Raw genomic sequence first — 144179 nt, forward strand, 5'->3', positions numbered from 1 at the left:
GTGTTAATCACATTTAAGTGGTGTTCTCTTAATATATTCTAAATATTCTTGTAATATTTAGTTCCTTCTGGTTTCCTTTAGTGTCCAACTTCAAAGTCTCATCCTATCCTATTTTTTAAAGAGATTTCAAAACAAAAACATTTTATCATTGAATGGTTTCTTATAATTAATTCCAAAATCTTATTTAGAATCCATCTGTACCTTTAGTCAGTTTGTAACTTTCCAAAGCTTTGATCACCTTTTTGCTGTTTATTGCAAAAAAAGAATTTTAAAAAAATCATTAAATTTGTACAGGAAGTCCTTGACTTACAACAGTTCATTTAGTGACTGTTTGAAGTTATAATAGCATTGAAAAAAGTGACTTATGATTGTTTTTCACATGACCATTGCAGCATCCCAATGTGATGGGATGTGATCAAAATTCAGAAGCTTGGAAACTGGTTCATATTTATGATAGTTGCATGTCCTGGAGTCATGTGATCACCTTTTGCGATCTTACAAAGTCAATAGGAGAGCCAGATTCACTAAACAACCTTGTTATTTAGTTAACAACTGCAGTGATTCACTTAAGAACTGTGCCAAGAAAGGGCATAAACTGGGGCAAAATTCACAAGTGTTTTGCTTAGCAAAATGTTGGGCTCAATTTTGATCGTAAGTTGAGGACTACCTGTAATTAAAAAAAATCACTAACAATTAAAGGAAACTCATCCAATATTGTCAAAATGTTATGGTCCAAAGATTCTTACTAGCTGAAAAGCAATTAACAAGCAATTTCTGAAAATGTTTAGAAAAAGTATGCAAAGCTTGTGTCCATAAAGACATTGATCACATTTTGAGCAATCATAGCATTGCCTTGTCTGCCAGAGGTCTAAACTTGCCAGAGATCTTGCAGTCTCAAGTCCTTTCCTTGTCCAGAAAGAAATAACAAAAAGCCAAGTCTATTTGCTGGTGCTTGATTCCCTTGCGGTCAGAATCTTCAGTTCCCCATTTCTTCTTTGGAACTTGCATAAGACGCTTTTAAAGGTACATGACAAGGGGGAAAAAAGGATCACAGTGCAGTTTTAAGTGTTTTGAATTCTATCTTCTATCATAATCACACAGCAGATGGCAAGGGTGTATGAGAATTGTAGACCATAACATGAGCAGAGCACACTGCTTTTCTATGATGTACATCAGACGTCAAACTTGCAACATCAGATGACGTCATGCAACGTATTGGGACGGTTTTGCCATTGCCGGCAATGGGGTGGACGCAGCTTCCAGATGACGCATCCGGCCCGTGGGCCGGCAGTTTGACACCCCTGATGTACATCTATGACATTTTAAATATGTGTAAAATGTGAACATAATGTGTATACCTGTCTAAGAGCTGTGGCTGGTTATTGCTGTTCGTTGAACATATACTCAGTTGCAAATCCAACTTTGCAGCTGTGCCATGAGAAAATAATGAGGCGTGGTCTGAAATATCTACCTCTGTCCACCTGGATTCCAGAAATATTAACTGAACAGACACTTGTATATTTGCAGATATAGGAAAGTTCAGTGAATGTTCCACCTTGAAATGAACCTAAAGTATTTCATATTGGTTTCTATACTGTAGGTTTTCCCCCCACTGTAATACAAAGGTTATCCAGGAACCATATTTCTCAATGTTTGTGTGCATTTGTTTTGTTTTGAAAAATAATATTTGTAAAAACATGCTGCAGTCAATTCTATTTATATATTTACTTATTACATTTGTTAACTGCCCAATTGTACAATTGTTGGCATTGTAAAAAGCAAAATTCTTGGTTTTATAAAGTAAATTGAGAGTAAAATGATATAAAAGAGCAAATTGATATAAAATTGCAACATGCTCTGTGTTGGGCTGCTGTTGAATATAACTCAGAAACTACAACAAGTGTATGACACAGAGGTAGAACCCCCAGCTATTGCAAAAAAATACCTATTTTGAAACTGCTGTATCAAGGAACTTCTGGAACCAATTCAAAGTGATGCTGGTTACTTTTAAACCTACACTGCATAGTGTCAGATTACATTAGGAATTGCCTCAGCAGAACAGAAACTGCCTGCCTAGTTCAATCATCTCAATAAATCTGCTGAGAATACTCATCCCACTTCTTTTGACATACATGGGCTATAGACAATGCTGCCAACCTTCCTGGGAGTAGCCTCCCCGTGGCTTTTCATAAAGAAGTGTATATGGATATAATTCATTCTCTTTGGGTCTAAGCTGAATGGGGGAACATAATGGGTTTTATTATTATTATTATTATTACATTTGGGGTTTTTTTCTTAATGTATTGTAATTCTGTTGCCCAGAGTCCATTGAAAATACAATGGCCTCCAAATGCCATAAAATAAAAGGGGAAGATTGGACAGAGGATCCAATGGCTTGGTCCAGGTAAGTCTTCAAAAGAGGATGTAGCGCCATCTCCTTCAAGGCAAGCAAAACTAGGGTCTAGGACAACTCACTGCAGCTGTGGTCAACTCACTGTGGGACAACTTGCCTTGGGAGAAGAGTTACACTAATATTGAAGAAATGGTGGAATAGAATCGTTACAGAAAGGGTGCAAAATGAGGGACAAATTGAAATGTGAATGACAAAAATTATTTTTTAAGAAAATTATTTTAAATGAATGGAATTGTTGAATTGTTCCGCAGCAAGTTGTCCCGTGGTGGATTGGCTATGGTGTGTTGTCCTGCGGTGAGTTGACTGTGGCCACTTGGCCATGGCAATTGTCCCATTCCAGCAACATTAGCTCTTCTCACAAAGAAGCATTGACAATCTCTTGGATTCGGCAATTGAAGGAGTATGAATGAAGCACACCAGTGGCGATGTTTACATCACAGAGAATCCTATCTGGTGGTAATCTTACAAAACGCTGTCTTGCTCACCATTGTGGACTCTGCCCAAACAATGTAGGAATGGATAGGAACACCTTAATGCATAAAGAAATCCACACATCCAATATGCCAGCAGATACTTTGTCTTGCCCATTTTTCTCAAAAATGGTCCAGGTAATTCTGAGCAGGATTGCTAGATGGGAATATGCAAATGCAATAGGCACATACACAAAAAGGCACTTTGTTGCTCCTGCCACTACCAGGTAGGCACAAATTTAATACTGCTGGGTTTAGTAACAGTTTACTAAAATAGTCAAACCTTTTTCACAAATATAGGCTTTTCTTCCAATCACTTCATCTTCTTTTAGCACATTAGTAAACTAGGAGTGTTTGGGATTGGCAACTGGGCAAAGACTTTACAAAAACACTCTCATCCAGGGCTCTGGTTGTTGCTCTACTATGGGAATCGACACAATTGAACTGGGTGCCAATTAGGATATATCCTTCTCTAGGTCACCTTTGGCTCCCATAGTATCTGGGTAGAACAACCTAAGGGTCCAATTCCACACGCCGAGGGCAGGGCATCTGTGATGTTCAGCCTAACAAGGAAGATCAAAGCAAAGAATAGATGTTAGTCTTTCATATCAGAATAGTCTGCAGACAAAGGACCAGATGAGATGTATGTGTTTTGTGCTATTAACTTAAAAGCCCATGAATGCTATGGGAGCCATGAACTCAGTACATTGTGACATGAAGATTCAGGATAACAGAATAATAAGAGTTGGAAGGGACCTTGGAGGTCTTCTAGTCCAGCCGCCTGCTCAGGCAGGAAGCACTATACTATTTCTAATAAACACCTGTCTAATCTCTTCTTAGATTGTCCAGTCTTTTCCAATTCCCCTGGGATGTGAATGTTGTTGTCCCCTAAGACTGGAACTCTCAGGAATTTCAACACCAATCTCAATATTCCATCCGAGAGCTCAGCAATGGCTCCAACTTGTTCTTGTGATCCAAGTCCACACAAAGTCATTCATAACTAGTCACCTGTGGGCAGTATTTTTTGCAGTTGTCCCAATCTCACAAATCACCACAATCTCATCTTCAATTTTGGTGTGGCCCTTGATGCATGGCTTGAAACTAGGAAGGCAGATCAACTAGGCTACATTCTTAGGCCAACCATGAGTCATATGAATAGATGTAGTTTTATTTCATGCAGCCCTGGAATTTATATATTCTCAATTGCTATCATATTATGACAAATTATGTTCTAAAAAGAAAAAAAAAATCTTAAAGGGGGAAAATTACTTTGTTTCAGTTACAGATAAATTATTTTTGGGGTCTGTGACCAGTGCTCTTTGATCTCTTACAGTACGTGTACAAGCTTAATTCTTTCCTAACTTTGCACCCATTGGGTAAGTTGGCCTTATTAATCCCACTGGCTGTCTCTCTCCACATAAGTACATTCATGAGTAGACCCCGCTTCTTGCAGTTCTAGCATTGGGCTTTATATCAACCGCTACAATATTCATTAAAACTGGACGGGTTGCAAAATCATTCATGCATGCTGGGTTCCTCACATGTAGACTTTCATTTCCAAGGAGCTGCCTCTTGAACTCAAATGGAGTGCTGGTCTTGTTCACGGATTGGTTGTTTGATCTTGAGTAGAAACCTGAGCTCAGAGTTCCAAGTCAATGCAGACTGATTGATTCCAACTTTGATCCTGTGCTAAAGTCTGGCTGAATTGCTGTGAAGGATTTAGATGGATTGTCCTTATCTGATGTTATTAATCACTGCACTGTATTTACAACAGACAAATAACTGGCCTTTTAAAAATGGAAAAGATGGCCTAAAGTAATCAGTCTCAGGAAATGTATTGCTCAAATATTACTTTACTTTCCCTGATTAGAAATGTTATAAGATCACAACTGACAGTGAGATACTCATATTTAACTCACTTAGTTTCTTTTGAAGTTCTAAAAATCCAGGAACTATGACTAGTGAAATTAGTGGGACATAATCAGTTTGTTGTTTGATTGTTTCTGATTCTTCATAACCCAATGGACATCATTTCAGAAGAACTGTTTTCTGAATCACTGCTTTTTTGAGTTCTTGTAAGTGCACATATTTGTCATCAATTCTAGCTATCTTGTCTTTCTTTTATTGTCTTCAATTTTTTTTTGCCAAGCATCAGGTTCTTTTCTAGCCCATTTAACTAACCTTACCTGAACTTGGGTCAAAGTTCCACATTTGCTAGAAAGTTAAAATTCATATTTTAACATATTAATTTGAAACTGGTTAAATTGTAAGAATCTCATGATTTTATAAGGCACCAAGGAAAGGAAAACGTTTAAACAACAAAAAATCAAAATAAATGGGGAAAAAGAGAAAGTACAGTTATTCCTCCCTCAAAGGAAAACACTACAGTGATTATAACTACTAGTATTAAATTCACTGTAGCATTGTGATTCTCCTTGCTGCAGAATGATAAGCAGGGCACAAATTGCTTATTGTGTTTATCCTGCAGTACATACTATATAATAAGGGGGTACATTTTTTTTACTTTCTATGCAGCATATACTGACTTGGGGCTTCAGTGATAAGCAAAAATTATGAATGCCATAAATGTATACACAAAGCCATAAATCATGGATTATAGGAACAATACCCATTTGAATCCTGTAAATAAATTGGCTTAATATTAGAATAATAGAATTGTCCTAAGTGCCAATACATTCAGTGGTTTCAAGTGGATTTATTCCTCAAAGCTGTGTTTTTTTAAAACTTTATTTTACACTAGACACCCATGTCTCATTGGATCATTATTTCAGTAATATTTCCTTATCTAAATAGAGAAATAAAATGACTGCAAAAAAGCAGTGGGAGCGGGAGCAGCGTCTTGCCAGTTTCCCCATTGAGTTTCCTTGTGGGAATTGAAGGCAGCATAAGAAACTAACCTTCCTTCCACTGCCTCTCCCTCTGTCTCAGTAGGCAAATAAACTCGGTTGATGTGGGAGCAAGGGATTGCAAGACTGGCTTGGAAACTCTCATGGAATGTTGAAAATGAAGATCACTTGACAGCAGCGCAGCAGCCGCCATAGCACTGAAGCAACCACAATTTCCCCAAATTTTGTTCCCTCAGAAATCCTAGGTCCTGTATTTTGGACATATTCTGTAAGTTAGCCCATTTGAGGTGCCTTGGTTCAAAAACTGTTGCCCTATGATACACTGCTTCATTCAGTTAAAAGCCACAACATCAAGAGTTTTAATAATATATAGATATCATATTCCGCTTATCAATGGCTGAAGCTTTGAATCAGGCTTAAGAATGGAATGAAAAACATCTGAAACTAAATGCCAGCCAATGCCACAGGAAACATCTGAACCAAGATGGCGATACTTCGTGGCAACCAATATTTGCCTTAATGACAATGCTAAGTCTTTAGTCTGTTTCTTTTTTCTTTTTTTTTTACTGGGGTGGGTATGGTTGTTTTCAAACTAACTTGAGTTTGATGCTGTTTGGAGTCACATACCTTCTCTGTGTAATTTCAGTTTGGAACAAACTGCTGTTTTACAGACCTGCATCTGCTGATCTTCAGGATTCCGTGGCCTGCCAGGTCCTTGTGTTGGTGGTTGTGCAGGAAAGTTGTGTTTCTCATTAAGAGGATAACAAATGGCAACATATGAGACAATTAGCTGAAATGGAGCAGTGATGGCGAGTGGCTGAGGCATAATCCACTGGAGGAAACACAGCACCGCTCTGATAGGTATTCCCAGCAGAAATCCCCACAGGATTTCTGAGAAAGGATAGTGGATGGAGAGAGGCCTCGGTTTGCCAGCTTCATTTTCCGGAGTTGGTTCCAATAATTCCTCTCTGAATGTCCTTGACTTTATCCTCATTTGCCTTGATTGTCAGTTTGCTTGGCGTAAGAAGGAAAGTTTAACTCTTTCATTGCCTGTAAAACACTTCTACTGTTTTTATTGGGTACCATTAAGTAGGATTGGAGATGTTAGTGGAATCTGTTGGCTGATACTTTTATTTAACATTGAGAGTCTTTGGGAAATAAGAAAGAAGGGGGTAAGCTACTAAATGTGATTAATTTCATTAATGACATAGAAAATCATTTTCATTGAGAGGCCTTTCTGTTCACACAAATGGACAAAGATGACTTTGTGAAATGCAGCACTCTGAGTTATCCTTTAGGAGGAAGGAGAAGAGGATCCCTGCAATATCAATAGAGCGGATGTGGTATTCTTAGAAATTCTTAGAAAGTATTCATGAATACATTCACTCAGTATTTCCCAGTGCAGGCCAATGCAACTTCAAGGTGGGTTTGATTATTACTATTCCAAATTGAATCTGATGTTGAATCTTTTACAGTGAATGATCCAACTGGCTGCAAAAATGAATGATCTGTAAGCAACGTGAAAAAGAAAGACTTGTGAAACTTTCCATGGAAAGTTTACAGGAAAAAAAAGAGGACAATTGGGCAGCAAAGGATACCACAAATTCCAAAGGGGTAAAAAAATGAAATTTCCAGCATCAATATTGGGTTCCATTAAAAAGAAAATAACTAGAATAAGTCTCATGTTTTTCTATTGTGTACATTTGTATTGTATCTACAGTAGTAAAGTAACTAGAGGTGTACACAGGATTGAAGCCCAGCTGCAAATGGGAAATGAGGGCATCAGCCTCTTATTTTCTTAAATTAAATGCAATACCTACCCAGAGTTCTTTTAAAAAGAACTTTGCTACTCTCGTATAAATAACATTATAGTTGTGCTTTGTTTCTAAAAGTTTTGTCCAGTCTTTTTTTTTAATGCAAAACTGCCCTCTTCTTGATGTGCATATTAAACACTGCTTTTCCATAATGAAATTTAACACCATGCCTAAGTGGGGTTCAGGTTACAAAATATGAGGGCAATTCGGAAATATACTTCCATTTGGTTATCAATGACAGACACTCACAGATACAGAACTTTTATTATACACATTAGAAAACTACAACATTACATTACTTTTTGACATAATTGCCCATTCAAATTGAGGCACTTGTTATAATGTCTTACAAGGTTTGAAATTCCTTAGTAGTAGTCGCTCAGCGCTAAATCTGGGCTATGGGGGGGTGATCAAAAACATCCCAATGCAACTGCTTTTTAAAAATTTCTTGGGTGCATCTAGCGGTGTGCGGGCAAGCATTATTGTGAATCAACACCACACCAGAAGTCAGGATAGCCTGATGCTTGTTATGGATGGCTCATCTGAGTTTTTGTAACGTTTCATAGTAGATGTCTGAACTGATGGTCGAGCCACGCTCCATGAACTTCACTAGCAATACTCCTTTGGCCACTTCACATTTGGAGAGATTTTCTATAGCACCACTTCTGATGTGGTGTTGGTTCACAATAATGCTTGCCTGCACACCGCTAGACGCACCCAAGAATTTTTGAAGCAGTTGCATTGGGATGTTTTTGATCAACCTCCCCCCATGTAATGTAATGTTGTAGTTTTCTAATGTGTATCATAAAAGTTCTGTATCTGCAAGTGTCTATCATTGATAATCAAATGGAGCTTTATTTCCGAATTGCCCTCATAACTCACTGAAGTGAAAACATCTATTGATTTTGAGTCAGTGTCCCCTGCTCTATTTGCTCATTGTCTGGAATGGTATACAGCAGGGGTAGTCAATCTTGGCTCTTTTATGACTCGTGGACTTCAACTCCCAGAATTCCTGAGCCAGCTAAGGAGTACAAGAACCAAGGTTGACTACCCCTGGTACACAGTCTCCTGCTTGAGTAGGGGGCTAGACTAGAAGACCTCCAAGGTTCTATTCTATTCTATTCTATTCTATTCTATTCTATTCTATTCTATTCTATTCTATTCTATTCTATTCTATTCTAGCTTGGCTCCTAACTTCCCTTATAAGTATATAGAGCCCTGTAGAAGATTCAGATGACATTTCCATATCTTTTTTGGCTGTAAAAGAGTAGGCATATAGCCATAAAAGTAACCCCATGTTCCTGGCCAATGCAACCTACATCGATTCCCGCCCCTGCCCTCTTATGTTTATCATGCCTAAACTTTGCAAGACTTTGTTGGATCAGAGATCTTGGCCAGGTGTTAAATAAAGTGGGGGCTAATTCCTATCAAAGTGGCACTCCTGGATCTGGCCATTAGTGAGTATAGTGGACTATTATACCACTGTTTAAGCTCAAACAGTTTGAGAAATCTTAGGCAGCTATCATATGGGGCCAAGGGGTGATGAAAATGTGTTTTTAAAAACTGTTACATGATCCTGAATAGGTTGAGGGGCTACCTTCTCTCAGTGCCAGATGTTTGCTTCTCTTGAAACTATGTTTCTATCTAAAACTCTCAATCAGTTTGTCCCCAAAATACCTACCCCTATTCTAGAATCTCATTGTGAGCTCCAAGACAAAGCGTCGCTTAATACTACTGGTCTTGGTCCTACAATAGCATTAACTAATAAAATTCCCCACAGCTGTCCCATGCTTGAAAATTTTCCTTCTTTGGAGGAGTGCATTCTCCAGGCGTATCTGTGCTTACTATTTAAGCTGCTGCTGTCTTGACCTCATGCCAGCTTGATTCTGAGCTGGTTTAAGAAAATCCTGTCCAGATGGAGGCAGTTTGGCAAAAGCTTGCAAGGAATTCTGTCTGGACCTCTGGCTACCTCTGGACAATTCCTCTGCTGCTTTTCCCTCCAGACTTCCTTCTTTTCCAGGAAAGCCCCTGCCAAAGTGTATACCCTTTTCTCTATGCTTTTGTGCATATCCATCCATCTACACAGATATAAACTTCTCTCTCTCTCCCTCTCCCTCCCTCCCTCCCTCCCTCCCTCTCCCTCCCTCCCTCCCTCCCTCTCTCTCTCTCTCTCTCTCAAAACAGAGATATGTACATATACATGTAGTTATCTTAAAAGATTCAAGCATAAAAATGCAGATGTGTGCATTCATTTTTTTTTCTTTAAAAATGTTCCTTTTTTCTAGCATGCAGTCTATTTGTTTCTATATTTCCCTTTACCAGCACTCTGAAATAACATCCAAGGGGAAACTACTCAAGAAAAAATGTCAAGGGGTTTTTGTTTGTTTCTTTTAAAGTTTCTGCCGAGATTTCAGTCTGGTAATTTTCTCTAGGTTAAATTCTATGTTAAGAACTTCATTCTTAAGTATTAGAGTATACTATTTCAGCCACGCTGGTAATGTGAAGTATGGAAATGCATGATAAGCACTGGCTCAGTTAGCCTCCACCAATTGCTCTAGCCCAGATAGATAGCAAGCATTTGAGGTGACAAAGCAGAGAAAAGTGTACCATAATGTCATTTTGAGAGTGAGTTGTAGATTAAGAAAGGCAACGTTGTCCTGTTTTCTAGAAACTGTGTCCATCTGTTCTGGCAATGGAGCAACTGGGCTTTGTGTGAAAGTTCTGTATCCCAGAGATTGGGGTGGAAGAAGGACTTGGACTATATCATTGAACTGGACACAGGGGACTGAATGCCTATTCTTGCTGTGCTATAACTTTAGTAAGTTGTTTCACTATGTCTTTAATATTTCTGTTCCTTTAGAGCACGGGTCTTCAAACTTGGCCCTTTTATGACTTTGGACTTCAACTCCCAGAATTCCTCAGCCAGCTATGCTGAGTTGAAGTCCACAACTCATAAAAGGGCCAGGTTTGAAGACCCCTGCTTCAGAGTGATATAATTGCTCTTACCATTCTCCTGTCTTGGTCCTGCAGTTTCTTATACAATATAGTTCATGCTCAACCTCCTCTATCATGGTGCTCTACGGCTGCTATACTTTGCTCTCTAGGAATTATGGGATTGTCATTCAATCCATCTAAGACAGACATGTTAAACTCGCGATGTCACATGACATTGCGCAACATATTGGAGCTTTTTCGCCATTGCTGGCAATGGGGTAGGCGTGGTTTCCCGATGATGCGTTTGACCCGCAGGCAGGCAGTTGGACACCCCTGATGTAAGAGCATCAAACTAGAAAAGATTGACATTGTTATTTAACCATGGAACTGGAAATGCTAGATTTTCTATCTAGTTTGTAGGGAAGGGGATGTTGTTTATATATTTACATTTAAAATCCATTCAGTGGCCTAGCAAACCTTTTTTATGGCTTCAGTCATTGAGCTATCCATGTTTCCTGGTAGGTTCCGGGTAGGTAAAAATTAACTGATAATCTAACTGGGATCGTCACTTTACCACTTAATCACAGTGATTGCCATATTTGATCAAAATTCAACATAGAATTTAAAAGGCCACAAAGTTCCCCATGAGAGAGTGCTGGTGTGATAAATCTAATGTAATAAAATCCAAGGAATATGGAGAAAAGAATTTGAGGTGGTCAGGATAATAATTTAATAGCTAAACAGCTTATGTAATGATGCAATGATAGGAATGATTCAGCAGAGTCTGTGTCCCTTTAAGACATGGATGTCGAAGGTAGATTATAAGGTGGGCTTGCTTAGAGAGGATGAGAATTTGTTAAAACAAATTAGAGATCAAAGTCGAACCCACATTAAAAGAATTTATGGTGCCTTGGTGGAATTGTACTCAGAAGCAGAGCTAGTTAAAGATTGTATGGTTAAGTGGGCACAAAATTTTGATGAACAAATTTTATTAGATACTTGGGAGATTATTTGGGTGAGGAATGTTAAATTCATGCAAGCCCAAAATTTACGGGAAAATTTTTATAAAATGTTTTATAGATGGCACCTTGATCCACAAAAAATGTCTCGTATGTATCCAAACCTGCAGCCTAAATGTTGGAGATGTGGTTGCTCGGATGCTACTTATTATCATATTTGGTGGTCATGTAAAAGTATTAAAGCTTTTTGGATTAAGATATGGTGGAATATTCAAAGAATTTTTAAAAGAAGGATAAAATTTACTCCACAATTGTTTTTGTTGGGTATTGTTTCTGATTGTGATGATAAAGAGATTATTTTAATGTTAAATTTAATTACTGCAGCTAGGTTGTTAATAGGGCAATATTGGAAGAAGGAATTTTTGCCTACTTTGCAAGAATGGTTTTTTAAAGTTTCCTACTTAGTGGAAATGGCAAAAATTTTGGCTTTCTTGAAAGATCAATCGCAAGAGAAGTATCTTTTGGTGTGGAAAAGATGGATAAATTTTATACAATATAAGTATGATATAAGGAAATATTATTTAGCTTTTGAATAATTTATATAAGTTTAAGATATTATTTAGAAGTGTAATTGTTATTATTCTTTAATTTTTTATTTTTTTTATTTCTTTTTTATTTTCTCTTTTGTTTTTCCTCTTTTTGTTTTTTTATATATAATGGAGTTAAAGTATTTTACAATTTGTTTATTGAATGTAATTATATTTGCTTAAGGTTTATTTGGGTTTAAAACTTTTTTTTCTTTTAAAATCTAGTTAAGCCTGTATTCAGCTCTGGGAAGAATGGGGGAGGGTTTTGGGGTGGGTTGGGAGGGATTGGGGAAGGGGTTTTTATTGTAAAATTTAAAAATTTTTTAATAATAATAAAAAGACATGGATGTCAAACTCGCTGGCCTGATGGTGAAAGTACCAAGCTAGAAAACAGGTGACTGGCAGTTCTAGACCTGCCTTAGGTATGAAAGGTGGCTGGGTGACTTACTTACTCAGCTGAACCCACTTCAAAAGGTTGTTGTGGGCAAAATCAGAGGAGGAAGGAATGAAAGGTATGCTCACCAACTTGAGTTCAATAAATAAATAAAGGATGAGACCAAAAGACCAATAGCTAAACTTTGTGTTATGTTAATATGAGACATTTATTAACAACTGCCCTTTTCTGGTAAGGGAGAATTACGAGAAGACCGGTGGTGGGATTCAACTGGTTCACACCACTTTGGCAGAACTGGTAGCTAATTTTTTGTTGCCCAGGCCCAGAACAAATTTCCAGAAGCGGCATCCACACAGAGAACCAGTTGTTCACATATTTGAATCCCACCACTGGAGAAGACCCATTAGTAGCTCAACTGATTGTCCCAATTCATCCAGGGAGGTGAGAATGTGCAAGAAAGAGGCAGCCTTCCAGTCAATCAGCCTTGTGTATTGATTAAGGGATGATTGGTAGGCAGGGAAAGGAATAACTCTCTGACCCAAATTAAACAGGCAGATCAACCCACCCACACATGGGAACAAACTTCCATACAACTGGCTAAGGTCGAAAGATGTGTCTCCACATTTCATTGGGGATCTAAGGTCGTCAAGATGCTTTCAGTCATTCCTATCCCAGGCCAGACCACTAGCTTCAACAGCAAGGTCAGGTATGGCTCCACGAGGACTTCTGGAGGAGAACCTAATGGAAAACAATTGTCAGAAGTGATTAGCTGTATAATGTTTCAAAGAAGAGTTCTGAGAATAAACACCAATCTTATTTTTAGTCAATAAAGTCAGGTTTGGCTTGTAAACATGAATAAGTAAAACCAACCTGGATGTGTTTCGAAGGATACATGTATTTTGGAATACTGATTTGTGGATAGCAATGCCACTTCCATATCCTATGCCACAACTTGGAAAATAGTCTTGTGATCAGATCATCCCTTAATTTACCAGCAGTCTAATTACCAGCCACATATTGGCTGCTCAGACTTTGCCTCTAGGATGTTCTCATCATTGCTTCTTGGTTGCTAAGACTCTCTAGGTCTGTGAGCTGCCACCTGTTGTTAATCTAGCCTTGTTTAATCCATTCTGCTCTGTGTCAGCAGTTCAAAAGGGCACTGTTAGTATTTTTTGCCAACTTCAATTAACATGAGATTTTGGAGGCCCCCCTCTGATCTCATTTCATTTGCCATGAGTCAGGCACAAAATAGACAGATTTCAGTTCAGAGCAGAGAAGAGACAGTTCATTGCAACTAGGAATGACAACAATAATAATATTTATGTGGCTCTACTCTGCCTGCGCTCTGGATGTTTGTTCATTTCCAGCATTTTTTTTTGTCTGTTTAATTTTTGTTTGCAGCACTAAAAAAATTCACACTACCACCCTCAGCTCCAGGACAGGAAAAGGTGATACATGCAATAATTAATTTTCCCCCCAAAAAATTAAAGGGAAAAAAAAGAGCAAGCAAGCAAGCAAGAAAGACAAGGAACAAAGCAATCTGTTTTTTTGTTTTGTTTAATATTATAATGTAATGAATTTGCAGTACATATCTGTATAGGCAGTAAAATTGTATGGCACAACCTCACAATGCAATTTTGTAGGCTTTCCTCTCAATCCATTGCTTTACTTGTCAACATTTTTTGAACATATATTTTCATATATTCTGCCTCAGGCCATAAAGCTAAAGGGAAAAAAAAGTTGCATTTATACAAGGTTACAATATTTTACAACAATGCAATTGACTAAGATTGTTCTCTTATGATTTTGTTTTCTCCCATTCTCCTTTTCAGTCACTGCACATCCCAAAACAGATATATTATTACACATTGAAAACTGCCCTTCAAGATCAGTAGTACAAAGGTCCTAGCACTATTTATTTATGCGGAAGGAGGACTGGATAGTGGGTCACCCACAATTTGTTAATAAAGAGTTGGGGCAGGATAAAAAGTCACCTTGCCTTCCCTGAAATGCCAGCCATGAAGCTGAAAGCAGTCAAAAAGCTTTCATCTAGGTTCCATTTGGGCTGATTTTATTTTTATTTTTTTGAAGAAAAAAAACACACCTCCAAATGTTTGTTTTTTCCTGTGTCAGTCAAAGCAGCAAAATAAACAAAGTTCTCAGCAGCTGTGTCTTGTTGATTATTTTTTCAAACCATTTTCCAGGAAACTACCTTTTTCCACTGTTGTTTGTTTTCAAATTGCTTTGCAATGAAACCTTGGGGTATGATTTGAGACAAGGCAAAATCATTAAATGAGTGAAGGAAAAAAAAAGACAGATACAAGAATGCCCTGTAAAAAAAAAAAAGGAAAAAAAACCCCTTCATTTAGCCCAGGGATGTCCAACCTTGGCAACAGTTAAGAGTTGTGGACTTCAACTCTCAGAATACTCCTGCCAGCCATGTCCACAAGTGTTACAGTTGGCAAGGTTGGAAACCACTGATTTAGCCTAGGCTGTATTGCCTTTACCAGTACTTCATTTACCAATGGAATAGAAGGTAAGATAGTCCCAGCTTTCCTCATCCCCCAAGAAAATTTCTTATTGATTGCTCCTTCTACCCAACCTTCTGGCCTATAGTATGACAGTTGAAAACAGCTGCTACTGTTGGGCATTCAGAAAGCCTCTGGTACAGTAGTGGGATTCAGCCAGTTCGCACCGGTGTGGTAGAACCTGAGTTCGGAGAACCGGCTTAATGCACACTGCTTCCTGAAGTCCAGTCTAGGCCTCGGAGGCCTGGAAGAGCCCTCCCAGGCCTAGAACAGCCCACCGGAAGTTAATGGATGCCACTTCCAGAAGTCCGCTCTAGGCCTCGGAGGCCCAGGCTTCCATCCAATAAGATTCAATTTCAGGTATTTCAATCCCACCACTGCTCTGGTGCTCACAATCAGTATTCAGTACAGCTTCAGCTCTTGTGCTGTTGCCATTAATGGACTTCTCTTGTTCAGGTTGCACTTCAACAAAAGGGTTCCACTGAAGTTACAATACTGTTAAATGCTATCTTTGATATCATGGGCACATGTGCACACGGTAATCCTATGTTGAATTTTCCCCCTCTTCCCATCTTTGTCATATGTTTATTATTTCTTTGTCCATCGTCCACTGTTGGCCAGTGTTGTGGAGTAAAAGGCAAAAAGAGTCCTAGATAATTCTGCCTATTAATGCAAGGAAGTTGGAGACTTAACACAATGGGCTACTCCATCATTGGTTTTTCAAGGAATTGATACATACAGTACCATATCGGGTTGAACATCACACAGATCCTGAAACACCTTTTGAAGTATATGCTGTTGATGGAACACTTGAATTGTTCACATTCAAAGCCACTTGGGAACTAACATTGACATGAGATGAACAGATAGTAAAAGAACTTAGCCAAAAATACTCTTGCCTGCTTTAAAGCTTTGAAAAGCTGAAAAGCTGACTTAGCACGAACAGCTCAAGTAGCAGCATGATTCTACTTCCAGTCCTTTTTACCAGCTGAAAACAAAGAAATTTGGGCAGAGCTAGTATCTCCCTTTTATGAGTGATCCTCTCCTTCATCCCAAAGATGGCAAACTTAGCTGTTATAAAATAAACATACCTGGAGTCAGCATGCACACAAATGTGTTTTCATATGAATGCACACTCAGAAACACAAAAACATGATTAGGCATGGATCATGGATAGCCTTAAAGTCATTTGATGGCTTATTGATTTCCAGTCATAGAAAGTAATGACATCACAGTTTGGGATGGTTCAATCTTGATTTCATAGATTTTTTAAAAAAAGAATAGTGAGGTTTTTTTGGACAGTCTTTAAACACAGCACAGCATGTGTAAAAGAGTGGCTCTTTCATTTTATGAGCATCTTAAATGCTTTTCTGAAGGTAGCACTCCTATTGATAACTTACAACATTTTCTTCATATTTACCCCACGGGGCAACAAGTCTAATGATGTTTTGCATTCCCTCTGAATCTAATGGAATTTAAAAGTACTGACTAATTGAAAAATGCATCAGGTCTCTAAAGGAATAAAGTTTAGGCCTTTTTACTCTGCATGCTACAGGCAGACATCTTATTCCCACAGCTAGTCAGAAATACTAAGAAACGTTTTGGGATTAACAATGTATGTGATAGGAGGAGGAGGAGGAGGAGAGGTCTCCCTAACTCTCAAGTATGTCACTGCTTTTTCTACTCCATTTCTATAAAATGAATGCATCCTCTCTCTTGCCCCTCTTCAGATTTGCCCAAGATTTTTTCTTCCTTCTGGAATTCTATGTACTTGGTATGTTACGGCTGTTCCTTTACATGCATCCCCGCTGCAGGCTTCCCTTTCCAGGATGGTTTGTATGTGCACATTCATGATAGCATGGCTATCTGCAGATCATACCCCTGGTGGGAGGGTGCTTGTGCCTGAAGGCTGGCGAAAGTCTTGCTTTTCCTCTGAAGCCCATTAAAATCTATAGTATCTGAACAGAAAAGCCTGCAAAGCAACCGCTCGCCAGAAAAGGAAAGACCAGTAGTTACTAACCCAACAAACGCTTCTTAAAAGCCAGTTAAGACAGTTTTAAGCATTAAGTTTCTCTTCTCCAGTGGATGTGAATGCCTGATGGAGAAACCGCAAAAACCCAAGCACCGTTTCAGCTTTTTGAACAGAATCTCAGCTGGCTGGACCTAAATCCTCTTTGATCCTTTTTTTAAAAAGGGCAACCATATGGAAATTGGGAAAACGTGATTACCCTGATGAATGGGAACAACATGAGGCATGCCTGTGTCTGCTACTTCGCTTTGGGCTGGAAGAAAAAGAATTTCCAACTAAGAGAGGAGGGGGGGGGGAACTTCTTGCTTCATTTCTTCAAGATAGGCCTTTGAGTTACCTCAACTGAGTGGGGAGGAACTGGGATTGAAGAAAGAACAACTTGACAGCGATAGTAGAAAGGCAGTATTTAAAGTGGATTATTACTGATGGCAGCGGGCATATGATTTCTTTGGAACCATCAAGCTCTTTAGTTATTATTCCAAAGTTTGTATGTTAAATATGTCAATCTAAAAAAGAAAATCCTATAAGTTGGTCTGCTTTCCCTGATGTGGGAAGTTAGGGAGACGGTCTCCTTTATTGCCCACAGATTTTCTCCCTGTTTTGTTCGTCACTGAAACCAACTATCAGGCTTATGGTTAGGCAACCTTTAATTTATGGATAATTAATTAATTAATTTAATTGCCACAATTGGTTTGCTGATGTTGCAATAAATGCATTTGTGTGTAATGGGGGGACATGGTACCAAAGTGTTCCAAATACTAGGTAACATATAAAAAAGTTTGACTTGGTTTACACTAGCATAGGAGTCCTTGGCTTGCTGTCAGAATCAGTTCATGGGCTTATGGTTGCAAAATGACACTATGGAGATGTACATCTTTTTTTGTAACTACTATTTAAAGATAAAGGTTTCCCTGGTCTAGTTGTGTCCAACTCTGGGGGGTGGGGGTGGGATGCTCATCTCTGCTTCTTAGCCAAGCAAGCCAGTGTTGTCTGAAGACACTTCTGTGGTCCTGTGGCCAACATGACTATACACTGAGGCACTCAGACTGCTGTTAGCTTCCCATTGAAGTGGTACCTGTTTGTCTACTTGCATTTGCATGCTTTCAAATGGTTGGGTGGGCAGGAACTGGGGCAAATAATGGGAGCTCACTCCATTGTATGACCCAGACTGTCACTTTTCAGCTGACAAACTCAACGTCATTAACCACTGAGCCATTGTGCTCCCAATTTTTATTTAGAGATGGCATACTCTTAGCTTGCCTTTCATTGAACCCACAGTTGACTCATGCCTTCACTACTGCATCCTTTGGCTAGAAGAGGAGATTGAAATGACAGAATAAAAGAAAAATGACATAAAGCAACTCAGTAACTCACACAGTTCACGTGGAAGATAAGGTGTGGATAGATTTTCTGTTGCCTTAGGGCAACTTTGCTGTAGGGTACCTGAATCAGGACACCTTTTACTCAAGATGCATTCCGTCTCCCCAGTCTTTGGCATCAGCCATCTACAGTGATAGCAGCCACATGCTTTTTGGTGCTGGAGATCATACATAAATCTCTTCTGCTCCATTAAAATATAAGGGTTTCACAAGAGCTCACATGGGAGCAATTAGCCAGAAATTGTGGGTTGGCCTTTGTTTTCTTGTTTGTTTGACAGAGAGAAAGAGAAAGAAATCAGATGAACTTCCAGATGGAGGGCTCCTAATGCTCCCAATCAAGAAACCCTGTGCAGCTATTTCCCCCCCCCTTCCACTTTAATAGATTTTCTGGAGTCAGAAATGTGAAGGGGGGAGGGGGAAGGGGGGGAGGGAGGATCTCATGGGAAAATACAGGACTATTTAAAAAGAAAGACAGCACGTTTTGGAATCCTCCCCCACCCCACCCCGATATTACTGTGGAAAAGGCCAAACGCTTACATGATGGAAGCCTTGGTGGGAGGCAGCTTTCATGCTAGATAGAGCAGGAACAACAGAAAACTGGCAATCAGGAGAACAACAGCACAAGGGGAATTGAAAACTCAAGTTTGTCTGATGCAGGAGAAATATCCCCTCTTGACTTCCACATTCCTGTTCCTGGGGAGGAGGGGTGGGGGTGGGGAAAGGCCTACATGCTTAAAACACTCCAAATACGGCAATCGGCACCATGCCATTCTCCCTAAGAAAGCAAAAAGTGCTGCATTCAGACCTCTGAGGAGGGCGCACACTGCCCCCAGTCCAAGAGCAGAGGGTTTGGGTCATCTGTCCTGCTTGAGCTGTCAGTTTCTTGAGGGCAAAAGCAGCAGCCCTGTCATGTTGCCCACGATATGGCAGCACTGTGCTCCTTGGCTTTCATCCGCAGGGCTGCAATGCTGGAAGACTTGCGGTCGGGCTCGCCGTTTAACTCGTAACCATTGATGCTGGGGCTGATGCCGGCACTGCCAAAGAGGCTGCCCATGTGCGTCTGCCCCACGTGGCTGCCGGGACCTGAGACGCTCAGGAATTCGGAGACTCCTCCGGTGGTGTGCGGATGAGCATGGGGGGACATGCAGGAAGGCACCGAGTCACAGGGCACTACGCAGGCAGGCACAGGGGAGGCGGCACCATTGTTGCCGATCCAGGAAGGATTCTGTATCTGAGATGGGGAGGGGGGGAGTGAAGGAAGGAAGGAAGGAAGGAAGGAAGGAAGGAAGGAAAGAAAAAAAGGAAAGGAAAATTAGTTCATATTGGCTCATCCCATATCGCAAAAGTCAAGAGCAGGACTTTACTAAAGATGTGGACAGATTGTGCATTTACTGTAATATGTCTTTTTTTCAGTCAAGCTATCCCTGTTTCAGCGTACATAGTATCTGTTTTAGTGTTGAAGGTGTAAGAGATGGATGAATTTAGAGGAAATGGGGGGGATGGTTAGTGGTGCATTGGTTAGAATGCAGTATTGAAGGCTGATTCTGTCCACAGCCCAGAGTTCAATCCTGACAGGGCTCAAGGTTGACTCAGCCTTCCATCCTTCCGAGACTGATATGAGGACCCAGATTGTTGGGGGCCTGTATGCTGATTCTGTAAACTGCTTAGAGCAGGGGTGTCAAACTCAATTTCACTGAAGGCCACATCAGCATTGCAGTTGCCTGGGGTGGGTGGGTGGGTGTGGCCAGAGGGGATGCAGCCTAATGGGTGGGCGTTGATGGAGTGGGCGTGGTCTACTGGGTGGGCATGGCCAGTTCTACATCATTCACGTCAAAGGTGCCTATAGGGGGGCTGGGCAGGAGTGGGACAGATCTGAGGGTCTCTGGCAGAAGGGGGTGGGACCGGGGCAAGTGCCAAGGCATGGTCCACCAGGGCAAGTGCCAAGATGGTCACCACAAAATTGTACATTGGCTCTCGGTTGGCCTGGGCCAGGGCCAAGGCAACGGGGGCTGTTCCCTCACTGTCTCCAGGATGGCTTCGCAGGCCACATGAAACCACTTTGCAGGCCGCATCCGGCCCCCGGGCCTTGTGTTTGATATGTCTGGCTTAGAGAGTGCTACAAAGCACTATGAAGTGGCATATAAATTTAAGTGCTATTGCTATCATGGGGAATTTAGTCCTAATGAAGAGATTTAGCCTTAGCCAAACAAACTTCATTATAGTTTAGGTTGCAGCCTCACAAAACAGGTAAGCAAAAACTACTAGGCTTACCCAGATGCAAGGATGCAGCTTCGGTGCACAACACACCACACTGTGAAACAACTGCCATTGGTTGTAAGGACAAACACTATAACGGGTTGCAATGGAAATGCTACTGTTATGTACCCATGCAAAAGTAAACAGAATGGTGTTGGAATTTTCCACTTGTTCAGAAATATGTAAATGACCAAATGGGGATTAGCCAATGCCACAGCATGTTGAAGGGTAGGGTCTTGTCTGAAATTGACTATACCAGGGCTAGGCAACCTTGGCTCTTTTATGACTCGTGGACTTCAACTCCCAGAATTCTGGGAGTATACAGATAGTCCTCTCTTATAACCTGGACTGTACAGATAGTCCTCTCTTATAGGCTGCCTTATTTAGTGACCATTCAAAGTTATGATGGTGTAAAAAAAAACAGCTATGTGACCAACTGTGTTCCAAAGTCATCTGATTGTCATTGGCTCAGACACAAAATACACATTTCCATGAGAATGCTTCGTTTTGGGCAGACCCAGGAAGATACCCAAGCTCCTCTCTAGTTCCAAGCCCAGAAAATTTGAATCCTTTAAAAGACAAACGTAGCTCTGTGGTGGAAACGGAAGGAGAGTGTGGGAATGGAGGCTGGGAGAACAAGAGACAAAGTCTGGAATTTTCAGAAAAAGAGAAGTACAGGTAGCCCTTGACTTACCCCCACAACTGAGACCAAAATTTCTGTTGCTAAGTGAGACATTGGTTAAATGAATTTTGCCCCATTTTACGACCTTTCCTGCCACAGTCATTAAGTGAATCGCTGCAGTTTTTAAGTGAGTGACACGGTTGTTAAGCGAATCCGGCTTCCCCATGGACCTTGCTGGTCAGAAGGTCGCAAAAGGCAATCACATGACCTTGAGACCCAGCAATGGTCATAAATATGAGTCAGCATTCAAATTTTGATCATGTGATCATGGGAACGCTGCCGTATTTCCCCGAAAATAAGACCCAACTGGAAAATAAGCCCTAGCATGATTTCTCAGGACACCTGTAATAAAAGCCCCACTCCAAAAATAAGCCCCAGTTAAGACTGTCAGCTAGACGGATGCATTTAGTACCGTATTTCCCTGAAAATAAGACCTACCTGGAAAATAAGCCCTAATGCGTGTTTTGGAGCAAAAATTAATATAAAACCCGGTCTTATTTTGGGGAAAACAAAGTACAACGATTTTAAATTAATAATAATAATAATAATAATAATAATAATAATAATAATAATAATAATAATAATAATAATAATAATAATAATAGTAAAGTTGGAAGGGACTTTGGAGGTCATCTAGTCCAACCCCCTGCTCAGGCAGGAAACCCTATACGATCTCGGACAAATGGCTGTCCAGTCTCTTCTTAAAAACTTCTAATGTTGGAGCATTTACCACTTCTGGAGGCAGGTTGTTCCACTGGTTAATTGTTCTAACTGTCAGGAAGTTTCTCCTTAGTTCTAGGTTGCTTCTCTCCTTGCTTAGTTTCCACCCGTTGCTTCTTGTCCTGTGTTCAGGTGCCTTGGAAAATAGCTTGACTCCCTCATCTTTGTGGCAGCTCCTGAGATATTGGAACACTGATATTATGTCCCCCTTCGTCCTTCTCTTCATTAAACTAGACATACCCAATTCCAGCAGCCGTTCCTTATATGCTTTAGCCTCCAGTCCCCTAATCATCTTTGTTGCTCTTCTCTGTACTCTTTCTAGAGTCTCAACATCTTTTTTACAGCGCGGTGACCAAAAGTGGATGCAATATTCCAAGTATGGCCTTACCAAGGCATTGTAAAGTGGTATTAACACTTCACGTGATCTTGATTCTATCCCTCTGTTAATGCAGCCTAGCACTGTGTTGGCCTTTTTGGCAGCTGCAGCACACTGCTGGCTCATATTTAATGATTGTCCACTAGGACTCCGAGGTCCCTCTCACAGTTACTACTATTGAGCAAAGTACCCCCTATACTGTAATAATAGGGACTTCCGGTAGATCTGCGCGCGCGATGGCGGCTACTTTGTAGCCGTCCTCCTGGGTAAGTGTTTGAATCACTATGAACAGTGGACATCAGCTGTTCAGCGGTTCAAAATCCCCCTCCCGGGCAAAGGGGGGGGAAGAGGGTTGTCTGAATAGTGGTAGAGCCTCTTATGCACCCCCAAGGCTTTTTGGGGGGGGGGTGAAGAGAGTGCTCCCACGGAGTTCAGACTGTCTCCGCTTCCCAGCTGCTTTTGTCCCTAGGGACAAAACAAGCTGCTGCAACCACCTCCGCGATTAAAGTGAACTGGTGAGTTTTTCTTACAGACGGACAGAGCTGAGTAGAAGATTTAGCTTTTGCTTTCTTTGATTTTATTTGGATTTTAAGTTTAAAGACTTACTTTTACTTTTATATTCCCTTTATTTATTTATTTATTTATTTATTTTTCCTTTGTTGAAAGGGAAAGTAAAATGGCGATCGGCAGGCTTTTCAGTGTTTTTTTTTCCCTTTTTTTTTTTAATGACTGGAACGGAATGTAGACTTGATTATTTATAATGATTTTTTGATGTTGGGTTTGGATTTTAGAAGCATTATTATTTTTGTTTAACTTCTTTGTTTTGTTTTTTGTACTTTTAAAAGTACTTTTAAAAAATGGAATGGATTTTTTTCTATTTAATCTTTTTTTCTTCTTCCTTTTTCCTTTTTTTTAACTCCTTTCTTTTTATTATAATGATCTCCTTTTGAAGGATTTTTTGATTTTGGGGAGTTAATCTCTCTCTTTTTTTTTTTTGCTTAATCTTTGTAATTTTTAAGAAGGAGTAAAGATTTTTTTAAGATGGCTCCAAAGCGTCCAGGAATTTCTACAGTTCCTAAGGTGGTTTCTTCTTCGGTGTTATCATCAGCACAACAACCTAAATCAATAGCTTCACCCTCTTCCTTGGTACAGCCAATAATGGTGAAGGACTTGCAAGATATGATGGGAAATGTTATATCTCAAATTAGGGGAGAAATGAAAGAGATTTTAGAGGAAAATAATAAGATTTTGAGGCAAGAGATAGTTTTGGCTTTAAAAGGAGTTGCCTCTGTTCTTGAAAAGCTGAACTCTCGCGTAGAAGAGGTGATTGAAAAAGTGGAATTGATGGAGGGAAAATTTGAAAGCATGGAAAAAGAGATGGAAAATTTTCAAGATGAGATTCTTATGCTTCAATATAGACAAATGGAATATGCTTTAAGAATCAGAGGTTTGAGAGAGTCTGTGCAAGGAGATCTGAGCAAGATGGTTGCAAAGGACTTTGCTGTGATTTTGAATAAAGAAAAAGAGGAAATACTTAGTGAAATTGAAAAATCATTTAGAGTTAATTCTGTGGTGGCAGAGCAAAAGAATTTGCCAAGAGATGTGGTAATTTACTTTGGGAAAAGATCCCTGCGCAACGAAATTATACAAGCTTTTTATAAGAAGAGGTTTCAAATTGCTTCACAAGATGTTATAATTTTAAAGGAGATCCCATCTAAAATTTTAAGAAGAAGAAAGGAGTTTGCTTTTTTAGCAGATGAACTTAAAAAGAGACGAATCTTGTTCAGATGGGATGTTCCGACTGGAATGGTGGTGAGTTACCTGGGGATACGTTATAGACTTAATACTGTTTCTAAAGCAAAAGACTTTTATACTTTGGTCCTGGGGGTATGTTCATCGCCATCTATTAAGTTTAAAGCTTTGGAAGAAAAGAAGGTAGAATTGCAGTCTGAAGAGCCTATACTTATGAAAATTGGGAAATCTCAGTCTGAGGGGCCTCAACAAGTTGAGATGGAGGAGCAGAGGATAACTTGTGCAACATATAACTGTAAAGAAAAGGAACAACAGAAGAAGGTCAAGGAAGCCTCACAAGTATTGGCTTCTGAATCTGTGGGAGAAGTAGGATTTATAAATTTTTTGGAGCAACCTTTAAGGGTAGAATTGCAGTCTGAAGAGCCTATATTAATGAAAAATGGGAAATCTCAGTTCGAGGGGCCTCAACAAGTCGAGATGAAGGAGCAGAGGACAACTCGTGCAACATATAAACGTAAAGAAAAGGAACAACAGAAGAAGGTCAAGGAAGCCTCACAAGTATTGGTTCCTGAGTCTGTGGGAGAAGCAGGATTTATAAACTTTTTGGAGCTACCTTTAAGGGCAGATTTCAAAGCACTTCTTTCGAGGTTTATGGATAAGAGAGACTGATAAGGAATGTGTTTACTGTGGATGAAATTGGTTACTGGAGAGAAGATTATGGAGATCGAATGAAAATTCTAGATAAGAAGTTTAAGTTTAAGTACTTAGTTTAAGTATTTAAAAGAGTACTGAGTCTGCGGGAGAAGCAAGATTTACAAACTTTTTGGAGTTACTTTTAAGGGCAGATTTCAAAGCACTTCTTTTGAGGTTTATGGATAAGAGAGACTGATAAGCAATGTGTTTATTGTGGATGGAATTTGTTATTGGTAAAGATTTAAATATATATAAGGGAATTTTAATGTTTTAAGTAATGTTTAAATTTGTGTTTTGGAGGGAGTTTATAAAGAATGATGGATAATAATATAAGTATGATATTAGAAAATGTTTAGAGTATACTATAACGTGTTTAATGATTGCAATTATTATTTTTTAGAGAAGATAACCTATTTAATTTAATGTATTTAGATTTGCTTAGGATTTATATGTGTTTTAAGTTTCTTTTTGAGAAATTTTAATTAAGCCTGTACTCAGCTCTGGGAAGGTTGGGGGAGGGTTTCGAAGGTTTGGGGAGGTGGGGGAGGGTATGGGAGGGTGGGGGGGTTTGGGGAAGGGATTTGTTTTGTAAAATTTAAAAACTTTCAATAAAAAAAATAAAACTAAAAGAAATAATAATAATAATAATAATAATAATAATAATAATAATAATAATAGTAAAGTTGGAAGGGACTTTGGAGGTCATCTAGTCCAACCCCCTGCTCAGGCAGGAAACCCTATACCATCTCGGACAAATGGCTGTCCAGTCTCTTCTTAAAAATTTCTAATGTTGGAGCATTTACCACTTCTGGAGGCAGGTTGTTCCACTGGTTAATTGTTCTAACTGTCAGGAAGTTTCTCCTTAGTTCTAGGTTGCTTCTCTCCTTGCTTAGTTTCCACCCATTGCTTCTTGTCCTGTGTTCAGGTGCCTTGGAAAATAGCTTGACTCCCTCATCTTTGTGGCAGCTCCTGAGATATTGGAACACTGATATTATGTCCCCCTTTGTCCTTCTCTTCATTAAACTAGACATACCCAATTCCAGCAGCCGTTCCTTATATGCTTTAGCCTCCAGTCCCCTAATCATCTTTGTTGCTCTTCTCTGTACTCTTTCTAGAGTCTCAACATCTTTTTTACAGCGCGATGACCAAAAGTGGATGCAATATTCCAAGTATGGCCTTACCAAGGCATTGTAAAGTGGTATTAACACTTCATGTGATCTTGATTCTATCCCTCTGTTAATGCAGCCCAGCACTGTGTTGGCCTTTTTGGCAGCTCCAGCACACTGCTGGCTCATATTTAGTGATTGTCCACTAGGACTCCGAGGTCCCTCTCACAGTTACTACTATTGAGCAAAGTACCCCCTATACTGTACCTGTGCATTTGGGTTTTCTTGCCTAAATGTAGAACCTTGCTTTTTTCACCATTGAATTTCATTTTGTTAGATAGCATCCAGTGTTCAAGTCTGTCCAGATCCTCCTGTATCCTAAGCCTGTCTTCTGGAGTGTTGGCTATTCCTGCCAGCTTGGTGTTGTCTGCAAATTTGATGATTTCCCCATCTATCCCCTTGTCCAAATCGTTGATGAAGATGTTGAAGAGCACTGGGCCTAGAACAGAGCCCTGGGGCACCCCACTACACACTTCCCTCCATGTAGATGCGGTTCCACTGAGGACCAGACACTGAGTACGGCCGGTCAGCCAGCTACGGATCCATCTGGTGGTGATGCTGTCTACCCCATGATCATGGGGATGAAACATGAGCATAAGTCACTTATTTGCTGCTATTGTAACTTTGAACTTTGACCTTGTTGTAAGTCAAGGACTACTTGTATAGGAAGAATACAGGATTATTTCACTTCAGAAAGCTACTACAGTTGGAAGAAATAGATCAGGGGTCTTCTAACTTGGCCCTTTTATGACTTGTGAACTTCAACTCCCAGAATTCCTCAGCCAGGCATGCTGGCTGAGGAATTCTGGGAGTTGAAGTCCACAAGCATAAAAGGGCCAAGTTGGAAGACCCGACATAGATAAATGACCAGACGAACGTGACATGTCTTTAACTGCCGTTTGATTTGCTTGGGGTAAAGCAGTTTTCTCTGCTTTTACATTTCCGCATAAAGCCTGAGATTCTGTTCTTCAGGTGTGTTCCAGAAGATCTATTTTTTTAAAAAAACAAAACAAAACTTTAAAACCTTTCTTGTAATGATGATGAAAACAACAACAGAAACAATAATGTGCCCTTTGTGGCATGTTTTGGATTGAAGGATGTGTTTGTTTTACTCTTCCTGGGCATTTGTCATTTCTTTCTGTTCTTTATTATTTCAAGATGTTTTAATAGTTCATGCCACCCAGAGTTGCTGTAGAGTTAGGCAGCCATACATATTTGAAAATAAATCAGTGAATGGAATCTTCCATTCTCTTTGCTGAGACTTTGGACAGAGAAATCCTATTTATAGTAGACCAGGAGTTTCTTATGATCTGCTGGAGGCATTACACTTTTGTGTTTTTTCATTTTTATAGCAACCTGCTGTTTTCTTACAATCTGAATAGTGTGGTACTTCATCTCCTTTGCCACTGAATGTGTGCCTTGTGGGTATTTAAAGTTAAAGGAGGAGATTTTGTATTTTAAGCTATTCTTTTTTGCAATAAATTCTGATTTAATTTCCCACTTCTGAAATTGGCTTGTCTCCTAAGGAAGGGAGGACCATTTCCCTACTGTCCACCCAAACTCAAATTTTACATTTTTATCACCTACTTTTCTCATACACCAACGTTAGGAGGAGGCAACTGGTGAGAAACTCTGTGGGGGAAGGTAAGTGGTGGGAGTGATGGCAGTGGTAAGTGGTGGCTACCCCAAAGCAAGAGGGAGGGGAATCTTCCTTCCTTCCTTCCTTCCTTCCACCCATCACAGTTTTTCACAGCCCTTCTCACCTAACTGACTCTGGGTGGCTAGGGTATGGATAGAGATAGGGTATGATGACCTTGAAAGCTTATGGAAGAAGAGATCTGAGATTCCAGCTTTCCAGAAGCACGGAGTATACTTTTGACAGAAGAGAAAAGGTAATCCTTGAGTTATGACCACGACTGAACCCAAAATTTATGTTGCTAAATGAAACATTTGTCAAGTGAGTTTGCCCCATTTTACAACTTTTCTTGCCACAGTTGTTAAGCGAATCTGCCTCCCCTATTGACTTTGCTTGTCAGAAGGTCGCAAAAGGGAGTCACATGGCCCCCTGGACACTGCAACCGTTATGAGTCTGTTGTCAAGCATCTGAATTTTGTTCATATGACCCTGGGGATGCTGCAACGGTCATAAGTGTGAAAAACGGTCATAGGTGACTTTTTTAATGCTGTTGTAACTTTGAACGGTCACTAAATGAACTGTTGTAAGTTGAGGACTACCTGGTATTTATAAATGCATAGAAGTGTTGTTTGGAGAGGTGAGAGTTCATCATTCTTATTTCCTTCCCTTCTGTTCTTCCTGCCCCACCACCAATCTGATGAAGTGGACCTTGATCCACAATAGCTTATGTGTTAATAATACATGTGAACAGGTCAGGTCTCACAAAACTCTTTGTTGTTTTTGCCGCAAAAGAATAACAAAGCTAAGCGATCCTTTAGAAACTATAATAAAATCCATACTCCAGCACTCCTTTGCCCCTACTAAACCTTTTTAAAAAAGGATATGTAAAAGGGAAATATTCTTACAGTAACTAAGGATGGGGGAAGTCCAGATTCAGCATGCCCAAAGTGGGGGGAGGAGGCAGAGAGGGAGGTGTGAGGATGAGAAGAGCATAAGATGAAAGAATGCCAGAGGAGAGGATCCAGATGGAAAGTAGGAAAACACAGTTTCCTAACAGGCCTCCATTTCTCAGCCTTTCATCATCATTTGCTTGGGCTCTGCCCTGACCTCTCCTTCTGGCGGGTTACAAATAAGTGGCAGATACTGTGAGAACAATAGGGTAAAACTCAAAGGAGATCAAAATAGGCTCCATAAAATGGCAAGAATCCCGATGCCATTATATATATATATAATGGTTGGAAACTGATCAAAGAGAGAAGCAACCTGGAACTAAGGAGAAACTTTCTGACAGTGAGGACAATCAACCAGTGGAATAGCTTACTCCCAGAAATCGTGGGTGCTCCATCACTGGAGATTTTTAAGAGAAGACTGGACATTCACCTGTCTGAGATGGTGTAGGTTCTTCTGCTTGAGCAGGGAGCTGGACTAGAAGACCTCCACGGTCCCTTCCAGCTTTATTCTATTCTATTCTATTCTATTCTATTCTATTCTATTCTATTCTATTCTATTCTATTCTATTCTATTCTATTCTATTCTATTCTATTCTATTCTATATACTGACAATTCGATCTCTTTTACAATATGAAGTAGAACTACAGTGATCATAGGTATTTCAGAAAGCTGTCCTTCAGCTTTATTTATTTTTCAAAAACTTAGTTCTGGCTTTTATTTTTGGTTATTTAATTTTTGCCAGGCAAATGGTACCATCTAATGTGTAGTCTGATTGCAGAAATCTTTCTTAACACATGCCTCTTATTACTTCAGAGATTTTTATTCTTTGCAGATATTTTTTATTACAATATGCTTTTTTGAATCGTTCTTCTTTGTTTTGCTCTTTTTCGTGAGTGAAAGGAAAGAAGAGGATAACCAACAGCAAGATGGATGGACTCAGTTGCAGTGACAATGGGTGCACTTTTGGAAGTTCTGAAGGACTAGGTTATTATGGGGGGAGGGGAGGAAATCTATTTATATGATAGCTAAGAGTTGACACCAGCTTGTGAGCTCATAATCAATCAGTCAATTGGCTGAGGACACCAAATGGTTTACATACTCTCCAAATCACCTCTGCACTGTCCTTGTGGAGTACTGTCCTTGTGGTGAGATGGGTGGCAAACAAATGTAATGAACAATAAATACATAATTAAATGACTGTTACAAATAGGAAAAGTTAATATGTTCATTTCTTGAACCTTAAACTCTCATTTGACCTAGGAAAATCTCATTTGATTTATGACAGAACCTCTGATAAAACTGTCAGAAGTCCAGGACAGATACGTTAATGAGTACTTACCTGGGCATAGTTCTCTGCTCGAGTTAGCAAAGGCAACTCATAGGCAGTGGAGAAATGTGTGCGAACCTGTTGCATTTGACCAAATCGTTCTCGTTTTCTCCATTTTGCTCTTCGGTTCTGAAACCAAACCTGAGGAAATCAGCACCGAGAAATCCACATCAGAGAAGAAGCCATCAGTACCATTTTTCTAAAGACAGTTCATTCAGAAGGTTTAAACAAGTACAATTGTGTCACTTATTTAAAAGTGGTGCTTTACATTGCATACAAGCACAAATCAAGCACCTTTCTTTGAGCTGTTAAAGCAACCATCCATTGCAGAAAGTAAAGCAAAATAGTGTTTCTGCATGCATATGGGAATAAGCTGTGAATTGCAACAAGCTGTAGTTGTTTCAAGTCTTCCAATGATGAGGCTACTTTAACTATTTGAAGAGATATGCATCGATCATGCTATGAACCATCTCTTCCAAATATTTTGTTTAGCTAGTTAATAATTTGAAGAGACCCAGTTTGGTGTAGTGATTAAGGCATCAGGCTAGAAACTGTGACATTGTATACTCTAGGAAGGAGGCCATGGCAAATGCCTTCAGAAAAAGCTTCCCATGAAAACAGCTGGGGACTAGTCCAGACAGTGACCAGGAGTTAGCACTGATTCAAAGGCATAATAATAAAATGGAGGCAGAGGTTTACTTCAGGTCAAACAAGCTGATTATGTAAAAGACAGCCAAGAACAAACATTGATGCATGTTAAAAACTGGAACTTACTAAATGTACAGGAAACAGTAATTGAATATTGAAATAATGTAATGAAAGCATGAACAGAATGCTGGCAAGGAAAAACTTTGCATAGTCAATGTCTACAAAAGATTGAGGGGAAGGTGGAATAAAAATCAAACCTGGCAATGGCTTACAACTGGAACATTTTAAAAAAAGAAACCGAGGGCTTGATTTTGGCTGCTTACAGCAAGCTATTTGAACTAATGCAATCAAGGCCAGAACTGAAAAACCAGCAAATGATTTTGGTGCAGATTGTGCACCAAAGCACAAGAAATAGTAGATCATATATGTAGCTCATGCAAGATCAAAACAACAACATAACACAGTTGCCAAAATGATTCACTGGAACATCTGTGAAAATGATCATGTACAGTACTGAAAAACTGGTGGGAACATAGACCTGAAGTAATAGTAAAAAATGAGCAGATTAAAATATTGTAGGATTTTTGAATACAGACTGATTTAAAGTCTTGGCTTATAATGCACCAGATGTAACTGGGGTTGAATAGATAATTGACACGGTAGAATTGAAGATGAAAAAAATGAAGAATATCACAAAGTATCAAGATCTGAAAATTGAAATTGAAAGATTAGGGCATACAGCGCCCATCTCAGTCCCAGTGGTTATCAGCACACCGGGTCTCTTGGAGAGCTCTTAGAAAAACTGCTCATTGACAAAAATTTCCATTTGTCAATTACAAAAAACACACTACTGGGATCCACACATATATTAAACTAATACATTGTGACATTCTAGGTTCTTGGGAAGAACTCGATGCATATGAAGGCCCATACCAGCTAAAGAACTGGCAGCTGTGATTTCACATTGTTGTGAGCAGATATACTATTGTAATAATAACTTAAAATCCAAATGGACAGGCACTATGGTTTGCATCCAAAAAAGTCATATTGATTGGCTATGTTTGTTCAAGAGCTGAAGGGGGTAGAGGACTTCTACAAATGTGGTGGAAGAAAAGCATGGTCTGACTGATCACATTAAGAAAAGCCAAGAATCTTTGCTGAAGAAAGTCAGTTAAGGAAAACACTTGAAAACAATACAGGTGAATGTAGAATATAGAAATGAAACAATTAATTTAATTTTAGATTACCTAAATAATAATAATAATAATAATAATAATAATAATAATAATAATAATAATTGAAAGGAAAAATGCTGCTCCTGAAATCTAGCAGTAGAAGCTATCCCAAGGGTCATCTAATCATATCCCTTGTTCAGCACAGGGTCCTTTGAAATGAAATGAAAATCTCTACTTCATGAGGCAATTTTTTTTCACTGATTGATAGTTTGAACCATCAAGAAATTTCTTCTGAAATCAAGCCTGAATCTATTTTCCAATTGTTTCAACTGGAACAGTTGAACAGTTATGGGGCAACAGAGCACAAATCCATTCCCTCCTCAGTATGATAACCTTTTAGATATGCAGTGACTGGTACCACATCATGAAATACTTTGTTGAATGCTTTGCTGAAGTCTGAAGATATTATGTCTATGATATTTCCCTGATCCATTATGCTAATAGCTCTGTCAAAAATGAAATTAAAACTAATCTGGCCTGGCTTGTTTGTGACAAGCCCATGCTGGGTCTTGTGAACTGTTGCATTCCTATCCAAGTGCTTACAAATATGTTATTTAATTATCTGTTTGAGGACCTTGCACAGTATAGACATCAAGTTAAAAGAGCTGTACTTTACAGAGTCTTTTTTTTTTTTTGGAGACAGATTCAGCCTTTCCTTTCCTTCAGTCTTCTTAGATCTAGCCATTCTCCAGAATTTCTTAAAGTGTAAAGTTGGCAGTCCTAAAGTCTTCTCTGCTCCTTTCTTTGGTACTTTAAATTAAAATTCACCTGGTTTTGGAGACCTGAATTTGTTTACTTTAACTAAAATGTTCTTTTGCCATCTCCTTGCCTATCTTAACAGGCAGCTCCCACCTTCCACCAGTTGGTGCTATCTTATCATATCCTTTCTTTCACATGATGTCATTTATATTGTGTTTTTATGTTGATTGTAATGTGCTACAGCACTATTTTCTTTAGCATGTGTCTGTGCACATACAGACACATGCTAAAGAAAATTAATAGTAACAATAGTGCTATTACTATTTCATGCAGGAAACCCCCCCCCAAACCCAAACAGGATCCAGAATGCAAATTGCAAAACCCAGATTAAAGCAAATAATATTTGCTCTCCAACAAAACAAAGGTGCATTCCCAAAAGTTGATTAGTTTTTGGCTATAGCTCACATTTTAAGTATCATATATGTGATTTACTGCTGAGAGCTGGAAGAGTCCAAAGGCCTATTTAAGCTAGAATTCTATTTCACATATAAGATACATTTAAGACATTTATCATATGGACAAGAAAGTAACATTCCTCACCTACTATTGTTCTCTAGCAACTGACATTTAACATATGCTGCCTATGATTTAGGCAATAGTAAACAGCTTTTTCAAGCTATATAAATTGGTGGCTATCATCAATGTCATAGTAGAGAAATCTACAGTTAATTCTACCATATCTAACTCTCGGACTGCTCCACATACAGTAAAAAGTTCTTACATTTTAAGATTCCAAGCCTAGAAACACTGATATTGTCATAATACTTTATGCATATAATAAAGCTAAATTATCAATAATCAAAAAAAAAATCTAAAGTAAGAGTTGAATTAGGATTTTAATCAATTGTCATGATTTCCATCCTTTGCTGCAGCTATTAAAAAGATTAATTTCAGTCTGGATGATACAGTGCTTAAAATACTATTATAATTCTTATTTTTAAAAGAAATGCTGGCTGGGGAATTCTGGGAATTGAAGTCCACAAGTCTTAAAGTTGCCAAGTTTGGAGTTATAATGTAATGTAATGATAATAACTTAAAGGGCAATAATTATAATAAATCATAATAAGCAAATAAAGATCCCAACATTTCTTTGCACAAGTGAAATTTCTAGGTTCTAGTCTGCTTTACATGTGTTTGTTCCTCTTAATAGAACTCAAGAGACGAATAAACATCACCATGAAACATAAGACAATTATGTAATGCAGATGTATAAAGGTATGTGAACTGACCTGGTTTTATTTCAGTGAATATTTTCCCATGTTGCCATGTATTATTTTCCTATTATTCCTATTTTATTTGCCATTTTGTGTATTCTTCTTGCCCCTGATCCCTTTTTAGAACTGATAATAGGAGAGAATAGCAGTTCCCTTTTCTGTCATCCCTTCTCCTATTTTTAGAGTCCGACTTCCCTTTTAAACTGCTGGAGCCATTCTTGCCAGTGTCTCACTTTGATCTCGGAAAAGAGATTTCCTTCTGCTTGCTTGAAGTTGGCAAGGAGCATCTCAGTGACCTCCCCAGGCGGGGGAGATGAGATGGTTTGTTGCTTATCCAAGTAGCATCACTCATTTGTGTGTAATGGCTAGGGCTGCATTTGTACAACTGTCTGCCAGCTGTAGCATTTTGAGTTATGGCAATTATTTTGGCCTTGCCTGGCCTGTACTTTATACCAGAAATGATGATGATTCCCTACTAGTAAGACAGGAACTCTGAGAGACTACAAGATCAAACAGGGAGCATGCTGATGGGAGGGGAGAATGGTGATGATGCTGGAACACACACTTATGGGGGGGGGGGAACAGCCTAAGCAATAGGGCTGAAAGTATCTATCACCCTAGCTAGACTGCCTTGCCTTCACCATACATTGACATTGACCCCTCCTGTAAACAGTCCAGCTGGCAGCCACTTGCAAGCTTGGCCAAGCCCGTGTATCTTTGATCTGCAGATGCAGAGTCCAGGATGCTGACCCTGCTGTGTGAAAAGGAGTGGGTAACAGGTAGAGAGGGTGCTCTCAGTGGGGAGCAGAACATATGCTATGCAGATGTGCCCATCTCCATCAATGGCAAACACATTTCTCTCTGTCAGTGTAAACCATTCCCGAAGGTCCTCTTGAATATGCATGATGTATGCTTCAGAATTGTTCTAGGCTATCCAGGCATGCCCAAAGGCGAGGAGAAACCTTAACAGCAACTTTTGATGGGAAGGCTTGTGCTGGCAATATGTGTAAAAAAAAAACCAAATATCAAAGCCGCTTTTATATTCACAGGTTAAGCTTTTCAGAGGAATGAAGCTGACCTTGCACCTCTAAGTAGGTTGATCGGAGAGGGAACCAAGATCTAATTTTCCATTTCAGAATGATCAGGCATTTGAGGAAGTACAGTGCTGCGTGGAGAGCAAGTCTGTGGAGCAGATGCCACAATTCTATTCTGCAGAATGAATAGGAGACCCTCTGACACAGCACGGCTGATTTAATCCATTTTAATGTAAGGAAGTAATCTAAAATTAACCTCTAAAGAAGAGGAGTCCGATAAGACAATCGAATCAAGAATGTAAAATTATGCCCCACAACTAGAAAAATAACTGGTTTTTTTTTTTTGCCTCCCTCCTAAGTGTTTACAATTAGGATGCAATTTATTTTATTGTATTGTATTTATTTTATATCAAATTTGGAGACAGCTCATGTCACAGAGCAAGTCTGGGCAATGTACAGCTAAATTTTCATATGTGCTACAATTTTCATATACAATTCAAATTTCAAAGATAAGCCCAGTTAATTTTGTGCTACATTAAAGGCGGGGGAGGGGGGAGAGGGGGGCTGTCCAGGCTAAATTTGAGTTTTTAAAGTTGTTGAAGTTCGGTCCAGAGATCTAAAAAGGGTTAGACTTAGGTTTGATATTAGTGTCAGCACCAAGTTAATTCCTCATCTCTTCCTTGGTTTTCATTTTAACAAACATACATCTCAATTAAGCAGTGATGAGCTTTTGGGCTCAGTAGCCATGGTTTAGAAAAGTAGACCATAGCCATTTATCACTACTTGATTGATGCCAATTGTGAAAACCTATACTTCTCAATGTTTTATTAAAATTTCCAGAAAAGTGATATTGATTGCTAAGTATTTATGAAATATAATTAAAAAAGAGAAAACAACCTAGTCCAACACCCAAAGTTCTCTTTTTTCTGTACCCTTTGATAACTATTTGTAATACCTTATGTCTCAGCAGTAGGTTGGAACACTGGGCCAGGTCTGTGCTTGGATGTTAAATGTCCAGAGAATACCAGTTTGTTGTTTGTTTGGGGAAGTGGGGCTGGGCTTGGTGCCACACATGCTCGAGGGCCAGGTTGGGCATTTGACCTCTACTGCCCAGGGCTCCGGGCAGCCCGCACTACCATCCAGCCTCCCCCAGCCTGAGAGGAATAGTGAGGCTCCTCCGGTGGACCATGCCTTGGCACTTGCCCCGGTCCCACCCCCTTCTGCCAGAGACCCTCAAATCTGTCCCACTCGTGCCCAGGCCCCCATAGGCACACTTGACGCGAATGATGTAGAGCTGGCCATGTCAACCCAGTAGGCCACACCCACTCCCTCCATGCCCACCCAGTAGGCTGCACCCACCCTGGCTACACCCACCCAGCCCCCCAAGGGCAACTCGAATGCTGATGTAGCCCTCAATGAAATTGAGTTTGACATCCCTGTTTTATACTGTTTTAATTCTGATGAAATCTGATAGTAGTCCAAGTGCAGGTAATCCTTGACTTACAACCATTCCTTTAGCAACCATTCAAAGTTACAATGGCACTGGAAAAATGTGGCTTACAACCAATCCTCACCCTTAATGGCTATCACAGCATCACAGCATCACATCGATAACCAGCCTGCACTGATGAGGGATGCAGCATCCCGAGGGTCATGTGATTTGCTAGCTTCCTAGAAGGCTTCCAAATGCGCAATGTCAACGGGGGGGGGAGCCGAATTTGCTTAACAGCCATAAGATTCACTTACTTAATTGTAGCAATTTGCTTAACAACCATGGTAAAAAAAAAGGTTGTAAAATTGGGCGCAACTTACTTTACAGCCGCCTTGCTTAGCAAAAAAAAAAAAAAAAAAAAATCTGGTCCCAACTGTGATGGTGAGTTGAGGTCTGCCTGTGCAAAAACATCATTTGATTCCATCACTTATTGGAATGTACAAGAAAAGATCAAGGGCTTTCCTTTTATATTCAGGATGCCAAGATGGAGAAAGTCAAAACTTCCATCTACTTCACCAACAGAAGTGTCGACGATAAGCAGACGTTCTTTCCTTACATAAATGGGAAATTCGTGGGCATTAATGAAAAACAAACTAGAAAAGCCATCCTGATGCTTATTTCAGGCATACCTATATATTCCGAAGGTATTGCTTCATAATCTTTCCAAAGTCATTAAAACCAAAGGGGAAATCATCACAACTTTTTATCTATGATTCAGGGCTTTGTAACACTGCAGAAAGGCAGATGCTGTATCTGTTGAACAAGAGTCAGCAATCAAACAGAGCCAGCCTCAAACAATGCTACTTTTAGATTCACTTTCTACATTTTGCTAATTGCTATAGTGGGACATGCTGGAAGAGACTGGAATCGAACTGTATGATTGACAGCTCTATTTTCTAATCACAGAAGTTGTGTTCAGGTGACATTGCTGAGGAAGCCATCCACTCCATGGGGCAATTCACTCAAACCTCATAAGATGTAGGTGAGTCCATTAGTCGTGTAAGGACCATTTCTGAAGTCCTCCCTTGCCCCATGCTGGAAGGCTATCATGAACTACCTTTTTTCATTTCTGGTAACAGCAACAGTTATATCATCCCCTCCCCAACATCTTTATCTTCCCTTTCCTTCAGTATAAATCAGTGGTGGCAAACCTATGGCACGGGTGCCAGAGGCGGCACTCAGAGCCCTCTCTGTGGGCATGTGCACCATTGCCCCAATCCTAAGCCTTCAGCTGGGTTTTATAAAAACCTTTTCGTTTTAGGCCTCCACTGCCATGTGAAAAAAAAAAAAAGATTCAATCAGTCAATTTCAACTTCTCACGGAAAAAAAAAAGATCTTGCAAAGTTGGAATTGATTGATTGAACTTTTTAGTCCCACCTAGTCTGCCGTTACCACCATAGCCACGCCCACCCAACTGGCCACACCCAGCCAATGGGCCACACCCACCCGGCACTTGACAACGCATAAGTGGGTTTTGGGTTGCAGTTTGGGCACTCAGTCTCTAAAAGGTTCGCCATCACTGGTATAAATGAATGGGGTGAAACATAAAGAGAAGTGATAGAGATGAAGTCTTTAGAAAAAGCCTGTTTTGTGAGGTTCTGAAAGCCTATCATAATTAATTGGAAGAGGTCGCTTTAGCTGGAGGGCAATTTGAGACTAAAATTAACAAACTAAACCCTGAAACCACAACAAACACAACACGTACGTACCTTTTAACCAACCATGTATTTGTCAGTCAGAAAGTTCACCAAATCTCATCTGGAGTGGAACCTTATTTGAGTAAGTTATTTTCTGAATCCCAGAACTGTATCCAAGCCAAATTCTCAGTTTAGTCCCACCATGTACATGATTCTGTATTTGGCAAATCCTGAAAATATTTTTTGTGAATCCTTGCAAAATGATAATTTACTATTATTGACCACAGCCAACTTCTGGGTTACTTCAACAAATGCCTGTGGTTAACTCTCTCAACAGAGCCTTAACTTATATGTGCAAACATATTTGTTGTAGCCCAGATCTTTGTTAAGCTTCTTTGTGTATTATCTATTCATAGGCATATTTGTTTTTACTAAAATAATTCAGATTCTATATCAAGTAAGAATGAAAATTTGATTTATATAAATGATACAGGCCAAGCCACTATATATACACACTCGGAAACATCTGGGCATACTTTGAGAAAAACAGAAAGAGGGACAACGATTAAGCATTTAAAAATTTCATTTGGGGTCTTCAGATTGTAATTCATAGTTATTAATTTATTGTGCTGGTTTTAGGCTATTTCCAGGCACAGTTTAAAATGGTAGTCCAAATGGTTGTAAATATAGCAATAGCAATAACATTTAGACTTGTATATTGCTTCACAGTGCTTTATAGCATTCTCTAAATGGTTTACAGAGTCAGCATGTTGCCCCCAACAATCTCGGTCCTCATTTTACGACCTCGGAAGGATGGATGGCTGAGTCAACCTTGAGTCAGTGAGAATCAAATTGCTGGTACATGGCAGAATTAGTCTGCAATGCTGCATTCTAACCACTAGGCCACTAGTTTAAGGAGGAATAAAGGAGCAACCTTCCAAGGAATGGCTTCATACAGCACCTACATTTTTCTGTGTTTGCAAGAAGTTATGGAAGGACTTTTTGGAATTCAGCCCTTGCATGAATTCAGCAAAACCAAAACCAAAACCCACTATATGACCTAAAAGAGGTTGAACGTATTTTTAAAAGAAAGGAAAATTCCATCCTAACAGGAAAAAAAAAGGAAAAGGAATTCTCTGCTAGTCCTTTCCCACTTTGTGCCATTGTCCTGTCTGTTGTGACTTTTTTCTTCCACAGCACTGATGTGTTTAGCCATCAAAGGGTGCCCCCTTACTCAGTTTTAGCACACGGTCTTTCTAAACACTTTCCTCTTCCATATGAGAAAGAAATGAAACCATTTGCCATATGCATCAAGAATTTTATAATGTCGTCAAGATATCTAAAATAGCAAGAAGATGGACATCACCTTTGAATATAACTGTGAACTGTGTTATGGACAGACCTATATATTATGGCCAACTACAACTGCTACTTAGAACAGATTACTAATGTTTACTTCCCCCACATAATATGGACATTATGTGACATCATATTATGTCTTGCTTGCTCTCATCAACAACCTTAGACAGAGTGGAACTAATCAGTCCTTGCACCTCATAGTGGGGGAAGCCTTAATATTTTCCACATGTCTTTTCCCAAATTTGTGTAGGAAAATTGGTACTGGCAGGAAATCTTTCATCAGGTGTATAAAAAAATATCTTTTTTCTTTTAATAATAATGTCTCTTTCAAGTTGAATTTGATTCTTGACTTCCTATTATGCTCTCCCTTTTGAGATCACTCCAAGTTGACTAAGTTATTGCCACCCACTTTAATTGGGCACTTTCTCTCTTTGATTTAGATAAATGGGAAAACTATGTACAAAAAGGTTCACAATGCTTCATGTGGTAGAGAACACCATTTAGTTAGATTGCTATAGAATTTCCATAACTTGGAAGGCATGTTATTTCTACTATTCTTACTGCTACCACAACTATGAACAATTTATGCTTTAAATAAGAGAACCGTGAACAATTCCCAGAATTCTGGGAGTTGAAGTCCAGAGATCTTAAAGTTGCTAAGATTGAAAAACACTGGAATAGGCTGTTTTCTTCCAGCAGAGGAAAAAATTGGAAACAATCCAAAAACATTAATTATACCAAGCAGTCATTTGTCAGGCCAGATTCTTTCTGCTCTCTTCTCCCCACTTTTTAGTTTAGTTTTTAGTAAGGATTTGTTGTTTTTTTTAAAATCTCAGCATGTGATAGCCCTGACAAACTTTGCCTGGGCTATAAAAGGAACAAACATCTGTTCCTATAAGTTTCATAAAAAATGTATTTCAAGCTTGTTAGAACTTTCTGTTTGTACATTGATGGCATGAACCATACTTAATGCAAGAATATCAAATATATAACTGTCTTATTTTCTGACTCTTACTTGTGGTTCATCCCTAACATACTCCAAGTGGGTTGTCACTTAGGCAGACCACATTCCCACACCCACACATCAGGCTCTTTCTCATGATCACTGTTTCTTGCCTCATCTGACTTTCTCAAACATTTCCATAGCCCTGCTTTTCATCCTGCTTATCCTTCCCTTTCCTTTAGAGGGCAAGGGCTTTGTTCTCTTGTTTGAGTACAGGAATAGAGCCAGAATTCATCTTTAATCACTGAAACTGGACACCATTTTATCAGTGGCTTGGAATGGGAAATTCGAGCTTGGGATAAGAGAGCCGAATGGCTTTAGCTTATTTTCATTTCATGTTTAATTTCCTGCAGGCTTAGTTCAGTCTTTCCACTCCTTCCACTAGCCTCCCAAGATTTTATGGGAAAGGGGGGATCAAGACATATTACTTTTTTGCTTGACAGTTTATTTTGCCCTCCTCCTCTTTCTTCTTCAGCAAGGATTTTGCTTCAGCAAAGTTTGACATTTCACCTTGCTTTCAAAAGCCTTCCACAGGGCAGGGTCATTGCTAGAAATGATTTTCATTAATAAGAGAGGATTCTAAGATGAACAAAGGTTTCTCAGCTCTCTACACTGTGGAAGGAAGCAAGGCAGAGGTAGAACACAGGTAGAACACAGTAAGGAAGCAAGAGAGAAAGAAATGGCTCCCAAACAGGACTAATTATTAAAAAGCACTTGTATGCAGCTGTATATCCAGATCTTGGCTAAGGTAGCTCACCACCCAGTTAGACTACTGCAATATGTTGCTCAGTGCTGCTTCGGCAACTGCAGTTGGCAGCAACCCATGTATTGAGTGAGAATCACCACAGCCATATAAGATCTTTGCTACAGGCCTTCACTGGCTTTCACTAGATTTCTAGATACAACTGAAAATACTGACTTTAACCTGTAGAGCCCTTTATGGTTTGGGACCTAGGTATCTCCAACCAGTGTCAACATGTCTAATAAGTTCTCCTGAGAAAAGTTAGTATTGGTTTCCCATTTTTATGATGTTTGAAAACCTAAAGCGGAGGCTTTTGTTTATGAATTTGCTTCCAGCTTGAAGTTAGGCTGATACCCAACCTGATGATATTCTGGAAATTGGTTGAAAGGAAGCTCTTCTGGTAAATATTGTTTGGGTTAGTGGTTTTTATTGTTTTTGCACAATTTATAATTGCATCTTTCTTTCTTTCTTTCTTTCTTTCTTTCTTTCTTTCTTTCTTTCTTTCTTTCTTTCTTTCTTTCTTTCTTTCTTTCTTTCTTTCTTTCTTTCCCATTTGTTTAATGACCGTTCAGAGCAACTCTTGCTGGAGATGCTGAGAATTAACAATCAAACATCTACAAGTAGTCCTTGATAAACAACAGTAATTGGGACTGGGAACTCTGTTGTTAAGCAATTTAGTTGTAAAGTGTGATGTCATATGACTGCATCTACTTATGATGGCAGCTTGTTACGCAAGATGTCAGGTGATTTGCCCATCTGGGACTTCCTGCTGGCTTCCCCGTTGACTTTGCTTTACCAAAGATTAAAAATGGTAATCATGTGACAGCAGGGATGCTGTGACCACTGTAACTGCAAGTAGGTTGCCAAGGGTCTGAATCATGATCACGTGACTGCAGGGATGCTGCAAAGACTATAAATTTGAGGACCATCCGTAAGTCTCCTCACTCAGCACCAATGCAGCTTTGAATGAAAACTGAACAAATGGTTGTTAACCAAGGACTATCTGTACTTTCAAAACATCTGCTACAGCACTGAGCTTCTCTGAAGAATTTTTAATAATGAGTGTACCAGAGTATAATGCAATGAGTGTATATACAATGAGTGTATAATGCCTGCTGTTGTGGAATGCTAGAGGTAGAACACAAAAACCTGCCTTCTTGAATTAAGCATTTAATTTGTAATCACCTTGTAGCAAGATGGGTGGCAAATAAATTTAATAAATAAATAATAAATTAATTAATTAATAGGAATTTAGAAAAAGCTGAAAAAATGGCTTGGTGTTTTACACACACACACATACACACACACACACATACACACACACACACACACACTACAAAGTGTATTGTACATTTATCCCAGTCTAAGGTTATTGCTTACTGTTTTTAGTTGAAGACATGGCTGCATTGGGGACTTGCCAATTTCCTTGCTCCCATGTCCTCTTCCCTTACCTGTACTCGGGCTTCAGTGAGATCTGTCCTCATGGCTAATTGCTCTCTGGCGTAGACATCTGGATAATGGGTCTTCTGAAAGACCTTTTCCAGCTCTTCCAACTGGTAGCTGGTGAAGGTGGTACGGTTACGCCTCTTCTTGCCCTTGTTGCTCTCTGAATCAGTCTTGTCCATTGGACTGGGAAGATCATTACTTGCCCTCTCTTGAGACGTCTTCGCACTGGTCTCTTTCACGCTGAGGTAACTACTATCCATTCCAGCAGAATCAGATCCTGCCTGTAGTTCAGTCTCTCCCAGTGAACTTTCTTTAGCTATGTAGGAGATGGGGGATAGGGAAATGGGAAGGAGAGAGAGAGAGAAAAAACAAAACAAAACCGTAAAGCTATGGATAAACAAATTATTGAATTGGATGCATGTTTGTGAAGAAAGAAGATACAAGGAAAAGAGATGGATTTAAGGACATGTGCCAGGAGGATGAAATATTAAGAAATCAGAAATATAAAACCATTTGGCTTAGAGTAAAAGTAAAAGATGGATACAGCTTGAGGCCTATAAAATAAATGGAATCCTTTAATTTAACTTTAAGTTTACTTAAAGAAAATCAACTTTGGGTCCATTCTAGTAAAGGTTTGTTGTGCTAATTCTGCTGCGATTTTCTATGCTGAAGTAGGCTACTTCAACATGTACAAATAAGACAAAGGTCTGTATAATTTGTAGGCTATTAGGATATTCCCATTTTTTTATAGTAAGCACATTGGACAGTAGGATAACTGTTGCTACTTCACCCCACCTTCCCCTATCTAGTATCCTCCAGAAGTGGGGGGACTGAAATTCCCACAATTCCTGCATGATCTTTAGTGATGTTGGCTGAAAATTCTAGGAATTGCAGCCCTAAGATTCCTGGTTGACTGTCAGACTTGGAATGGCTGCTCAGACCTGAGATGGCTTCAGGGAGAGGAATTTTCAAAACACTCTAGAGTTTGGAGAGAAAAGGACATACAGAGAGTCAAATAAGAAGGAGTCTGGGAGCACCTTTGCTGGCTGAGGAATTCTGGGAGTTGGCATCCACACATCTTAGTTATCAAGTTTGAAAAACATCAGCATAAGTTTTATAAGCTGTGACTCAATTCATCAGGTGCAACTTTATCTGATGTTGCATGAAAGCTAAACTCTTTTAATACAATTGGTTAATCAGAAAAAGGTACTCCAAGACTCCTTCTGACTTTGCCACGGTAGGCAAACACACTCTGACAATGAAAAGAACATTGTAGTTTTTACTCATGCTCTACCTTAAACACATTTTATCTAACGTCCTGTTCAGTTTGGGTGAAAATAAATTCCACATAGGCATATTCACAGCCTTATTTTAATTTTAACTTATTGGTCACTTTTAAATTTCTTTTCTTAAAGAATGGGAGAGATCTGCAGGGGGAACAGATGGGAAATGAACTTGCCCTACTGTGAGCTTGTCTCCCTGCTTCCTCTAGCTCCTTGGATTGTTAGCCATCAATCATTATGATTTGCTTCTTGCTTTTGCTTTTGTTATCAGTTCCAGAACATATAACATTCAACTTGCAAAGAATCTGTCATCTTATGCTTCTGTTTGACAAACTGTGAACTGTTTCACATTGTTTCAGTAGAGAGTGGATCCTGGATATTTGGCAAACCGTGAATAAGTGAAGTTTTAAATCTTATTCCTCCCAATTAAAGTCTGACACACAGTATATGCCCATGAAGAGCTTTGTGAAAGAATAATAATAATACAGTGTGCTTATACATGATTGCTCTTCTATCTGGTAACGTGCTGGCTTCCCAATATGTTATTCTTGGAACCAGAATCACACACGTGCAATTTCTGATAAAATGATAAAATAAGAATAGGAACTGAATGAATTACTTAATTTGCAGTTTCGGGACAAACCGTCACCTGCATTTTCAAGTCTGCATGTTGCTCCATTTTCTGATGCAATTGCTCAATCAAAAATGTGTCTACTACGGAACATTTTACAAAATTAAGTACAAAAGTGTTCATTAAAAGGCCCACAAAAAGAGATTGGTTAGGAAAAATGTATAGATGATAATAAAATAATAATTTTTAAAATGGCAAGGCGATTCCAAATAAGAGGAAATGAGCTCAAGGGTGAGGAAATGAGGATCTGCACAAAATCAAAAGTGATTTAGTTTAAGGGTACTTAATGATGGTAAATAATCAGCTGGGCAATGCTTAATTCATACATCACCTATTACCAGTTTGGTATTAAACAAATGACTTAATGATAATGATGATGATTTAGACTCTGGACCAACTTCAGGGTTTTTTTAAATTTTATTTTATAAAATAAGTGCCATTTTCCCCCCCTCCCAGTTCACAATCCACAAACTGTTGAGCATAGAAGAATGAATGATCCATAAGAACAAGTTTGGTCTAGTTCACCAGGCTTGAAAGCACTGAGTTCAAGTCCTTCTTTAGCCATGAAAGCCAGCTGGGTGACTTTGGGCCAGTTACTCTTTTCCACCCCAATCCACCATACAGGTTTGTTGTTGTGCGGAAAATAGGAGGAGGGAGGTGTGTTGGATCTATTTGCCACCTGGAGTTATTTGTAAAAACAATATAGGTGGGATATATATATAAATAAATAATACACATTTTGTTTTGATAGGAATTACTTGCAATGTGGAACCTTCTGGGAGGGAAAACAGAATGTAAAGCTCACATGCTCAGGGAGATGTGGAAATTCACACCTTCTAAGTAAACTAAATGTATGTAATTATGCAGGCAGTGGAATCAGTAGCTCTGGTTTTTTCCAGGATTCCAGATGACACCGAGAATGTTTTCTGGATATAAGCATTTCTGCAGATGCTGAATGTAAGCACAGAGCATGCTTGTTTATTTACTGATCAAAGTATTTGTACATTGACCATTTCTGTAACTAAAGAGTAGAGTTACGGATGTAATCCCACTGCTCCCACCAATGCATTTAGTGCTCGCGCAAATCACGTGAGAGTAAATTAAAAAGTGATAGATGATCACTGGGTTTAGAGTTGCATGAAGGCACTGTTGCTACACAAATTAAAGGATACTCCTGCATACAATGTGATGCGAGCTTATTCAATGGCTACGTGACACTGCCTATAAAGCTTACTTTTGTACTTAAGCTTCATTTGAAGTTCTGGTGGTGGTGGTGATGTGTGTGTGTGGGGGGGGGGAGGAAAGATTTATTTCCCAATGACTCTATAAAGCCCCAATCTGGCAACCATTACATTGACATTTTCCAAATTCATTCCCCTGTTTATGGCCCATCTTAATTTGTCATGCCTTCTAAGCCATTAATTGTACAAGAGCATTTACAGAAGACTCCATCTGACTGTGAAGCCACATGCCTTTTCTCCTAGAGTTGGCAGCACAGGCTGAAAAGAACAATGGCTGGAAGAGGGGGTTGCCTACCATCTGCCAACTTTTTTTTTTTCACGGAGCTTTTTGTCTTTTTCCTCCTTTGCTGTTGCCAGGAGAGGAGAAAGCGCACCATGGAAGTCTATGAAAGAATTGTCACAGAGGGAGAATAATGGCATGTGTGCAGAGCGCAAAGGGGAGGGGAATAATTCTTGGACTATTCCATCTTTATTGGATAGAGAACAAATTCTGGAGAGAGCATGAGCCAAGAGCTTTCAGCAAGTACATCTCTCAATTGTCTGCAGACAATAGACTCACATGCAGTGACCAACATGCACGCACATACACAAACACCCACATCCACAGTCCAACAGTGCCTGCAGATAAGATCTTCTGATAGAATATAGCATATTTCAGAATTATTTGCCTTTAATTGTGCATGTCTATGTATTTGCTTTCTAAAAATCCTATTGTATGATTTAAAAAAAAAAACAAATTGGCAAGGTGCTTAATAAATAAAACAATGGGGCAGTCTAGTTTTGTAAGCCAGATATAAAGTATGGATAATCCATTTGTATATATTTGCCTTTATTTCATCATGTGTACTTATACCAGATACAATCCTGCTTCTGAAGAAGCAACCACAGATACTAAGAAAGCCCATATGCAGGTCGTCTGCCCTTTACATGTTGCATGCCAATACTATCCAAAGATTATCATTCTGGGGTATGGGGACACATTGAAAACATGTTTCCAGCCAGCCAGGATGGCTTCTAGTGCTGTTGCCCATCTACATCTACCAATCTGCTAGGCACAAAGTAGAGGCCTCTTGGTGGCCACTTTGTCCAATGTTCTCAAATCTTGACATGGTTTTCATGGTATCTGTCAGCATAACTGGGCACCTCCTGATCACGCATCATCCAGCAGAGACCCACGCACAGATTGGACACTGTGGGCCAGTTTCATGTTACTCCATGCCAACTCAGCAAACAGCAAAAGAAAATTCACATACAGCTTGCTCTACCAAGCAGATTCCCATGGAGAAATGAGACTGCCCTGAGACCCCTACATTAGTGCTGCAGGCCGCAAGGGGCAAGATATATTTTCAGTTGGACAGATGTTTTGGGAAATAGTTCTGGAGGGCTTCTTTTAAGATGAAGACCCATCGCTTGGCACTACCAGGATTAATAAGTATCTGTCCTGTGAGTGATGGTTTGGAAACTATTGCGATTACATTGGTAGTAAACAACTCAGGATGGCTTTTGGGAGGGATACTTGAAATCACACACATTGTGCCATCATTGGATGCTTCTTCCCTCCCCACCCCTATTTCCTTGATTTCTGGAAGAGGAACAGAGAAAATATGTGAAATGAGAGTTTCAAATGCCTGTTGATTGAAGGCCTACTACTAGGGAGGTGGGAGAACAGAATGCAAAGAAACCACATATGGGTCAGGAACACAGCAATGTTATTGTTCTGATAAACAGAATAGTTATGGGACTCTCACACATAATGTCAAAGTACGCAAAAGACAAGGCTGGCAAAGGCTTTTTGGTGCCAGAGACAAAATATCCTGCTAGAACCCCTTCTTTTGGATAACAACATATTAATGTTACATAACCATTTCACTGTCCCTTCATTACAGCCAATTTTGGTTTTCTGAGTCATGTTCCTACTTCCAGGATACCACAGTACAATCATAGTCTGTGCTTGATCCCCACAATATCGCTCCTTTCTTATTCCCACCCCTTGAATGAAACAAGCAAATGCCATCAACAGAAAGAGCATTCTTAAAGTAAGATTTCTTCCCTTTATTTCAAAGGTGTCTGCAGATGTGATTTAAAAAATCAAAATGATGAGCACAGTGGCCACCCCAAAAAAATCAGCTTCCATTATGGCCACCCTTTCCCCTATTTTTACCATATCCTGTGGACTCCCCTGCTTCAGCTTGTGCTCTCCCAGAAGTAATCCAAGTGACTGATTACAACCATGGAGCATTTTTGACCCTGGATCTGAATAAACAAGGCTTTGCAAACATCTATCTAGACCAGGGGTCTTCAAACTTGGCCCTTTTATGACTTGTGGACTTCAACTCCCAGAATTCCTCAGCCAGTGTGCCTGGCTGAGGAATTCTGGGAATTGAAGTCCACGAGTCATGAAAGAGCCAAGGTTGCCTAACCCTGAGCTATGGGAACCCACTCAATATTTTGCAGGCATTATATCAATAAAGAATAAAATAAAACAGTAAAGCAAAACAGTTGCTTTGTTAAGGCACTGGACTAGGCACCACAAGACTGTAAATTCTAATCCCACTTTAGGCATAAAGCCAGCTGGGTGACTTTGGGTCAGTCATTCTTTCTCAGCACTAGGAAGAAGGTCATGGCAACCACTTCCAAAAAGTGAAGAAAATTGCAGGTACTAGCTCAGGCAGCACTGACTTAAAGGTAAAAAGGAAAAAAGAAAGCAAGGATAATCAAGTCAGCAACATGATTATTATGGTAAAGGACTGGGCAGCAATTGGAACAGAAATTTTATGTTGCCCTTTTTTTATCTTTGCTAAAGGAGTGATCGACATCATTTTAATGTGGCCATCTGCTGGTGCCTTTAATCTAGTTACCCCATGACCACATTAGAAACTAAGGAACTGTGACTTGCTGAGCTTTGACTCATATCATTTGACTAATATCTTTTGGAAGGAAACAGTAAAAAACATAGCATTTGGAAGGAAACAATAAAAAATCCAATACATTCTTTTAAAGTCTGAGCTAGTTGTCAGATTAAGGGATGATCTCCAGATTTTCTTCTTTGTTTCTGTTTTGAAAACAGTTTTGAGAAAACCCTAAAGCTGGAAGAAGCAATATAGGAAATAAACAAAATCTAGATTGCTCACTGCCAAATTTTAAAGTAGAGCAATTGCACAATATAAACTTCATCTGGGAAAACACCACGTATAACATAGAGCTAAATCTAAATACCTCAGTGGCTATCAGTATTCGCCCTCTGATAATCTTTCTTTGCCAAGAGAAAGAAAGAAAGAAAGAAAACATTTTCCCTTGAATGAAATACAGCCTTTTCTGTATCTGAAAAGTACAAGGAAAAGGAAAGTTTCCTTATTCAGAATCACAATCGGAATAGAGCTGAATAGAACTACTGCAACCCCCTGCTCAAGCAGGAGACCCTATACCATTTCAGAAGATGATTTGCCAGTCTTTTCTTAAAAACCTTCAGCAATGAAGCACCTACAACAGTGGTTCTCAACCTTTTTAATGCCATGACCCCCAACCGGTCGTAAGTCAAGGATTTTCCCTGCCCAGGAGCGCCGTGCATGCGTAGTGTTGTCCCCTGCGCCGGCCAAGGCGTAGCTGGCAAGTGGCAGAGACGGAGCAGGCCGACTACCGGCTGGGCCACCAGCTGGCCCAGCCCAAGGGAGGTAAGGCACCCTCCAGAAAAGGGGAAAAAAATGGCGGACAGCCTTGCTTGGTGACCCCCGTGAAATGGTCGATCGACCCCAAATAGGGTCGCGACCCATAGGTTGAGAACCGCTGACCTACAACATCTGAAGTCAACCGGTTTCATTGGTTAATTGTCTTCACTGTTAGGAAGTTTCTCCTTAATTCCAAGTTGTTTCTCTCTTTGATTTCCATAATTTCTTGTCTTGCCTTCTGGTGCTTTGGTGATTAACGTGACCCCCCTCTTCTTTATGGCAGCCCCTCAAATATTGGAATACTGCTATCATGTCACCCCTGTTTCTTCTTTTCTTTAGACTAGCCAAACCCAAGTCCTACAGCCGTTCTTCATATGTTTTAGTGTCCAGGCCTTTGATCATTTTAGTTGGTTTTTTTTTTTTTTGCAATTTTGCCAAAGTCTTAACATCTGTTTTGTAAGATGGTAACCAAAACTGGATGCAATATTCCAGGTGTGGTCTTACTAAGGATTTATAAAGTTGTACTAATACCACTTTACTACTAATTATTTTGATTCTATGCCTCTGTTTATACAACCAAGGATTGTATTAGCTTTTTTGGCTGCTGCTACACACTGTTGGCTCATGTTTAAGTGATCATCCATTAGGACAGGGCTTTTCAATCTTTTCACCCGTTATACCACTTTTAGGGTATGGCAGCATCCGAGTACCACCAGTCGCCTAGCAAGGTGTCAAAAACTTGATGACCAAAAAAAAAAAAAGAAAAGAAAAAGAAAAAAGTGTAGTCCTTGACTTACAACAGTTCACTTAGTGACTGTTCAAAGTTACAGCAGCACTGAAAAAGTGCCCCTCAAACCACAGCCAAGCAAGATACCTGCCTGCCCACCCGGCCGTGCTCTTCCTCCTCTCCAAGTTTTCATTGTTGTGAGCATTTCTGTTGAAGATTGGCAGCAGGGTGGGGTGGGGGTGTTTGGTTTTTTTCCCCCATCTGCTGGATGGTTGCAGCAGGTTTTGGTCACTTCACATGACCCTGGGACACAGTGACTGTCATAAATATGAATCAGTTGCCAAGCATCTGAATTAAATCACAAGACCCTGGAGATGCTGCAACATTCTAGCTAATTGGTGCTTCTTCAGGGCTCAGCAGAAGCACCAAGATCAGCACCGAGCTCCAGCTGGAGCCTGGCACTGACCCTGGCACTTCCACTGAGCTCTAACAGCCCCAAAGAAGCGCCGATCAGCTGGAAAGCAGCACTGATTCTGGCGCTTTCACTGAGCCCTGACAGCCCTGCAGCTCCAGCCATCTCTCGCTCAAGCTTGTGTGGTGCTGCCACCAGTTCAGCTCATTCTCCTCACCCATTACTACTTTTCTAGGATGGTCGCGTACCACCTGCCAGGTGCCAATGTACCACAGGTGGTACTCATACCACTGGTTGAAAAGCCTGCATTAGGACTCAAGGTCCCTCTCACAGTTACTATTTTTGAGTCAGGTTTCATCACACTAAATTCTGAAAAATTGCATGTTATATGATAAAAAAAATATATGACCATTAGCTCACTTAATGTTTTAGAAATTTTGCTTCAGGCTAACATGTAAAACATATGAATTTATTTAAGACAGTTGAACGCAATCCCATATTACAATATTCTCAGGGGGTAGGTGCCTTGAATACAATGAAAGGCAATTTAAATACATCACAACTTTTAAAAACACAACAACAAATGAAATTTATAGGCACCATTTTTACAACTGAGAGGCCTAAACTATATGAGTTATTTAAAAGAAGAGGAAAAATCAAAAGAAAGGAAGATTCCAGAGATGGTATTCCATCCAACACTTTTAGAGATACATATTCTATTATGATGGAATATTATTGTTTCCGCTCCCTGACGATGATTTTCTGCTTCACTTCAGTTGATGGGTGCAACAAGGTGAATGCCTATAAAATTGCAGTGTGAGCAAACATACGTATATGACAAAATACAATCTTTAAGATCCCTTGTTTCAAAGTTGTTTAGATCTTGAAAAATTACATTTGTATTTTACATTATACCTGGGAACTAGGACCTAGTGCATCTGTCAAGCCACAGACGTAATTAGGTGAAGGCATTCATTCCAAGTTAGTAATCTTGTAGATATTTTTTTTGGATCAACTGCAGTTTCTAAACTGTTTCAGATGATTTTTTTTTTTAAAGAGGAAAAGTGCAAGTCAATTCTGAAAATTGGGCCAAAAGAAAGATGCTGATTTTCAACATGTCCAATTTTATTTGTTTTTGAGTGAGGGTTGTGGTGATTATTATTTCCAACATTTGAAAGAAACAAAGTCCATTTCAAAAACTAATTCTTTCTGAATAAAGGAGAAGAGAAAATTAAAACCTATTGTGGAATTCAAAGAAGGCACAATTATATGCATTCTTCTGAGATTAAGAAAATCACCAGGAGCAAAGGCTCTATGAAGACATGTCATAGCATATATGAGCATCTGGAAAATGTGAGCTACTAGATTTCCTTAGTAGGCTAATAAAAGATATGTGAACATATGTGCAAAATTGCTGTTAATACTAGCTGTTCATTGATACAAAATAGCAGATAACAGAATGTCGCTTCATATTTTCCTTTACAAGGACAATGCATCCAAAAAGAGATGGTTAACTTGGGATTTTCAAAATAAAATTTGGCATTTAAAATTGAAAAGAAGGAGAGCCATAAATGATAAAAGAGGATACAAGGTGAGGTAGAGATAGTCAAGGGAAGTTAAGTGTTGCTTTTCTTTTAAAGCAACCAAGTTAATTCCTAGTTTATAGATAGACAGTCATATATGCATATGTACATACATACTCTGGGCTATATTACATAAAACTAAGCTACCAGGAGTAAATAAAAGAAAAGGGCAAAGTAAAAAAAATAAAATAATGGCCATTCCACCATCGATTGTCAGTGGTGGAATGGCCATTAGATATAGTTGCCATTTTTTAATTTTTTTTTAATTTTCCCTTTCCTTTCCTTATTTCATTTTATCTACACATACACTTTAGTCCATGGGAAAACTGGGGCCAGAATTTCTGTTGCTTACCAAGTGGTTGTTAAGGGAGTTGCACCCAATGTTATGACTTTTTTGCCCTTAATTGCAATGAATCACTGCAGTTAAGTGTATCACCAGTCGTTAAATGAATCCAACTTAGCCCCTTGACTTTGCTGGTTGAACGTTGGCTAAGTAGGCTGCAAATGGCAATCACACGATTGCCACAGGGGATTCTGTCGTCTTTGTAAATATTGCCAGTTCCCAATGTGATCATGGGAATGCTGCAACAGCCTGAAGAGTGAGGACTGGTCATAAGTTATTATTATTTTTTTTACTGTCGTTGTAACTTTGAATTGTCACTAAAAGAATGGCTGTAAATCAAGGACTACTCGTATAGCTAGATTATATTGTCTTTGATTGACAAGCCCCATGGTCTTATAAGGACAATTTTGAAAGGCTTAGTAAAAGTTCTTGTTAATACACAGATAATACTGTAAATTTGTTTTGGACAAACTATTAAAATATGGCATCTGATTTAAAACAGAATCTGAAAATACAGTAACAGAGAGCACAGATGATTTACATTCGGGGTCCCCAACCCCCGGTCCGTGGACCGGTACTGGGCTGTGGCATGCCAGCAACTGGTCCACACAAACAAACAAAGCCCCATCTGTGGGATGCAGGCAGCACAAAACCATGTACTCCGCGGAAAAAGCTCTCTCCACGGAACTGATCCCTGGTGCCCAAAACGTTGGGGACCTCTGATTTACATGATAAAGTATGCATTCTCTATAGCAGGGGTGTCAAACTGTCGGCCCGCAGGCCGGATGCGTCATGCCCAAACCGCGCCCACCCCATTGCTGGCACTGGAGAAAAAGTTGCAATACGTCGCGACACATCATGTGATGTTGTGAGTTTGATACCCCTGCTCTATAGGCTCTAAAACAAGGATTACAGCTGAAAACTGAGTTATATTGCCTTTTTAAAAAAGGGGTATCATCTATTCCTCAAAATGGTACTTGTGACTTGTCAAAATTGATTTGTATTTTACAGAAAATTAAAAAAAATGGCTGAGTTTTTAAATGTTTGCCAGATCCTGTACAAGATTGTAGAAATCTTGATGTGATTTGATAGATTCTAACATTAATTAATATGATCTCATGAAGACAGAGATGAGATCACCCATATCTCAGGAGTGTGGAAGAGATGTGCAAGGATGAAATAGTGGTGTCTGTGGAAGAAGCTGAACTATTTGAATATTAATAAATATATTTAAGCAACTATTTGGCCATCACTAAAAGAAAATAGGCACATTATGGTTTCAACATTGTGTTTGTGGTTGGGATTTGAAATAAAAATGCTCAGGGTAGATAGAGCTATCTGAACCTGTGGTTAATGGTTTAGGAGGTACATTTAGCTGGTATAATGCAGGATTTGGAAGTTTTTTTATCATTAATTTGTAATCAATCACATGTATAATCTTGCATTTCCATACTACTTATTATATAAAAACATCCTATTTCAGTGGTTCTCAACCTGTGGGTCAGGACCCCATTTGGGGTCGAACGATCATTTCACGGGGGTTGCCAAACAAGGCTGTCCACCATTTCCCCCCCTTTTCTTTGGCCACGCCCCTGGCACCCAGTGATATATAAGTGGTTGGGGGTCACCACAATATGGGGAACTGTATTATGGGGCCGCGGCATTAGAAAGGTTGAGAACCACTGTCCTATTTCCTATGTATCGGGGCCTTGCCCATGGAATGTTAATGAAGATGTTCATGTGTACTTGACCTGGCTTTGCAAATACATCATACTCTTTGGAGATTGAAGCACACTAGTGTCTTGCTTGAGTAGACTAAAAGAAAATTCATCTTCATAAAGGAGAGAAAACCTGTAAGATACACATGGGATGGAAATTTGGGGATTTACCTGAAAAGGTTTCCACTCTATTTTACTTGGAATACCCTTTGCAGAATCAGAAGTAGAAAACTGATCGGAAGAACAAAACACTGCACAAGAATGAAGAGAACAATTGTCAGCCTTATCAGGTAGATCAGGCAGGAAGCACAGCCAGTTAAATTACTTCTACTTTATTGTGCAGCTACATTAACAAAAACTTGCAAGTCTGAAAGTACAGTTCTCCTGGCATCACTTTTATAGCCAGATAATGAAGGGAGAGTCCTTCTGAACCTCTTGCTCCACCCACTGTGCAGCTGCAGGCTATGCTGTCTCTTATCAAACATCATCTCTTTATTTCATCTCCCAAACTAAAACTCCAAGAAATAAACTAGATTGATATATAAACAGCAAGTCACAAACAAGGGAGAGGACTGGCTGCTAAATCTCTCACCAAAAATTTACTTTTGGCGAAAAGAGAGGCAACAAAATGTCTATGTAAATTCTCAGTCCTCCAGGTCATGGTTGTCCCAAAGTTGCTTTTTCAAAGGGCAACTGGACTTTGATTTTCCTTGAAGATGTTTTGCTTCACATCCAAGAAGCTTCTTCAGTTCTAAAGAAGCTTCTTGGATGAGAAGTGAAACATTTTCAAGGGAAAACAAAGTCCAGCTGTCTTTTGAAAAAGCACTTTTGAGAGAGGCAGCAAAAGAAGATTAAAAAACACAGCAAAGTAGTCTTCAAGTGAGCACCATAGTTACTCAATGTTCTGCTGGCAGCAAGATCATGGCTATGAGACAGTGGAGGCTGGAGGCTGCATCTGGACAGAATAACATCACCCGTAATATGTGTATATTATGAGATTTTACTGTATTCGTTGAGTGAATTGCCTTCTTGAAGAAAGATGATTAAGGATAAATTTAAAAGCTTTGGAAAAATATTTTTATTACACAGTAAAATAATGCTTAGAATATGGATTCTGGAAAGTTAACAATGCATTAACAATCCAGCTGGTTTGGAATTATAGTTATGAATTAATTAGAATTATTCCCGTGGGAAATGGAGATTGTTTGGATTTTTTTTAAAGAAGAAACATGATAATGAGACCTTAAAGGTTCGACACTAGAGGGAGCTAGAGGATAACAAATTCTTTTTATTAAAGAAATAAAGAATGGGGCAAAATTTCTTAATAGATACTGGTCTGTAAAATTACTGGATATGATAGAGATAGCATATGTTAATGAAATTATAGAAAAACAAGTTATAGTGGACAATTTTGAAACCAATCTGAAGGTAGATTTAAAATTGTCAAGCAATGAGAAGAATATGGAGAAAAATGCAGTAGACACACAAATGAGACTGATGTATGTCTCATTCCATAAAGAAGAGTTACAGCTTTTAAACTAGAAAAGGGGTTTGGATATTTTTTTCTTGCTGAATCCACAAAATAATCTCTGTTAAGATCTTGAAGAACTTCAGAAGAAGTGATTGAAAAGGGGGGAAAATTTATTTATTGGGTGTGCAAAAGAGTTCTGTTAATGTTTTGAAGAATTCTTGGCTTAAAAAAAGATGAACAGAAATTTAGCTCTGGGACTATTTTTGAAGAGGTTAAAAATTAAGATTCTTAAAAATTGATGGAAGGAATACAGTGTTGGCTTATTGGATCGAGGTTAAAATAGAAAATTAGTCATATCTGGTTCCCCTTACCAGACTTATGCTGACAAAGAAAAAATGTTGAGTTTATGGGATTTTATTTTTTAGTTAAGGCATAAGTTATGTTGCATTTAGAGAAGGTGATTCTCCAGTAAAATCATTTTTATTTGCTGGGATGAATGTGGAAGTTACTTCTTTTTTTTCCCCTTTCTTTTATACCTTTTCCCTTCCTTTGTGTATTTTTTGTAGTTTGTATTCATTTTCATTCTTTCTATTTGCCATTCTTAATAAAACTCTTCAGGGGAGGAAAAAAACACAGCAAAGTGTAAGAATGCCTGGCATAGAAAAAATATTGCCTCAACCCCAAAGGAGAAACCACTTTAATCCACTTACATCCCAAATAATATGAACCGAAGAAAAATGAAGAGAGACAAGAAGAGCAAGAGATAGTGAGAAACCTTTCTAAACAAAAGACAGTAAAAAAAAAAAAACCTTCCATTGTTCTTAGCATCATTAATAAGAGCAGGCAAGGCTGTGATAGGGACACCAGAGAATCATTCAATTTTCATTATATGCAGCGTACATTTGAACCACAGAATGTGAAGAGAAAGGAGGAGAGTTTGGAAGCTGCGAATATAACAGTATTAACAGGATATGAAGAGCATCCGTGAAATGTGGCTGGCAGATGTGGGTCTTATACAAGAGTACATCCTTTAGAATTTACATAATAAATACTGCAAAAACCGTACAGATAGTACAGACCAAAGATAGTTTTTAAAAAAACCCAAAAAAACCCTTGAGCCCCAGGGCCTCATTGCAGCCTCACATTCCATTTCTTCTGCCCTCCCACCCCATCTTTCAAAATTATGGCTCAAAAGAAATAGCACAATTGCTGAAAATACCAATGCAAATTCTAACCTTTGTAACTGAAAAATAAATAAAAATGGTGCAAATCCCAATGTAGGATTTTTAAGAAAAAAAAAGAAAGAATTCCTTGCTAGGGAAACAAAAATTGGAATTATTTAGTCTTCCTTCCTTCCTTCCTTCCTTCCTTCCTTCCTTCCTTCCTTCCTTCCTTCCTTCCTTCCTTCCTTTCTTTTCTTTCTACTGGCCACCCAGCTCACCCAGCGGACTCCATATTCATGATTTTGGCTTGAAATTGAAGTATATTCTCCCTTCCTGATTTACCTTATACATCCAGCCAATGTCAACGAAGGTCGAAATCAAGTTATGCCACTTAGCCGTATCATATGATGATTCCTATTTAGTGATAAGGGACATATCTAGAATATATAGAAAGCATAGAAGGAACCCTTGTAATAGAAAAAAATGTAGTTTGTGCAATGCCACATTTTTAAAAAATCCATGAAAATTAAATAGATGCAGAGAAGGGCAACAAGGATGATCTGGGGGATGGAGATGAAGTTTTGTAAAATAAAGGGGTGGCATAAGATATGATAGAATCATAAATTGGATGGGAACAGTTAGGCCATTAACCAATTGTCTGCAACATGCAGACAACATAATCTAACTTAAATCTTCTACATCAGAAGTGGGGAACGTGGCCCCGTTATGACCTGTGGACTTCAATTCCCAGAATTCCTGAGCCATCCATGCTGACTCGGGATTCTGGGAGTTGAAGTCCATAAGTCATAATGGGGCCATGGTTCCCCACCTCGGTTCTGCAGAGTTGCCTTGTCTAGCCTTTCACTGAAACCATCCTTGAACAGTTGTCAGCAGCCCTCTGAGTAACTGTTTCTACTGCTGAATTGCTTTTACTCTTAGGATAATTTCCTAACTTTCAACTAAAATCTGCCTACCTATAGTTTAGATTTATAATTCTGTGCTCTGCCCTTGGGGATAATAGAAAAAAAAGAACATCTTGGCTTTATTCTAAGTTATCCCCCTTCACATACTTGCTGTATGCTGTCATAATTTCCCTGATTTCTCTTCTCAAAATGTATCTTTCCCAATGAGTTCAGTTTTTAAGCTTAGTTTCAAATAAATGGACCATTTTCATTCTTTGAATCTTTCCCACAGTGTGGTACCCAGAAAAGGACATGATAATTGCAATATGGTCTGACCAATGCAGAATAATGTGGTATAATTATTTCCCATGATTTAGAAGAAGTGTTTCTATAGAAGCTGCCCAGCACTCTATTTGCATTTTTTGTGGCCAGATCATATTGCTGATTCGTGATGATTTTCTAGTCAGCTACCATTCTAAGATCATTTTTCACAAGTAATATTGCCAATCCAGGGATCTCCCATCCGATATGTAAATACCTGGTAAATGTCACAGAGAAGAACGTCTCCAGCTTTAATAATACCCACAAGTACATTTAACAGCCTTAAGTTAAGGGGAAAAAACTCTAGTTAAATGCTATGAAAAAATTCCTAACAGTAAAAACTGTTCAGCAGAGGAATGAATTCCAAAGAAATGGTAAACCCTCCTTCAGTAGACATACTCAAAAAGACACTGGAAATGGCAATATGTCAGGTACGTCTGGAATTCTGAACTTGTGCCTAAATTTCCCCTTTCAGTTCTAGGCTTTTATGTCTTTTTCTTGAATCACAAATGTCTGTGTTTGTGCACTTAAATGTCTTTCCCTCTTTCCTTCCTTCCTTCCTTCCTTTCTTCCTTCCTTCCTTCCTTCCTTCCTTCCTTCCTTCCTTCCTTCCTTCCTTCCTTCCTCCCTCCTTCCCTCCCTCCCTCCTTCCTTCATTCCTGATCCCTGATTTGTTTTAATGCGTTAGTGTATTTCTTCAAGAATGCATACGCAGATACACACACTCCCAGGTGATCCATCTGACAATAACACATCAATAATATAAAAACTACTGGATGGGACAGATGAAAATTAAAAAGTAATTTAAAGAAGATGACAATTGGAATCAACAGAATCATCTCTGCTCACTTACACTATCTGCTACAAGAATAAAACCAGATGCAGACAAGTTTGTAACAATAAAGTAATTGGAAACACAGAGTCTACCTATAAGCAGAAACTAACAGGAATGTTTAACCCCTGATATGTTTTGGGCGCTGAATTGGTACAAATTGGTACAAACAAATCAGAATTAAGATAACGGCAATAAAATAAAATAAAATAAAATAAAATAAAATAAAACCCTGTTCAAGAGGTGAAGAAACTCCACAAAACTCCAGAAATGATCCTTCTCTTAGACTAGTGCTTCAATATTATAACATAGAAAAGTATTTTAATTGTGATGCTACTGACACAAATAAACAAACATAGAAAATGAAGTAAAGTTAATGAAGTTGGGAAAAATCCAGACTCTAATCCCCAATTAGGCAGAGAAATTCACTGAGTGATTTTAAGCTAATCATTCTCTCTGTTGTCACAGCTTAACTTACAAGGTTGTTATGAGAACAAATAGGAGGAAGAAATGATGCACACATTGCCTTGAATGTCTTATTAAAAGGCAGAATATAAATGCAATAGCTAGATAGGTAAATTGACAGAAGAGCCATAGAAGGAAAATGTTCCTTATATATATATATATGTGTGTGTGTGTGTGTTTATATATATGTATGTATGTATGTATGTATGTATGTATGTATGTGTGTGTGTGTGTATATATATATAACATTGCTCCTCGAAGCACGAAGCTGAAAGCACCAGCCTGAAGATGACGAATGGGACTTCGTCGAAACGTCACCAAGACACTTCCAATTTTACGCGGGAGAAAACCCGAACAACCAAAGACCTACATATATATATAACAAAATAGGAAGAGAAGAATTAGGCCACAAGTCAGTTTAATGCAAAATAATGAAGACACCTTTAGCTGAGATATTAGCCAGCTGGGAATATTGATTTCATATCTACCTAAACATGATTTAGGAAACCCTTGTAAAACAGAGGAAAAATTACCTGCAAATACTATCCAGGGCATTCTTCCTAGAAAAATAATGCCAAAGGGGGAAATCTAGAGCAAAGTGTACACATAGTAATAGGAAAATGTATCCAATAAAGGAGGAATTTAGAGGAATAAAACAAAAAAGAGAGAAAGATGAAGTTATGCAAAAGTTGTCAGAATAGGGATCTGAGAGTTGCAGAAAGGTGGCAGAACAGCAGTAGAGCCAAGAATCAAAAAATAGGTAGAGAAAAAAAATGAACCAAGTTATTTTATATTAAATATAATTATTGAGTTATTCCCAGTAACTCATTTCTTCTATTCTCCTAACTGGTGACAATATTTTGGACAAATTCCAGTAGTCATAAGATTTGCATCTGTGGTTTAGAATGTTAAGATGACAAATAAAATAAACTGATTTAAAGGCTTTTAGGAAGTCAAATAATTAAGTGTAATATGGCTTTGGCTTAATTAATAAAATAATAATATGAAATAATTAAGAGCAGTAGTATCCTAGGAAATATGCAAAAGGAGACTTTGGCAAAATATTTTGAAAGAGATAAGTATATAATACATTACACTGAAGTGATGTAAGGTAATAGTGTATGTGTGTGTGTGTGTGTGTGTGTGTGTAATATTATAAGAATACTAAAGAATTACTGGCTTTTAAAACTATGTAAAGCAGAGATGACATTAGGATTGATTTGGAAGCAACATAATTATTTGTCCCTTTGTACTATTCAATCTTTACTTCAGATATTGTACTCTAATTCATATATGAAAGGTGCTGCTGCATTTATCAGCTGAACATCTAGGTTTAGCTGAAGAGTAGAATTTTTTGTATTTTTTTGTATTCACAAAGATACACAGCGATATAGTGAATTGACAGGGAAATAAGTATGAATTATGATCAGATGGAATATGGTCTAAAACACGGGTGATGTGTCGCAACATATTGCAATTTTTTTTTTGCATTGCTGGATTTGGAGTGGGCGCGGCTTCCGCATGATGCAACCGGCCTGTGGACTGGCAGTTTGACACCCCTGGTCTAAAGAGACACATAAGCTTGCTGAGCTACATAAATTCAAGTCATGGGTATCAATGTCTATTCATTCAAACACAAATAAACAATTTTTTTTTAAAAAAAAAATTTCCCTAAAAGTAAATAAGAAACAATTGTTTAATTTGAGACAAAAATAAAGTATGCCAGCAACAACCGACAACAAAATAGGCAAGCAATTTTAGTGAAATTCCTAGGTCACAATGTACAGATTCCCCATGGACTGAATTTTCCCTGACACTTTTCTCAAACGTATCCAGAGGAACAAGGCAGAACAAAATGGCAAGCAGATCAAGGACAGCATTTCATGGGTGATCAGACAAAGGTCTGGATGCATTGCATACCAAGATGAAAATGGTATTAAACAGTATTTTCAGATAATAAATAAGGGAATGTTTTGCTTTTAAAAGGGAATTTCACCATACAGTTTGAACTCTGTAGGAATGCATTATCTCAGAATACTTGGGAGAAGGGCTAGGATGACCAAATTCACATACTGTAATGCTCTAAAGGAAATGCCATCAGACTTTTTATAAGAAACTAGAAATAGCAGACTTTTCTAACAACCAGGCATTACTGGAACTGCTCATGTCTGAACTTGAATGCCCCTGAATTGCTAAGTCGTCACAGATAGAACTTATTCTCCTGAAATTATGAAATGGCTTGGCTTGTTTGTTTTAATCTGAATCAGTTTGGATTACACATATTTCATCTTTATCAAACACAATGAGAAGGTAGCAGATACTGAAGAAAATCTCTAAATTGGAATAAGAAGTGACTAACATGGTTTAAAACCTTGAATTAGCTGCTGTGCAATAAGGTTTTAAACTGCTTTGGAAATATGTGCTGAGAAGAAGGAGAGGAGAAAGGAAGTGATTTTTCAGGAAGATGTGTTTCAGTGAAAGGAAAAACGTTTTATTTCACGCCTTTAAGTTCAAACGTTGGAAACGAGATTTTATATGAGGTCACAATTACAGACAGTTTCTTAACAGGATTTAGAAACTTTAGATAATAAGAACATGTAAGCTAAAGAAAAATATAAATAAAACTATTAGAATACTAAAATAAGAAGAGTTAAATATTAAATTATAAAATTGTGATTAAAATGTTTAAATATTACATAGTTAAACTAAGCAAATAAAATATTTTATTTGTGTACTGAAATTACAATACTAAAATACTGACTTGATAAGCTACTAAAATATAAAAACACTTTGACCCTTTTAGTCCTTTAATCAAACATAATTACAATTTGAAACTGGTGCCAATATTTATTTACATTTCATGTCATCAATGTATTATACCATCAGTCTTAAATTCTTAATTTTTCCTTATTATGACACTGTATTTGGACCACTGCTGGAGAAAATTTTGCTATGTGCTATGAGATTTACATACGTATCATTCATAGCTAGCTGAATTTTTTGTATTGGCTGATAATAAACTACTAAAAGCATTCCTAAAAAAACAGAATTTTAGAAGAACTCCTGCCTGAGCAGGGGGTTGGACTAGATGACCTCCAAGGTCCCTTCCAACTTTACTACTATTATTATTATTAAGAAAAAGCCAATATTTCTAGTGCACATCTGCACATGGGCTGAGTCTTTCATTAATATTATATCCAGTGCTTTTTTTGTAAAAAAAAAAAAAAAAAAAAGGTGCCGGAATTCACACATGTCATACAACCCACCTTGCCTACCCTACAAGGCTCCATCCAAAAATGGTGCCGGAACTCCGTTCTGGGCGTTCTATGACAAAAAAAGCCCTGATTATATCTATCCTTAAAGACGTCTGAAAGAAAACAAAATTAAAGAGGGCTAAAGAACATACTCCGAGATATTTTGGAAAAGCAAATTGTTCAGATATTGCATAGATTAAAACATTTCAGGGGGTTTATAGTCCTATTGCTAGTTACTTCATGAATGCCCATAATAGAAGTTATGGTGTGAAATTTGTAAGTAGCTACAAATTCCAGTGAGTTTGATTTTGAAATTGCTTTAAATCATTACCACGTCTAGCCAACAGGGGGCATTTAGTGTGAAAATATAATTCTTTTCCCAAAAGAAAATGTTTTCTGCATTATACAAATTCACCAAATTGTGATAGCAGTATTTGCTTAAGTAATTATTTGGGAGAACACCATTTCAGGAAGACTAACTTTTGACTAAGGACATTTAGTCATACATTTAATATTTCATAGACAGAAGAGAGAACTATCCAAACATCTCAGTGCAAACTTTTATACTTCTTTCTGTCTTCTCACTTTAATGGACGGCTAATAATTTTAACTCACCTAGTAAACATGTCTGAAATACAGCTGACGTGTATAGAACAAGAAATAAATATTTCAACTAACCGATGTTTCCACTGAACTTCTGGTTATTTTCACTTGAATGCCACAAAATGTACTCAAGACATGTGACTAAAAATGTATATTGTAGAAACTATGGGGTGCACAGGCACAACATCCTGAACTAGGCATCTCTCCTCTGGCTATTTCTGCACAATTATTTTCAGGCACCCGGTCCTTTTACCTGAGACACTCCCTACATTTCAGAATGCATTCTAAGACATGTCTAATTTGTTGTGCTAAATGAAGAGATGGAAAGTGCCACAGAAGGCAGTTTTCCTATTTATATGGTGGGTGCTCTGTGGTTTCCTATGGATTGCCTGGATGAGAACCCTTTTTGGCTGGAAAAAGACTAATGAGTTGCCTTTGAAGAAAGGGACAGAGCTCCAGAAGATGTAATCAGTTTTTGAAAGAGATTGGAAAGACCAGTCAGGAAAACAGCAGAGAGAACACCAGAACAGCCTCGTGCCCTCAAATTGCTGTTATCCTAATCCAGGGATCTTCAAACTTGGCTCTTTTATGACTTGTGGACTTCAACTCCCAGGCTGGCTGAGGAATTCTGGGAGTTGAAGTCCACAAGTCATAAAAGGGCCAAGTTTGAAGACCCCTGTCCTAATCTATAGCCAATGGAATAATAGAGAATCAGATCCAGCACTGCAAATCTTAGGACACATCCTCATATTAATTTAAAGCATGGATGAATCTATTCTTGTTTCTGCAAAAAACAAAACAAAACAAAACAAAAACTCAGCCCAAACATAGCTGTCATAAATGGTAGTTGTCCAGATCACCACCTCTATTCTGGTTTTGGAATGTCTAGAGCGGGTCAGTGCCAAATTTGCCTGTCTTCATTGGCAGATTTTAAATATGCCCCCCCTTATTTCTCTCCTTTCCTTTCTCACATTATTATTTTCTCTCTGCCAGTGTTATCTGCTGGCAAAAAGCAGGCACAGACCAGGTCATTCAAACCAGGAAAGGAAAGGCTGTTGGGCCAAGTTCAGAGAGGTCTAATGGCAGAAGAGAAATGCCAGCCACCATCAGAGAGAAGGGACACAACTGTACTACCAGGTACAATACACTCACATTTACTGTCCTTCACAAGGAGGCTGCAAAGAATCCCAATTTTACACAGCTTATTGCTATGATAGAACTTTGTTATTTTAAGCACGAAAACTTACTTTAATAAAGATTGGGAAGACACAATAAAAGACTATTTCAATTCTGGTCTGGGTATGGGTTAGGGTTAGAATCAGGGTCATATAATTAAGTGGTAACATACTACTAGTGCCAATTGAAGCTGGGGAAAATACCTAAAAGCATGAGGCTCTGGGTTGGAATTATCACATACTATTTAGGAAATCTTGGCATTCTCCTCATATATTCCACAATTGTTTAAAGTCAATCTAGTATTCTTTTCCAAACAACTTCCAAGTAGGAAAATAGGGCATTGGAGGCATCACTGCTGAGATTATTTTTAATGCTTGGGTGATATATGAACATAATTTGTAGTCCCTGTTTTGCACATTTGATAAATGTGAGAACACATTTTTTTCTACTATTTTCCCTTTACATTTGGCTTTCCTCAAATGATACCCTGATGAAGAGTGCAGCAGAATCTGGGTCATATATAAGTTCTTTAGTATATGGTGAACCAAACAGAACAGGAGTTTTCAGTGATGCAAGTTTCTCTTAAATGAGGTGCTTTTCTATCATCATAGGCAAGGTGCAGAGAAGAATCTGCATTTGTTTTTCCTGCTTTCCAAACATCAAATGAAAATGAAAAACAAAAAGCAGACACAATTTAAATAAAATCAGATAGAAGGTAAAATCTCCTTCCTAGTCTAGCCCACAGCTCTGGTCTTTGCTAGTGGTTTCTCACTCATGTACCACCAAGTAAAAAAGCACACGTAGCTTTTCGAGACTAACAAACATCAGCTATATGTTGCCAGTTTACAAGGAAAATCAATAAAAAAGCTAGCAAAGATAGAAGACATACCATGAAAACTCCAAGAGACAAATGAGGATTTATATTACTGCCTTCAGATAATAAATAAGATCTTTTTTTTTTTGAAGTATCTCTCAAACAGTATATTTTGAATAAATTTGGATTTCCATATACAAGATACAGTTTAAGCAGTTAAGTTTCTGGGTGCCATTTCTACTATATTGTTATATCAACCTGACAAGGATGGACAGGACCCTCACTTGCCCTGCCACAAGCTGCCACTCAAGGCTCTGCAAGCTCTTTCCATTGAAACAATGTCCGCATCAAAGCTTTTTAAGAAAAAGTGATACACCATTCCAGTGACTTCCTCTCACGCTTGTTCCTAGCAAGCAAGTTTCTTTCTTTCACATTTTAGAAGCAATGTGACCCATCACAGCTATATATGTATGACTGAGATGAGAAAACATTCAAAGGTACCCATGCTTCAGATCGTATCAGTATCATCTCTATGGTTACAAAATCTGTAACAACTGCTAATGTCTTAATAAGTTCCTGCTTTCTACAGCTCTTGAGTTGGCTTGCATTTTCAACAATATTTTTGTTTACTTCTTCTTCCCACAGATGTCCTAATTTCTTGCTTAAGGGTTATGAGCTGGTCAAAAGTTTTGTTTACATTCCTCCATTGTAAATTACATGTTTTTTTCACTGGAGCCAGCATTAGAGAGTCAGCAGAGTATAGTGGTTAGAATGCTGGTCCAAAATCAGAGACAGTGGAATTCAAGCTAAACTAGAGCATGACTCTGATCAGATAATTCTTTCTCAGCCCCCTAGCCCAGGGGTAGGCAACCCTGGCTCTTTTATGACTCGTGGACTTCAACTCCCATGGCTGGCTCAGGAATTCTGGGAGTTGAAGTCCACGAGTCGTAAAAGAGCCAAGGTTGCCTACCCCTGCCCTAGCCTATCCTGCATTAACCCAGTGAGCATAAAATAGGAAGAGGGAAAAGAAATACGAATATGTGCTAACTGAAAATAAAGTGAAATAGAAGCAAACAAAAAAAGTCCCCACTATTATGATATATGTTATGCTGGTTTGCATCCATAAATGTAGAGTTATTCGGGCCTTCGACTGTTATTAATAAGGAATATTATATTCTGTTTTTGACATTATATTTCATTAGCTATAGAAATATTCTTATTTACGAAAGTCATTGCTAGCTAAGGAGATTGCAGCCAGGAAAAAAAAAAGAAGTTAAAACCAGAACTTTATGGAAATCATTATGCAAAATATTTATCTTGGAAATGAAGAGAGCATGAAAGGTCATTTCATCATGCCTAGGGGACTTGTAAAAGAGCTACACATTTCTGGGTTCAAATGTATATAATGATACAAATAATGTTAAAGATAAACATTCAACTGAAAGTAGAATTTTTCGTGCTGGGATTAATGGACAACCAATAAGCAGCGGAAGATTATTTTTTATATATGCTTACTGTTTTGAGACAATTATATGCACAAAAAATAAAAAAATAAAAAATGGAAAGACTCTGAAATGCCCACAACAGAGCAATGGTGCTTAAGATGACAGAATTAGCAGAGTGCTAAAATTAATTTGTTTGATTTGTGAAAGACCAACAAACTGTGTTTATCAGAGGCAGGAATCCCCATATGAACTTTTTGCTGAAAAAAAGAGAAAAATGAACTTGTTATTTATGAGTTTGAAGATTAGAAAGGGTAGCTTATGGAAAGAAGGAAATTATGATGTAATACAATTAGAGAGGGAGGGTAAAATATAAATGCATTTATAAACATTGTGCACAAGATTGTTAATTGCTTCTTTATAATTTTTTTTTAAAAATTGTCTTTCTATTTCTATTTCTTGTTCTGTTTACTTTTTACATCACCGTTCTTTCTTATTTTCTCTGTTTCTTTTTTAATATTTGTATTTTCTCTTGTTAAAAATTTCCTCAGTAACAATTATATTAAAAAAAGAATTTGCTATGCAAAATAGAGCCCCTCTTTCAACACTTTCAGCTAACTGAAAATAAAGTGAGATATAAACAAACAAAAAAGTGCCCACTTTTATGATATATGTTATGCTGGTTTGCTTCCATAAATGTAGAGTTGTTCTGGCACCCTACATTGTTATTAATAAGGAATTCTGAAAAAGAAGGCAACTCATTATAACCATTCAAATTTTTCCCCATTCATAATCCAGGAAAAGAACAAGTCCAACTATACTCAGAAATAAACTCAAGAGACTTTCCAATGGGCATATTCAGATAACAAGTATTTTCCCCATGCCTCTATTTAGACTTGTCATATGAATATACCAGTATAACAAATGTCATGTTTTCTCATGGAATTATACTGTGTACTCACAGCCTCATTCAGAAATGTCATTGTCTTTTCCCACTGTTGCCAATTTTTTTCATACCCCAAAATATCAATTAGCGAGAGAAAGAAAGCATCCCTGCATGAAGGTTTTTGAATTATAGTTCTAGGAGTTATCCATCTCTAAGCACCCGTTTTCAAACAGTCCCAAAGCCAGCCATCCCTCTGTTCTCATTCTATAGGAAGCTTGAGAGTTGTACTAGATCACTTCAAAAGCCTGTTGAGTCTGATTAATTAAATAAGTATTAAAAAAAACATTTTTATACTAAAAATACATTGAGGTTCAATTTTCTAGGGAGGCATAACAAGACACCTCTAAAGACTTTCTTTAAAAAAAATCCTTTAAAATGTATAATGCTACTAAATGTTGGGGCATGATAAAAGTAGATAGCAACAGAACACTTAATTCATACTGCATTATTTTAATTTTTCAACTGCAGGAAAAGTATTTTAGTGCTTTCTATAAGATGATTAAAAATCTAAACAAGTTAAAAGCAAACCTTGATAAAAAAAAAAAAGATAAAGCGGAGCTGAAGCATCTACAACTGTAGATAAAGTGTTGTTTTTCTCCCCGTATAGGTAAAAACAATTGGTTTTTCTAAAGCAAGAAGGTTTGAGCTCTTGAAAAACATAGGTAGCTTGCAAATGGATGATGATGAAGATGATGATGATGGTGATAAATACACATATAACTCCGGTAACAAATGAGTGAATGAGTTTTGGCAAGACCAGAATAAATCTGTATTTTGGTATAGCCCCACTATCCTGAATCCACTATTTCAGTGGACTTACACACCCTTAACTCCCTCTTGGAGTTATCTAAACGAATGCACTTGGTTTTCTCTACCAGAGTTAGATCAACCATATAAGCCCCAAAACAATTAGTGACACCTCCTCACTTAAGTGAACAAAAGCTCTGATTGTGTTCTTGTGTCCTCCATGATGAAACATAACTAACTCATGCCAGCTCAAACTGGAAATTTAGCTCAAAATCTACCTCATTCAGCATCATGTTTCCTGCAGTGGCAACCCAACTGATTATTAAAGGAAGACCAAAGAATATGGAAGCAATTGCATTCCCCCACTCATGCTCCCTAACAACCAGTATTCACATTCAAAGTGGACACCTGGATCCTGAAACAAATATGTACCCAGCTTCCTAAGTGGAATGAAACTAAATGGAAATAGATGACTACTCTCCTAAGTTAAACAATAGACATCAAGGCTATTTTCATACTATAAGAGAAAAACTAATTCATATAACTAAGTACAAACATGTAACACTAAAGGGCATGGTAGCATTTTCTAAATATCTCATGATTTTATATACAGTGCAAAAAGTCAAGATTTGCAGCAAAGCATGTCAATGTTAGAGTCTTGATGACTGTTGTAGGGTTTCATCCAGATAGCGTTTCTGCTGTCCTTCCTCCCATCCTGGGGGCCAGGGGAGAATCCCTACATGCATCTGAAAAGAGACCCTGGTGAGCTGCACTCTATACAACTGTACCACACAACACTGTAAAATCAGTCTCCCAAATGAAATATAAATATCAACACATGTGCAGAATGTGTGCTAAGAGAATGCACCTGTAATCTAGGCAATTATTTAATATATTTTTTAGTTTTTTCTGTCCAAAGAACTGTTGACTTATTAATTTAATATTTACTAGAAGATAGTGAATCTCTCTCTCTCTCTCTCTCTCTCTCTCTCTCTCTCTCTCTCTCTCTCCCTCCCTCTTGCAAGGTCCTCTGATTTATGCTACTCAGAATCAGCCATTGTATAAAAACTTTTGGAATGTTAGCGTGGGGCAGAGATGTGTTACTTTGGGGTGCTCTCAGGTACATAAACATAATTGTCCCCAAATATGTATTCACTTATTGACAGGTCAACCAATCATCCATTAGGAGGCAGAGTTTTTATATCACTTGGCAGCCATCTAGTGGTCATCTAAGTCTTTGACAAAGATTGCTGAAGAACTGGAGTTTGAAAAATGAGAAAGGGGTATTGTTATGTATCTGTAGGTGAATGATCAAACTGCGGGGATATGTGAATTATGATTGGCTGCAGAAGTTGAATTTTGATCTCCTTCACAACTGAATCAGTGGTCAGTGCAGTGGGAGGCCTTTGGACCACCCTTCACACATAGAGACAACTCCCAATAGCTGCTCTAGAGCATAATATGAATATAAGTGGGATTCAAGAACAGGAATAATGTGCATACAGATGGGTGCTTGCCTGCCAGGCTCTCAGTAGAGGTAGTGACCACTTTTAGGTCAGTAGATCAACCTATCTTTTGGGGGGAAAGAAGTCACTAAGAGACTGCGGAAGTCTGCAATCTGCCTCACAGCAAAACAACACTGCAGTGTAGGAACAAAACCCAGCAACACAAGAGAAAGGAATGGTCCCTCAACCTACCAGCTGGACCTATTGAAGCTAAGCAGTTTGCCATCTCTGACCTATCATTTCAAGCAGTTTCCTCCAAGCACTCTAGATCAGGGGTTCTCAACCTTGGCAGCTTTGCTGGCTGAGGAATTCTGGGAGTTGAAGTCCACAAGTCTTAAAGTTGCCAAGGTTGAGAACCCCTGCTCTAGATTGTCTGTATGGAATGTTTTGTGCTGGCATAACAGTGAATAATTAAATCTGTCTTCAGGTGATTTTAGCAATTAACCAATAATGAGGATACTGTGGGCCTAAGTTCTCCACAAACAGGAATGGCCATCTTTGCTGCTGGGACAAAGAAGCAGTAGGGATGGGCTCTTAATCAGTCAACCATGCTCTGTTTCAGGATTTTTTTTTTTCTTGTTTTCCTCCTCATACAATCAGTCAGTATTCTGTGGCCTATGAGTATGTTCAATCCTTGTTTCATCTCTTTGATATCTCCTTTAGGCTTTTATTTCTGCTAAAATGGGGGGGACATATTTTTGTAAACCTAAGGATTGTCTTGAGTTAGTTGATATTTGTATACAATACAATTTGTATACATATTACTTTTATACAGGTAGTATGTTTGGCTTCCAGACAGTTTCAAAAATGGAAATACAGAGAAAGCAACTCCCTGTGCCTCTTGTTAAAGCAAAATCAAGACCCTCTAGAATTACATTTGCTGGTGGCCAAAAGAGAGGGTTACAAAATCAACGGAGAAGAAATAGCAGGCATCTATAAAGCCTAATGACATTAAGGTTATACCACCTGTTGAGTTAACCTCTGTGAAGCTGAAATGGCCACATTCCAGTACCCTTAATTCTGATTCACACATTTTATATAACCATAAATGGACAGAGAGATCATTGAGTTGCTTATATACAGAAAGAAAAAAAATAGGTTGTGTGAAGCTTCCCTTATTTCCTGGGGAATGTGTTGAAGACTGGGGTGCCAAAAAATAATAAACATGTGCACATGTGAGTGGAAGATTTGAGATGCAGGGAAATAGATGGAATGGCTTTGAAGTTTTTTTAAAGGCACATGTCAAACCCCCTCCCTGCCCATTTCCGTTTTCCCAACTGTTTTGAGATATGCCTATCTCCAGGGGTCTGGAAAGAATGAAATTAAGAAAGAAAAAGAAGAGATAAACATTTTAGATTCCAATAGATGAAAGATACTGGAATTCACAGCAGGAAATAGGAGGAGGGGAAGCTTGCCAGCATTGGTAGAAACATATTCTCAAGCTGTCCCCAGAATCCAAAGCTAGAGGAATGTTTGAGAGGGGAAGTGTCCATTTTGTTCATGTCTTCATTTGCTATACCAACAAAAATTCTCTTTCTCTCTCTTTCGCCTGCTTCTCAATCTCTCTAGCGATAAGGTCAAATTCACACAAGAGCTTTGGGAGGACAATAAGAAAAAGTTTGCCTAATTTCTAGGGTGTGGATTTTTCTGACCTTATTTTCTCAGAAGATTGTTTTTTCAGAGTTGATCCAAAAGAAGTTACTGCAAACCCTGAGCCATTCAGAAAGATGTTCTTTTCTTTGGGGAACCAAGCCTTCAGAAGTAGAAATCCCCACCTTCCCCTTGGTTGGATTGTTAAATGGCAAGATTTTCTTCCACCTATTTTAACAGGCTGTCATTATAACAAACAGAACAATTATTTCAGCAAAGGAGCTATGTTTACCTAACAAGGATAGGCAACCTTGGCTCTTTTATAACTCGTGGATTTCAACTCCCAGAGTTCCTGAGCTGAATTCTGGGAGTTGAAGTCCATGAGTCATAAAAGAGCCAAAGTTGCTTACCCCTGAGTCCTAGAAGAACTGTTCCATTATAGAAAAAAAAAACTGTACTGCAAAGTGCACTGAGGATTACAGGCCAATCTTATGAGTGTTTATCTAAAAAAAAATGTCCACCACAGTTGCCAACTGAGAATAACGTATCATACACTGAATGAGGTGAACTCTAGCTTGCAATCATTGAAACATTTTTTTTTTAAAAAACCCTCTTTTCTTTCCACTCCTTGTTTCTTCCTCTGTTGTTTATCTTATGCTGAATTTTTGGTTTTCAGCCATTTAAGAGTGGTTTTTTCCCCCTGGTACTCTGCTAAATGCTGTCCAGATTTTTGTGGTATATTATTATAATACAATACTGTATTGTTGGAAGATGAAGGTTGTTCTGAGTCCCATCCCTTAGCCAGTGTCATCTTCAGGATCCTGAGTCAGGCCTTCTCAGTCACTGCCTCCCTTCTCTTGAAAAGCATTCCATCTTCCTGATACTAAGTGCCCCCCCCCCACTCTGTTAGCTTTCCCCAATGCCATTAACACTTGGCTACTACTTCAGTAGGTCTGGGGGGGGGGGGTTAAGTGAGCCTGTTCAGTCTCTCCTCACATGGATGCTGTGGTGGTTATTCCTCAGTGTGTGGGATGTTACTCATTCATTCATTTTATTATGATGTTTTGTTTTAGTTTTAATCTTATTACTGTAAGTGGCTCTGAGTCAGACATGCCTGGAATAGCATATAAGCCTAGTTAAATAAACAGTAATAAATGAATACAAAATACAGGGTCCTACGTAGGAGGATGAAGAAGAGAAGAAACTGTTCTTTTGAGATGTGTTACTTTGGTGGTAAGAATAGCCTTATTATTATCATGCATGTTGTATTCTTATGCCCATTTATAAGCAAGCGCTTCTTCATTAGATAATGATATACAGTACACTAGTTACATTCAGTATGATATCTGGCAGAGGAATCTTCATGAGAAAAATAGATTTAATCATTCTCTTGTAATACTGATAATAACAACATCTCACATCATCTGGGAAATGTCTCAAAGTTATTACAGCATGTATGTACTCAAAAGCTTAAAGAAGCAGATACTTTTCTGAGAAAAAATGATTTAACAGAGGGGCCAAGTGCATGAGCAATGCATTGGTAGTCTTCAGGTTTTTTTTCTTTCTCTAAATTAATGCCTAGAGTGATGATGTGTGGCTCCCGCACCATACCATGCTTAAAAGGAAAAAAAAATCTAGAATATTGTCAAAGCTTTATGTGGATTATCACGGTGTTCCTTCCTGAAGTATGGCAAGTATGGCATTAAATGCTTTGTATCTAAAGCCTACTAATTTCAGTGAGTAGGAAAATGTGCAGCTCTCTGTTTGGGCATGTAATATATAATATAAGATTTAAAAAGGTAATAGTTTGTCCAATTTCAGTTGCAGAAAAATAGTTCTTTCCCATTTATATATTGGTTGATTTTTTTTTTTGCCTATTTCCAATTAACTTCCAGAGCACCACATCAGGAATCTATATATATATGTATAGTACTATATTCTGTTTTCATTCTAGAGGTATCTGTGCAAAGGTAATCAATCAATCTAGAATAGATTAATTTGTGTACCTTCATTGAATATTTACTAAAGATGGGGAAATTAGTGGAGAAATTTTGATAGTGGAAGAAAGGAACGGGAAATATATAGTCTGTAACAAACATAGTGGGTACTTCTTTCCAGTTGATTATATGTATTGTACTTGTGTTAAATTAAATCCGATCCACATGCATTAATTTAAATGGTATTTAACTGCATGGTTGAAAAGCAATATTTAAAAATGACCTTGCTGCATATATTTTTTAACAACAACAAAGAAAATATACGTTGACAAAATGGCCTCCTAATGTTCTCCTATTTAATAATCTATATTGTGATCAGCCAAATTCTCATTTCCTCAAAAGATCTTCAAACTATCTGCAAGCAAGTCCCATCGTATTTGTCATGGGAAGATAATGCTACATCACTTTACAGGGTACTTGTAGAATGCAGTAAAGGAATGCATACAAAGTGCCTGATATTTTGGATTATTGCGCTCTTTCAAAGTGCTCACAGTCATTTGTTGGTTGGTTCTCTCAAAATTGGTGCTTGCTATATTTCTGTACTTGCTTTTCTCATCTAGATGTGAAATGTACAAAGAGATGGATCCCTACAGTCTTTTAGGAAGGCTAGTTTAGCCTAATGTAAAGAGACATAAGAAAAACTGGATTATCAAAGGTGAGATCAGCTATACTGGAGAAAGATAAGGATTTATGCAGTGGTGGGATTCAAATACGTGAACAACCGGTTCTCTGTGTGGATGCCATTTCCAAAAGTTCGTTCTGGGCCTGGGCAACAAGAAATTAGCTACCGGCTCTGCCAAACTGGTATGAACCGGCTGAATCCCATCACTGGATTTATGCAGAAATGCGCTTCATAGACATTGTTCTGAATGTTAATAAATGGTGACATGACTACATTAGTTTTCCTGATGCCCAATCTTATGGATAAGAAGTGTTGAATTAAACAGCAGGGGTGTATTTCTGTTAAAAACAGCATCCTTTCTTAAAAGGATTATAAACAATAGGGGTCCCTACATTTGAACAGGAGTGCTATATTTCCAGTATCCTTCTCTGTTAGTACCTGGTTCCAATAAATATATTCCTCTCTTGTAAATGTTTGGTGTAGTGAAACCATGTGACTTCTAATTATTCCTTGGGTATGAAGCCAGCTGAATAATCTTGGGCCAGTCACTTTCTCTAAGCTCTAGGAAGCAGGCAATGGCAAGACATTTTGGAAAGCTTGTCAAGAAAACTGCAGGGAAGTTTTCCAGATAGTCACTAGGAGTCAACACTTGACTCAAAAGCCCCCCCCCCCACGCACACACATACACTTGTAAATGAACGTGTTAAATAGGTGAAAACTTTAGCTTAAAGAAATATTTGAAGAAACTTGGTATAAATTTTCCTTTATGCACAACTGTATGAAAAAGTCAGAGGCTTTATTTGATGTCATGTAGACTTCCATTTCCAGAGATCATATAAACCATAATCTAAATTTATTATCCATGCTATTTCTGTTTAACTATTAGTGCTTCTTTAGCTGCAGTCTATATTACCATGTCTTGTAAATGAATGGTGCCTGCAAACAAATAGTCAGTTGATGAAATTACCAGCCGTTCAACATTATACATCATTTGCAGGAACTTGGTTTACATGTTGCACAAAACATGGGCTATTTGGTTTTGGTTTAGGGTGTTGGGTAAATCCAGCCACTATGATTTACAAATTATGGTGTATGGCAAATTACTATTTATGGGCCTAGTCAATTGTGCCTGTTCAACAAGCCATAATTTAAAATTGTGGCTTACTGTGATGTGTGAACCCAGTCAGTCATACTATTCAAGCAATTTGAGTAAAATCTAGTGTTAGCCACATGTTCTCACTATGTCTTATATTCCATAAGCTAATTGTACTTCTTAGAACAGAGATTAGTTCATATTGACAAAAACTATCCTAAAATATCAAACTCTGTTCGCTTACTTTCTAGTGAGGTGAATTATTATCCATGGATCAAAGCTATATCAGGCTTTGTGTAGCTTGCCTAGGGTAGCATTCTAACAGTGGGCAGGACCATATGACAGTTCCATTTTTGATTTACCAGGAGGAAAACGTTGGAAGAATTGCTAACTCTGATCAGGTGCACTGGGACTGTTAAAAAGATTCTCACTGTCATTCTTTTGCTGCATTTGGTGGGACGTGATTTGCTGTTGGGCACAGAAAAGGGAAATGAAGCCATTAGGGCTCACTGTCCGTTAGGGCTCACTTCTACTAGTATTTTGGCTTATATTATACATTGAATCACAATATATCACAGAACTAGAATGGAGAAGTGGTTAAGGCTTAGGTTTAGGAATAAAGAAATTCAGGTCTTTGTCCTGCCTCAGCACTGGACATTTACTGGTAGACAGTGGGACACTTTCTCTCCCGCCCATCATATCTCACAAGATTGTTGTGGGGAAAAGTTGGAGAAGAGACTCCTAGAAGAATATAAATGAATAAATCTGTTCGCTGTCACAGGAAAGTGTTCCCCAGTTGGTTGCCCTCCAGATGAATTGGATTACAGCTTCCATCACTCCTGGAGGCGGAGAAGGCATTTGCAAGCAATTAAGCAATAAACCAAACCAAAACTATTTCTTTTATGGAGGCCCAGACAGGTTTTCACAAGATGACAGATGATCAGCGTCTTGAAGTCTCCAGGATCTGTAACCGAGTAGCCACAGTTCTTAGCTACTTTATCCATGTTACCAACCATCTGATTAGTTTGAACTTGGTCTAACTGCCATTTTGCCATTAAAAGGAAGCATGCTGAATGTCCTGAATGATAAAGCTGTATTTCAGAGACAAGCCACCATAAAATACTGGCCAGTTCCTTTATTGTTTCTAAGTCTAAAACTAGCTTAGTGTTCATTTCTTTTCCCTAGAACCCAGACAACATTCTGTTTGTGAAACAGTTTAAATGCATAAGCCTCTGGTGCACTGGATTATGATTTTCATCATACTTTCCCTGTGTGTGCACTGGCTGTGGATGATGGGAGCTGAGGCCCCTACCTCTGAAGATTCCAGGCTGGGTAAGTCTAATGACAAATCCTTGGGAAAGGCAGCTCAGCCTTCAAAAAGGTTTGGCATGTAGAAAGTGGCCTCATTTCCCTATTGCCATCTTCCTGGCTTTCTGGTAAGCCCCTGAAAGCCACTGAATCATAAACATCAGTCTGTCCAAGAGGAAAAGGGGCTGGCTCTGCAATATGGCACAGTAAAGTAATCTGCGCTGTGAGACAGGATGGAGGTAGGAATTTTGGAGCTGAATGCCAAGAACCGAAAGACATGACATTTAAAAAAAAAGTGCTAACCAGGGTTGGCTGAGAGGAAGAGGCAGGCTCCATTCAGATCCCTTTTTAGCCTTTAGGTTGCAGAATGGCTCAGCTGGCTGGCACCAAAGATGTGGCTGGAAAGGCCTTTTCACATGAGGTTTTGGCAGGCAAAGTTTACCTCTGTCTTGGGAGGGAAATGCCTCATAGCTCTGGGTGGAAAAAGGAATAGGTTTGCTGGCTGGGAGAGCCCAAAGTCTGCACATTAACTCCTTTTAAACCCTGCATGCATTAACCTGGGAGGTTAGAAAATTGTGCCAAAAGATTTCTATTGATCCACCACTTGTTTTGTAGAGACACCCAGAAAGGCTGTCAGTGAATCACTCCAGCCGCCTTTAGTCATGAAACCACACACTCCAAGAAAGCACAAACTCAACAACCCACATAACACACATACCTCTCTCTCTCTCTCTCTCTCTCTCTCTCTCTCTCTCTCTCTCTCTCTCTCTCTCATATACACACACACACTTTTCATCTGTGCTCCTCGGCTTCAATATATCTTTTTGAGCATGGGGCATCCCTTTGCCCGACACACATTTGGGAAGCACCCACAGACTTTTCATCCAGGCGACGCCTCCCACCTCTCCATCTGCTTTATAGTGGGTGGTTTGCTATGACAAATAGAAAACTGCCTGCAGTTTCTTCTCCTCCCTTGTGTCCCCCCCCCCGCTCCCATGCTTTGGCCTTGGAGACAGCATATCAAACAAATTCCAACGTAAAAACCTCAGACAACACGTAAGAGCAACGCCGTTGGAAAAGAACAGCCCCAGGGCGGCGGGAATTCTTTTTCTTCTTCCCCTTTCTTTAGAAGGGGGAAAAAAAAAATATTACGTAGAAGCAAGTTTGGGTCTTTTGGCATTTCACTGCTTCGCGTAGGATTCCCAGGAAAAGAGGAGAAGAGCCGCCGCCCCGCCTCCTCCCAGCGTAAAAGCCCGCTTGCATCTGGTCCGAGAAAGTCCTACCTTTCAGACCCCGATTTGCCGGCGAAAAAACCCCAGCCGGTCGGCTGCCTGTTGAGACGGGAAAGAACTCCTTCGAGGCTGCCTGCAGGCGAGCGAGGACTTATCCGAGCTCCGGACTCCTTTGGCCAAACTTCTGAAACAGCGCCTTTTCTTCCCTCCTCTCTCTTTCTCTCCTCTCCCTCTGCCTCTGTCTCTCTCCCTCCCTCCCTCCCTCCCTCTCTCTGGGAGGGCGCGGGAGCCGTTTGAATGGCCGCTCTGGCGACCTCTGGTTGCGCAATTTGAAGGGGGAGGCGAAAGCCGCTTCCGAAGCCTTCCCCCGGCAGGCATCACCCCAGGGGCCGAAGAGAGTTCTTCCAGCAAAGGGCGGAGAGGGGGAGCGCGCCAGGAAGGGCCGGAGAAGGCGAATTGGCATATGGGCTGCGCGCTCTTTTCTTAGATGCAGCCACGTGGGTGGGAGAGTCACGCTTGTGCAAGATGTTTGAGTGCAGGTGTGAATTGGACTCAGCTGGAGGAGGGAAGCTGTTCTTTTTCTGTATGTAGCATGTTCCAAATCATCATCATCATCATCATCATCATCATCATCATCATCATCATCATCATCATCATCATCATCATCATCTCTTGCATTGGGCAGGGGGTTGGAGTAAAGGGTTCCAAGGCCTCTGAGATTCTCCCATTGGTCCATTTCTGTTGCAAATTTCTGATTTCTCCTAACCTTTGCTTCATCAGGCCAGAAGTAAGGAACAAAAAGAAAGAGGCCAAGAGAAGCCAATTTATAGGAATCATTTAATTACAGATCTTAACATGGAATGTTAGAATGCTCATATTGTGGCAATGGAGATGGTTTTTGAGTGCATTTTGATACAATTTTGAATATATAAAATCCAATTGGAACTGTGTTCATCCTGAGGTCTTTACATATGAATGAATTTTAGGTGGTACTTTAGAGTAAAAACAAATTTATTTCAGTCATAGATGGTGAAATTGGTCCTTCAGTTCTATTTGGAAACCAAAGTCATTTTTCCAAATACTTTTCTTTGGTGACAATAGATAACTTTTTCTTTTTTTTCTCTTCCACCTTGTGTTGTGTGTCTGGTTGTATATGAATATATGAAAGCCGCGAGGTGACTTTGGGTCAGTCATTCTCTTTCAGCCCAACCGACCTCACAAGATTATTGTTGTGGGGAAAATAGGAGGAAAGAGTATTATGTGAGTTCACCACCTTGAACTGCTTATAAAGCAGAAACGGCCAGGTTAAAAAAACCCTAATAATAATAAATGTACTGCTTTCCATTCTTCCCATTTCTGTTCATAATGATCTCCAGGTTTGTCTGTCATTCTTACACAATTATATATCTTTACTTTTTTTTGCTTTCTCCATTTCAAAAATGTGGAAAAATGACATCCAGTGTTGAGATAATGCCTGACAGATCCCTCTCCTTAGAAAGTCCCAATTTCTAGAGGATCTGTTCCAAAGTTACTGCCAATTTATAGGGGTCCCTTCTGATTCCTGATTACTAGGAGTGGTAATCTCTTTCCATTCCTAGCCTGGGACTCAGCTGCTTTTTCCTCAAATCTATTTCTACTTCAGAAGTACTAGAGAAGCTGGAGAAAGTGGAAGGAAAAAGGACAGCCGGCAATAAGGTGGGTGGATTCAGTGCAATAGGGACAAAGACTAGAGGAACAAGTTGGGGGCAGATATCACTATTTTGCTGTTAGGATTCGTCTTTTGGGGAAATGTCTCTGAAAATCTCTCCCCATAATAAATGTTGCAGCTTGAAATGACTTGCACTTTGCCTTGGAAGACTGTGTCCCTAGTGTGAGTGTGTGTGTGTGTGTGTGTGTGTGTGTGTGTGTGTGTGTGTGTGTGTAGTTAGGTAAGAGGCTTTTTGCCCTGAACACCACAGGTTGGTATATTGAGCTGTTAACTTTACATGTCTATTCCAAAGGAGTTTGTTGTGACTAATCTCACACAGGTTTATGGCACACTGATTCTGCCTTCCTTAGTCTGGTTACTTTTCAACACTGGGAACATTGGTACAAACATTCACAGGACAGTGAGGTGCTATCACGAAGTGATAGTGTCAGCAGTCATAATTCAGAATGTGGCAACAAACAAACAATCCACAAATCCTAGAAAACAAGCCATGAAAACTTTTCTGTTGTTAAAACAATTCTTTAAATTCACATCATCTGTTTTCCTCCATGTTTATTTCTTTTTACTTGTGAAACATTAAATAAAACAAAACATGGAAAAGCATTAAAAATTGATTTAATACCAGTCTCCCTAACCTTTCATTTCCTTTGTAGTGATTTATATAGCCATCTAGCCATAATTGTGGCAGTAGGCTGTTTCCATTACTGCTATACCAGCATAATGATGGCTAGATGATACCATAAATCACCATAAAGGAAATGGACTTTGATTATATTACCTTTTACTTGCCTGTGAACATCCAGTCTCACTTCCAAGCACGTGTGAACCATTTGGTAAGCACACATTAGCATGATCTGGAAGGTAAAAGTTATTTTAAAGATGAAAAGCCAACCTGTCCTAGAACGATTGGTTTGCGGGAAGCAGGAGAAGTATTTGGGAAGTTGGGAAGCAGATTAGAGTATGCAACTGTTTAAATTTCTTAAAATACACATTTGGCAACCACTTTTTTTACAACAACAAAAAGGCACAGAATAAATCTCAGAAATGAAAGAAATATAGGCACTCCATTTTTCATTTTATTCAAAGTAGTTTTCTTGGTCAAGGAGAGAGAAACCCATTTTTAACCAACAGTAAACCCAATGGGAAAGTAATTTACGTGACTATGAATAGTCCCATTTTTCCCTTTCTGTTATGTAATATAAATATACTTAGAAGTTAATCTCAAATGTTAGTGAGTGTATTACAATGATTTCCCAAGTAAATATATAGAGCAGCCCCCTCTTCCCCTCCTCCAGCCTGGAGGATCTCAAATGAGCTGAACCTTAACTTTACTATAGCAGTCACTCTGTTCCAAGGAATTCTGGGAATTGGAGTTCAAACATCTGGAGAGTAACAGATTGGGGATGAAAGACAAAGAAAGGGTCTTGTGAATCTTTAAAAATCCTCATACTTATTGATGTACTTTTCTGAATTAGATTCTACTCCATTAGATACAAAAAGGGGAGAGAAAAAATGCAAGAAGTGAAATCATATGGAAAATAACCCAAGTAACAAAGGGCAGTGAAATGGCTATTTTAGAATGTAACAATGTAAAGCAGACTAGATTTTGTTGCTGAATAGGCAGGCTTAGAGCCGCACATGTAAATGTATTTAAAACAATTTGCGGTACTGGTTAAGACGTTTTTGTTCAAACCAAGCCTGAGCACGTCGCTCCGAAGTTGTGCATGAGCTGGTTGATGGACGCGGTTCATCCTCTTTGCAAGGATTCGGATCGGAAGCCGCCGCCCCGTCGCGGCACCTTGACTTGCCAGCCTCAGAGCCTGGCCGTCCCGCTGGCTCGGAAAGGGGGACCCGTCTCCTCCCATTCGCCAGGCGGACGCCCGTTAACTCCGGACTTTCCAAGGGCGCTGTGGGGCGGGCCAGCTAGTCGCTGCTTCTCCCGTAGGGGAGAACCGAAAGGGCTTGGAAATCAGGTGGAACAAGAACGATGCTCATCCCATCCAACCCCCCCCCCTTTTTTTTTTAAAAAATAGGGTGAGCTGCCTAATAAGGCTCCATAGACTCATAGAGGCAGGTTTAGCGTCTTGTGGGAAGGGTTGCTATTGGGCCGTCCGTGCTATTGGGCTAATTCGGGATATCCCTGTTTAGTGAAATGGTGTTAACTCCTGACGTTTTTGTCGTCGCCTGATTCTTTCAGAGGAGGAGCAGCTTTCAAAGTCCGGACAGTTCAGGGAAGTTTTGACCTCTGGACCCACCACAAATGCCCATAATCGCTTGGCCGATTTCTGAGCTACTAATTTATAGTATCATTCAGGTCATGTTATTGATCCGGAGACTATGTTCTTCACTATTATACGGCTAGGAATGGTCTCCAGCTATTTTCTCACTGGAGATTTGTAGCATTTTATAGGGTTCTGCCATGATGAAACAAAAGCCTGGCAAAATTTGATCATTTATAGCAACTCTGGCATCATCTAACCATGGTTTATGAGGCCTGTTTTCATTATATTAATAATGCAGGATGACACCACGAACCTTTTAGCTAATAAGTGGCTTGTCTTCATTATTAACGTAATACAGAGCTGGGTGTATAAAATGCTATAGCTTACTAGTGAGGAAGTAACCTGAGTATGAATGAAACCAAAAGAAAAATTAAATTTATTATAACACATGGGGCACGGAGGGAGAGTGTTCATAATTTTAGCAATTCCTGGTCACTCTGGCTGGGAAGATTAAATCACCATGTAAAGCATTGGGTACCAGGTCTTTCCAGGTATAATTTGAAGGACTGATTAGTACATAGAATATTTCAATCCTATTAACTCTGGAAGATTTTAAGATAGTTGGGCAGAATATCTTCCCTGAGTCCCACCAAAGTCTGGGGCTCTCAGGTGAGGCAGTTCAAAGCAATAAGTTGCAAGTAAAATCTAATTTATCTAGATAGACTTTTGGATTATGAAAAAGGGGACATGTTGAGTTTGATGTTGCAAATTTATAGTGTGCTTTAAATATCACTAAAATATTACATTGTTTTGTTTAAACGTTCTTCTTGCTAATTAGTGCAACATAGCTTGCTAAGGTTAAACTAAGAGACACAGATTTGAATCCTTCAGACCATTGTGGTTCCACACACATCATATAATTCCAAATAGGTAAAGTTATTTGAAAAGTAGTCTAAGAATAATTCAAGATCACAGCCCTAACTCATAACTCCTGAAACAGTTCAGATAAGTTTTATTTCAAGTACCACCTCATTCTGATAACATATTTGGACATAACAAACATTTAAATCTGGCTCATTTACCAGATTGCGTAAAGTTGCCCTAAGAATTCAACCCAGAGTTCTGCGATTCTAAGTGATGTAAATAGCACTTTTCTGCCACACCATGTTTCATTATTGTAGCTATCAAGTAGCAGCAAAAATCAGTCCAAATCCAGAGCTGTATTTTGTATGTATGTGGAGGAGGGAGGATTGCTAAAAAGAGTTCTGGCAAAATAAATTAAATCCTCTGTTAAGTAAGAAAGTAGCCCGTTTAGCACCTTCCAGAGGTATTGGGATTCCCATCCAACATACACTTTGTTGTTACAGTTGGGAATTATGCGATTGGCCAAAAACACCTGAAGGACATCATGTTGGGAAAGTATGGTATAGGCTCAGGATTGGTTCTATCAACCACTGAAATTTTGGTAACTTGGGGAGTGATGGTCATAGACTTGTGGTATTTTATAATAAGCTCCTGGATTTGAAAATGTTCTATTTCTTCCCCCTATTATTTTCAATGGGTAAGGAATAGCCACACTAAAAGTGACAGTGGTGTCTTCTCCATCCCATCTGCTGGAAGCGATATTTCTCTATCACAAAAATATAGAAGGCTATATATTGGTGATAAAGTATGGTTGATTGCTAGATTATGGAAAGTTGATGTGCATTGGTGGACCTGCTAGAGCTATAAGTCAGGCTGCATAAATTAGTAGTTCCATCCATCTTTATCTAACTTACAATGTCACCTGATGCCAGGGCCAAGTCACAAGGATATAAGACTAATTCTGCTTCAGGAGTCTCACACCAGCAAAGAATTAGCTGGATTTTTTTATGTGGGTCAATGGAAGAAGGCTGCCCAAGAAAAAAATTCCCAAGCAGAGAAAGATATCCACTGGGTTATTTATGTCCATAGTTTGTAGTGAAGGTTTTTTTTTTTTAACATATGGGAGGTGAATGGGTTTACACCTCAGGCCAGCCAGACTTAACCATAATTTACTGAACTGAGTTCACACATCCTACTAAACCAGAAACTACTTATGTTGGCTGCATCCTTATAATACACTGTACCAAGTACCTTTTCACTTAGTTTATTAAGTGAACCTGGCCTTGTTCTATGCAATCAGTACAGCAGACAATTGTACTCCATCACTCTAACAACAAAGCAAAAATTGGGCACAAGTGTTGACCTTCAAACTAATTTAGTCCAATAGTAAATCTCCCTGACCACAAAAAAGACAAACCACAATTGGAGGGGCAAAAAATGGCCTTTCATGGAAAGAAAACTCAGCAGATATTCCAATCAGCCAGAAACTAAATGGAGGTAAGGATTCTTGTCCTGCAAGATCTTTGCCCCAATGGAAGTGAGGGCATTCAGTTCTGTGTTGTTTTCAAACTCTCTGAAAGGTCATTTGGAAAATCTGCCACCCTCTTCAGATTTCTATACAGACAGTCTCTTCCCACTTCCAACAACACTCCCTGGTTATTCCCTAAGAAAACAGGTCACTAGGAATTGCCAAGCCTGGCACTTTTAGATCTTTGAATGCCAGGAAAAGTAGTTTTTCTTCTATTACTCCAGTGAGCAAATATCCCAGGGCACATTCTCTTTCTACCCACCACCTTCTCTGATGCTTTGAACCAGCTTCCCCACCCTAGCACGCACACATGCCTGTCTGCCCACATGTCCTCTTCCCTTCCAGAACAATTTTTATGAGGGTAATATATTTAAATATGGAGAAATACCATTTATCCCAGTTCCAAGTTGGAGAAATATTAATTCAGACCACTTCTCACCACAAATCACATGATGGAGTTTTCCCTTCCAGTTACCAGCTTCTAACCAAATATACAGCTTACTCTTACATTTTCTATTTTTCCTTTAATTATAATTTCAGTTTGCAAATGCACAATTCAGTCTTTTTGATGCAAGGAAATTCAGAGGGTCATACTCAGAAAAGAGTAATATTTAGAAGTATTTATGCAGACACATTTCATTATTCACAAACAGGAACCTAATAGAGGTGGATGAGTTACACGTGTTTCCATTGGGTGTTGGAACTCATTTATATTTGGTATAGTACAGCAACATATATGCACATCTACTTGTAGCAATCAATCAATCCATCCCCTTAAAAGAGTTGCCTTTTCTTTGCCTGTGATTTATAGCCTCAGATAACCATCCCTGGGCTGATATTTCAGACATAAAGATCAGCTTCCCCTTACTGCAACAGTTGAATTACTTTGTAAAAAGCAATAAATAACTAGTGAGGAAATGTCCTAGTTATGAAGGGATAATTAAAGACCTGTCCTTCTGTGTTATTATGCACATTTCTTATTATCAAGTACAAGTTTACAAATGTAGAAACTCTGAATAAACATATATATTACATGTTCCAATTTACAAATTCTATTTGAAAGTGTTAATTGTATCTGTACCAAATATGTACAGGAATGTCAACCTGTCAGACAGGGACTGCAATCACTTTCCTCTTCCTCTTATCCAACCTCAGGATTCACTCCCTTTTCTGATCAAGCAGGAGAGTATTAGCTAAATTTAGTCTCCTTTTAAACTGAAGTGACTCTCCTGGTTCTGGAGACACAAGGGAAAAAAGCACGAAGAGTTCCATTTGACCCTGGAAGGAGGCATTTCAGTCATCTTTTAAGTCTAGAAATAAAGCAGGCCCTCTGAAGACCAGTTTGACTACTCAAACCATAGGCCAATGGGTTCCTCTATCTAGGACCAGCAGCCTCTAGTTTGCAGAGATCTTTCATTTGGAATCTACGAGGATAAAACTGTCCTGGAGGGCAGCTCAAACACTTCCTTCTCTAGAGGCACATTGAGAAGACAAACTCAAAACCCACCCACCCTGCCCCAGTGCTGGAGAGACTGAACTTGGACCTGGAGAGGTGAAACAGAGGACTGGCAATAAAGTGGGGCTTTGGAGCAGGGAGGAAGAAGGATACTTCTTAAACCAGTGGTCGGCAAACTTGGTCACTTTAAGACTTGTGGTCTTCAACTCCCAGAATTCCCCAGCCAGCCATGCTGGCTGGGGAATTCTGGGAGTTGAAGTCCACAAGTCTTAAAGTGGCCAAGTTTGACGATCCCTGGCTTAAGCAAAGCCTCAAATGACTGTTAACTCCCTCGCGTTTTCTGTTCCCAAGGAACAGCCTTATCACTCCTCATTGGGGTGATGGGATTATTGATGCCTACCAAGAACCGACCTCCACATACTGTCGCCTCGCTACCTAAGTCTGCGAGGCCCGACCGCTGGTAGAAACCCTCCGAAACGGCCCTGAGGCGCATAAGCAGGGCTCCGACCTCCCGCAGCTTCGGTCTTGGTCCTCTGGGGAAAACACAGGTTTCCAGAGAACCGGGCCTGAATCGGCGGTCTCCGAATGGCGTCGGTTACAATTCCCAGCATTCATCGCGAAGGGTGGGAATCGTTGCCCGCTCATATCTGGGGGATGGGGGAAGAATCGCAGCTTGTACAACAATAGCCGGCCTTAGAAATCGTGGCCAGGATGCGAAGGGTGGGTTGAGGAGGGTGCTCGAAAAAGTTTTCTTTGAGGATGCCTTTCTCGATTCCCCGTGGAGTCAAGGCAAGGGCTAAGTTAGAGGAGCCAAGGCGCGGCCTAGGCCGCGCCGCTTGACGAAAAAGGCGGGCAACGGTTTCCTGGAGTCTCCAAGCGTTTTGGAAAAAGTGCCCTCGAGGCCTTTAGCTGGAATGATAAGGAGAGGTTGGCTGCTAGACCCCAGATCAGATGAGGGTCTGCCCCGAATGCCGAACAACAAACCCACTGGAAACCAAGGGCTTTTCATCCGCACCAAGTGCCCGCAGGCCGCAAAGGGTGACTCCGTTCATGTCCCCGAAGTCCAGTTAAAACACTCTGGGAATGATTCTTGCTCCAACGGGAATCCCCGTCAGAGCTAAACGAAGTGACCGGGAAGCCCCGCTGCTTTCCTTGTAAGGGCTGCGCTTCCCCGTGCCCTGAAGGGGCTCCTGCCTGGGTCCTCCGGCCTTTTCCTCTCCCAAATCTTGCCACCTCCATAGACGGTCGGCCTCCCGGCGAGTTCGTCCCCCCGATATAGTTTCTTGCCATTTACGGTCCTTGCCAGGGCCTACACATCACGAAGTGCTTCGGTGGCACGGGCTTGGGCCGGTGATTGCGGTCGCTCGGGCCGGGGCAAAAACGTTCGCTTTCACTAGAGAAAGCTGCTTTGGACGCCAGCGCTTTTAACGGGAGCCCTGTTTGCTTTTCAGCTGCCACTGCAGGGCTGATGAAACAGCCCGTGTGAGGATGGATTTAGATTTTGAACGCGCGAGAACCGCATTCGGGTCTTTCTCGCCCTCTCTTTGCTCGGATTTGAATTCGAAGTCCCATTTCCAAAGTTGGGGACTCGTCGGTGGGAAGTACGATTTATTTCATGAGCCCGTAATTGGCAGCCCTTGCTCCCTAACCTCTCCTTCATGCTAATCAGCCGCTATTCTTTCATCAATATTCCTTATTATTGTGATTCATTGTCCCCACAAATCCAGGTGGTTCCCATTAAGTTGCCTTGTCCCTCAAGCCACATCACACAGAACACGACGGAGCGCTGCTTTGAAAATACGCCTCTGACTGAAAGGTGGTTGGAAATTCTGCTAACATTTAATCATTCGCCATCCTTACCGCTGTGACCACCCTCATTTTAATGGGTCCCAAAGGCGAAGATCACAGGGAAGGTGATCGGGACGTTTCTCTCACTTTGAAAGGGACGATGATCGCTTATCATTTGGGCTTCTTTATTTTATAGTGAAAATAGCATAAATAATATCGAACGTTAACTTTAATTAATTTGTAAATTAAGTTAGTGTGATTTCCTTGTGATTTCCTTTAAATATGGTTAGGGATTACCCATTCCTTGATGTTAACACAACTGCGTCGAGGGAAAAAAAAATCTCTGATTTTCAATGACCGTTCTCGTCTCCATCAAATGGTAGCAATCATGGATCCCAAGCATCTGGTTTAAAGATTCAGACACAAGGGCTAGAATCAGCTGATTCCGCAGCGCAGAGCTATTAGAGGCATCCAACCGCGCAAATGGTTATTCAGAACAGATCCAGGCCAGGTGTCGGGAATATTTCCTTATGAGAGGCCCTCCTTCGTCCTCCCTGTTTCCCCAATTTATCATCCCGAAAGCGGGTAATAGACATCTTCCGGTACAGGTGAATGAATATTTGGCTATTGCCGACGGTTGACCGAGGCCATTCAGGGCTCTGCCCGGCTTTGCCTAGTTTTTCTCTTAGCCTCTCACCGAGTTCCCCACTGGAAAATAAGCGCGTAAAGCTCACTAGCCTGTCCCGTCGCTCTCCACTTGAAGAGGGTCCCTTTGGGCTCATCCTGGAACGCTCCATTGTTTAGGATATTTTTTAAAAAGGCAGGCGGAATCGGGGCCACTTAATTCTTCTCCCATTTTCCCTTGACCAAAAAAAAAAAAAAAAAAAACGGGGGGGGGATCGTTATGTGGGTGTTGGGGCTTCCCTCTTCGAGCGGTTCAACCCCAAGAGATTTCAGCTTACCTCCGCTTTACCATTTCTATCTTTCTATTTTTTTATTTTAAGTACTCACTTGGGCCAAAAACCTACTTACCACTCATTTGCCCTTCATAAAAAAGAAGACATCCTACAGACAAATCAGTTATTGAAACTTCCTTGGAAAGAGAATGGTTGAAAGCTCCAGGGCCTACATTTCCCATCTTCCTAGCTTGACTTTAATAAAGCCACAACTCCATTCCCCTGGAGATAGGCCACCTGAACTGGACTGCAAATATGTCAGTGAGCATAAAAAGGCTCCGTTGCCAATGCGCTTGCGTGAGCAAAGGTGCTTGGGACGGATAGAAACGCCTTCTCAAGTTCTTAGTCAAGGTGGAGATGGGCTTGTCCCCTTTTCAACACATTTCTGAAAAAGGCACTGTAGAGAAAAAGGCTCCCACACACCATAGACCACCCGGTTAATTTTTTTTTAGCTGTAAGGTTGGATCCTGGGCATCTAGTCGGCCGCGCAATTGAACAACCAACTTTACAGTGTCTTCCGACGTTCCTTCTCCAACAGCGAACATGTCGGAAATTCAGTAGAATTCTGTTGGACTCTGGGACCTGGCTAGTTATCTAACAGAGTGAGTGAAGCCAGAAAACAAGGTAGACAGGACGATCTCGTTGCTCTTCTGGCGATGGGTGGCTTATTAACATAACCTCATCCCCCATCGTTTTTCCTCTCTAGGTCCAAATCCAATCTTTTTGAACTAATCGAAAAGGCTGTTTGTGCATCTCACCCTGTTTGTGCATTTCATGCTGGAAATGTAAAGCAGCAATAGGATCATATTACCATATGTGGTGGGAATGCCCAAAGACTCGTGAGTATTGGAACAGGACACAGAACTGGTTGAGGGATATATTAACATTGGACTTAGAGTTAAAACCTGAACTCTTCTTGTTGGGAATAATGACAGAAAAATACGACAAGGGAACAATCTACCTGCTGCTACACATCCTGACTGCAGCTAGGCTTGCTTTTGCGCAAAAATGGAAGAGCAAGGAAATTCCCACAGAGGAAGAGTTAATACATAAAATATTAGCATGTGCGGAAATGGACAGGCTCACAATGATATTAAAAGACAAATGTGGATCAGTTTATTATGAAACCTGGGATAAATTTTACCGCTGGAGGAATTCGAAGAGGACGGTAGGGATTAAAGTTGAATGTTAAGATAGAAATATATGTTATTTTAGAATAAGTATTGTATATAAAACTTAGATGTATATGTAGAGATGAAGAATTGATTGTAAAAAGTGGAATAATCTGATAAGAATGTATATACTGGAATGTCACGTTAAATCCAATGTTTGTTTCTTTTTAACTGTATTATAAATAAAATTTGAAAAAAAAAGAAAAGAAAAGGCTGTTTGTGGAAGCAGAAAAGTGAGGTAGAGAAAGACAGCAATGGTATTTCTTTTTTCTAGTCGCTCGCTAAGAAACGTAGCAAGGAAAGGCAATCCCGGGTGCAAAGACAAAGATGTCGAAAGACACGGGTTTCCGATTCCCATTGAAAGTCAAGAGCTACTAAAGTTGCGGGTGGGGGGCGGAGGGGAGGAGAGTGTTACAGGATAAGTACAGGATAAAAACTCCTCAGCAGTAGTTTATAGGGTGCTGAAATAAGTGCAACTCCAGCTATTCCCAGCCTATTTAAATAACTAGGATTTTTAAAGCGATCAGCAAATTTTAAGAAGGCAGTGATTAGTCGGAGGAGATAGATGAGGAGGCATGAAAGCACATCTCCTGATAATCCAAAGATCATCCCAAATTCTAAATAATTTTCTTGAAAAATGGGACGTGGAGTCGAAATGTATATTTAGGACTACTTTTATACATAACTTTATATTTAAGGTCGCTAATCACACACCTTAAAAAGCTGGTTTGTTTCTCCCGTCTCCAAGCAGAGACCTTTTTCGGGGCTGAAAAGGCAGTTGGGGTGACATTAAAGGATGTTTTTATAAGGGGGGAGGAAACTGGCGGAGGGAAGATAGAGAGATAATTCTGTTTTCACTTTCCTTATCGCCAATGTGTTCTCCCAGAAGAACCGCCTAAGCAAACACTTGCTTTCCATTTTAACCACTTCTGTAACGTATAAATGAGAACGAATCGGGGATAAGTTATTCATGAATTCCATGCGCCTAATTAAATGCCACTAACACAAAGTTAGCTCAGAAGTTCAAGGCCGAAGACTTGAGCTGTCTATCTGGAAAGGGGGGGGGGAGCTTTGTTTGGGGATGCTAAATGTGATTACTGTGCTCTTTCCGAGGCATTTGGGCAGAACAGGAGAAACGGAGCAAAACAGAATTAGGGGTCAACCTTTGCTCCGAGATTAGAAACCAACCACGCAAACAAACGGTCTTTTCTGCCTCCAATATCCCTCCAGATTTTCACAGCTTTTTCTTTCTGAAAGAGAATACGTAATTTTGAAATAAAATTCCTCCCCAATTCCAGGACATTACTTCCAAGCCACGCTTCTTCGGTTACAAAAATAAGAAACAGCTAAGTTATGAAAGCAATATATTAATCATATTTTAGTTCGTTTTAAATCGCAGGAAAAAGCTGTCAGGTTTATAGTAGCCGACTGTTCATCCCAGAAAGGGACGTTCAGCTCAGCAGCGTGTGAATCCATTCGATCCTTAGGCCGTTTGCAAAGTCTCCTTCTCCCCGTGAAATCAGACCGTGGGCGGCGCGTCTCCTTCCCGGAGGCTTCCTCCGGGAGATTTGGCGATGCCCTTTCCCTGCCTCCGTCGCTTCTCCCCGTGTGGGAGCCCGTGGACTTCCACTTCAGCCTACGGATCCAGAAGGAAGCCCTGAATCGCCACCGCTCTGCTTTGCGAAGGAGGAAGGAGAGGAAGGAGGCAGACCCCGCGCCCAACTTTAAGACCCCCGAGAACTTGGAGGGATACGCCGAAAGGAGCCGCGCCGGGATTCCCGGCCCAGAGGGCCGTGCCCGAGGCGGTCCAGAGAAGCAACCCGCCAGGGCTGCTTTCCGCAAGGAGGAGCGGCTAGACCTCTTGCCCCGTCAGCCCCCGGCCCCGACCGATCGGGTGACTCACCGAAGCAAGAAAGCTGCAGGGCTCCGTTGTGGGCGCTGGCGTCCTGCAGCTTGAGGTTGCTGCTCGGGGGGCTTTTACAAGAGCCGCGCTGCCCGTAGAGCGGCGGCTGCTGCTGCTGCTGCTGCTGCAAGTGGTACTTGTTAAAGGCGGTGGTGGCGGAGGCAGCGGCGGTCGGGAGAGCCTGTGGCTGCTGCGCGCCGCTGCCGTCCAGAGACGGACATTCCGGCTGGCTGTAGCGGCTCCGGCGCTTGGGGCTGTTGTTGCTGCCGCCGCCGCCGCCGCCGCTGCTGCTGCCGCCCCCGCCGCTGTCTCCAAAGCTTTGTCCTTTGCCGGCCAGGAAAGCGGAGCCGAATTTGTCGCTGCTGCCGGGAAATGCCCTAAAAGGCGAGGAGCCGTCGACGCTGCCTTGCGAGGCGGCGTTGTAGAAGGAATCCATGCTAGCAGCCGACGGGTCGCAGAAAGACACGCAACTCTCAGCATTCATGCCTAAAATTAAAAGGCCCCGGCAGGCAGTGTCCTCATGCAACGCCAGAGAGCCTTTCTCTGGCTTCCCCCCACCCTTCCTTCCACACACACACACACACACATACACACCCCACACGCTCAGACACACATACACACTCACCGTCACACGCAGCCACACACCCGCACACAGACGGCTGGGCTAGCCAGCACTAAGCAGAGTCAGATGTTCTCCGGAGCTGAGCAGATCCGTCCCACCCCCAGTAAAAGGGGAAAGGGGCTCACCGAGAGGGGAGGGAGGAGAGAGAGAGCAGGAGACATTCCTCCGAAGGAGCTCTTCCTTCAGCCCCTCTTTTCTCCTTTCCCCCGGTTTTTTTCCTCCTCCTCCTCCTCCTCCTCCTCCTCCTCCTCCTCCTCCTCCTCCTCCTCCTCCTCCTCCTCCTCCTCGTCCTCCTCTTCTCGGCACCCCCGAGCCAAGACGTCGGCTCTCCCGTCCGGCGATGCCCAATCCATCCGTGCAAAGAACGGCAGGCGGGAAGGGAAAAAAAAAAAAAAAAAAAGAGGGCAGCCCTTTTTTTTATTTGTTTGTTGCTTTTGCATTATTTGTTGGTTTTTAAATACCCATTAGAAAGCAATACACTATAGAAGCCAGGAGGCCACATGGCGATGATGCAATTGGGGCTGCCGGTTCAGATCTGCGCGGGGCGGAAGAGCCGGCCGACTCCAAGGCGTCCCTCCGGGCATTCCTGGGCTGATTCCTCCGGCCTTCTTTCCCCACTTCTGCTGAGCTGCAGCCCGGGAGCTCTTCTCCTGCCCCAGCTGTACTTTCCCTTGGGGAGTCTCTCTCTCTCTCTCTCTCTCTGTCTAACTCCAACTCCTCGCTTCCCAATTTGGTTGAGTTTGTTGACCGGGAAAAATGATCGTCGACGTCGGAGGGTCATTTGGCCAGTTTTGCTAAGGCAGCCTACCGCCTTGCTGGCTTTGACTGCTGTCTTTCCCAAGTCTGGTGTGGAAAACAGCCGGGGAACAGGTACACGCATTCAACCGGAGGAGCTTTCAAGGGAAAGAAGAAAAAGCTTCATCGGTTGGTTGTCCGCCTGGATCGAATTTTAGTTAACAAAGGGGCGCAATTTCTTAGAATGGAAAGGAACGGGGATGGTGGTGGTCTTCCCTACTATCCTCCCCCACCGATCCAAGTAGGCAAATCCCGATAGTGGTTTTTTCTTTTAGCAAATGTTCGTCCAGCGACTTGGATGCCGGAAAGAGATTCTGTCCTCCGTTTCCCAAGGTGCTTTGGAGGTTTACGTTTTGGGGAACCCACTTCTCCAGGCCTCCGAAATGGATCCAGGAAATACACACACACACACACACACACACACACACACACACACACACACACACACACACACACCGACTCCTTCTTTAACTCCTGCTGCCCCTTTACGCTCCATTCTCTCCATCTGTAGTCTCTCTTTTTCCATTCCGACATCTGGTTTCCATTGCGTCTCTCTCTTTCTACCTTGAAGTTTTCAGTAATAAAGATATTACGCAAACGGGATCCGCGGCTTCTCGGTCAAAAGCACCCTTAACCCTTTCTTCGCGCGGCCTTTGCTACACTTATTTCACTCACCAGGGAGGGATAATGATCAGCACCATCTATTCTGAGGTCGTTTTTTTTTTTTTTTAAAAAAGAAGCCCGGTTATTTAAAAACGAGGGCGACGGGAGAGCTCGAGACGAGACGATTCCCCCCCCCTCCCCGGGAAACAGATGGGGTAGAAAAAGAAAATTATTATCTAAAGGGCAAAAAGTGTGTGGGAAGCCCTGCTCGGGGAGAGAAGTGGGAATCAGAGGGTTGATCCAAATCCATCTCTCGAGGCTGACCGAAGGGAACCAATATTTCGGAAGGTCTGGGAATTTAACCCGATCTGGGATCTTAACAGAGCCGGACAGTAGCGCCTGGGCTGGAAATGGAACTGCACCAATGGCGGAACGGGTCGCCAGGCGCCTGAACCGAGGGGGATCCTGGTGCATCTCAGCCGAGAGATCTTAGTACGGTCTCACTGACTTGTTTCGCCTTCAAGCTAGGCACCTGTTTGAACATCTGGGCCTGACTGGGAAACGGCACGTTTGCATTATCCACTTGACTGGGTTGTATGTGTCTCATGGGGAGGGGGTCGCCAAGTCCGGGGCCTGGGCAGTTTGATGGTTCGGATTGGGGCATGGGGGGCGGGAGGAGGTCTCTTGCAACCGGCCTTAGTCGACAGGGACGGTTGGACAAGGATCTGGAGGGATGCACCTGTAGCCCAATTTATTACCCCTTCCTTCCCCTCTCGGGGACTCGTTTTCTTCCTGAGAAGTCAGCAAGTGGAGTCGCTGTTTCTCGGTTTAAGACCCCGTCGGATGGTCTTGCTAGCAGCAGCCCCAAATGTTTAAGGGAAGAGGTTTTCAAACAGCCCCAACGTCCCTTCTTGGGCAGAGTTTTGGCCCGGTTTCTGATCCAAGAAAGCTTTCAGCGGCTTTTCTTGCTTTCGTCTCTTTATTACCTGCTTAATTCTTTCCTCGTTTTTGGGGCCTCCCCCTCTCCCCCCCTCTCGCTCACCCTCTCTCGTATGACTTAATAAAAACCAAATCAGCTCCATGGTGCGTTCGAGCTTTTCTAAAACCACTTCTGGGCAGGCGAGGGAAATCCTCCGAGAAAAGGCAAGTTGGGCGATCTTGAGTTTGGAGGGGGGGGGTCGGTCCGGGGAAAGGGGGGGGGGTTGGTGGGAATCGCTCTGTTTTTCGTACAGCGGGACTTCCGCAGCTGCGGCAGACTTAGAAGAGGGCAGAAGACTAGGGCGGGCTAGCTTTTTCAATGGATTTTCAAACTCTCTTGGCTTCTGGTACACTTTTTTTAGGCGGGAGTTCAAGCTCTCTTAGCTACAGCCCAACACTAAAACGAGCAGCTTGTGAGCTCCGCTGAAAACTGCGAAGCTTTTGATTGACGGGACAATTGGTTTTGCTTTGTTTAAAGAGGACTTTAGTTTCCGTTAATATATATATATATATATATTGCTGGAGCGGAAGGAAAAAAAATTCAAAGAAAGAACAGCAAGAAAGACAGAGCATTCTTAATAATACCAAACTTTTCCCTTATCTCAGATACCAAAGTCAGACTTGAGCTTATTTAGCGGGAGAAGCATCCGTAGGTGGCGGAAGTTTTCAAACTGGAAAAATCGAGTTCTTAAAAGGGCATTGATAAATACATTTGGCTTAAGATTTAGGGGCAGTATTTTGAGTCGATAAACATTATATTCAGGATCTGGAGAGGGAGGGGGGATCCGAGCCCTTGAACAGTGCAAGCAAATTAAGTGGCACAGCACGCCTCGCTATGGGTTCAGTGGTCCGGGGGAGGTCCTGTTCCCCATACTGTGGCTTTTTGCCAGAGCAACGGGACTTGCCTAAGAAATGCAGCGGAACTAGGCAAACGAACATCCTCTTTGGGGAAAGATGACATTCCAGTAAATGTCGCGGCTGTTACACTCGAAGTTATTGGTTTCGGTCTGTGAAAGGTCTTCCTTAGCCTTCTCCTAAATTGGTTTACCTGATTGGGACTAAAGAGAATGAAAGAAAAGGAGAGATAGATGGGCACTGGAGGATAAGGTTCTTGTGCTGAGACCAAAATGAGCTAACGTCCTTGGCAGGATATTGATTGTAAGAATGGTCCATTTTCATTTTCCTGATTATCCCAGAACGTACAAGCAGTCATTTTACTTCTTCAAAATAATAGCAAGTAAAGCTTTTTCCTTCCCATTTGTAATCCCCTTTCTTTTCTTTTAATTTTTTTTTAAAGTTGGCTGGCCACCAATGCTTTCTTATGGCTCCTTTAACTCTAATGATCAGTTGTTGTTGTTTTTCCTACGGTGGCACACACGATTTCAGGAAATGAGGGTGAAATAAAGTTTCTTTTATAACTTAATTGGAAGCACAGGCGTCTCTTTGAGATTTTTTTTTTAAATTATTGCACGGCCAGGTTACTCTTTAAAAATTAAACTTTGAAAAACAATTTCAAAGGATCTGCTATTGTCCAAATATCCCAGCAAGAAGAGCTGTCTAGCAGGCAGCCTGGAAGAGCGGGGCCTGAGCTTATGGGGAGCAGCTGTGTCGGATTCGTGCATTTTAACTGGGAACTCGCCAGTCTGCTAGGCTCATCTAGCAATCCAAGGATAGAACTTCTATGCAATTGAACTTCGGGACGCATCGCTGGCTGGGAAAGAAAAACAGCCCGATTTCTTTTAAAAAAACAAAACAAAACAACAGCCGCGACGACAACAAAGCCCTCTTCCCCTCCCGCAGTGATGAGCGCATCCAGGTTCTTAATCAAATTCAGGATACTTCGGTCCTCTGCGCGAAAAACATCCAGCGCTTTAAAGAAACTGGAGAGAAGAAAATCTATCCCATTCCGCCGACACAATTCTCATCTCTGCGATCATTACCCCCAAAAATGGAGGGATGTTTGTGTGAGAAGGCGAGATCCTTAGCGCGCTTGTTAAGTCTCCTTAAACCGAAGTGATAGTGCAGGAATTAGGGCGCCCCTGTGCAATTCCCCATTTCTTTCAGATGGGACTTGCTCTCCGCTGTTTAATGAGTTTGCGTTTCAGGCTGTCTATTTATTGGTGTCTATTCAGAATTAAACCCTCCCGATTTTACCGGACGTGCAGTTCCTTTAAGTCTCCCTTTCTCTCTCATTCTCTTTCTTTTTTTTTTTTTTCATCGAGGATATTGTGGAAAGCGATGGAAGAATTAAGCAAGCAAATGGTCCCAAACCCGTAAAAATGCCTAAAATACAGCATCAGTAACCCAATGGACAACAGGACTAACAGAGTATTGGAAAACCAGTGCTCCTGTGGCGAATCTATCTTAAAGTAACAATAAGAATTTTAAACGTTGTAAGTTGGAAACGACCATCTCGGTCCAAATCACCCATCTTGTTTTACATTGGCTTGGGATTCTTAAACCTGACCCTTGGTCCTGCTGTGGGAATGTCACCATTTGGGTAAAATCTCAGCGGTAACCCTCAAACTAAAGGTGGTTGTCACTGGCTTATCTTGTATAGTCCAGACTCCACCGCTCCCAACGCAATCGGTCCACCAAATCCGGAATATAAATTCCGCAGAGGCAGAGCAGAGTCCGTTCCTTTTCCTAAATTCTTACTGCTTTGCCCTAAATTCTTACTGCCACTTTAAGATATATTCGCCAGAGGAGCACTGGTTTTCCAATACTCTGTTAGTCCTATTGGCCTTTGGGCCACCGGTGCTGGATTTTAGGAATTTCCTAAAGTCCGGCTTTGTGGCATCCGAACGCTCCTTCCCGGAGCGCCTCTGGGTGGTGAATCCTTTGCTGCCCGCTGTTAAGGCTGGGTGGGATTCAAAGCGCAATTAGCTCGAGTCTCGCCGAGGCTTCACTTTGGCGGAAACGCAGGCGCTTGAAACCGAATGGGTCGTTCTGAATCAGACCCTCTTTTCCCCGGACAAACAAAGAGGGGCCAAAATAGATACATGCCGTCCAAGGGTTTCCTCTCTCTGAACCAAACGGTGGATTTCGTTCCACGGGGTTCAAATAAACGGAAGAGCTCTCTGGTCAAAGAATGCCCCCTGGATTTGAAAGTCCATCCTTCAGCCCCAGAGATTCTGTCTGAGAAGTTATTAGAAAACGGCTAGAAAACCTCGTTTTGCCCATCCTTCCAAGCCTCGTTTACCAAATCGCACTGGAGGTAAAGTCAAGGCAATGGTTGTGGGTTTGAGGGAACCCTCAGCCTTATATAGCTCACTATCTCTGTCTATTCAGAAGTAAGTCCTTCTGGTTTCCATTGAACTTATTCCAGGATATTCCAACCAAGACTTCCATCCTTCATTTGGGCAGGTAATGAGAAGCATTTCGGGCACAGCGAGAACCGTGCTGAAAGAGACCTGAAACCATCCGCAATGCGAGCCCCTGAGCCGATAGAGGTAAAGTGGCTCCCGGCTCCCGCTGTTACGGGAACCCCTGGCCCTTCCTCGCCTACACGGGACTGAATTTCTTGCACACATACTTAGAGTCAACGGTCTCGCCGTCTATTTTCCTCCCTCGCACTTTATTCCATTAAAGTGGATGAGGTCGGGACTTTAGAACGTCGACTTAACATTCCTAAACTACACGCCTTCATTCCTTTATTGCCGAGTAACCGCGCCAGACTAGAGCGGGAATTGTGGATCCTGCTCCACAGGGACCTCGTTGCAAAAACTGCCAGGGAAAGGCCACGCTGCGCGTTCCAAGAACGAAGGAATAGGGATCGCGCGCATTGCAGGGTGCCAGCTGCAGCTGGGTGGACGTGTCGGATGATCGCGGCAGCCTAGGTGCTTTCTGCTGAAGTAATCCAGGTTAAATTGTCCTCGGTTCAATTGTAGGCGAGTGTCTGAATAGGGAAAAAAAAAAAAAAAAGAATGCGAAGGACTCCTGTGCATTAAAAGGGGAGGAGATGAGAAAAATATAAATAAGATCATCTTGGAGGGTTACTATAACCACGTGCAAATTATATCGAAGGAAAAAAAAAATCTATTGCCAGGCTACTTCTAGTCTCAGGACATTTATTTCTAAATTAACCCTGACAAAAGCCTTTGAAGGTACAACCGAGTATTAAGCCTGGGCATGAAATGACATATAAGCGAATATGCGATTGACTATATTTGGAGGTAAACATCAAGTCCGGATGTTGATTTTGCTTCGAAGGAAAGATTAGAAACGGGCTATACATTTACTTGATCAAGTTTAGCCCTGCGACGGAGAGCACCACAAAGTGTTTCGGAACATTCTGTATGGAAAGTCAAAACTACTAGTCCTTTGAAGCTCATGTCGCCCCCCCCCCCGACCCTTCCTCCGGGAAGCTCTTGGTCATTTTTCCAGCCTGCTGACCAGCTTGCCTTGGCTTCAATCCCAGCCATTCCTCTCGAGAGCAATTAACTGGAGTGCCTTGTACCTCTTCTTTCAGCTATTTTAAAAATCGGGGCTGGAGGTGACCAAAGAGTTGTCTCGGGTTGAGGTTGGATGGGTGGATGAGGAACTTCTTGGGAAGAAGGGTTCTTTGTCTTCTCCTGAAGGAAATTTCACTCCTCCTGGCTGAAGCGCTTCTCTAAAAGGTCGCCGCCATCTTTCTTTCCTTCCCTCCCTCCCAAATACCGTTGCGTTTCCTATGTTGGGTGCGGGATAAGGAACGGGACAGCCTAGGATCCAAATTGCCAACAGCACGGGCTTCATTTAGCGACCCTGCTCCTTCCACGATGGGCAGAGATGTTTTGCTCTCAACTGGAAAATAAATACGGGGGGGGGGGAGGAAGTGGAGAGAGAACTTTCTTTATGCCTCCGTTGACATGATAGTGGCTTTAATCTCTTATTTTTCAAGAAGACTAAGGCAATTTAGGTGGCATCATCAAATCGCCACCATGCTGATATATCAGTAACGAAGACAAGCTTTATATACCAGCATAATGAGGTAATGGCAATCCCCAACTCAAAAAGTTACATATCCAAATTTCAAACCACAAAGAGACAAAGTTTGCACTCTTTACCTATCTCAAATCAATTAAGCCTTTATTACAGTCAAAAGCCAGCATAAGGGCGGGGTACAAGGAATTAAAAAGCACAACAAATACAACAAAATAAAATGATACGTAAGAATTTAAGAAATATAAAAACAAAACCTAAAAAAAAACCTTTAACACGTTTAAAAGGAGAAGTAGGAGCAGGAGGTGGGTACTGGGGAGCATGACAAACTAAATCTATCACAATACTAACCACCTTACAACGATGAACTAGGTGTTCCTTAAAACTGGTTTTGGCAGAGGTCATCTTCAGATGGATTCTAAGTGCTGCTGCACATAACCTGGCAACATTTTTTTTTTTTTTAAAAAGCAGTGCTGGTATCTGAGAGCAGCAGGGAGATGCTGAATTGTCCTGTGCACCTTGCCTATTTATGCAATAATGGTGAGATGAGGTTAGTACAAATGTCTCTCTAGAATAGGCACTGGAGAAGTATATGTTCTGTTGTTTCTATGTCTGGAGTCATAGGGGTGTTGTCTCTCTGGATAGGAGATCTTCTTTTATTGGCCTTCAAAACAGCTGAAGGGAGAGTGTGATATAGTGCCAGAGTAAAGGCGTCCAGTAGTTAGATCTTTAAGATTAGTTAAATATGCCATAGGGCAGGGGTCTTCAAACTTGGCCCTTTTATGACTTGTGGACTTCAACTCCCAGAATTCCTCAGCCAGGCATGCCTGGCTGAGGAATTCTGGGAGTTGAGGTCCACAAGTCATAAAAGGGCCAAGTTTGAAGACCCCTGGCATAGGGGATCATCTATCTCAACTTTTCCCCACTATCAGCTATCCTGGGTTAGAGCTTATTAACCCACCCAATAATGGAGGACCTAGGGATTAAAATCCAACCCTTTTGAAAGGCACCAAAGGAAACTGATACACAGCACCAATGGTTGGAAACTGATCAAAGAGAGAAGCAACCTGGAATTAAGGAGAAACTTCCTGACAGTGAGGACAATTAATCGGTGGAATAGCTTATCCTCAGAAATCGTGGGCGCTCCATCACTGGAGATTTTAAAAAAGAGGTTAGACAGTCACTTGTCTGTGATGGTATAGGTTCTCTGGCTTGAGCAGGGGGCTGGACTAGAAGGCCTTCAAGGTCCCTTCCAGCTCTTTTCTATTCTATCAACCTGTCTATGCTTCCCCAAAAAATACGGCATACTCCATTTAATCCTCCAGGGAAAGATTGAAAGCAAACGAGGTCCAGGCAGAAGAAGAACATCGTGGCTTCAAAATCTAAGGGACTGGTTTGGACAAAACTCAGCAGCACTTTTTCGTGCGGCTGCTGATAAAAACAGGATCGCCAACATGATCACCAACGTCCGATAACGGATATGGCACAACAAGAAGATGCTTCCCAGCCAAATGGCTTCTTGGAAGTGGCTCGCCATTCTCTTCTTCTGAAATATCTATCTATCTATCTATCTATCTATCTATCTATCTATCTATCTATCTATCTATCTATCTATCTATCTATCTATCTATCTATCTATCTATCTTCTAGGCTGCCTATCTTGTGAAAGTTACTCTAATATATAATTTTCAACCTCTCCATATTTGGCCTATAATCCGAGTTTCTCAGTGGCTGATTTCCAAATAACTCTCCATTCTTGATGGTGTAATTGTTTACACATGTACAGAGAATTAACATTCTTATGAAGCTTGTATAGGATCAGAATCTTAGTTTTCAAAGAAATGTGGGCTATGCTTTACCACAGTGTGTGTATCTCTCTGTGTGCATGGGGGTATACGCGTATACATAAACACATATATATCACTAAAGGGATCCCAGTAAAGACTAAAGTGGTCCCAGGGTAGTCGGAACACTCAAGGCTATGACCTATAAGCTGGGAGAGTGGATCCAACAGATCCCAAGAACAACACCAGAGTTCTTTGTACAGAGCTAGGAACAGGTAAGATGTTGCATACAGAACCCTCAACCTCCCAGGCCTCTGGCAGAGGACCTGAAGCTGAGGAAGATGCATATCACCCATAGGGGTAAAGAATTAGGCTAGCTAATTTGTAGATAGCTAATCTGTGGCTCAGAGCAATATGCTAACACAGCCCTGAAGTTCATTTCTTCATTGCAGCATCTTCATTGCAGCGCCCTCAGAACAGGTCTAGCTTGATCTAATAGTAAGGAAGTCAGGTTTTATATCCTCACAATATCTCTACCCATAATGAGCAGGTGAAGAGGAACACAGCCTTTTTTTCTTGCCCATCCAATATTCAGTAAACAAAAAATTATAATAGAAGACCCACATTGTTCAGCATTGTGCATAAATGCATTATATAGCCAAGGACCACAAACCTCTGAGTCAATGTTATCAGAATCTCTTTTTTCAAAATAACTATGTGGAAATCAAGAGTTTGTGATATAGAGAGAAGATATTGATGATATAGCGATGCGTTGTCCTGAATTTTCTTGCTATTTAAGGCTGGTCCAGTTTTCCAGTTTATACCCTATGGCTCTGCCTCGTATTAAAAAGGAAAAAGTGACTCTTTTTCCCAGAAGGGAAAGCATTGGTATAAGTCTGTTTAAATATGTGAATAATGAGATTAGGCCGGTGTCATGTGATCAAGAAGGAATATGGGGCCGTCCAAGGGTTCTGCTGATGTAAACAACAAGCAAGGAAAGGATTATATTTCAATGCTTTATGAAGCAGCTATGTAGAAATTTGTTCAGTTGAAAAATAAAGGGCCGTTTTTATCCCCTCCAAAATTAACAGTCATATAATTCTTCTTAAAGGTCATGTTTACATTATATAATGTAACTCTTCTTAAAAAGCATGATTACATTATGTAATATAATTCTTCTTAAAGATCATGATTATGTGTAGTTCTGTCGTCCCCTTATATCTTCTCAGATAATACACATATTATTCATATGATTCTGTCAAGTAGTTGGGCAGAGGAAAAGTCATTGCTCCAAAGTCACCCATTTGAGTTCTGCAACTAAGTGGGGAATGAAACGTGGATGACCTAGTCTTAATCCAATGCCTTCAGTTCTCCAGATTCCTAGCTAGCATGTTCATTATCCATAAAGTCTTAGTACTGAGAATTTAAGTTCGATACTATAAGGTGGGGAAAGTTGCTTTAACTGACAGGCATGTCAAACTCGCGATGTCATGTGACATTGCACAACATATCGGGCCGGTTTTGCCATTGCCGGCAATGGGGTGGGCGTGGCTTCCATGTGACGCATCCGGCCCGCGGACTGGCCGTTTGACACCCCATGTTGCCTTGCTAATTCTTATACCAGTCCTGTAAGGTGGGCTGTCATTAAGAATAACTTTAACAATATCACATCCATATTACAGTTCATCTTTTCATACAATTTTCCAGATCTCAGCTCAGGTTTCTTATAGCAGCTGAACTTTTATTTCTGAAAACACTTCTTAGAACTGTGTGTCCCCCTCCACCTACCCCCCCCAAATAATAACAAAAACAGACTTTTCTGGCCAGTTGTTGCCACTGTTGTTAATGGGAGGGAAGCACATCTTTACCTACAACTATACACATTTGATAATAGACATGATCTTAGCCAACAGGCTGAGAAGAGATATCTACAACTGCTAATTACAGTCACAAGAATCCAAGTTAAGATGAACGAATACCAAGCTTGAAAAGTTTGATTCTAGGTGATCCATGAAGTTTTATCAGAATCATATGTAGTAATTTCCAAGTTATTGTAAACTGGTGACTGCTGGCATAATCCATCGAAAAACTGTGAACAGGCACTTTATAGTATCATAGTGGACATGTATCAGCATTCTTGAGCAACTTTCATTATTATCAATGGGGTCAGTTTCCCTGGTATTATGCTCTTATTTTTCATTCTCCAAAGCACCTGAAGGCAAGACAAGAAGCAATGGATGGAAACTAACCAAAGAGAGAAACAACCTAGAACTAAGGAGAAATTTCCTGACAGTTAGAACAATTACCGGAAATCAGTGGAACAACCTGCCTCCAGAAGCTGTGAATGCTCCAACACTGGAAGTTTTTAAGAAGAGACTGGACAGCCATTTGTCTGAAATGGTATAGGGTTTCCTGCCTGAGCAGGGGGTTGGACTAGATGATCTCCAAGATCCCTTCCATCATCATCATCATCATCATCATTATCATTATTATTATTATTATTATTATTATTATTATTATTATTATTATTATTATTTCTATTTCCTGAAGGTTGTTTACAAACAATACTGGACTGGATTGGAAAATGAAAAGCATTTTAAAAGAACCCAGTATCTAATAATTTCTGTCTTGTGCCCAAGAAACAAGATGAAATTCAGGAGTCAGGTTTGACTTGATAGAGACTTTATTTTCTTTTGAAAAAATAGCCTAATAAAGAAATGCCAATTTATTAAAGTGTAATAATTCTAGTTTGAATGGGAGTGACAATTGGGTTTCAGTGGAAGCCAAAGTCAAAGTTTTATTTATTTATACTTTTTTTCCCACTTGGTTTTGGTTCTATGTATACCATGCATGTTGTTAATTCTGAGGAAAAAAAATGGTAAAGAGCTTGTGGTATGACTACTATTTAAAAGGAATATGATATACTTTGTCATTGAATAGCACATCTCCATTAAAAACAGCTTTTTACATGAATATAAAAATAGACAGGAACAATGTGTTTCTAATAGGTGGACCAGGCAACATCATCTAGTAAAACTTTGCTGAAAACAGTTTCCTTTATCGTTGGTTTCTGCCGTGGGTTTCGTGCAACCGTTCATGAGAAAGACAAATTTGAAAAAGCAATAATACTAAAGATGAGGATACAAATAATAGAGTGATTATGGATTTTGCTTTTTATTATAGAGCAATTTGTTGAAAAACCAATAAGCATCTTAAAGAAGCTTGAGTTATTGTTTCACCAACTGGATAGGATCTATCAGTCCTTAAGATATAAAAGCTGCTTATGCTTAAGGAGTGCTTAAGTTTCAGGCTCTGCCCTCAGAAATGCTCCTGGCATTTGCCAACCACTTGTGTTCCTAAAGTGTACTTGAAATCTGTAATCCAATATTCTTTTATCTGGGAATAAGACCCACTGAATGCAATGTGTCTTACTTTTGAGTCAATGCATACTTGATTGGACTGCTAAGAACCTTTGACTTTTCCTGTTGGACTCGGGATTTTGCCAATAAGTACAGAAGAGATCTGTTTAGAAGAAAATAATGCTTCCACATGCTCCTTCAATATTTGGATTGCATGCACTACTACAGGGGTCCCCAACCCCTGATCCGTGGACTGGTACTAGGCCATGGCATGCCAGCAACCAGGCCGCACAAATAAGCAAAGCCCCATCCGTGGGATGCAGGCAACACATAAAACCATGCCCCTTCCGGTCCGTGGGAAAACCTCTCTCCACATAACCAGTCCCTGGTGCCCAAAAGGTTGGGGACCTCTGCACTACTACACATTGCAGCAATTGTTGCTTTACAGTAGGAAATCAACATTTCTTATTGTCCCTGAGAGGAAGGACTGGTTTGGTTCCAGAAGTCTGAAGTGGGCAGGACAGAATGAATCAGAGGTTTTAAAATCTACATCTACAATCCACCTCACTGCCTCTGATCAGAATCTAAACTCAGCCCAGAGCCTGGAGGATCATTAAAGCTGATTAAGGGTAGACTCTTCATTGGCTGGCTAAGGAGACAAGGCAGAGTAGAAAGTCCGTTCTGTGAGTGGCCAAAATAAGATCTTCTTGAAGTTTGCTGCCAGTTCCCAAACTCTTCAGCTGACTCCATTTGTGATATCTGCTGCCATCTGAAGGCATGTACCAACTCTAGGAATGTCTCCTTTGACCTTTGCAAAAAACCCCAGTGCAAAAGAGGCATGGAAAGGCTGCTTAGCCTTGGAGGAGAGGAGGGCAACTCTATGGATGATATCTGGGCATACCAGTCATTAGCCAGTGGAGAATCAAAGATGAGAGAAAAGAGCCAAAGAAAGTTAGGAAAGAGTTCTTTCATTGTTTGATCCTGCCGAATAATTATTCTTGATTAAAGTTTTCTTCATATGGTAGAAATGTAATCTTATGACTGCAAGCCTGGCCAGTGGGCATGTTGCCTCGAGTATTTTGTCTAGTTGTAATAAGCAGGGCATACCTCCATGCAAATGTCATAGTCAGGCAGCACTTATTTTTGTACTGAACAGTTGAGCACTGATGTGATTTAGTAATAAAGGCATTTTATTGGGGAGTAAGCCCTCTTCAGCTCAGTGCAAATTTTTATTATTATTACATTTATTTGCTGCCCATCTTGTGGTTCAAGGTGACTGAGCAGCCAAATCATTATGGCGAAATACAATTGATTGGGGTTTGTGTTGGTAAATGGTATAAATGTGTAAATATAATCATAACAGATGCTGAATTTGCAGTACAGCACTGTGTGAATAAGTCACCACGAATTGAACTCAGCACAGATGAGATGATGTGTGTGTGTGTGTGTGTGTGTGTGTGTGTGTGTGTGTGTGTGTTCTGGTGTTTGTTTATATATTTGAGACAGAACAGGCAAACCTTAGGACACTTCTCAGTACATGTCTACCTGATCTATTCTGTTGCTGGGAGGTGGGGAATAGTGGTCTTCAGTCCTTGAAGCTGTCATTGAGCAACAATCAAGGATGCTCAGAAAAGCAATATTTACTCCTTGTTAGCAATAGAACAAAAGTAAATACAAAAAATGGGGAACTCCCCCAGAGAGCAGCACTTTCTGGATTATCCCAGCATCTGAAAAGGATAAATAATTTGTTTATGATCCAACTAGATAAGCAAAAGATCTGTGGTAGCGCAGTGGTTAGAATGCAGTACTGCAGGCTAATTCTGCTGACTGCTGACTGCAAGCAGTTTGGCAGTTGGAGTCTCACCAGCTCAAGGCTGACTCAGCCTTCCATCCTTCCGAGGTTGGTAAGAAGAGGACCCAGATTGTTGGGGGCAATATGCTGACTCTGTAAGCCACCTAGAGAAGGCTATAAAGCACTGTGAAGCGGTACATAAATGTTACATGCTATTGCTATTTCCTTGCTATTCTTGGTGTACTTTAAAAAAATAAATTTTATAGTGAAATAAAAAAGAAACAACGGAGCAGGCAATTAAGAAAGCAAGTAAAAAATAGCAGATTATTTTAGGAGCAAACATCACAGCAGGAGCTGAAGCTGACAAGATTTCAAGAATTGTTAACATTTTAACAATACAGATTCTAATTGTATGAACTGTATTTTGAGGCATAATAATTCTCCTTAATAGAATAGCCTGTCTCTCCCTCCCTCCCTCCCTCCTTCCTTCCTTCCTTCCTTCCTTCCTTCCTTCCTTCCTTCCTTCCTTCCTTCCTTCCTTCCTTCCTTCCTTCCTTCCTTCCTTCCTTCCTTCCTCCCTCCCAGGAAAATAATCTAGTCTTTTATTCTGCACATGATTTGCTTGATTTAGTCCATTAGCTACAGCAGGATTTAAGCAAATTAACTGTATGTCAGATTGCAGTCTTACACAATATTCTACACAGCAATGTTATGGTAACAAAGAATCATGATAAACTACTCTATGGCTTTATCACAAAGATTACGATTGCTCCAAGATAATCTTACTGTTACTATGTGCACACACACACATTTTTCTATACTGTACTATTACTTTTCTATATTTACTGGTCTCTACCTTAGTTATACCATTTATACTATTCTTACTACCAGTGCTTTTTTTCTAAAAAAAAAAAAAAAGCACTGATGTGTGCCAGAACTCACACACGTCATACAACCCCCCTTGCCTACCCTACAAGGTTCCATCCAAAAAAGGTGTCGGAACTCCATTCTGGGCATTCTATGAAAAAAAAAGCCCTGCTTACTATTTATTTTATCATTATAATATTTCATCATTGACTAAGATAGTTAATTAGCCCTCTCTGAAGAGTAAATCCAGAAATAGAGAAGCAGAATCCTTCCCTGGGAATATGAAGTTGTTTCACTTAGTAGCAAGATAAAGTTTGCTTCCCATGTGTCAAGACACTTTTAGCATGCCATTTGCTACTTACCTGGTTGTGCTCATAATTACAACCAGGTAAGCAATCAATGGCATGCCAAAGATGTCTTGACTCTCCATTGCTGGTGAAGATAATGTGGAAGAGATGCGCCATCTCTGACCTAGTGAGCAAAATCATCCAATAAACCTGCCACCTCTTTGCTTAAAAAAGATCACAGTCAAGTTGCAACCTGAAAACCAGGTCTCCTAAGCAGCAGAATGAAAAAAGGAGAAGGAATAGACAAGGAAGTCTGGCTAGGAAAGAAGCAATGCAGAATCAGATGACTGAGAAAACAAAAAAGGGGATTCAGGGGATTCTTTATTGTCATTTCTTGCATCATCCAATTACCTCTGGGTTGACAGAACAGTAATGAAGACATGAATTAGATGGCCAGAGCAGAGAACCAGTTTGGTCTAATGGTTAAGGGACCAAACTAGAAAGTAGGAGATCATGAGTTCAGATCCTGGCTTGCCTATGAAAGTCAGCTGGGTGGCTTTGGGCCATTTACTCTCTTTCAGCCCAACTCACTTCATAGGGTTGTCGCTGTGGGAAAAATAGAAGGAGGAAAGTGTTTTGGATATATTTACTGCCTTGAGTTATTTGTAAAATAAATACAATTTGTAAAATAAGTAAATGTGTGGTGGCATTGTACCACACTGAATTCCTGAGATCTTATGGACAGATCAGACTGCTTTTATTACAACAGAATTGCTTTCTTCTGGGATTTTTTTTTTTTACTCCGCACTCTTACCTACAATCCTGGATTCTTTGGTAATAATCTGACATCTAGAAATATCCAACAATTGTACTGCTGAAATGGTAACAAGGGACTGCCTTTATATTGTTTTAGTAACAGCTGTTGACTCCAGAAGTGATGTAAGTCACTAATGGGGAAACTGCCAAATTTACTGGGAAGAAAAGTCCTGTATACAGCAGTGGTCTTTAATCATACTTGCCTGAAACTTTTTATAGAAACCTTTGCCAACCTGGTATCTTCTAGACAGCCTGGATGTAAGCTCCCATAATCCCCAGCCAATAATATTGTACTGGTTGAGGTTATGGCGGTTGTAAAAGCAGCACAGCTGGAGATTTGGGAAATCATTGCTATAGTGCTAATAAAGAGCTCTGCCTGTCACTCCCAGATTGTTGTTGCATAGAATGAAGGCCTTCTTTCCCCCTTTGGCTTAAGGAAAGTTTATTTAAAGAAATAATAGGATTTCAAGACTTTTCCATCTGTTCCTGAACGCACCAGCTTTGTGGAAGAAAATGGATCTTAAGCCATTTCATAGCTGTAAATGCTCCTACATATGGAAATGTTTGCTTAAGACACTAGGAGGTGCCTTCCAACAGATTGAATGTTTTGATTTTAAATGTTTTCTAGCTATCCCATAAAATCAATCTGCTAGATGCTGGATAGATATTTAATTAATGCTACTTTGGTCTGTAGAATAAGACAATTGCACCGCAGCTAGCCAGGTTCAGATATTAAACTCTATAGCAGAGGTCTTCAAACTTGGCCCTTTTATGACTTGTGGACTTCAATTTCCAGAATTCCTCAGCCAGACACGCTGGCTGAGGAATTCTGGGAGTTGAAGTCCACAAGTCATAAAAGAACCAAGTTTGAAGACCCCTGCTCTATAGGATCTAGCTAGCTGAATAAATATGGTAGGCTTGAGTTCCTCTTCTCTCTGGCTGTTTCTTCACTGATATTTCCATGTGCCTATTCAAAATGACTGTATTAGAATCTGTTTGGTACTACTAAGATAATTTTGAATGTGGCAGACACATGTTTATGATTGTGCAACATTTCCAGATATATTTCTTCATTTCACATTATTTTAAGCTTGCAGATGCCCAAATGGGTGGAAGAGGGGAAGATAAACCAAGCAGAATCCAGAATCTCAAAACTGTGAAATAGCATAATGGTGTCATTAGAGGAAACCATTTAGTGTACCTGTAATAATAGATGCACCCACTAATCTGGATTATACAGTTTTGCAAAATATAGCACCAGAAACAGGGTAGATTTGACAATGAAACAGCCATTTTTGTGTGTGATGGCTTCATTTCATGCAGACACAGGCAAGGTAGACCACATTTTTAACTCATTAGGAGGAAAATGGCCTTTGTAAATTCCTTCAAACATTTCTGAAAAAAAAAATGGATTTCTTCCTCCCCCCCTCATTATTTTCTTCTGTTTATTAACTTGTTTAATTAATTTTAGTAATTCATTCCTATACATGTCTAGTAAGAATATCAATATGATTTATTCCAGACAAGTCTATATACATTCCCAGTTTTACTAATTATCTTGCTGATGCTTATCTGATCTGTAATTGTCTGTGGAGTCTCCCTCAGAACTGCCAATGTGAAATGAGTCATTTCTACATCCTTCCATTTGTTACTCTTCTCAACTTCTTATTCTTTAGCCAGTTACAGATTTACAGCAAAATTTGTCCTTTTACTCATCACTGCTAAATTTTTTCTAGTGCTCTTAATGAGGATTTTTGGGGAAAAAAACTGTTTTGAAAGTCAACATTAGATATGCCTATTAGATCACCTCTCCCCACATGCTGACACGTAGAAGATTGTAAAAGTGAATTAGATAGAACCTTATTTTGTTGAAACTGTCTTGATTCATCTTAAGCAAGGCTTAGTTTTCTTCATGCCATTCTTGATTTTTTTATCTTGCATCATAATTTTACCTATTGACATGTCATAGTCATTGGTCAGCTAGCCTGTAATGTCTGAGCACCTTCCTGTTTATACATTTTTCTGGCAAACTTCTTCCAAAGGTTTTCTAGTAAAAACTAATTGTAATAGATTGCTACTTGTCCAGCTGAACCTCATCTAATCTGTCCAGTTGGGGAATTCTAGATTTCTTCTTTTAGTCTAGTTTTAGAAGACTAAAGAAAAATGAGAGTACTTTGGATTTTCTCATTCAAAGCCCAGAAAAACAGAACTTAACAAACCTTATTAGAGGCTATGTAACTGTATATTCTTGCATGTGGGCAAAAGATTTAATGAGAAATTCTTTTATAAACTAATAAAGCCGTATATCTAGATACAAAAAAAAGTTTATTGGGGAATACAAAGAGAACATAATGAAAAGAAGAGAATGCAACACACCTGCAGAATTCCAAATAAAATCAATATCATCGGCTTAATTACAAAGGTTAAAAAATAGTATCAGTCACTTTACAGTTTGGATTGATACCATGCTGAAGTGGCGATTTATTGATTTTTAATATAGAATATCAGTAAAGATTAAAATCAGCTTCTTGTACATATTTCATTCTCTTGTTAGTATTATTTCTGTCAATACTTTATAATTTCTCAAAATAACACAGTGTACTTGGGGAAGGCAGAAATAATTAATTTCAATAATCTCCTTACCGACTTCTAACCTACCCTTAATTCTTTCCAACTTCTTGTTTCTGATTAATTGAAGTAAATGTTATTGTTTTTTATGGTTTTAATAATGTCTTTATATTGATTTCATCTGTTACTGTAATTTTTGTATTTCTTTTCCTAAAATCTTTGTTCTATTAATTTCTGTGACTTTATTTTCTGAACAAACCTCCTTGCCTTCTTAAAATATATTTTACTTATCATCCTATTATACCTAGTGGCAACCTTTCTGATTTCCTGCATGCTTTATGAAAGCCCTGTACACACACTTTTGCATTTCTTTAATATTTTCAGACACAGCAAGACACAGCCAAAATCATTTAGAAAGTGGCTAATACAAAGTATGTTCAAAATGGTGAGAGAAACAAGCGACATATTCTTCTATTACACAGTCATTTATAGTAATCTTAATTTCCAGGAACACAAATAATATATATATTCCATGAGAATCAATGTTGAATACTTAGTAATAGGTAACAATCTCTTTAAAACTAGGCTAGTTTACATGGATTATAGAACCTACAGAAATAAAGAGGACTTTTTTTTGATTCCAGTAATGAGAACTCAGTAATAATATATTTAATAAAATATTGGGCAATGCTTCAATCATGGAGAGGAGAAAAATTATCAAATCTATAAATACCATTTTAAATGTTTAGTCAAATCACGACCTTGTCTTCTAAAATGCATAGCCAAGATAAGCATTGAAATCGCATTCTACCTCTACTGATTGTTACCTATGGGGAGAAGTGATCTAATAGGCATGGTTATTAAAATATTTACAGCCTGCTTCATATCAAAGATATTCAAAATGATGTATAATCATTAAAAATAATTGAAAAATCTTGAAAAAAAGCAGAAAAGGAATCAACATCTATCACGATTAACTTGACCCCAAAGAGATCCTGTACTTCAGGGTTCTTCAAACTTGGCCCTTTTATGACTTGTGGACTTCAGCTCCCAGAATTCCTCAGCCTGTGTGCCTTATTGTTTTATTTTATCTTGTTTATCTTTCAGTTTGCTCATTTCCATTCATTTCAGTATCAATGCCACATAACAATTCAAGATTCTGGAACCTTACTGGGATTAATAAATTGATGGGAAAAATAAGGTTATCATAAGTAAATTTACAACCTCCAAAGCTAAATTTTCAAGTGAGATCATCCTATTCCACAATTTATATATATATACTATTTTGCTATTTCCAACAAAGCTGTCATGGAGAGGTAGCCCAAAACATGAAATTGCCACTATACAAAATTTGCAAATGGTAGTTCCAGTGTTAACTACAGATTACATACTTTTCCATGGATCCCACTATTAATACAGTACTGCAGTCCAAAATGACTGCTGGCTTGGGACAACCTGGTTGCTTGTGCAAACTTTCAAAGATATCACATAAATAGTTTCTAAGAATAGTTTCCAAGTGCTTTAGTGTGATGTCCAAAGCACTTGGAAACTATCCTTAAAAATCCTCAGAGTGTAAAAGTTTAACTGTATGATTAAATCCTATTAATGAATTATAAAAGGGATTTAAGTATAGGAAGTCTAATTTTCTTGATCTGTGAATACACTCTGCAAAGTACTTATTAATTAGCAGCTCTCAGATATCACTGCATTTCTTTTGGATATGTTATTTGCAATCAGCCAACAAATAAGTTCCATGAATGATAGCTATGATTCCCAATAATATAATATGAAAGAAGAAATGCATGTTATATTATTAGGATATGTTCATATTTCTTTTATTAAATAATTCTGAGAACTGCTTACATTAAAACTCAGATGAAGCAAAAGAGTTTAATCAAAGTTTATGAAATAAAGCGTAATGATAATAAATAAAAATGCCCACTGGAGGCAATTTAATTCAGCAGCAAAATAGCCCAGGTGAACCTTGTTTTAATAAATATGATGTTGCTTGTCAGCAGAGAAACATTAGAAACTAATAAATGGTGGGAAGTTTATAGACTGTACGTAGCTACCACAGAGAGCCCTCTTCTCAATCTTTGCTAAAAAAAAAAAAAAGCTCTGATACTCACAGGAGAGAAAATCTCTCAGAAATCCTAAAATCTCAGATTTTCCATTTTTTCAAAATGGCCTTTATTAATCTAAAAATGGTTTGTCGGCTTATATGAAACCAAATGAATTGAAGGAAAAACAAAACAATCCATCAACAGTAGGATAGTTAAGATGTCTGGAATTTGTGTAGATGATGAATTACAGTTGTTAGGTAATGGAATGAAGATCCAGACAAAATTCTCTGATGTTTGAAATGACAAGTAAAAGCATTTGGGTAGAAGGCCACGTGTGTCCTTACTGCCACTCAGATTTATAGAGTGCCACATATTAATCTCTCTCTCTCCCTCCATCCTTCCCCCCTCTCTTACTTGTGTGCATTAAAAGACTCCCAGCAAAAAAAAAAAACAATAATGTTGCTATCATTCCCCTCCCCAAGCACCCTTGCAAGCAATAATTCAAAACCCATTATTTTGCATCAAGGCTGATTTTGATGGCTATATTCCATAAGCAAAATAAATAAAAGAAAACCCCTTCCAATTGCTATTAGCCTGATGTTTTTAATAAAATCCAGAACAAATCGTATAGCCATCAAAGTAAGCATTAATCCAAACACTTCTAGAAAAGGTATTTTAGGTTTTTGTCCTTCTTGACAAGAAAGTTGCATCTGATATTATAGGTAATATTAACAGGATCAACAGCACGAAAGAAGGGCCTCTTATGCAAGAGTGATGAAATGTGCCTACAAAACAGACAATAGTCACAGACAGTATCCAAGAACCACCTGCTCCATGAGCTACACCAGGTGTCCTCAACCTTGGCAACTTTAAGTCTTGTGGACTTCAACTCCCAGAATTCCTCAGCCAGCAAAGCTGATTGAGGAATTTTGAGAGTTGAAGTCCACAAGTCTTAAAGTTTCCAAGGTTGAAGACCCCTGAGCTACACTATCTGCCAGTCTGCATTCAGGTGCAATTCAAGGTGCGGTTGGTTACCTTTAAAGACCATGGCTTGAGGCCAGATTATTTATGATGCCATCTTTTCGGGTGGAAGGAGATGACCAGGCTGAGCCCAAGGGCAGGTCAAACACATCATCAGTCATGAGTCCTTGCATGCCCACAAGAGATCTAAGTCCAGCCTACCTTGAATTCTCTTAACTCCTGCTAATTTCCCTTGACTATGGGTAGTTCAGATTCCTGTAGAAAGCTTAAGCTTGCAATAAATCTTTATACTCCTTTGAACTGCCCGAATCTCCTGATTTCCTAGTGTTTGATACCATGTCCCATTAGATACAGAAGGGCAGGCAAGCTGGAGGTCCAGTCCACGAGGAAGTGCTCTCTGGTGGGAGCCAGAAGAGAGCCTTTCTGTTGTAGTGCCTGCCCTCTGGAATCTCCTTCCCATCTGAGATCAGATTTGCCCCGATCCTGCAGGCTTTTCAAAAGTTCTTTAAGACTCGGGTTTTTTTCATCAAGCTTGGTGCCCTGATGGTATGGGTGAGTCAGTTTCTTGGCCTCATTAACTGGAATGATTGTTAGTATTGTTGCAGATTGGTTGCCTGGCTGCAATTTATGTTAATTATACTTTTGTTTTTTATTTTGTTTTTTATTCTTAGCTACCTGGAGTCAGGCACTTGAGCTGGACATCCATATACATTTAATAAATAAATAAGCATTACAATCTTCATACAACTCAAAAGAACCATGAAACAAAAGTCTCAAATATTTTAAAATAGAATTTATCCTTGAGTCATTTTCTTTTTTTCTCATTGTTTTAATTTGTAATCCACTTTTCCATCATTACAACCCTTTACTCATGTATTTTCAAGACCATTAAAAGTTGGATATACCTCAATAGAGGTAGCTTATTGGTTTATAATATAAATTCAAAAATACAAGAAAGAAAATAGTAGGAAAATAGGAGAAGGAGAAGGAAAGGGAAAAGTGCAGGGAAAAGGGGGAAAAAGAAAGAAAAGACATTGACTTCTGACTCCATTTGGCGCAGTAAACAGAAAACAGTCAAAAATAGAGGTAACTTATTGAAAAGGCTATGTTCTTCCAGAGAAGACAGCCTTGATGTCAAGGACTTTTGGAACGGTCCTTCTGACTATCCTCTCATGATTAAATCTTATTTCTTATGAGTAATATTCTACAGCATTAGTATAAGTACAGGCCTGCAGTGAAACCTGGACTTTGTCACCTGTCACCTGTCTATTAAGATCTTCTGCCAGCATGGTAGCTTCGGAAGAAAAAAAGTAGCTTTGCTGTTTTATCAATCACACCATAACTTAAATAATTCTGTTCCATTTTTAAACAAAGCTAATATGTTAGGATCATGGATGTTTGGAAATGATTCTGAATGAACACATAGATTCTTTTTGTGGAGGTAACAGTACCGCTTTATAAATCCTTAGTAAGACTACACCTGGAATATTGCATCCAGTTTTGGTCATCACATTACAAAAAGATGTAGAGACTTTGGAAAAAGTGCAAAGAAGACCAACTAAAACGATTAAGGACCTGAAGACAAAAACATATGAAGAACAATTGCAGGAATTGGGTATGGCCAGTTTAGAGAAAAGAAGGGTGACATGATAGCAATATTCCAGTATTTGAGGAGTTGCTACAAAGAAGAGGGGATCAACTTATTTTTCAAAGCACCAGAAGGCAACACGAGAAACAATGGATGGAAACTGACCAAGGAGAGAAGCAACCTAGAACTAAGGAGAAATTTCCTAACAGTGAGGACAATTAACCAGTGGAACAGCTTGCCTTCAGAAGTTGTGGGTGCTTCATCACTGGAGGTTTTTAAGAAAAGACTGGACAGCCACTTGTCTGAAAGGGTATAGGATCTCTTGCTTGAGCAGAGGGTTGACTAGAAGACCTCCAAGGTCCCTTCCAACTGTACTCTGATTGATTGAAGGTGCTGATAGTTTCAAACAAGAGTTTAACCAATCAGGAGACTAGTTACACAATTGTTTTTAAAACCAGAGGTAAATTTCAATGAAGCTTTTTAGTCAGTGTTAACAGCACCCTTTTCAGGTTGTTGAGGTGTTGGACTGTAGCCCACGATAGGGAAATATAGATATAGTACAGGCTACAAAAAAATCTACAAAGATAAAACAAATATTATTAGCACACATATACTTTCATGTTCTATTTTAGTATTTAGTATAAATTTCTTAAATATATGCGATACTTTGAAAGTTCAACTTAGTTTTGAACAGACTGCTTTGTTGCATTTTGAGTAAAACCAATTTAATCTGAAGACTGCCTTTGGTTTAATCATTCCAAGTGAAGCACAACACAATATGTATCCAGGTTGAAATAAGCAGCAGCAACCACAGCAGTGAGCTATGTGTTTATATACAGATATTAGAATTCCTTCAGACAATGTCTACTGTAATTGGCTAAAAATAAATAAAAAAAACAGAGCCTGGGTCCTATGGCAGAGATGCAAACAATACATTACCTTTCTGCTCTGTGATTAGGAGATTTGAGTTTCAAATGAGGTTAAAAGCTTCATGATTTGTTTAACCAATCCGTGTAAACCTCAGGGCTATTTTTGACCCACAGAGTATACTTGGCTCACAAAGAGAAGACATCTGTAAACAGATAGTTATATGGTTTCATCTATTACTTTGCTTAGTACAAGCTTCCCTAATCAGGGCCCCTCCAGCTGTGTTGGACTATAAGCTCCATAATTCCTAGCCAGTTTCATTGTGCTCTGGGAAATGTAAGAGCTGGGGCCAAACCATCTGGAGGATCCTAGAATCTTGAGAAAAGCTGGAGAGCAACTTTTTCTGGAATTAACGACAGCATGTTTTCTAATGAATGTCATATGAAGAGAGTTAGCAGTAGCACTAGAAATGGCCAAAAAGCAGCACGAGATGGGTTTGAGATAAAGATATCATGCACTACATAATCACACATTCGCTATGGTACTAATGTAATATATCAGTCACAAGTAGCTTTGTACCCCTCTTCGTGTTGTATCACAATGCTGCCATTCTTTTGAAGAACCATCAAAATCCTGCTAACAGTAGAAAAGTAAAAAATCAATTATGAGAATAATTGCTTCTTTTGATACTCCTAGAGATCAATGGCAGAACATACCACTTATATAAATATGCTCTCAAGTTCAATGTTGGGCTTACTTACAAATAGAAATATTAACACAGATGGAAAGGCCTCTGCTGCCAGTTGAATAAAGACCAGAGAATTTAAATCAGCCATATAAACTATATCAAATATCATGCCCTGTCAATTAATGAGTGGATTATGTCACTGAAGTCTTTAGATTCACAGATGAAATAATGGATTGGATTCAAGCAGAATTAAAAGCTGTGGATAGGAAGACCAGAAAAATAATGACAATGAATCATACCCTTCATCCACCCAGCAATATTGACAGAGTCTACTTATCAAGGAACATAGTTTTCAAGTACCAGATAGTTGAAAAAGAAACAGCATTGGAAAAATATTTGCAGGCCAATGAAGAAGATGCACTCTTTGGTGCTGAATACCAAAGAGATGAAACTGATGTAAGAAAGACCAAATGAAGACTAGAAAAAGTCACGACAAGGCAAAATATTATACGGCCAATACATTAAAAAAACTGCCTTTGGTTTAATCATTCCAAGTGAAGCACAACACAATATGTATCCAGGTTGAAATAAGCAGCAGCAACCACAGCAGGCAAATTAGCAGGCAAAACAGATAACAAGACCTCACAAAGTTTAAGGGCAGGAAAGTTGAAGAAAGAGATAGGGGATAATTCTGTCTCCACAGATCAAATCTTAAGAACAAATGCATACAAAGCCAGAATTAAGAAGATAGCAGAAGACAATAAATGCCACATCTGCAAAGAAGCTGAAATAACAGCAGATCACCTAGTTAGCTGCTGCAAGAAGATCAGACAATCTGACTACAAACAACAGCATGATATAGTAGCAACAACGTTACATTGGAATATCTGCAGGAACACCACTTGCCTGCAAGCAAGAATTGGTGGGAGCACGAAATAGTAACAGAAAGTAATAGAAAATGAAAAATCTAAAATGCTCTGGAGTTTAGCATTCCCACCTGCCATATAACACATCAGACTTAGCAGTTGTTGATAAGAGAGACAAAGAAGTATGTCTAATGGTTGTTACGGTACCTGCAGACGCAGAATAGAAGAAAAATAACCGAAGAAAATCACAAAATATGAAGACCTGCAAGTAGAAGTAGAACAATCATGGCAAAAGAAAGCAAAGATAGTACCAAGAGTAATAGGCAACTTGGGTGCAATCCCAAAACATCTGGAGTACCATTTGAATACCACTGACATTGACAAAATCATCTTCAGTCAATTGCAAAATTGGAACAGCTTCCATCCTGCGATGATATCTGTAACACCATCAAAGAACAACATTGGCCTATCCCAGGTCCTTGGGAAGGACTTGATATGTGGATAAAAATGCAAATTCTGTCTAAACATCTGGATGATAATGTGACTAACCATAGTAATAACACAGTTCACCATGTAACATAGACTTCTAAGTTTCTGGAGTTTATCAGTTGTTGCTATTTTTTTAACATGAGAAATATCATTCTTCTTAATGTTCCTGATTATCTGACAGATTTTGATGGTTCCCTAAAGCTGGGGAAAGTTGGAATAATGTAACTATTAGTAGTTTGGGTTGCAATTCCCTTTTTCAGACAGATGGTTACTGTTGTAAGTACCACAAATCTAGTAATTTCTGTAATTCTTCCTTTCATCTTCTAATGATATTGATATAGATTGTCAAAAAATACCAGGTGCTAATTGATACTGAGGAATGTAAATTTTGAATGTATTGGTTTATTTCTCTTTTCCAACACTAAGTAAACATCTCCAGTTGGTATAATTGCTTTACTTTAAATCAGCAGTCCCCAACTATTTTGGCACCAAGGATCAGTTTTGTGGAAGGCAATTTTTTCCACTTGGAAGCGGGGGGAGGGGGAAGAGATGGTTTTGGTTTCATTTGCTTTCCCACTGCTCACCTCCAGCTGTACTCCCCATATCCTAAGGCCAAGGCCATGAACCAGTCCCAGTTTATGGCTCTGCGGTTGAGAACCCCTGCTTTAAATGGTATGATGGGGTAATATTGTGTTATTCAGTTTACTGTACTGCTGCTGTTACACTGGCAGACTTTCTTATAAAGTCTGTCTTTTGACAGCCTTTCCTATAAAAGATTTTCTTTTGCAAAAAAGACAAATGGCCACTTAGGTAATTCAGTACAGAAATTCCAGTAAAACACCACCTCAGTTTCCTTGTTCTCTCTACACCAATAGGAAACTGTACATTACAGTTTGCAAATAAGTATATGATCCTTGGCAGAAGATTGTTCCAAGTTTACGGCACATTCCGATGGGTATCTTTTTAAGTCCTGGAGTTCTCTTACTTATCAGCACTGAGTTGAAGTGGCGGTAACAGCATTCCAAACCAAACCAGGGCATTGAATGTAGCAACCATTTTAAACTTCTTATGACACAGTGTAAAATCTTTCCGTAACATATGTGGCTAACATTCCTAGAGTTCATTTGACCAGTTAGAGGGCAGTTTATGACAAATATCACCTTTCTTGGATGGGATCGTTTTTGGTACATTTTTCTGTAGATGTAGGTTGATAGATAATTTTAAAGGTTGGGAATGGATGCAGAAGGCAAACTGAGCTCAATTTACCCCTCAAAATTTCATAAATGTCCCCAATAGTTCAACATTCCATTCAGGAGCAAAATAGCCAAATTTCAATGATGTGATTTCAGGGCTTTTGGAAGTGGGAAAGATTATTTAAGGTTAGAACTTTTCCATCTCAGGGATCTCCTTTTTATCCTTATTTTGTAAACAAAGAAATGTGCTGATGAAAATTAGCAACTGATTCGGCAATTGAATGTTGCAACTTAAAGGATGCAATATAATTTCAGGGTATATAGGGCATAATATGTAACCTACAGATGATGGACAGTGTTTCTTAAACTTTTTGTTCTTAGGGGTTCTGATTTTTAAAAACTAGGAAGGGCTCCAAAAGAACTTTTGTTTGCACGGCTTATATTTATATGGTTTATATTTATATATTTATATTTATCAATATATGCTCTATTAAAAATTCAAATGGATATATTCTTAGAATATTTATTTATTTATCTATGTAAAAATAACAATATTAACCCATTAGATAATTACATAAATGTGATTCATGAAAAAACTATTTTTAACAAATTAAAAATGAGTTAACATTATTTTAAATTTTTGCAAATATTTTCAATATCTTGCAAATAATTTCAATTCTGCAGACCTCTGAGAGGGTCTTCAGGGGGCTCCTGTGGGTCTTCAGACCACACTTTAAGAAACACTGCTCTAGGACATATGCAACACAGAAACATAAAAATATGAGTATTTTTAGACTCCAGGCCTTCCCTGCCATAAATTCTTCGATGCGTAATCAGCTTCTTACTAATAAACATAAATCTCCTTCATAGGCAAAAAATAAATAAATTGAATTTCAGACAGTGTTACAAAACATAGTCTTGTACTGATTCTTTATAAACAACAAGTATAAAGTGCTATTCATCCTTCTAAAGAAGGTACAAAAAAACCCCAATAGAATTTATACATAGCTAATCCTAATTTTTATACTGATTATAATAACTTATCTAAATACTGAAAATCTAGTAGAAAAAACTTCCATGTTGCTTGGTCATTTGTCATTTTGGTGTTGTCATTTTACATGTAAGAAGAATATCTGAATATTCATTTTTTCTCATCTTTTCTGGCTGCATTTACACAGTTGTGGTTAGGATAAAAGTGGTCTGGGAGACCTAATCCACTGGAATCTAATCCCTTAACATATTAACATTTGCATAAAGTGCAGTGTTCTGCAGCGATAGTTCATTTTGCCAGAAATTTGCCAGCTTCCTAATGATATGTGCATTCAATAGTCATCCTTTCACTTGGTGATTCAGAAAAACTATGTAGGAGAAACTCTAATGAGTGGAAACCATGACAATTAACCAGTGCACTCTCCCCTGAAAGGGATCTGTCAGGCTTGTTCATCCTTCTGTTAGGGAAGGATATACTGTACTTGGTTTAATGGTGACATGCCAATCTGGTCCACTTTTCACAACATGCCTATCCTGGGAAAAAATGGGACTAGAAGTTAAATATGTGGGAGTTTAAAATAACAACAATAATATTTGATTCCATTGGTACTTTGAGAATATAACCTGCTGCTTGCATTAGTACTGCAAAAAGGAGTTTGGATTATTTAATGGACACAAGGATTATATCTATGATTGGCTATGCACCACAGGAACTCAAGATTCTTCCCACAATGGGGATTCAGATTCCACTATACAGTCCAAGTCATTTATCAGTCATTGATCCCTTCCAACTGGCATTCTGAAGCATAGTTCCTGTGGATCTACTATCTGTGGATCATGCTATCTACGATAGCATGACTGATGCTGTGATCTCTCTAACTCATCAGGAATGATATCAACAATAAAAGTTATGGGCATATTAAAAGAGTACAGCTCAATCTGATCTTCAGGTCTGAGAGTCAATTGAATGGCTAGTTCCTTCTCACTTACTAAGCAAGTAGAGTAATTTGCCCTTAAGTGCTTAGAGACATTGTTGTGTTGTCTTGTTTTCCACTCTAGGGATTGCCAAGTGAATATTTAAATAGATGTCCAGGTCAAGGCAAAGTCATTCACACCCACCATTCCTGTTTGACTTGGCATTTGAAGAAAGACACCAGAACAAGATTAGAACTTTTGATGTGTTAGTCCATGAATGGTAACCACAAGCCTTTTTCAAAGACTGGTATCAGTTTAACAGCTGACCATTTGAACACATATGAGGAACTTCTTTCAAGATGAGCAGGCAGTACAAAAATAGGTTTGAAAAACGTAAGGATTGCATCTTATTTTTCTCTACAGCTGTGTAGTTTTCTCCAATTGGTTCTCTTCTATATTGTTGATGTCAATTCCATAATTCTGGGATTATGACTATGCCATCTAAAGATGAAGCCCCATCTTTAGAAGGAAATTGGTTGGGGAAATTTAAATAGGCCTGGGACTAGGATTGAGCAGAACCAGGTTCTTATCCAGCCTCATCCACAAGACTAATCTGGATTAGCCATGCTCTTTCTCAGCCCAATTTACCTTACAAAGCTGCTATTTGTAGGGATAAAATTGAAACCCTTCTTTAAGTTGTCTTGAATATGTAAGGTAAAAAAACAAACAAAGAAAGAAATGCAGTGGCTATAGATCTAACAAAATAATATATATAATAAGTGGGACAACTATGACAATTATGATCCAGCATTATTGAATAATATCTAAATATACTTGACTTGAGATGAACAGCAATGAAGCCAAGGCTGACAAAGGTAAACAGGTTTTATAGACTATGAGTCTGTCCTTGGACTATGTGAAACAAGAGAGAAATATAACATCAGTGCAGCTAAAGCAGCTTAAGGCTGTCTCACTCATAGGCTGAGAATGAAATGAAGGTAATGACATGGGATTTGTTGTGCGATGGTTGGGTACAATTGAAGAAAGACCAAAATGACCTTTGTTGCTGAGCAGGCATTTAAAACTGAGTTTCCCTGTGTTCCTCTGGCTATCTCTTGCATCATTTTGATCCTCAAACATGTACCTGGTTGCTGTTGTCTTGATTGTTGTTGTAACATTTAAAATTTCTTCTAGACTTTGCTTAATAGGCTATTAGGGATCAGTTTGGATCTTCATATTCAGAAGCTGAAGACTTTGACAGGTCTAAAATCTCAGCCTGCATTATAGGGAGCAAATAAAAAAAGTGCATCTGAGGAGGTACAGATTTTCATGAATCACCTGGCTGAACTTTGAACTGGAAACTGATCACACTTGGAACTGATATTTCTATCTGCGTAGATTATGTGAAAATTAAACATTCGTGTTTTTGTTCTCAAGGTAGAAAGTTTGCCATTTACAATGTATTTATATTGCTATGGTTAAGGATGTACAACTGCAACAAATACCCTGAGTTTTCATCAGAAGCTAACGGTGTATGTAAACAGCACAGAACACTGGCACACTAATCTTGTAATTATGGAGAAACATATGAGGAGAAGCTTCTACAGAACCAGAAATCCAGCTAGCAAGAATGAAAGTATGAATAGTATGCATGACTCAAGAATAGGGAAAGATCATAGTTTGTGTTTGGTTTCATGAACAACAGTGGTGTTGTTGGCTCAGAAACATGTATGCAATTTAATTGTATCTGAATAAAGATGGTAAGATTGCCACCTCACATGGTGGAAGAACATTGGTGGAAAATAGTGAAAGGGGACACAAAGTATTTATTGGCAGAAGCCAAATAAAAGGTAAATGTTGGAGATGTTCAGAGAAATGCTATACTCAAATATCCTTCCATAAAGCACAAATCCTTAAAAAAAATCTGAACTTTTCACGAACCCAGTTGGTTTAATATATTCAGGTAACAATACAGGCAAGTCACCATCTGATTTTGAAGATGAGGGATAATAATGCTAACAGATTCTCAAAAATGTACTGCAGAAAGGGGCAAGGAAAAAAAAGGTCTTTCATGCCTTAAAGGTCAGTTTACACAACACAAATCTATTCATAATGGATAGGAAAGGAATTCATTCTGAAAAATGGGCAACACCTGATGGTTACCAGATCAGTGAAACCTGTGATGCAATGAATAAGAGTTGACTGAATAATGAAACCATTGCCCTGTTATTCAACTTCTGTCCATATTTGAAATTGTTCTGATCCTTCAAGGTTCCAGATGGCTCACCTTATGCGAAAAAAAAAAATACTTTTTCAGCACTGTTTCAATAAGAATGTGGAGGGCATTGGAAGTTTTCCTGCTGCAAGTGTTCCCTATACTGCAGCAAGGTATATGAGGCTGTGTGAGCACAATGTCATAAATATGGAATTGATTCTCTGAGATGCTGAATCTTTTCGGTTCTCACCAAAGCCAGTAGATTTTGGCATTAGGCATGTATTTTGTTAAGATGGGCCATAGCAACTTCAGAAAGCCCATGACAGCATTTTATACATCATGCTTGTGAAAAAGGAATGAGCTAGATGGGAGTAAGTTTTCTCTCAGAATTATCAGCCTCATTTGATTTAATCTAAAATAACTCAGTGCTACTATCTAAGGGATCACTAAGAGTTGACACCTTGGTGGCTCATAATCACAAATCAAACAGGAAAACAAAAGTCCATTTCTATTTTAAAGTCTCACAAATTATTCAGTCATGTCTTGGTACCTCAGATGGAGACTCTTGGAGACAGCAGCAAAGGGCTGGCTGGTCTCCGATATTCTGCATGCTGTGTGTTGCTAATCTCTGCTTTAGAGGACAAATTGTTTATTTTCTGGTGCTATTCAGCTAATCACATTTGCTAAAAAAATATTCTTTTTGAGGCATGAAAGTCTTCCATTTCTATGGATTTATATAAAGAACAAATCTTAAAATAGTGGGTTGGCTATTTTAATCTTGGATACTGTGGACAGAGGATAGCATCATGGCAATTTAAATTGTTGATTATGTGGAGAGCACTAGGGTGCTGAGTTTATTCTACATCACTAGATTATGATCTGCTGAAAGTAGTCCAGGGAAATACACAGACATCTATATTTCACAGATTTGGGAAGAAGGTGATGTTGCCTTCTATCTATTTTGCACTACAGGAGTATTAATAACAATGATGAATTGATGGATGATAAACAGAGAACGTGTATCAGTACCTGGTACAATTTATTAGTCAACTGTGCTATGTGCACAAATCCAGGCTTTGTGCATTGTGGAACTAGTGTATTACACAATATAGTGATGAAGATTCAAATAGCTTTGAAAGGGTTTGGTCAAATTGATGGAAGATAAGCTGCCAACTACTTCCAGAATTAGAATGTCCTTCTCATGTTTTCCTAGTAAGCTTTTCAGAAATATCTGGCTGCCCATTGCAGGACATAGAACAGTAGATTAGATTAAAGTGCAAGTGGGGTCTTAGGGCCATCAAAGTATGATTGTTATAAAAAATGCAGAGGCCGATTTACTCCAAATGCATATTCTTGATATTTGAACTTTGGAAGAGCCTTCATCAGTGTTGAATTTTCCTATATGAAGCCATCCTTTATGAATGCACATTCTTGGATTCTATGGTCCTAGGCAGTCCTCAAAAGCTTGGACATAGCTTTCAAAGTCCATCCTCAAATTGGAGGACCTTTGGGTAGAACTACTGTTTTTAAGGGGGTGTGATGGATCAGAAATTAAAGACACCGAGCTTGCCAGCTGGCGAGCTGACAGCCTGGGTTTGAGATCTGAGTGCTGCACAATGGGGTAAGCTCTTGTTCCTTGCCCCAGCTCCTGCCCACCTATCAGTTCAAAAACATGCAAATATGAGTAGATGAATAGGTACCACTTTGGTGGGAAGTAACAATGTTCTGTGCACCTTTGGCATATAGCCATGCTGGCCAAATCACCACAGAAAATGACTTTGGACAATGCTGGTTCCCTTGGCAAAGAAATGGCGATGAGCACCACTCTTTAGAGTCAGACTAGACAGGGAAATCTTCACCTTTACAGTTTTTAATGTAACAATTTACCTCATTCTGAGCTCATTTTATTGAATTGATTAATATTTGTTGGAACCTTTCACTTGAAAAAGTTGCACAGCAACATTGTTTCATTCATTTCATTGAGGAACCACTTTTCTTGGTATTGATTAATTTGTTTAGGTAAGGATATATATACAAATTCATTCAATAAGCAGCTTTATTCATTGCATAACCTGAATTTATATTTACACACACACACACACACACACACATGAATAAAGATGCTTACTGAATGAATTTTAATTTGAATATATATCCTTACCTAAACAGTTAATCAATATATGTAAATTCAGGTTATGCAATGAATGAAGCTGGCAAAAATGTGGTTAGAACAGGGTTCAAAAGAAAAATAAAAAAAAACAGGTGAGGCAAGGACTATTTTAATTAACTAAACTCCTATGATTTTCCATGTATTAAATAATTTTCATTTCTAAGAGTAATAATCATTCCCTATATGCTTTATCAAGGCACACAATAACATATAACAACAAATATTAATTAATTCAATAAAATGAGCTCAGAATGAAGTAAATTGTTACATTAAAACTGTATCATATAACCTGTTTTATAATTCATATTATATATATATATATATATATATATATATATATATATATATATATATATATATATATATGAATTATAAAGCAGGTTATATGATTTCAACTGCTCTCTGAAAAGAGGGCAGAAAATGATTGGCATAGGATAAGCAAGTTTATGCGGGTTTTATATACATAAATTGTGAATATATACAATATATGTGGGGCATGGGTCACACAGGATGCAAAATTAAAATACTTTCAAAATTGCCCAGTATCTTCTTCTGTTTCAAACTTTTTATTCACAACATATACCAAGCCTTTAGGTTTACAGCCAAATAAAACAATGAACTCTAATAAATATTTAGACTCTTACCTTTTAATGCCACCTATGATTGGTTCTCAAAACTCAACATTTAAAAACAATCAGAGGAAGAAATTAATTTCTTTTCATTAAGTTACACTGGTCTTTCAGTTAGTTTATAATTCAGGGGTGTTAAACTGCCAGCCCGCGGACCAGTAGAATCATGCAGAGGCCGTGCCCACCCCAGCTCCGGCAATGTGAAAAAAGCTGTGATACGTTACAACATGTCACATGATGCGGCGAGTTTGACACCTGTGATTTATATGATCATTCCTAGACGTTCCTCTCCAGGTATAAATATGAGTGATGTTTTTATTTACTAAAATACTTGTCTTTAGCACTAGCACAAATAAACAAAAAACCCTAAACAAACAATTTCATAGTTAAAACCACATTCTTTTCTGGTCTTTACTTGCTTATTAACTGTGGCCTTCTGAGATCCAGAACAAATGTGACTGCTGTTCTTTAATACTTCCTCCCAGCTTTGTTTGATCTTGCATACACTTATACCACCTTAATTCTCAGCCTGGCAAAGACTTTAATTTGTTAACAAATGCATAATTAAGCACAAGCTAATGAGTTGCAATAAGGAAGAAATTTTGATTACATGCCATCAAGTCATTGTTGGGCCTTAGTGACCATGGACATAGGTTTTTCCATGATGGTCTGTCCCAAACTTGGTCTTTTAGAACTTCCAATTGTGTATCCATTGCCACTGTAACTAAATCTATCCATCCTGCTACTGGTTGTCCCCTTCTGTATCTTCTACCTTTCCCAACATTAGAACCTTCTCCACAGAGCTAGGTCTTCACACAATGTATCCAAAATAGGATAATTTAAAGAAGCTAATTTAAAGTAGCTTTCTATCCTGTCTAAAATAATTACTATAGCATTTGTATAGATATCACAATAATATTGACTAAGTCCCTCAAATTCTGTCTTTTCACTATTACCTATTTAGTAAATTAAAGCTATGTTTTATTTTTAGACAGGAAGCAGCAGAACATGGAACTAAGTCCATTCTTTGAAACCAGTGCAACGAATACACACTTTCTTTCCAAGATCCTTCTATGCATCATGAAAATGAGTTTCCCTGACTCAGCAATTTTTATGATGTGAAGCAAATTTGTTCTAAAAGAGTGGCATGGAAACTTAGGGTTTTTTTTCCTAAAAAAAATCAAGAATCTGCTCAACTGTTTATGCATGATATGGCAAAAGATATAAAAAAAGCATTTGAAAGCAGATACTTATCCACTTCCCCACCCTTAGAAATTGGATTTTAGTATTATTTTTCTCCAAGTATCCTCTTGCTAAAGGAATGAGGCCAGCTGATGAAGAAAAAAACACAATAACACACAATATAGGTTTCTGAGAGACACTTGAGCCTCTCTCATCTGTATTCATCAATGTTGTGTGCAGTGAAGTTGTACCTGAAAGAATCTGCGGAGTGGCAGCCTTATGGAATACATAATGTAGTTCATACGATTGCAAGGACAAAATACTTTTAGGAGCAATTACAATATAATTTGGTCTTGTAGTCATTGAATCTCAAGCCCAGTTTGTAAGTTATAAGTAAAACAGTTCTTGTTGAATAGGGCTATGACATATAGGCTGCAAATAGCATGTTATATATTTTACTACTCAGATATGTTAAAAGATTCAGTTCTACCAGAAATCACATTATTCAATCTAGTACCTTCCAGATGTGCTAGACATATAATTCTCAGATTTCCCACTGGCCATATTGGATGAAAATTTTGTGACTTAAGTCTCAACACATCTAGAGAAGCTTGGAGAGGTTATTCTATATCCATAGCTATAAAGCAATTTCACTTTATTTTAGGGTGCTTCAGGAATGAGGATTTGAATAGGGGCAGAGGTACACTCAGTGTAAACATAATCTTTTATGTTAACCTTGAGAGATACTGTATAAAGTGCAAGTATATAATAAATAGTGGCCAGTTAGTTAACATGCTTGCAGTTGGAAGGGAAAAAATATGTCCCCCCCTCCCCCAGTATCTATTTTACTGGATTCTTATGCTTGTGGTTTAGTGCACAAATGTCAAATTGAGAGCATGAGAATCTGCCATCTGGAAATACCACACTTCTAACCACATTTACTTGGAAGCAAATGCCATTTATTTCAGTAGAATTTACTTGCTTTCATATACAAGTGACAGGATCTCAGCCATACACTGTAACTGAAATTGAACTTACCAAGTGTTTTCTGTGCTCCTGTTTTGGCTCTGAGTTGCTGAAAATAGAAGCTCAAGAAACAGAATATTCTAAAACACCGATTACAAAGTTTTTATTTTTATATCACTTGCGTTATAATGAAGATTGTTAGTTGGTGATTGCTCTAGCACTAATAGAAATTAAAGTTGAAAATAGTGCAGCCATAGAAGTTAAATATGGAACACAGCACTTTCAGTGCAAACATGATTAGTCTTCAGCTTAATTAATAATGGCAGTACTAAATAGTCCATCATCTTCATGACTAAATTGCTACCAAAATAAATATTCCTGGAATCTTTTGCTTTTTAAAGTACCCTAGGCCACATTTTTAGCTACAGGTGACAATATGTGAAATTGCCTAGAATATTTTGTAAGGATCAGTACAATATTTTATAGACTCTTCTCCAATGAGAAATCACACATAGCAAGAGGGTCTGCCTCATGAAATCAGAGCAGCCCAAATATGGATTTTGGCTGATGAACAAACATACTCTGGTGATGAGACTCAGCATTCTCATAAATAAGAAAACACTTTCTGGATTGCAAAAAATTTAAATTAAATAAATGCAAGCTGCCCACACCCAGGCTATTTTAATGGTCTGCAAGAAAACTATGTCCCACCCCAATTAAGTAGGTCTCTACAGCTGTCTTCTACTGTGTAAATGAGATTGGAACCTCTAATTGAAAAGCAATCTAAAAGTGAAGAGGGAACTGCTTTCCATCAGAAAGCAGGTGACATTTTTATATGATTTGATGTGTACTTTTAGACAAAATAATCAACAAGAATCATGTTTTGGGATACCCTTTAGCCTTTAACATATTTCATTCTCTTATAATTCTTTAGCATTTTTCTTTTCAGCTTACAGAAATATTGTGTAAATTCAGTTGCATTTTTTTTTAAAGTAATGTGTTAAGGGTATGAGATTGATTCCTGCAAAATCAAACTGCAGGCATGAAAATTCTTCAAGGCATTAAGAAGCTGAAGTTTGCAGTTATAGAGTTAGAGCAGGTCTTAGGGCTCACAGTTTATCCTCAATGATGTAAGGCTTAACTAATTTGCAGTTGCTGGAGTCCTAAATTAAGTATGAAATATTTTTTTGTAAAGGTTTTTGTTCAGGCTATTAAATTTTAAGTTTGGAGAATGCTATTTATATAATGAACTCATTACTCACAACAGAATCTACTCCCACTTGTTAAGTGCGATTATTTATACTTGGAAAATGAAATCAATAGATCCTCCTGGGGATTAAGAATTTCATTTCTTTGTTTGAATCCTTAATCTGTCAAACTGGCAATCTATTTCCTTGGTGACTGCGTGGTAGGCATGGTTGGGACAAGCACTGTATTGAGGCAGAACCAAAGTTTGGTGGTAACACCCACTCAGATACTACCAGTGCTTTTTTTCTAAAAAAAAAAAAAAAAAAGTGCCGGAACTCACACACGTCATACAACCTGCCTTGCCTACCCTACAAGGATCCATCCCAAAAAGATGCTGGAACTCTGTTCTGGCCGTTCTATGAGAAAAAAAGCCCTGGATACCACTATTTTCTGTTTCGGACACTCTTCTTTTTTAAAAAACAACAACAGTAGGCTATAAAAAGGAGATAGATAACTTTTACAAGGCAACAAAACAAGGTTTTGAAATTATTCCATTTGGCCATCTTCGAAAGTCTTTTCACTTTCCAAAGTTGTTTGCACTTTGATGCGATTGTTGCTGTTTTAATATCACAAACCAAAAGGATCCTTTGTTCAGTTTTCTGAATCCTGTCCCGAATCCTATATTGGTAGGCATCATATCATGGCTATGCCTACTGTGAAGTAATTTTCAGTACCATACTGAAAATTCCTGCAATATAGAAAGTTGCCTTGCATCAAGTCAACTTGTTTCCCATCCCCATCTTGATTTGTTTATAGTGACTGGTAATTGCTGATCAGAATTTCAGCTGGAGTCTCCCAGCCCTGCCTTGAAAAACCAGATGATTTGCCTGGGATTTCTATACACATACATGCTATTTCAGTGAGCTATGAACTTTCATCAAAAAGAGTCAAAGTAAATCCAAGATCTTAACTAAAGAAAGAGGGATATAAAGAGGATGCTTAATTGGTTTCCCAGCCAACTGCTATCTCATCCTGAATAACCTTTTGAAGCTATTCTACCTATTCCCTGACTCAAGGCCAGACTTCTAAATGCATGGTTGCCTTTCCAAAAATGCATCTGAAATTCTAGTAGGAGAAAATGGCTGGCAAGGGCATATAGAGTATGAAGTACATAGGATAGAATAAAATTACTGGCACACATATGTGTTTTCATCATTCTGAAATTCCCTTCTGAAGCTGTAAATAAGGAGTTTGATGCAGGCGTAGACAAGCAACATGCATTTCTGCTTTTAGGACTGGATGAAGGACTGAAGACCTTTCACACACCAATGCCTTTCACTCAATTAATATACACAGGCCTCCCTTTCATTCTTATAAATGGCTCAATTATGAGTGATCTCAATCTTCAGTGTGGACCTCTTAACTGAAAAGTTCTTCAAAGGTCTCAAAATCATAGTTCAAATTCTATAGTGCCCTACCAAATCTGAATACATATTGAATTCTTCATAAAGCAAGGAAATAGGTGACGTGAAATGACTGGATGAAAGTCAAATGTTGATGGGAGCAACTCTTTAAAATTCAGTTCATATGAAGAGCTGAGATTGGATTTTGATTCAAGAGATTGGATTCTTGAAATCACTTTGGGTTGGCTAGAAAGTGTTTATAAAACTCCTTATAAACTTATAAAAGAGTTTATAAAATTCTCTTCTACTGGAGTTTATAAAACTGTTAATCAGCTTCCCCTTTTCATTCAAAACAGGGGTAGTCAACCTTGGCTCTTTTATGACTCGTAGACTTTAACTCCCAGAATTCCTGAGCCAGCTAAGCTGGCTCAAGAATTCTGGAAATTGAAGTCCACGAGTCATAAAAGAGCCAAGGTTGACTACCCCTGATTTAAAACAATCTAGGCTGTATAGCACTTGGGGTTCCTTGAAAACTCCTTTATCCCTTCCCTACTCTCTACAACTGAATAGCCAACTTACCCACTCTCTCTATTGCAGGTTTCTCTCTTGAAGAAACTCTGCTTAAAGTGGGTTTAAGGAAATGAAAGCATCTTAATATAACAATACACCATTAATCTTTCAAATGATTTCAGCTTAGCAGTTGCGCAACAATTTCATTTCAATATGTCATTGGCTATAAAGTAGCTACAGCTCTGAATATGACTGTACTCTTATGCTGAAAAGTTCTCCCCCCCCCCACAGTATGGAAAATGTCAGTAATATAAAGAAAGGAAAAGATATAACACACAGAGGCCCGACTCTGCTTCCCAGAAAATTCAGGAGGATATTTCAAGTTTCAAGTTTGTTTACCTTACAGAAAAGTTAATTAGATTCTTTTGATCTCACAGGAAAAAACCACAAAGTAAATTTTCCTAGAGTCACTGAAAAGCCAGAATCAAAGTTGCTCTTCTAATTTTGGATATTCATTAAAACAAATGTGTTTAATTTTAAATTAAAAAAACCCTTTTTTTTTTAAAAATATCCTTTGTTTATTAAAAAAAAACCCATTTTCCTTAGGCTAGGATATAGCTTCCTCCCTCCCTTAGAAGCCAACAGTTTAATAATTTTTATCATGCTATTCTATAATTACTATTTAAAAATTACTTCCATTATAGGTGATGAGATTTGCTCCCAACTAGTGTATTTATGATTGCAGCCTAAAGATTATATTTTATGCATACAGGAAAACAAAGAGCTTTATGTAAATAAAATAACTTTTTATTCTTAAAGTATTATAAAGAATTTGAAGTGGTACAATTTCTGCTCTATTGAAGCCTGAATTAATCTTTTATATACATATTCCATACAAATATTACAATTAAAAACAAAACTACAATTTCAAATTTGCTGCTATTCAAGTAATTTCAAATGTTATCCTTGTGACTGGAAAATAGTTGTTCTTAAACATACATCATTCCATCAAGGGATTTTAAATTTTTTATCTAGTTTTGCTCATTTTATTTACAGAGTTTTATTTCTGCTGTGTGGTTATTAAGAGATGTGCAGACAGTGAAAAGTAAACATCAAAAACATGGAAGAAAGCCAGAGGAGAAGCAGAAAAAATTAGAATAGCATAAAAACATTACTTTTAATATAAGGAGAGGAGAAAAAAGATTAAATTCAAAAAGAGGGTGGGAAGTATGAATGACAAATGTAAAAATAGTCTGAGTTTAGATCCACTATATTTGACAATTCGTATTGACCCAGAGAACATGTAAATGTTTGAGAAATGATAAAATACAAATTTTTGTGTATTTCTAACACAAATATTTGCTTATCTGAAAATCCCATAGAATAGTATCAATTAGGATTTGTCAAGTAAAAATGCTTATGTATATACATGGTTAAATTTTATGTATAATATAAAATACACATACACACACGGACAGACGCAATGTTTAATAGAACTTGCTTCCAAGTAAATGTATATAGAATTTCAGGTTTACTAGAGATTTATCCACAAATCTTTTTATTGCCAATTCTAAACCGGCTAAATATTCAAATTGAATAAGCCAAACAAAGTGTTGGATATTCTTAAATCACTTGAATATTATATTATTGTTTACTTTCAATATGCTCCTAGTTGGTCTTGGCTTGCAGTTTTTTTCTGCTTACCTTTTCTCTTTATGTATAGTATTTTTAATTTCGAACGTGTCATTTAAAAATTCATTGCGTTTCCTAGCTCTATCCTGAAGCATTTCAAATGAAACAATTTGAAAAACAGCAATGATTATTCAATTGTAGAAGGATTTTTTATTACCTGAATTTAAAATTCAGAATATCACAAGAATGTTTGGAACTGTATTTTAATGTAATTTCTATGACAGGATTTCTGAAGCAATTTTCAACCAAAACAGCAGTCAGACAGTAGTATATGTCTCTCTCTCTCTCTCTCTTTGTTACATAAATGATTTTGAAGAGGGATTTTTAAAAAGATTGATCACGCAATCAGGAGGAAGGAAAAGAATATCCACTTTCTTAGTTATCGTTAAAAGAAATGGCATGAAAAATAAAATAAACAACTGAAACAGTACTATTGCTGCCTTTCTTTCTTTCTTTCTTTTTTTTTTTTAAAATCAAGAGAATAGGAAGGGAGAAGATTACTTACAGTTTACAGTACTGAAAAGTTGACTAACTGAACAATAAATCAAGTGCTTAATTTAGCTCCATTTCAAAAGGCAAAACACTTACCCAGCGAAGAAGAATAACTTTGGACCCTACCATTGGTACAAGAAAAGTTAGGGAGTACTATGTTCCAAAAGTGTATGTGACTTTAGACTGTGTATATGGTATGTTTTACCTTAAAATCTATACAATTCTAACCAAAACAGCTTGGAGCAATTCACATAAAACAGACCCAAATGTTGCCTATTCCATGTAAGATCAGGTTTCTGTCTCAACTCAGGCTGTGATATCAGGGTGGCTGTTTTACTTTTTCTTTTTTTAAAAAAATGTATTCTTATGTTTCCAATCCTTCCAACATGCTTTTTTCATCTTAGGGAAAGCACTCTTTTCTGGAGACGAGTGTGTATGGAAAAGGTCTCTCTAACTTATCAGGACGCTGGTCTTTTCAGGGTAATGAAGGACTCACTTGATGGTTACAAGCCTCCAACAATTTGCTGTGGTCCCTGGCTCTTGATTATTAATATTGTTGCAGATGCACAAAGTTTACTGCCAGTAGTAAAAATGTCAGGTTTTGACCTGAGGTTCTCTAATAAGGAATTGTTGCAGTGAGATTATTAGTGGCTAAGGTAATCTTTTCAATAAAGGTTCTTGCCTGCCCTTTCCTCTTTATCATTTCAAGAAAATCTTAGTTCAGGGGCATTCCTTAACAAGCAAAAGGTAAAAATGTTTCACTCTTAGAAAATGTGATTGTAGACTAGGGTAGGCAGTCGTGTTCCTGGCTTCCCTGCGAGTTCCTCTTTCAGTGGTTTTTTAAATGCCATTTTACAGGTAATAATATGTTGGGTATAATATTTCTTTTCCCACCCTTAAGAGCCTTTACATGTACAAAGCTGAGGGATCGACATTGAACAGTTCCATATTGTTTACTTAATATAACCTGGATTTATTAACTGGCACAGTGTGCTTTTTATCAGATGTACTTTTTGCATACAAACAGAGTATGATCCACGTAAAATTAATGTATTTGTTAAATATGTCTTTCATATTTATTTAAGTGAGAGTGCATTAAAATGCAATGCAATCAATGGAGAATTTTGCTCTTAATTAAGAAATGCATCAACATATTTTCCTATTCTTGTTGTTATAAGTCTCTCTCTTCAAGAGTTGTGACTGACAATTCATTTTTTTCACTCATGTTAATGTGTATTACAGTGAAATTAAGCATACTGGCTTCACCTAGTGTTAAAGGGATTTTATATGTTTTATTGGATAGTAGAGTTCTGTGGGCATTTAACATTAATTAAATCCACAACAAATTGGATTTGAACGTGAAGGGGAGAAACAAATGATTTGTATCCCTCAAAGAGTTATTTGCTTAAACTGAACTCCACAAAAATGGCATGGGATTGATAAAGGACAGATTGTTGCTTGGGTTATTTCTTTGAAACCAGCACTGACAACAGTTCATTCTCAATGGTATGCTTAAGAAATGTATGCAAAAATTCAAAAAGAGGTATAAAGCATGAATGGATTAAATTATATTAGTTAATGTATTATTTGGAATTTAATATATTAGCTCTATTCAGACTGGATGAAACCTACACACCCCCACACACCACCATCACCAACTCTATGAGGGAAATGGGTGATTTCTAATATAATATAATATATATATATATAAGTTTTTGTAGGTGACTAATAATATATATTAGTCACCTTTGCTTTCTAAAAATTGCTTAACTATAACAATTAACCAAGAATTATTCAAAGTTTAACATCACCTTGAATGCCACATCCTTAAAGTAGTAAAAGGCCAGTTTATTAGGATCAGTTGATAATGAGAAAATAGTGTATTTAATTAGTGGATTAAAATCTTCCCCCAGACAAGCTCCATTTCCCCTCCTATATCACAAGGTATTCTGAGAGACCACGTATGCATTATCCAACAGGTTCTATGGAATGTTTGAACCTGGAAAAACTACTGAATGCCATGTAGATACAGATAATTATTAGCAAATTGAAATAGACCTGAATTTTTGAAATAGGGAACAAAAACAGTTTCTTGACACTTGGAGAGATAATTTTTTATCTTGAAAATCTATCAGAGAAATTCAGATAGAAAATATGATTTACATTTCCTAGAAAACTTTCAGGCACAATTGTTATATACTCTAACTTCGATTTGTAATCTCAACATGTTTTCACTGATTCTCCTCAGAACAGCTGCATCGTACAGAATAATGTTTTTCTTTGAGAAAACTCTCATCCTATTTTCCCAACCTGGGATTCTATTTCTATTTTTGTAAACCAGCCATAGACACAAGGCTCTGTTCTTCAGTTTGACCTGAAGTTAAGTGGGCCAACATTCAATAATCCAAGTCTGTGAATGCAATTTAGTTGTAGCAGTAGAAATAATTAGAAAGAAGTATTAAGAGGTCTGAGACATAGTCACTAGTCAGTGTGAGATGATAAGTTATACCAAAGACTGGAGCCAATCAACTGGCGAGGGTCAAAACTAAACATCAAGTCAGAAGTCAGAGCCTTGGACTCAAGTTAGAACCAAGGACAAGAAAATATAGGAATGTTCCAGAGCAAGGAAATATTTTTCCTCAAATAAGCTCTGGAAGAGCTAACATTTTGGCATAATAGGTATATCAAGCACTTAAAGCAGATGGTGCAAGTAATTCTTGCAAAACCAGGGGAAGGGGTATCGATCCAAAATGGCCATTCTTAAAAACAGCATGACAAATAGTGAAACTGCTGTTTGCCATCTTCTCTAGCCCCCTCCTCCCATGCATGGTTTACCTCTTTCTTTTTTTTCCAGGCGGATGGCCATGTTTCCAAACAAGGAACTGGCCCATCATTTGGATTCTCTACAGTGCTTCTGTGGTATGCAAGGCATTCTTAGAAATGGAAAGGATGCCACAGAATCCTCCTCTCAAGACATCATCGTCCCATTCAAATAAATACAATAAAATCTGGGGAAGGAGCAAGTTTAGCAAACAGCCATTTATCTGCCCTTCATGTGCTGCTCTGAATCAAACACAATGGTGTTATATAGTCTTTTCTATAAAGGAAAATCCAGTGGTCAGTTTGATGGAAGGGGGCCAACCCCAGATTTGAAGGTATTTTTCTCTTTAGTCAGATGTTGGCTAGTTGTTCTGAAGGATGATATGCCATCACATGAACTCTTATTTTTACAATGACATCCTCAGTAAGTATCAGAATGATGAAGAAGATTTTTGGGAAATAGCCAATATGGAACATTTATGGTCCTGATATAGGCTGATGATATTATTTGTGACTGTGTAGCTGTCTCTAAACAAACCTATTGCATTTCGATGTGAATGATATTTTTTTAGATTTTAGTTACTATAGCCATCCTGAATAATGGGCCTAATGTGTGAACACAAAGTCCTTTGCAATTTCTTCTTCAATCCTTTCTCAACAATTTCCCGGTCAGACAATTTTATTATAGCTTTATAATTACTTAACATGAAATCAACACCTTCAAGTAACTGATTTGCGCTGTATGCCTAAGCTTCCTGCCAGTTCACCTTGGCACTGCAGGCTCCCTGGAACAAGATTGAAGATCTGGAAAACTAAGCATGTATTTAAACTTGCATGTCTTCATACTTATGGGATATTAGGAAGGAAGTGACACACCAGCTTTCCTCATCCACTTTGATGGGCATTATTCTTCATCTCCATATGTCACTTTCCAGACATCTTGCAAAAATCAACTCAACTGAAAATGAAATGGGAAAGTTTAACTTAAATTGAATGCAATAGATCAGTTAATTTTTTTTGAAGAAAATAGTAATTCTGTCAGGATTAAAATAGAGCCTTCACTTGTTAATGCATGGCCTATGCATTTTCTTATTGTCCAAGCTCTAAAGTCTTCCATTTTTACAGACTAACTTGCAGCTGATACTTATTTTCAACAAATTTCCTTTTTTCACTTGGGTACTTTTGAGTCTTTGTTTCAATGGAGTTCAAATTGTGTCAGAAATCAAAATTTAGGTGCAATATCTAAGACACCTCAGAGATCATACAGTTATAACACTTTAAACACTTCACTAAAAAAAGCATTGCATTTGCTCATAGGTAGGGAAACTGGAATGCAGATATCTTGGACTATCTTCCTTCCTGTAATATTACCTAGCTTAAAATTGATCAAATATTAACAATATAATGACTTACTTAGATTGGATGTGATTTAAATATGCAAATCCATCATAGTAATGTGCTGTCCAAAATCAAGTCTACTCATACAAAAACTAACCTGCCATTTCTATGGGAGATATTAAAGCCTATCCTATATGGTCTATCCATACACAGAGAAGATTGTATTACTCCCTGAAATACAAGCTAAACAAAAGCTTATGATAGCAATAAGATGACCATTAAAAAGCAAAATGAAAATAAGAATAGCTCTGGATCCTATAAATTTAATGCTAAACTTACAAGTGCTGGTTTTGTCAAAAAGGATGTATCATTTTATCAAACAATATATACACCCAAGTTTAGGCATATCCCAATGCGGTTATTTTCAGTTATTATTTCTACAACACATTCCTTTTTATCTCAGGAGTGGCTCTATTTATTCAAGCTCCATATAAACGAAATGGTACTAAATGTTTGGTATTTAGTATCTCTGCTTTGTTTATATTCAGAAACTTTATTCCTTCACTTTGCCAGAACGTTTGAATGTTAGCTGATATAATCCATAGAACTGAAAAAAAGAGCAATTAATGATATGTTCCCTCAACCTAACATCTCTTACTGTTTTCATCCAAGCCTAATGAGACGGTATCAGTTTTAAAGAGAATACAGTGGCTAAAGTTATTATTTGGCAAATTCTTTAGAAAATTCCTTTTTCTTTAAATATATGTTCCTGGATATCTTTGACATTTTCTCTACTAGTAATGTAAGATAAAGATCTGCCCCAATTCTTAAAAAAAAAGTTGCTCCAAATTTACCATAAGAGACAGATTTTAGAATGTTGCCAAAAAAGGCTAGACCTTTACTTTAAAAAATGGGGAAAATTAGAATGGTCCAAAGCAAAATTAAAAAAAAAAATGTCTTAGAATCTTTCTCTACACAAGAAAAGAGACAACAGGGTCTGCTTCAGTTTATATGGTGTGATAAATTTCCAGGAATCTGGAAAGAAGTAATCACATGTGGACTTCTGGAATCAGTAAGTAATCAGATTATATTAAAATTTAGCTTTTATTTTGGGTGAATTCAAAGCCTGCCTCCTTTCACAATTATTTTTCTATGAAATGTAACCTCGATTTTGGATGAGCATACATATTTTCCCCTTTTTACACTTTTTGAATCTCCCGTATCTTATTTGGTTTAAGTCCAACACCTGCAATCCTCTCTGCTGCTGTGTATTTTCTAGTAAAACCTGGTTTAAATTGACATTTTTGGTGCCAGTTTCTATTGGGGAGTTGTAATCTGATAACATGCCTTTGCAAGTTGACTTCTAGATGCTGGGCTTAATCTGATTTTTTGTGTTCCTTTATTAGTAGAAAGGAGAAATGGCATTTTACTTCTTTTAGTTTTGCTGCTATGGGGAGCTGGGGGGGGGGGGAAGAAGATCAGGGCAGTGAAAGAATCACTGCTACATTCACCCCAAACTGTCCTTTCTGAACCAACCTAGTAAATGCAGTTTGTGTAAACATTTTTCCCTTCTCTTTCTTCATTTTTAAAAACCTTTTTACTAAGATAAAAAAGCATAAACAAGGGCAATTAGGTAAATGCATGTTATTTTATTTAACTTTATTAGCCCCAAGGAACATCTGTCAGGTAGGACTGAGTTAGGTCCAATGCATTCATTGGAAGGAACCAGTTGCTTTAACTAACAACTCCTCCACAAAAGATAGCAGAAGGTGTGAGCCAGCAGCCCAGAAAAAGGGAGATAGGCAGCCCTCTGGAATAAATATTTTAAGTTCCAAGTGGACATTGTATTGGAGATGGAGAGGGTGCCATTGAAATGAGAATGAGAAAAGCTATAGCTGGAAAAAAAGACAATTTAACTTGCACAGGAAGCTGATACAGGTAAGATACAAACATAGAACTCAAAGATGCTATTAATCTCACAGAAAGACTAGTTTCCTGACTACAGAAATGGAGATAGGTTCTTAATCATTTTTGAGAGAATGTACATCAGCTACAAAAGTTCCCATATGTGCTATCACTATTCATACTTCAATAGCAACATTTTTGGGGGACAGAAATTAAGATATAAGATGGAAGACTACAAACTCTTTGAGGACAGGATGAAATCCAATTGGACTTACTCAAGAATATGTTGCTGAGAGATTCATGAATTTGTAGAAAAAGTTCTTGAAGGATATTCCAGACTGTTGTTCACCAGGTGCATTAGGTCTGGGAGAAAAACCAGACAAGGTAAGCCTAAAACAACACATACAGCCAAGCCAAATCCTACTGGCTGGTCTGTTGCCTATACATTATTTTAAATACAGTGGAATGGGGCACATGGAAAAAAGAAATGATGTCCAATGGGCCAGTAACCATCCATCTGACTTCAATATGACCACCAACTTAGGAGAATGGTAGCTGCTAGTTCAGATCAAGGGTATATTGGGGCAGATATCATATTACTGTCAAGACTCTTATCACAGATGGGCCTTTGAACAATGGACTTTGACTCTTCAATAAAGCATCTTCCTTATACAAATTGGTCCCTGGATGGAAGAACAGGATTTTGCTGCTGAGGATAGTCCATCCATTGCTCACTTGTGTTGCCACTGACTCCCAGATGAGTCTCATTCTGTCTCTTTCTGAGTCATTCTGGAAGCTTGGAAGGCCATCTTTTCAAGCATTATCAGAAAGGTCCTCAGGATTTTGTTTAAAGAACACCCCAAAACTCTCCAGATGTCCCTCAACCCACTTCTACATTCATATGCAGTCTTTGACATATTTAATCTATTTCCAGTGATTTCCCTCCCCAGGGATCATTCTCCTGATGCCATTAGTAAATAAATAAAGCCACCTTTTTGTCCATTTTCTATGTGGGGATTATCTGTATCAAGTTTTGTAAGCTTTGCTATTTACTTTCTATCCCACAGCCTTCATTCATGCAGCTAACTAGCCTTCAAAACTTTAAAAAGAAACTTCAATAAGGGGGTCAACTTGGTCCTAGCTCCTGAATATTGGATTCATAAAGCATTGCACCTTCATGCCCTGTATCCCAACTTTCTTTATGGTTCAAAACTTTTGTTTTCTGGACGTGTGCATGCATGTTTAATGAGGTGAGGTAAGCAGAGGGAACGTTAATGATACTGTAAAATCTTTAACAGTAAACTTTAACAATTATGCTAGCAATACATATATTACATGCATTTTTAATTGAGGATCCATTAGTAGTGATATAAATGGTAGGGAGAAGTGAGTGCTAAAAAATATTCTGAAAATAACCTGGAACCATTTTCTTCTTATTTCTAGGAAGACTGCCTCTTCTTCCAAAAATTGGTAGAGAAAAATTTAAAAAGGAAGTGTTATAAGGAGACATACATCTTATTATAGAACTTACCATGCCTAATGAAATTTGCATTAGAAAGATGATCTTCGTATAGAGACAGTATCACAGGAATCAACTTTGCAAAAAGATTATTGTGCCTTGAATGCTTCCGGCTATATTGCTTTGGTTCTAAACTTTTAAATTTTTCTGTGATACGATTCTCCTATTTTAACTGTTTCAATGAATATTTCATCTGTTTGATCATCTAAAACAAGATGTGCTTTTGTCTTAGAATATTATTTTCTCATATGTAAAGTATTTAATGAAGCGATTGATAGACTGACACTAATTATCTTTTAAAAGGCAACAACTTTACATTTGATACTTTAGGCATAGCTTCTTCAGTTTTCAAATTACCGATCTGGTCGTAGCATTCTTAGCATTTTAAAGTGTATTTTGTAGGATATATTCTGACTTCACAAAAATATTATGAAAAGTTCTTGTTGGGATTTCACTGCTCAGAATGAGAATCATCAGAAAAGTAAATAGTAAGCCAATGCAATTAAAACAACAAGAAAAGTTTATTTTTTTCAAAATTCTCACCTACTGAAATTTATCTAATTTGACTATTTGACTGCAAACATAAAATATATCTTGCATTTTCTACAATAATAATAAATTATTTAGATTTAAAAGTTACAGAAAAAATACAGTGTTTCTGTATGCAGTGATGACCACACCTAGATTGATGAATGCAGCAGATCGTAGTTAGAATTTACTAGTCAAGACTGCTCTGAAAACAGCTTTATAGGTAAGTTCATGTGGATCAGTTCTGAAAAATAGCTTAAATAAATCTATAAGCTATTTTGAATGCTGAAATATGCCAAACTTACCTACATATAGAAATATTTTAATATTTCCTAACCTTAGTGATGTATTCTTGATTGAAGTCAGTATTGGTATCATCATCATTATTATTTTTTGAAATGAGAATCTTTAAGAAAAAAATGTTGGAAAGCAAGGTGCAATATTATTTGTTGCATTTGTATCCTGTCTTTCTAGAAGGCAGTGTACAGTACATAATGTTCCTTCTTACCATTTTTCCTTCACCGTGAAGAAAGTTAGACTGGTCAGAGGGAAAATGACTGGCCTTAATTCATTCAAAGATTTCTCTGACTCAACCTGGATATTTGTAATTCTGAGCCATCTTCTTGATGACTATACCATAGTGGTTCCTTATCCATTTTTTAATCTTTCAAACTCAAAAAATTTTGCAATTCGTTTGCTGGAGATACTCCTACTTTCTTTGCAGGCAAATTCTTATCTTGGTGGCCAGGACTATAAACTTACTGCATTGATATTCCACCTTTTTGCTGCAGATTAAAAGCAGTGTTGATGGATATTTTATTATTGAAATACCTTGGTCAGGCAAGTTGATCAAGTATCCACGGTCAGGGGGGGTTTCCACAATCTTTATTATTTGTCCAAAGACGGTCTACATGAGCAAAAGCAGTTGTTCTGAATTCTTTGCAACTTTTTATAATTCTCATGCTATTATGAATTTTGAGGCTATTTTCCCCACTTTGACTTTGAGTTGGTATTTCTTACATGCATTTGTGCACATTTGATGATTCTCAGTTATACATCTGATATCAATTTCTGCAGATATTATCTACGGTGTCTTCAATTTAGTCAATAAAGAAATGCATGCATGTCTTCTTAATGTAATTATTCATATTTACAGGAATAATCAAATAGTAATTTACTTGGTCAAGAAGATTGATCAGACATTGGTTTACTTTTGTCATATGTGAACTCATAGAATATCAAATTAAGATTTTCTAACTAATAAAGATTAGTGTATGAACTTTTCCATGTTGTCTTAGAATTAATGATTAAAAGTTGTCCTGATATAATCATTCTAATGGTAATATATACATGAAAATTTCTTGTTTATAAAAATGTATAAATTACTAAAGCAAAATTTGGACATATGATCATATGAGTTCCATTTCACAAGTTCCACTTAGATATCACATTATTCACAGAATATATGTATACACCCACATATGTACACATACACTGATAGAAATACAACATATTCATGGGAATTTTAGCATATTGTCTCTTACTGCTTTTTAATTTTATTAAATATTTAAAATCACAAAGAAAGTAGAAAAAACAAAGTTTATACAGAAAAGATTTACAATCATACAACTGAATAAAAAAGTCAAAGTAACATTAGTTTCATTTTATATATTAAAATATTTGTCAAATATGTCAAACTGGATCATTAAAATCAATATGCCATAAATAATAACTGTAACCAGTAAAATATACATTATTTTATATTTAAAATATCAGTAAATCAGGTAAACCAAATAAATCAAGATGAGAGTTTATAGTAATTTTGGTCTAGTGTAAACAATATATCCTTATTTAGAAATTCATAGAGAAATTTAAATGCTACTGTTTTATTAGAAGAAATGCAAGTATCAAACACAGTACAAGCCCATGTGTGGAATTATAATTAAAAATTGGTTTCCACATTGATTTGAATTCTGTATCAGATTTATTTCTTTTAAAAAATGAGGTTATTTTTGATATTGATACATTCTCTAACAATATGACTTGCAATCTTCTATAAAAGCCATTCTGTAATTAGTATTTCTCACACCTGTAATCATATATAAATCCAGTTTGGCATACTTTGTGGAATATGAGTAATATTTAAAGGGAAAATAATAAGTTGAAAAGAGAATACAACCTTTAGAATTTCTTTCATTCTATTATAAAATCATTATCCATAATTATTGGCATTGCAGTATTGCTATCAAAATGAAAAACAAATGATCTGATCCGCTCATTACATTTCCAAGAGTTTTACCAATTAATACTGGAGAAATAATACCATCGGTAAAATAGCTTATATCAATTCACTGTAAATATTTTCTTCCACTGATATTCCCATTGTTGTATGTCAATTGTTCTG

At 38.8% G+C, this 144179-nt stretch overlaps 1 protein-coding gene across 1 annotated transcript; it reads right to left on the reverse strand.

The window, feature by feature from the left end:
• Positions 1 to 13998: 13998 nt before the first annotated feature.
• ALX4 (ALX homeobox 4) lies at positions 13999 to 92005 on the reverse strand. The gene is made up of 5 exons (XM_039343330.1): positions 91932 to 92005; positions 91185 to 91670; positions 42507 to 42817; positions 29945 to 30073; positions 13999 to 19605 (listed from the first exon to the last, which is right to left on the reverse strand). Exons 2-5 carry the CDS (start codon positions 91666 to 91668, stop codon positions 19282 to 19284), a joined length of 1248 nt encoding a protein of 415 aa, XP_039199264.1. The 5' UTR covers positions 91669 to 91670; positions 91932 to 92005; the 3' UTR covers positions 13999 to 19281.
• Positions 92006 to 144179: the final 52174 nt, after the last annotated feature.

This window comes from Crotalus tigris, unplaced genomic scaffold (genome assembly GCF_016545835.1).
Source record: "Crotalus tigris isolate CLP2741 ecotype Arizona unplaced genomic scaffold, ASM1654583v1 scf7180000017841.2860490, whole genome shotgun sequence".
In the NCBI taxonomy this organism is placed as follows: domain Eukaryota; kingdom Metazoa; phylum Chordata; class Lepidosauria; order Squamata; family Viperidae; genus Crotalus; species Crotalus tigris.

Coding starts and splice junctions, on each gene's coding strand:
- ALX4 (XM_039343330.1), bottom strand. CDS start 91,668: ATGAATGCTGAGAGTTGCGTGTCTTTCTGCGACCCGTCGGCTGCTAGC. Junction 42,818..91,184: donor CCTGCAGCTTTCTTGCTTCG/GTGAGTCACCCG, acceptor TCTCCTACATAG/CTAAAGAAAGTTCACTGGGA. Junction 30,074..42,506: donor TCACTGAAGCCCGAGTACAG/GTAAGGGAAGAG, acceptor TGATTTCCTCAG/GTTTGGTTTCAGAACCGAAG.